The following is a 106,705-nucleotide window of genomic DNA, read 5'->3' on the forward strand; positions in this document are numbered from 1 at the left end:
TTTTGGATAGGTACTAATGATATATGGGCGAGTGCTTGTGGTGACTTCGAATATTCCGAAAGACTGATATACCAACAAATGGTGAATTATATAAGTAGTGGCAAGGATGGATTTAGTTTTATGTGACTTGATAATTAAGTTTCAAAGATTCCTATAGGATGAGACTTGCATGTGAGAGACATGGCATTTTAAGGGTCCATCAGTTAGTAGTGAAATGGGTTTGGAAAATGATTCGTCCCAAGGTGTTTGGTGGAAGTTAGTGAAGCTGTGAGTTTATAGTATTTTAAAGTGGACATCCATGATAAAAATGTCGGTAATGAAGAAGTGAGGGTATAAATGAATGAAAAATGATGTTGAATCTATAATATTGTATGATGAGTAAAAATGGTTACTTGGTGAAAACCTTAGGCATAAGACCTTTGATACGAAAGTCATTGATGAGTGTTGTGTTTAGACTGTGAGAGGTCTAAGTATGGAGTTGAGCTGACTGAGTCGATAAAGTTGAGATGATTAAGCTAATAAAGAGTTTAACAATGAGTGTAAATTATGAATATGAGTTTGTAGATGGAAAAATTTCATGAGTATTTGTGGTCGAAAGGCCTTATAGGGCTAATCGAAAATATAAACTAGTATGGGTATTGCTAGTTTCGTATCACAAAGAGAAAGATATAGTTGTGAGTACCTAAAAAGAGGTGAAGACACGTGACAAGGAAAAATAAAGTATATGAGTATAGAATTTAATGTGAGTCGTAATTGTAGGACACGACAAAGTGCCTTTGAAACTAGAAAGTATGTGCTTGGGTGAAAGCCAAGAAAACAACGAAATGATAAGAGTAGTAACAGTAATAGAAAGAAATGGTTGTTGGGGTATTGTGAAAACAGTGAGGACAGCGAAAAGAGTTAAGTACTAAAGAACATGTGAGTTGGAAATACTCCAGGAATAACTAGTGAATGTGCATGAGAACGGTTAGAGCCTAGTATGAAAACGATTAGGTGCTTTTGAGAACGACCATGGGTCAGAAGGATGGATAAAGATGAGAATGAGGTAAATTGATACCGACAAATCCGTAATATGGTTATATTATTACCTACAAATCAGCGAAAGAGAAACGGTAAACCAGAGAAAGTTTAAAGTATTGGGAATTAAAATGTCACAGAACCATGAGAGACGAGTAATTATGAAGGATCAAAGGATAATGAGTATCATAAGAAGGAGATCATGCTTGTGATAAAAGTAATATGGTAAAGATACACACTTGAGGATGCTACTTGGGAGCGGGAGGATGAGATTCTCCGGCTGTGTCCTGAGTTAGCGGGTGAGTATGATTTAATTTTGCGGACAAAATTCTAAAAAGTTGGGGTGAATATAACACCTCACAATTTTAAATCAAGTAATTAAAATATTAAGTGAGCAATCAAGTGATGGATTAGTGAAAATCCAAAAGATTAGGCCAAAATACAAAGAAAGGGCAAAACGGTAATTAGCCAACACGCAACCCTAGGAAGATAAAAATTGAGTAGAAGGTCTCAGATGGTAAAAATAACCCTGGAAATGGGTTCAGAACGAAAAATTGAGTGGACAGGCAAGTTTCAGAAAAATCAGTGAATAGTGTTTTTCGCGGGTAAAAATACCGCGGTACGATTGCACCGTAAAACGTGCCGATTGAGTTTTGAGCTCTAGGTTTCAAATATGAGTTAAAAATGGTCTCTAATGAGTTAGGAAATATGATTTCTTATAATATTCGATGAAATTAAGACAGTTTGGGGAAGCGTGCCAATGGCGCGCATAATAGCTTAAAACAGTGTTTTCTCCGAACGAATGGAGGACTCTTAATTCATCTGATCAAGCCTAATTAATGGGGAATAGTTAATATTAAAAATTTGAGTTTCTAAATAGGTTGTGAATTTACGGACGTTTAGTGGAATCGGAGGAAAATTCGGATTAGTTTTAAATCGCGTGAGGTGGCGGTGGGACCCACCCCACTTAAGTGACTTAAGCCACATGTGCTTGGCACTATTCATGCATCACTTTCCTCCCTCTTCTTGCTCAAACCCGCAGCCACCATAGCCCTTCCCCTCCAAGATTTCATTTCACCATAACTTAGCCATTTCTTCACCAAATCCATTGATTCTTGTCTTGAAATTTGATGGAAATGGCCTTCTAAATCCATTGGTGGTACTCCCAAGCCTTGAAAGCCACTAGATTTTGAGAAAAACCCTCCCCAAAGCTGCGGCCCTTTCCTTTAGATTTGTGAAAATGGTGTTGATTGATGCTCCAATGGTGGAGTATGTTTAGGAGGAGCCTTGTGCCAAGCTTTTGGGTGAGTTTCCTTGTGTTCCAATGGTTTGATTTTGTGGTTGAATTTATGAACCCTAAAGAGGGCTTGTTGGATTGATGTGTTTAGAGAGCTCAATTGGAAAATGTTTGTACATGAATGTGTCTTAGAATGATGTGTAGTAGCCATAAATGCAATAAAAATTATTGATGAAAAATGTGAATTTTTAACTTAGAAAATTTTGAGGTTGTCATGACTTTGAGTTTTGAAAATGTGTTAGGATTGGATTGATGAGTTGTTGTATGATTGTATGTTGATATAATAGGATTGTATGAGGTGTGGAATGATTAAAGTTGTATGGAAATTCCTTGGAATGCCATAGGGTAAAATTCGATTCTTTGAGGAAAGATTGAGGAATTGATGTTGAAAAATGATTTGGATGATGATTTGTGTAGTTATATGGTGCTTAGATGGGTTGTGTTGTGCTTGGAGAGTGTTTGAATCAATGGAAAAAAATGAATTGTGTTAGAGACCTAAATGAGCCCAGAATGAAATATTTTGCAAAACGATGCGTAAATGTCGGAAAACGGAAAAACGACGATTGAACTAGCCTCTAAACAACCTAAGGGAGTGTTATAAAATGAGAAAGAAAATTTAGAAAAATAAATCTCACATTTACACTACAATGGCAGAACCATCAAGGGAGGATGGGGAGGATTTTTGTGATTTTGCATTTTGATGCTATTTGACGCGTACTGATGGATGTACGTAATTGTATAGGTTGCCGTACGTTGACTTGAATCCTGAATCTTGATTCAGTGAGTTGCCATCGGTCTTGGACCAAGTGGATTGAGGTAAGTAATTGGTTCAATGCATGTGTAATTGTAAAGTAGCATGTATTGTTTGAATTGTGAGTGATTAGGAATGTCCTCTGTGTAGGCATTCCGCTGTGTACCGAGTTGAGGGATAAGCTGCTGCGGAGCTTGTGAAAACACGAATTAAGGTAACCTCTTGGTACTGGGGCTTGTTCCCCTTTTCTGTTCCACCTTGCCAGTTGATGGTAACGGTAGGAAGTGTGTATGAATAGTATATAACACATGAGCATGCATGCATTATTGCTATGGGTACTTATGTACCGAGTCTCTGGCCAGTAGACAGTTTTATTAGCCTTCGGGCATTTTCGGACTTCCGCTGGATAGGTCTCCAGGAGGGAGTTCCAGTTGACTGCGGTCATGGTGTGTGATCCGGGTAGGAGCACACTAGGAATGTCTTTGGCGTTTTGGTTGGTTTGGGCATCATGGTTGTGGTTTCTGTGAACACACCTTGGATGATACCCATAGGCTTATATATGCCGAGGGCGTACGTGGAATTGGGGTTACCATCCCGTATCGTCGTATTTTGTTTTCTTTATATTCCCCATTCTCTAAATCCCTTGCTATATCCCGTTTTCAAAGTGGTTGTTGTATTCTATTGATATGCATCGAAGTGAACCATTGGGTGGAGTTTTCTCCAGAACCTCTTGGTTACTGAGATATATTCGTATATCTCACCCCGTCTCGGGGCATTTATTTCAGGAGGTAGCAGTGGAGCAGGAGCCTCGGCAAGAGGCCCGCAGAGTGAGCGCTGGAGCGCTTCATATTTTGCATTTTGTTGGCCGTGTGGCCTAGGCTAGACTTAGGGCATGAACATGTCATTTGTATTTATTAGTAGCTTCATTAGCATCTTGTTCATGCCATTTTGTCTAAGTCTAGTAGTGATGTATTTGGTTATGTTGTCTTTTAAATTAAGTTGAAATTTTAGAAGAATGTAATTTGAAGTTTTAGTTTCAAGTTGTAATTTGTAAAGCCATATTGTAATAGTATTGATGCATGTCTAATTATGATGGAAGGGCCTTAGGCCTATTTTAGGTTATGATAATATGTATGATGGAAATATGCATGAAAAAGGTGTTAGTGATTGCAACTACTTAAGAATGATTAATATGGACTCTATGTTTAATAACTATAAACTGGATTGGGTTGTAAGTGCCCCAAGGCGTTGTTGGTCCTTGTGTGTGCCACCCATTGGATTATTGTTGTATTATCATGTGTTTATTAGGTACAATTGAGGTTAAAGGATCTTTTACAAATTTGGGATTATTGGAAAAACAAAGGAAACTCTGGCGAATTTTCTGTAGAATTGGCAGATTTTAGGCGAACTTCGGGAGAGCATATCTCCCTCCATAGAAGTCCTCTAGGGACGTACCATACGCCATTTTGAAGGTTGAGATGTCCTCTACCTTGTGTCAAAACTTGAGGAAATTCTGGGTTGATATTCGGCCTGAAAAAAATAGAGAAACACGGACTGCCCATGTGCCCCTGCACCTGAGGCAGATTCTGGACCGGATTTGGGAAATTAATTCCCGCTTCGTTTCTCCGCCAAATTAAGCGTGTGATATATCAAAATGAAGTTTTAGATGTCTAGTTTGTAGGATAAAAATTTGAGAGAAAATGGTTGAGTGGATTGAGTGCAGTAATTCGAGCAATGTGAGTGGTTTGGAGCTGTTTTTAGGGTTGTTTGGGCTAATTGCTTATCCAACTTCAAACGGCGATAACCGGAGCAAATGAGCTCCGAATTGAGCGTATGATAGCTTGTTAAAAAGGGAATTAAGTAATACAAAAATATAATCTGAGAAGAAGGGTTGGTTGCGATCGGTTTGGTCGCAGAAAAATTTAGAGTGAAACATGTTCGAATTGGTAAAAACGTTAAGTTGAAAATTGGCTAAGTGAGTTTATGGGAACTCCTTGGTCACTTATAATAAATGATGTAAGTTATAAAAATGGTTTAAGTAAGCCTTCCGCAAGAGTTTACGGTTACGGTCACAGCTTTTAATTATTACGCCTTTTTATGTTTTAAATCCTCGCGTAATAGTCAGAAAAAATTTATTCTCGTTTTTATAAATGAACTGCTGTGATTGTAACTGCGCTTAATATCATAATTAATGTTAACAATACCGGTACGTAACGGGCTGTTACACTTATCATGAATTTGGTTTCAGGGAGGAATTTCAAGGGTCAAGTGATATCCAAAATCTAAAAGTCCTTGCAACAAGGAGGAATGGAAAGGTGTGTTTTCTTCGTGGATTTTGTGACACAGTATATCATGCATGTCCATCAACTGTCACAATTATTTATCACATGCTATTGACTTCAGCTAGTTTAGGAAGATATTTTTTTTTCGTATTCAATAGTTTTTTGTTACTCTTATAATTAAGGTCTCGACATTCAGGTTGTTATCATTGTACTCTTGATTGCATGAATGATAATCAGAATCAAGTTTTTCTCCCAAGTTAGAAATCTAATATGTATCTTACATGAAGGCTGTTCTGATTGATGGGCACTTGCAATGCACTGTTTTTGATGACTATATCTACCGTGAAAGCTTGTTTCATCCTGCACTCCTTGTATATAATGAGTATGTATATATTTCTATCAATTTTTTTAATAGTTTTTATACTTTTGATATATTTCTAACCAAGTATTCACGCCAAGAACAGACCGAAAAGTGTGTTTATCATGGGAAGAGATGGAGGGTCTGCTGCCAGAGTAATTCTGAAACATGTAGACTTTGAGAAAGTGATAATATGTGATATTGGTCGAGTAAGTTGTTAATTCATTGAGATCCTGAGACATATCAATCTTAACTGATCATATACATTTTAATAAAAATATCTCTAGCCATTGTTAATCTGAGTTAAATATACTTAACTATAGGAGGTTGTTAACGTATGTTGCGAGCATCTCACAACAAATCATGAGGCCTTTAATGATGAGAGGCTTCAAATTGTCTACAATCATGCAGTGTGAGTATTTAATTCTTTGATCTTTCGAACCCTACACAATTCCTATTTTTTAATTTTTAATTAGTTGGATTATACAACTTGAGATACTTCAATTTTCTAAAAATTTTCTTCCCTAATGGAATAAAGAACGGCTCTCAAGTTCTTATATAAACTAGAATTACAAGTTCTTAAATTTGCTGACACAATTCATGAGATCTTTCATTTTCAGCTACATAGGTGTGATATTTATTACATTTTTCTTCCAACTTGTCATTTGTATATGAACTAAAGTAACATAGAGGGATTTATTATTACTAGATAGAGAGTTGTTATTATGATTTGCTTTTACAAAAGCTACACATTTATCTCTCACAGGGCCAAGCTAGAAAATTCTGAAGAGAAGTTTGATATCATCTTAGGAGATCTTTCAGACCCGAATGAATCCGGGCCTTCCAACAATCTCTACACAAGATCCTTTCATGAGGATGTTGCCAAACCTAAACTCAAGGAGAATGGTCTCTTCGTCTCTCAAGTAAGCCTATTTATTTTCTTTTTTACGTTCTTTTTCTAACTTGGTAACATTAAAGAATCAGTCACTAGCAATAGTCTCTTAAGAAATTATTTTGGCTACTCACTTTAGTAGAACTAATTAAAATAGTTTCCTTCATATATATATATATGGTTGGTCGAGTAGGAATTTTAACACACAAGGTTTTGTTCTCGCCAATATGCAAAGCAAGTTTTCACTCGTAAGCACCATTTTTCATTAATCCTTAGTCATCCCATATTTCTCTCCAATGTGTGGTTTTGATAATTGATTCATTAATGAACATCACTTTTCTCTTTCTTCTGTTTTGGACACTTATGCAGATCTGGTTGCATACGCAACTCAGGTACCATCCTATAATGACTCAAATGGATGGATTATGGTGAGATTAAAAGAAAATATTTAAAATAGAAAAAACAACCTTTTTTATGCAACATATGCTCCTTCAACCCCTTTCTATGATTTTACGTAAGTCAGGGTAAATTGAAACGATTGGATGCAATATATGGTTTTACATTAAATGCATTGCGATATTAATTTCATATTGAATGTGAAATGTACATTTTTGTTTCCAAGAATGATTAGCTAACTAACGGGTGCAATATTTGGTTGTGCATTAAATTTATCGTGCTTCGAACGAACCAATCATTCTTGATTCTGATCAACTCGACTTTTGGATCGGTGAAAAAATAAAGGGCAAATTAAGTTATCTTGATGGGCTTGTCATTGTAGTATCCACTGTCCTAAACAAGACTGACAAACTCATCAGTAATACAATACATATGCATATATAATATATGAATTTAAGTATTTAATCATTTTCAATTCAATAGGTTATTTAATATATTGAATGTGTCCTTCATTACATTGTAGGCTTATGGAAGAGACTTGTATCTTAACCGAAGAAAATGTGGAATTTGTTCGTGGATCGGGGGAGTTTGCAATGATGCCTAATTTTTAAAGTCTAAACATGCTTATATATGCAAGGAGATTCATATAATGCAGGCTTATGGAAGAGACTTGTATTTAATCGAAGAAAATGAGGTATTTATTTGTGGATGGGGAGTTCGCAATGATGCCTAATTTCTAGAGTATAATAACATGCTTATATATGCGAAGAGATTCATATAATGCAGGCTTATGGAAGAGACTTGTATCTTAACCGAAGAAAATGTGGGATTTGTTCGTGGACGCAGAGTTCGCATTGATGCCTAATTTCCAAAGTCTAACAGCATGCTTATATACGCGAAGAGATTCATATAATGCAGACTTATGGAAGAGACTTGTGTCTTAACCGAAGAATGTGGGATTTGTTCGTGGACGAGGAGTTCGTTATGATGCCTAATTTCTAAAGTCTAATAACATGCTTATATATGCGAAGAGATTCATATAATGCAGGCTTATGGAAGAGATTTGTATCTTAAGCGAAGAAAATGAGGGATTTGTTGACGGGGAGTTGGCAGTGATGCCTAATCTCTATAGTCTAATAACGTGATTATGTATGCGAAGAGATACATATAATGCAGGCTTATAGAAGAGACTTGTATCTTAATCGAAGAAAATGTGGGATTTGTTCGTGGAGGTGGAGTTCGCAATGATGCCTAATTTCTATAGTCTAATAACATGCTTATGTATGCGAAGAGATTCATATAATGCAAGCTTATGGAAGAGACTCATATCTTAATCGAACAAAATGAGGGATTTGTTCGTGGACGGGGAGTTCCTAATTATGCCTAATTTCTATAGTCTAATAATATGCTTATATATGCAAAAATGCAGGCCTATGGAAGAGACTTGTATCTTAATCGAAGAAAATGTTGGATTTGTTCTTGAACGGGGAGTTTGCAATGATGCCTAATTTTTAAAGTCTAATAATATTGTTGTATATAGTAGAAGTAGTAAAAGGGACTTAGTCTCGCATAATGTATTTCAGTTTGTATATACATAATAGTTTTATATATAATATAGTCATCGTTGTGCAATTTACTTAAATGAATTTTGTAACACTCCGTATATACTCGGTTTGTTAACATGCCATCGTATTAAGCCACGTTTAATTAAAATTGCGGAATAACTTTTTACTTTCAATTATGACGTCATTATACTTAGCTAAGTTGAATTACTTAATTCATTTCCAAAACATTGTCTGTAAGTAAATTGCAAAAGACACCTATTTACATTGAATAACCTCATATATAAATAAGTGAGTATCTAAGTCACGGATCTACAACACGTAGTCCGGACAATATCCTGATATCATTAATACAACTCGAATCAAAAACATAAAGTCAAATCAATGTGGCATGGACAATTTCCATGCTCACCAAATAAGGCAACAAGCCCAACAAGTCTCAATAGCAAAATCATAACAATAAACATAACACATGTCAACATCTAAAGCATATAATCATAAACAACATATAACTCAGTTAAGCTCCGGCCTCCTGCCGCTGGAGGTCTCAACCCCCGCATTACCTGAACCTGAAAATGGTTCCCCAAACGTGAGGTGAGATCTCTAAACAAAAATCTCAGTAAGACAAGGGGTCTGATGTTCCTCTGGCAAGTGTGGTTTTTCCATGTTAAAATTGATAAGAATTGGGTCATAAGAGAGCAATTTAAATACATATTTGCTAATTATATTGATTCTTTCTTTTCAATTATAGTTCTCACCTATTGGTTGTGTTTTTACAGGTAAAAGAAGTGAAAATTACAAAATTATAAAAAGCCTGTTGACGCGATTCCACGAGGGTATTTTTGGAAGAAGAAAAAGAGTCTTATAAATAGGAGACTTTGCACAGAAATTAGCTTAAAAGGTGAAGAAATTCGAAATTTGAAAGAAAACAAGGAAATGATTTGGCGCTGATTGTGCGGGTGCCATGAATGCAGTCCTTGATTTGTGGAGTCACGGATTTGGCGCTGATCGTGCGGGCGTCATGAATGCAATCCTTGAATTGTGGAATTATGATCAAAATGAAAAATTAATGAAATTAAATTCAAAGATTATAACCTGATTGACCAGTTGCCTATTTAAAGGGTGGTCCTCCACCATTCCAAGACATTGGAGACAATTCAGACCTATTTCTTCATAAGGAGACCGACGGCAGAGCTCAGAAGGATTCTTCCACAGTTCTTCTTCTTCATCTATTTCTCTGTAATTTTATGCTTTGGAATATTGGATTATTGTTAGCCATGATTATGCTTGGCTAATTCTCTTTTATTGTAGTTAGGGTCACGAGCCCTATGTGAACCCTTGTTACGATGGATTGATTTAGTTTTATTCATTTGTATAATTATCTTTGTCTCTACCTTGTGCGTATTTCCTATTCTCTTTATTAGAACTGATCAATCTGATAGTTGGGAATAGTAGTGAGGGTTAGAACCCTAGATAGGAATATTGGGATTTTCATCTTGAAAGGGGGTAGGACAACAATTGGTATGCATGCTAGGAATAGATGTGTATTTAATTGCGGATGCTTAAATTATTGCGTTCATTGCTTAATACCATGAGGAACATTGCAAGGAATTGGGGTTCCAATTGGGGATTAAAGGGTTAACCTTGCAAGGAATTGAGGGTTAACTAATAAATATTTTTAGATAATAATTTATTCGAGTAATTATATGAATAAATATTGTAAATCAATCCAAAGTAAGAAGTGGGGATCATAAGGTGAGTGCGCTCTAGCTACAATATTTCTCATATTTTTATCCAAATCATTTTGCATCATTCTCTTATTTTTAAAATACAAAAATACGTCTTTGTCTTTAATTTCTATTGTTCTTCAAATCACTTGGGTTTTATATCTTGAAAGGACGTTTATAAGATATTCGCTCACAATCCCTGTGGAGACGATAACTTACTTATCACTTTATTACTTGAACGATCGGTACACTTGCTGGATAGTATAAGGGTCCTCAAGGATCTTCCACCCCAAGCTCACTTACATGTGCAATATAAGTTCTAAAAGCAGTTCATCAATATAAGTTCCAAAACCATGCAGTGCAACAGATAATCATGCCATGTGTGTCATAACTATTCTGCTGGCCAGAGAAGTGCAGGAATACGTCTATTACTCACATCCCGTCTAGGCGAACACCACATGCATATCATAAAGGCATTCGCATATACAGCTCAGTAGCATTTCAACAAAACAATACATGAAAACAACATCATGCATATAACCACCCCCCATGGGACATGGAGGAACCAACAACGGCTAAACCGAGGACACGAAAGCTTACCTTGCAAGCTAACTATCCAAGCCAAGAGTCCAACCAAGCTCAAAGCCCAAACACAGCAGAATCACAATCTGTTATGGACCAGCAATCATATCAACAACCATAGCTCATAAGCATATAACATAAAGAAAACGCTTCTCTTTTACGTTTCATGTCTTTAGGCTTCTCACAAAGCCATAAGCCCTTAATCACTTAGATTCTGACTTAGGTTATTTATTACAGAAGTCCACATTGACTAATCATGGGTCCACTAACCCAAAATAGCATTATGTATGAACAGTACCGTTACTGTTCACGGAAACCCAGAATATCCAAATATATGTCGAGGCCATATCCGGATATCAATATTCGGATATTATATCCGGATATCCATATCCGGATATCACAAGACCCCATATCCGGATATCAATATCTGGATATCATATCCGGATATTTCGTGACAGAATACAGTTCTGGATTTCGCGAGATATCCTTCCCAAAGGTGGTTCTTTTCACGGTTCCAGAAGCTTAAACATGCATTTCTAGGTGTGTTTAACCTTACCCAACCTTAAGTTATCAACTTTAGTTCATTACATGAATCAAGGCTACATTTTTAACTAAAGAAACTCAAGAACAAAGGTGATGATCGTACCCCAAGCTCAAAACAGAACGAGGTGCTCTTGGAGCTCTCCCTTCAGCTCCTATGATGCAGACACCAAGGTGAACGAAAATGGGTATCAAGGTTGGCCCTTTCTTCACAAAGGTCACTCCTTGGACCTCAAAATGCCATGACAATGGCCTCTCCCTCACAACTCAGAAACACAGCCCCTATACTGACTTCACACAGCCACCACACTCAGAAAAGGTTCTCCTTTCACACTCACAATGATCCTCACAAGTGTTTACAAAGAGAAAGAGGGAAAAATAAAGCAAAAGATGATAACTTGGCTCACAACATGGATGAGGAGGCAATGGAACAATGTCAAACAGGCCAGCCTCTAAAGGTGCACGTAGAAAAACTGATATGGCCTAGGGTTTAGAGCCAACAATGAGTATTTATAGCTGGTTTAAACTTAAACGCACTGTATTAGCGTTAATTTCTACACTTAGCATTTTAATCCCAAACTTAGGATTCTGAACCTACTCATTTTTCTAAGATTTTTTATATTTTTATTTTATTTTTCGCAGCACCTTTCTGGTACGCGTTTTTACATAGCCAGTGTCAGTTCTGGCACCAGTTCTCATTATTTTAACTTGAAACTTGTTTTACAAGTCCTTTGTATTAATCTAAGAATATTACCACACTTATTATAATTTTCTAGGATACTTCATCGGCACGCATTTATACGGAGTAGCAGAACCGATATCTGCACTTTTCGTCCGAAAAACGATTTTCAGCATTATTAATCACTTACCATATTTATTTAAGCCTTAAAATAATTATTAGGGTCAATTATGGAATTATTTTCTAATTCTCATATTTATTTAATTAACTTCCTTAATTAACGGTGCGGGTTCTTACAGATTTATTCAATGTTTCTTTCGCCTTTTGTTGTTTTACATGATATCAGAGTCTAACGAGAGGAATCCTAATTTGCATATTTTTTCTTGTAAACCTATTGTTTATCAATTTAAACTTTTTTAGGTTATTGTGTCGTTTATTAGTTTTTGGATTTCCTTTCTTCCCCTTATCCCAACAGTTCTTGTTTGGTATGCTCTGTAGCCGTTAATTGCAGCACTGTTGTTGCTGATCGCCGGCCAAACCTTTTTTTGGTGACCTTTTCCAATGAAACTTGTGTCGTTCGAACCGTCTCACCAAGGTGGTCCCGTATGTCCAAGTTTTAGGTCCAGATCAGCAGAGATGCACCCTCACTCTCTTAGGAAAGCGTCGCTTCCTCCGCCCCTCTTGCCGGCGCATGGAGAGTCCTTTCCATTCGCAATTTTTTTTTGGTTTTTCTTCCTTCTCTATGACGATTCTAGATCTATCTTCATCTTGGTGTTTGGAGTTCGTTTTGGTTTCTGCTCAGATCTCCTCCCATTTTGGTTAGTTTTGTGATCTGTTTTGCTTGGTTTCTAATTTTTTGTGCGTGTCAATGGATACTTCTGTCTTTGCTACTTCTTATGAGACTCTAGCGTCCTCCATATCGAACCCACCTATATCTACCAATAATATTCTTTCTTTATTGAGTGTGGATAAGTTGGATGGCTCGAATTATGACTCTTTGTTTTCAAATCTCCAACTTTGTTTGGATAGGCAGAATTATACATCTCATCTCACTACCAAGGCTGAATCTGTTGTAGCTGTTGAATGCACACACTGGAAAATGATTGATGCTCATTTGTGTAGTCTTATCAAGGCCACTTTTCACCCCTTTAATGAGCAGATCTATCGACCTGTAAATACTTGTGAGGCTTTTTGGTGTCAGGCAAAGGCCTTGTACACCAATGATATGCAACGACTCTATGGTGTGTGTCAAAAGCTAATGTCTACCTTTGTTTCTCGTAATTTTGATTGTCCTATGTTTGAGTACTTGGGGAAAGCTCAGAGTTTACTTCATGATCTCAATGAACTACTGCTTTTTACTGATGATGTTGCTCAGGAGCGGGAACAATGTAGTACTCTTTTTGTGGTGTTGATTCTATATAGTTTACCTCTATTTTTGTCTGCCAATCTGGATCAAATTTTGGGGTATGCTACTGTTCCTACATTGGATTCTGTGATGTCTACTTTGCTTAGGATTCCACATAAGCTCTCTAAAGCATCAACACCCGTTATGCCTAATGTCTCTCCGGTTGACTCTTTTGGCCCATGGTCAGTTACTTTGCACGCATTGTCATCAAACCAATCATACTGTTAACTATTGTTGGAAGCTCCATAGCAAGTCACCTCAACCTCCTCGAACTGCTCATATTGCGTAGGCTCCTTCTATTGATCCTGATTCAAGGTTGCCTTCTGCACCACAACCTCCTGCAATTTTTTTGAATGAATTTGTGACCTGATGGTCTAAGAAGCAAGCATCTAGTTCTACTGCCTTTATTTCTCCATCTGGTAATTATTTTACTGGATCTCTTAGTTACAATCTTTAGGCCATTGGACTATTGATTATGGGGTTTCTGATCACATTTGTAGTAATAAGTTTTTATTCATCTCTCTTTGTACTACTGGTTCATTCCCTACTATTACTATGACCAATGGGTCTTTGATCCAATCCTGTGAAATTGGCACGATTCTTCTCTTTCCCTCTTGATCATGTTCTCTATGTTCCTGATTGCACTTTTAACTTACTTTCCATTAGCCGTTTGACTAAATCCATTGATTGTGTGATTTCCTTTATTAAAACTTCTGCCATTTCGCAGGATCGAAGTTCGGGGAAGGTGATTACCAGAGGATGTGTGTAACACCCCGTGTATACCCGGTTTGTTAACATGTCATCGTATTAAGCTACGCTTAATTTTAAAATGCGAAATATCTTTTTCTTTTCAATTATGACATCATTATCATTACCAACTTGATTACTTAATCATTTTTCAAAACATCGCCTGTATGTAATTGCAAATAGACAGCTAACTGAAATACCTCAATATATAAATAACATAAATATGTCTCTAGTCACGAAACTACAACACGTAGACCGAACAAACTCTGATAGTTTATACATCCCAAACTAAAAGTACTAACATTAATGTGGTATGGACAAACCCCATGCTCAGCAAATAAGGCAACAAAGCCCAACATAGTCTCAACTCAACAACAACATAAGGGATACAGGCTAAACAACAATCCATAAACATAAGCGGGAAAACATAAACAGCAGTCAACTAAGCTCCGGCCTCCTGCCGCTAGAGGAGTCAACCCCCGCATTACCTGAACCTGAAAATATGCCCCAAACGTGGGGTGAGATCTCTAAAAAGAAATCTCAGTAAGACAAGGGGTCTTCAAGGACTCTCCCGCCTCAAGCTCACTTACAAGCATAATATAAGTTCAAAACAGTAATTGCAATGCATGTTCAGGTTAAGCATATAAATCATGACAGTATAATCTCTTGCTCAACGAGCTAAACATTTAACTCAGTAATCATGTGATGTATGTAAATGCGGTTCAATTGGCCAGGGAACATGATAGGGATTATGCACGTCTGCGACCCATCTAACATAAGAGTCGCAGTCTTATGCCTTACACACCAGAGTCGCTGTCTGATTGCGTAAGTAACGACATCATATTCACACACTACATGTCTTACACACCAGAGTCGCTGTCTGATTGTGTAAGTAACAACATCATATTCACATATCTTAGGCATATATCATGCATATAACATTTTCATAAAAGCATCCCATGCATATAAACCACCCTCCCATGGAGGTCGGTGGAACAAACAACAGACTAATCTGAGGACACGAAAGCTTACCTTGCAAGCTAACAATCCAAACCAAGAGTCCACACAAGCTCAAGGCCCACAAACAACACAATCACAATTTGTTTATACAATAATTAATCATTAATAATCATTGCTCAAGGTTCTATAAGTGATTAAGGCTTTCTAACTCATTTTAAGTTATTTCATGCTATTTCTAGAGGAGGTATTCGAATACTCCACGAGTAGTATTCGAATACTCCAACTCTCCAGAAAGTATTCGACTACTTTCACTTAAGTATCTGAATACTTTCCCCCCCAGTATTCGAATACCACAGTATCCGAAAATCAAACCTCACTGTATTCGAATACTTTCCAGTATTCGAATACTTTTTCAAAGGTATCCGAATACTTTTCTTCCCAGAAAAGTATTCCAATACTCCTACAAGGAGTATTCGACTACCAGTTTAAAACTACAGTTGAAAATATTTACCAAATACTCTAAGATTTTAATATGTTAAACTAGACATCTTAAGCTTTCCAACGACATATTTTGTGTCTCAATCGAAGTTGTATAACTCCGGTTATGATTTTTGCAAAGTTCCTACAACAATTGAATTTCCGGCAATAAGGTCGCGAATTAAAACATAAACTGAGAGCAATCCACTTATCCAATGGATCTGAAAATTTACAGGTTTGTATCCCTATATGTTAGCTTCACATAGGTTCAAACGTAACTCAATTTAGAGCTCTGTAGCTCAAGATATCAAAATTTTACTAGACTAGGTCGTTGCTGTCTCGCGAAGTATTCGATTATTGTATTTTTACAGGAAATATTCGAATACTGCCCGAAAAGTATTTGAATACTTCTTCGACAGAATGCAGAAAACTGAGTTTTAAAGGTATAATTGACCTCCAATGATCCAAACTCGATCTGGAGTCCAAGAACTCCTTAAACAGATGTTTATTAACATGCTTAGGACTCATAAACACATTCCTTTATTCAATTGATCAAAGTTTTACTTTTTAACCGATTAAACAAGCTTAAAATCATCAAAAGACAAAGAGGTGTTCATGGTGTACCTCTAAGCTCCAAAAATCCGAAAATGAGACACCATAAGGGTCCTCAACACAGCACCAAAGTTCAGACTTAGGCAAGACACAAATTTGACCACCAAGCTTGGTCCTTTAAGCCAAAAGATCACTTCTTGGCACCACAAAAGTCATGAACAAAGCCTCCACTAAGGTAGTTCACAAACTCAGCTCCAAGTAACACAACTCAGAAGCTAAACTCAGCAATAAGGTGTCTTTCGTCCCCACAATGTATACTCTCAAGTGCACACAAGATGGAAGAGGAAGAATCAAAATGAAATGCTAAGACTTGGTTGGTTTCAAGGGAGAAAGCTCAAGTTTGAAAGGGAACAAGCAATGGAACAGTACCAAGGCTGATCAGCCTCCAAAGGTCACGTAGGAATAGAAATTTCCTAGGGTTTTGAGCCCAAAAGTTATATTTATAGGCACTTAAGCTTTAAATACACAGTATTAACAATAATAGCTACGCTTAGCATTTTAATCCCAAATTTAAGATTCTAAACCTACTCAATTTTACAAGATTTATCATATTTTTATATTAATTTTCGCAGCACATTTCCGGTACGCGCTTTTACGTAGCCAATATCAGTTCTGGCACCAGTTCTCATTATTTTAACTTGAAACTTGAAATCACAGTCCTACATAATTCTAGGAATATTCATGCACTTATTATAATTTTCCGGGATACTTTATCGGTACGCATTATACCGAGTAGCAGAACCGGTATCTGTACTTTTCGTCAGAAAATTGACTTTCAGCATTATTACTCACTTACTATAATTATTAAAGCCTCCTACTAATTATTATGGTCAATTATGGAATTATTTCCTAATTTCTCTTAATCAATTAATTAACTTCCTTAATTAACAGTGCAGGTTCTTACAATGTGAGTCTCACGGTCTTTATCAAATTTTCCCTTTTTCTTTAGCTGCTCTACTGTGGATTCTTCCTTCACTATCCATGCATGTTTGGGTCATCCAAGTATCGCAGAGCTTCAGAAGATGGTGCCTCACTTATCTTCTCTTTCTAGTTTACGTTGTGATTCATGTCAGTTTGGAAAACATATTCGCAGTACATTCCCAAGTGGTCTTAGTCGAGCTTTCCCCCCTTTCTCTTTGGTCCATTCTGAAGAGGGAGCTGCTTGGCAAAATATGGGACCCCAGACTTTTAAGGTTTAAGGAAGAGGAAGCCGCCTTGAAGGAAACCCTGCAACACTTCATTCAAGAGTTCGAGCGGAGAAATGAGGAGTGGAGAAGGCAGTACACTAGAATGGAATTCAAATTTCGAGACATAGAACGACACCAAATCCAGCTCTGGACATCTTCAAGAAGCTACAAGTCAACATTCCTTTCGCAGAAGCCCTGGAAAGCATGCCGAACTATGTGAAGTTCATGAAGGACCTTCTATCAAGGAAATGCAAGTTGAAGGAATGCGAAATAGTAGCCCTGACAGAGGAGTGCAGTGCAATCATCCAGAAGAAACTTCCTCCCAAGCTGAAAGATCCAGGAAGCATTAGTATTCCTATAGCCATAGGAAATATTGAAGTAGGGAAAGCATTATGTGACTTGGGAGCAAGCATAAACCCGATGCCACTGTCCATGTGCAGAGCTCTTGGAATAAAAGAGCTCAAGCCGACTACAGTTTCTCTCCAGTTAGCTGACAGATCGATCAGACGACCAGATAGGGTAATTGAGGATGTTTTAGTTAAAATTGACAAATTTATTTTCCCTGCAGATTTTGTAGTTCTGAATATGGAAGAAGACACCGAGATTCTCCTACTACTTGGAAGGCCATTCTTAGCCACCGCAAAGGCAATGATTGATGTGGAGCAAGGAAAATTGATGCTAAGGGTGAACGAAGAAACAATCACCATTGACGTCTTCGAATCAATGAAACATCCAACAGATGGAGGAGACTGTTTTATGATAGACATAATACAAGAAGCAACTGATGATGCTATGAAAAAGACCATTAGAAACCCAAATAAAGCATTTTTTGGGTGCCCCAATTTCAAGGTAAGGTATTTTTGTTGCATGCGTTCTTTGTTTAATTTGAATGTTATTAACATTTGATTTAATTTGGTATTAGGAAAAGAAGCCACACTGCAACTTTTTTACATGGGTGGATGATGCTACATCTGATACCATGGAGCTGGAAGATTGGAGAATTAATAAGCTGGAGTTGAATGTAGCTAAAACAGAATTCAAGTTGAACTTTGTGGACATGAAGCTCAATGATGAACTGCAGCTGGAGGTGAATGACCACAAAAAGAAGATTAATGAGCACCATATAAAGATTGATGAACTATCAGTGAAGATGCAGGAAGAGTTTGAAAGGGTGGAGAAGGAAATTAAGCATGTGTGTAGGTGTGCTAGGGTGTTTGCTGGATCCATTATTGTTGTGTTTGTAATATGTATATATCTTGCAAGTAGGGTGGAGTGAAATAAAAAATGTGGTTCTATTGAGATTTTCTGGTGTATATACCATTACATGTTGTAACAATTTTGGAATGTAAAGATTTATAATGGAAGGACCACTGTTGAAATATAATGACATGTTGTTCTGCAATGTATATGGCTTGGCTTATGTATTTGAAGTTATGTTAAGAGGCATACAAAGTGTTGTATAAACTTGATGCAAATAAAAAATATTGGAAACAATGTATGAACACTAAAGTAAGAATGTGATGGTGTGAATTATGCAGAAGTTAATTGTGTTAGTCATGACTAATATCAGCATGAATAAGGGGAAATGACATTTCTGGTCTGTTAATAGCAAATGTACATTCTTGTTAACAGAACTTTAGCAGGGACTGAAAAGGGCCCCCGATAAAATTGTTAGGGACCACAACGGACCTATGAGTTAGAAAACAAGGACCAAAAAGTCCTCGATAGAAAATGTTGAGGACTTATAAGGGGACTTAATTGCTGATGGTTTACAAGTGCAGTGAAGGTACATATGACCCATAAAAGGACACAACAAACAGAACAAAAATACTATTGTTGATAGAAACCATAAAGTGTATCAGCAAACAGATGGTGTGGACCAAAATTTAAAAATTGTAGCATTGAATACATTAATGACAGCAAAGACAGATAGTAAGCAAACATTTTGCATTCATTTCATCACATCCTAGTTACAATTACTAACCATGGCCAACATGCCATAGTCATACAAAAAAAATTTCCACTGACATATTTTGATGAAGGCCACTACATATGTGTTCCAAAAAAACATAATGCTCCTACTAACTATGGCCATAATAAGAGGCATACAAAAATTGGCCTAATGACATATTTCAACAGGGCCAATACCGAAGTATTTCCAAAAAAATACCCTTATTACAATTCCAATCAATTCCTATATCAGAGGCATCCAAAAAATGACCTAATGTCAGTGATTACATAGTATTCCAATCAATTTTGTGGGGCTGGTCTTGGTTGCTTGAACCTTGGTGTAGACATGAAGCTCATGAATCTGGCCCTGGTGCCACTACTTGCTGCAGTTACTGTCTCATTGGTCACAACCACAATAGGATTGCATAGAGGTGGGCTGCTGCCTCTTGGTGCTCTTGAACTTGGTTGAGCCTCAGTTGTTGCATGCTGGCTGCTTGTCTCTGGTACAGGGCATCCTTGACTCATGACTATTTCTTCAACTATCCTTGATTGAATTTAAACATTAACTGGTTTTTGCTTTGACCTTGAAGGAGCTGCAGGTCCTTTACATGTCTTGGGGTAATGACCAGTCTCCCTTACAAAATTAAGGATAAACCCTAAATCAGTAATCCCCAAACCCTAAACGTTCAATCTTCGATTCAATCCCCTTCTTTCTGGTTTAAGAAGAACCCTAAAGCATACGATGACGTTCCTTTGATGAAATTGACGTTCAATTTGTTTCTGCATCTTCACTGAGCAACGTGGAAGCAAGTTTCTTCAGACGACGTCGTTTCCCCTCCAACGTGGCAGTGACCATGCCCATTAACGTTACACATCAGCTCCGCCAATGACGTCGTGTGTCACTACAAGAAAAAAGTTTATTTGTGACAAAAATTTTCGTCACAAATGACAATTTTCGACACAAATAATCAAATTTCGTCACAAATAAATTTGCGACTCAGGAATTTGTGACGAAATTTCATATGTAGTGACGAAATTTGCGACACTAATAAGATTTTTTCTTGTAGTGTGTTTTGGATTAACAGAAGGATTAATGTGGGACCTATTTGTGTTTGTTGGGGACTTTCCAGCTAATTTATTTTTATTAGGGACTAAAATGGGTACCGAATTTATTGTGAGGGACCAATTTGGATATTTACTCTTTAATATAATTATCTTAGTTTTACTAACATTATTACTTTTATTTAATTAAAACATTACATGTTTAACATTGTAGTATATATATATATACACCATGATTTATAAATGATAGCATAAAAATTAACGAGTAATACATGTACGAGAAGTAATTATTTTATGGAATGCAAACACCATAGTTATGTATTATAAAATGTTAATGAATATGTGTACAATGCTTAAAAGAAAGGAGCATCATGGATATTATAACATAATGGGGTCAGTGTAGTAAACCTATGATTTGTTATTTCATTTCAGTCCACATGAAAATATTTATTTAAGTAATACTGGCACAATAGGTTTGTATAAAATTTGTACCCAAAGCAATAAAGCAAAACAAAGACAAAAGAGTAAGGTACAACTTATATAACAACTAACTTGAGTTTGTCGGTTTACAACCTATAACTGGCAAGTTATATAAGAATTTATTGTTAATCAATGGAGTAGACTATGACTACATTTAAAGCCTACCGAGTATAAAGAAAGGGCTTTATTAATCTTATGCAATAAGAGATAGCTTTCTTATGTTGTAGAGATAATTATGTGTGGAATTACTACCAACAGGAACCCACTCATTTATAAAAAAAGATAAAAAAAATAACACAAAAATCAATGTATGTGTAAAAAATAAAAATATTTTCTTACAACATAAGAATATATTTTTCCATAAATAAATATGATAAAAAGCAAATGAAAAGTGCAGCAGTAAACATAAGATAGTAAGTGCAGCAGTAAACATAAGATAGTCCATAATATAGGTGAGTGAATAGTGCATGGAAATTTCGAAAGTTCCAACCAACCAAAAACTGTATTGATTTTTTTCTAGATAAACGATGAACCAGGGAATAAGTATAATAGCAGAGAAAGGGTATTAAAACAGCAGAGAAGGGATATATTCTCTCAGAGTTACCTTAAAGTAGTTTTTTCCCTTTCAACTATTGTCTCTATCACCGATATCTTCTTTTTCTTCTTTTTTGGTAAACACCGATATCCTCTTTTTTCTTACTCACCTCAAGTACAATCTGTTCTTTTTATAGAGAACTCAAATACCTCCATCTTTATCTAACACGGAACATGTGACATATTATGTGGTTAGGAACTAACTTAAAGCTAAAATATCCTGAATAATAACCTCTAAAAGTGTTATCATTTATCATATTTATTTTCATATATATATATATATATATATATATATATATATATATATATATATATATTAACTTGTTTTAAATTATTGTCTTTTATATATCATTATTATTACTATTATAAATTCTAGATCATATTATTATTTTTTGGTAAACTCTACGTCATATTATTTATTAATATATTCATTATTATTATTATTTTCCTAACTATATATTTTAATATTACTAACATCTATTATTTTATTATTATATCCATTTATTAGAGATTTTTATTTATTTATATTTTATTTATTTTATTTTTTGAATTTACTATGTATGGGTAATTTTATGAACAATTATCATACTTTGTAATATTTCAAAATTAATTTTTATTTAAATATATATATATATATATATATATATATATATAGAGAGAGAGAGAGGAAGGTTATACTTACAACCTTTTTTTTACAACCTCTTACAACCATATATCATAACCGTTAGTTTCCGCCAATCAACGGTTCTCATTTATTATGAATTAATAATTAATTAATGAGTTTAATTTGTCAAAATCATAACCGTTGATTGGCGGAAATCAACGGTTATGAAATATGATTGTAAGAGGTTGTAAAAAAAAAGATTGTAACTATAACCCCTCCCATATATATATATATATATATATATATATATATATATATATATATATATATATATATATATATTGTATTTATTTTTCTAAATGCTTAGGATGTTAAACCATCACCCCCACAACCACCATTACCATTACCACCCCACCGCCGCCACCACCACCATCACACCGCCACCAGCACCAAACACCACCATTATCGCTGCAGCTACTGCCGTTACAACCACCACCATGCCATCGCCACTACCATCACCACACCACCGCCACTAGGGGTGTTAACGAGCCGAGTCGAGCAGAACTTTGGTCTTAAAAGGCTTAGCATGTGTTTAAATGTGTCACCCTGATCAAACCTGTTACCTGTTATGAATATAATTATCGGCCTGTGGCCTGACTTATTTACAAAAAATGAAAACCTGATTTAGCATGTTTAAAAAAAAAAGACAATTTTTTTTATCCAAACAGAATGTACAATCAACAACATTAGTACCATAAATATTCATAAATTAAATGTATATCCAAACATCATAATATAGAAAAAAAATCATTCAAAAAGTATGTTTAACCAATAAACTGGGATAAAATGGATTGAGGAGAGAGATAGAAGACTAGTACAAGTAGTATAAAAAATATGAAATTAAAATTAAAATGTATATACTAGGCCAGTCTGAGAGTCTCTAAGGCTGAGCTTTTGAATTGAAGCTTGAGGTTTTTTTATTAAACGAGTTTTTATATAAGTTCAAGCCTAGTTCAAACAATCAATTTTAGGCATGTAAGCTCAAGCTTTCACGAGCCGAGCCAAAGGCCCCTATTCGTTTATCACCCGTAATCGCCACTGCCATCACCACCATGCCACTGTTACTGCTGCCTCCGCCTCCATGTCACCGCCACCATCATCACCATTGCCTCCACCACCACCATGCCATCATCACCACAAGTATCATTACCATGCCACCACTACCATCGCCACCATTACCACCATCATGCCGTCGTGCCGCAACCACCACCATCATGTCACAACCACTACCGTCACACCATATGAAAAAGAAAGTGATGATCCGAAAAAATTTATTCTTAATAGAAATAATTTTTTATTCTATTATTTGTTGTGTTATCAAACGCAACTTTCATTCTCGAAATAAAAATAGAACATGTTATCTAACACATTTTTTTCTCAGAAATTGTTTCAAGACACAAAAATAAAAAAGATTTATTTCTTTTCAAAAATAATGACAGATTTAACATAATGATTATCATGCACACCTTAAAAGTGTATATACACAAGGAAGAATCAAATATTCACTATAAAAAGTCTATAGATGGATTTTTTTTTCTTTTGGTCTAATTTATATAATAACTAAAAATTTTAGTTGAATTTATACGAAAAAGAAAAATCCAACCAAGATCATCTACCAATAAGAAAGTTCTGCGTACCAATGTGCAATAGTAATAGGGTTTTATAAGAGTTATGTTCTAGGAAAAGTGATTGTGTAATATTATAGAGATTCGTTTTGCGTGCCGTAATTTTTATTTTTTTTTGTTTCAAAAAGTGTGAGCTTCACAAAATATTATGTGTATAAAAAACTTTGTTGTGTCATATTAAATGATAAATGCAAATTCGATACTAATATAGAGAGAATTCGCAATATTAACAAGAAGTCAACTTATGAAATCATCTTCAGCACATGAGCATAATGTTAGGGCTTCCTTTTACGTTTTTGGACAACTCAACGCTAGCGCTCCTGGTGGTCCATAAACTGGTTCGCAGGGGTAAAATCGTTATGATCGGCTCCAAAGCACGGATGTGATTCTGTGAAAAATTTACATGTTGGACACGTGTTCGATACGGACACGCTCGGATAGCCGTTTGACACGCGATCAATATTTGGAGACACGTGGTCAATGCTTGGACACATTTTTTCGACACGCAGTCAACTTTTTTCAACACGCGGTCAACGCTCGGACACGTTTTTTTATTTTTAAATCTTAATTTTATTTTGTTAACTAAATATAAAAGAAATGATTTATAAATTATTTTTTTTCAGTTATGAAATTTGACATGAAAAATTAACAAAGTACGAAAAATTATTTATATTTATATTTATGTCATAAAATTTAAATATTTAATTGGTTATATGACTTATGATGGACTCTTATACGTATTAAATATAAATTATATTACATATATTAAAAAATTTATTAACCCCCAAGGGTAGCTCAAGGGATTGCTTGGGGATCAAGCAGTTTCTTGGAAAATCTTTGGAGGCCAGAGGATAAGTCAAAAAATATTCTGTTGGGGGATTAGCCTCGTCCTTTCTCTGGTTGCGAAGCTTAGTGCACCCACTGTTACAATAAGAGGCTAGCCCAAACGGGCCGTATCCCGATGGCATGGTGCCCGGAGAAGGTTGAATAGGGATACCTCCTGGCAATGTACCAAAAAAAAATTATGACAAGTCGAAATATGACATTTTTTTAGAATTAACGTGTCGGCGTGTCGTGTCCCGTGTCCGTGCACCATAGATAAACGGTTACGAAACTCGGCAGACCCGGTCCGGTTTTTTCCTCCGGTTCGCTCCCCTAAAAATTGATTCTAGTTCTCTTTATTTTTCCATTTCGGGTTGGAGTTTTTGGGAATCATAATCGGAAGGAGTATGTCGGTGAATCTGACGGCGAATGCGATTCCGGCAATAGTTGCCGGCGACGTGAACGCGAAGCCGTTGGTTCAGGTTCTGGACATTGCGTTGATCTCCAATAACAATATTTCAGAGAAGCAGAGATATCGTCTTCTGCTATCCGACGCCGTTTCGAGTCACCACGCGATGCTCGCCACTCAGCTCAACGACCGAGTCCGAACAGGCCGAGTTAAGAAAGGTTCCGTTGTTCAGCTTCTCGACTATATATGCACTCCTCTCCAGAACCGCAAGTCTCTCTCTCTCTCTCTCTCTTAAAATCTAATTTTGTATTAGAGTTAAATTCTGCAATTATTGTTATCAAAAAAAAAAAAAAAATTCTGCAATTATAGTCAAATTAAGATTGTTTCGATTGTGAATTTTTATTATAATTTCACTTTTAATGTCATTCGAATTTTAATCTGGTTGGAATGTTGTAGAACTATTCTTCTTCCTTCTGGAAGCAAAACTTTAAACCTTCTAGAAGATACATTTTCCGTGCAAGAAATCTTAGGCACTTGTATTCCCTGATAATTCAGAAATAATTGTTAATTTTAGCTTCTTGTGTCCCTTGTGTGAATGGTTAGTGTAAGAATTGAAGATATGCAACCTCGTTGAAGATTTGCAAAATCTTACCATTGGTTGTTTAAGTGTTTGCATATAGATGGATACTAAAGAGTCAAAAACGTGTTGCAGATGGAATTTAGCATCGTCAACTTTAGGTTTATCCTATAAAATTAATTTATGTACTTATGTGTCTGTTTGTCCTTGTACAGGATTATTGTGGTGCTCAACATGGAAACTATAATACCTGATTGCGAGATCATTGGGAATCCGAAGTCATTTATGGATTCTGATTTACCAACTCAGAGAGTATTGCCTGATAACACTGTGGAGAATTCGTCGAGGAGAAATAATAATAATTTGGCTGCTCAAAATGCAAGTGATAATGTGCAGAATTTCAGGCCAACTGTTCAACCTCCGTACCAACCACCTCCGGTTTACAAAAGCCGTGGTGCGATTGTGAAGAATGAGGCACCTGCACGGGTCATTCCTATAGCTGCTTTGAATCCTTATCAAGGTCGATGGGCCATCAAGGCTAGGGTAACTGCTAAAGGGGATCTGCGCCGTTATAATAATGCTCGTGGAGATGGGAAAGTCTTCTCATTCGATCTCCTTGATTCTGATGGAGGTGAAATTCGAGTAACCTGCTTTAATGCTGTTGTTGATCGCTTTTATGATGCGATTGAGGTTGGTAAAGTTTACTTGATATCCAAAGGTAGCTTGAAACCTGCACAGAAGAATTTCAATCATTTGAAGAATGAATGGGAGATTCTTTTGGATTCAACTTCTACGGTTGAGCTTTGCCCAGATGAGGATGGTTCTATACCTAAACAGCAGTTCTCCTTCAGGCCTATCAGTGAGATAGAGAATGTTGACAGTAACTCCATCCTCGATATTATTGGGGTAGTGACATCTGTGAATCCTTCAGTGCCCATCTTGAGGAAGAATGGAATGGAAACTCAGAGAAGAATTTTGAATCTAAAGGACAGTTCTGGCAGGAGTGTTGAGCTAACACTTTGGGGCGAATTCTGCAACAGGGAAGGACAAAAGCTGCAAGAGATGGTCGATACTGGGTTTTTCCCCATTTTGGCAGTCAAAGCTGGGAAGGTTAATGACTTTAGTGGAAAGTCTATAAGCTCTATTTCTACTACACAGCTTTTCATGAATCCAGATATCCCTGAGGCTCATAGCTTAAGAGACTGGTTTGATCAAGTGGGAAAAGATTCTGCTTCTCTATCCATTTCTAAGGACATTATCCCTGGAGGACCAAAGAATGAGATACGCAAAACTGTGTCTCAGATCAAGGATGAAGGTCTGGGGCGGTCAGACAAGCCAGACTGGATAACAGTGAGGGCAACCATATCATTCATCAAGACGGATACATTTTGTTATACAGCTTGCCCTCTGATGATTGGAGATCGACAGTGCAATAAGAAAGTGACTAGGTCAGGAAACACGAGATGGCAATGTGATAGATGCAACCAAGAGTTTGAGGAGTGTGATTACCGATACCTTCTTCAAGCTCAAATTCTGGATCATACTGGAATAACTTGGGTAACTGCATTCCAGGAAGCAGGGGAAGAGATTATGGGGTACTCATCAAAGGAGCTGTACTTGTTGAAGTATGAACAGCAGGATGATGAAAGGTTTGGAGAAATAATCAAGAGTAGACTCTTCAACCATTTTGTATTTAGGCTGAAAATCAAAGAGGAGTTATATGGAGATGAGCAGAAGGTGAAGATTACAGTAGTCAAGGCAGATAAGGTGAATTATTCTTCAGAGAGTGGATACATGCTTGATTTGATTTCCAAGTTTAGGCAGTAATTGTTGCGAGGTTTCAGCATCTTTTCATGCGACGAGCCATAACTGTTAGTAACTCCGTATTCTAGTGTACAAGCTATCATATAATCGGTCATTGGTGGTTATGAGTTACTGCGTCATTTCTATGCCCATTGTAAAACATATATATATATTTTTTTTTGATAACATGTAAAACATATATTTAGATACCGCTAATTCAAGTTCGAATTCTGTGTTTCTTTTTTTATGGATATGCCGTCATATCACATATGAACACCTATAATATTTTGAAATGAGCATTTACACAGGACATTTCATTGCTCCCAGTGGTAGTTCACATCTCTAAGTTATCACACTATTGTCGATGTATGAGCTATTATTCTGCTACTATCTGTTCCATTCTAATATTCTGTCAGCAGTTTTTATACTTAATATTCCAGAAAGCTCTATTGAGTTGGATTATTTCAAAAAGTAATCTATCATGGGTCTGCTTGTTAATTTCGTTTCCATGCTGCAGAAACATGTAATTAATCTGTTTCTATGATGTGCCAAAACGAAAATTACATTTTAAGAATTGAAAAGCTTATGCTCCAATGGATCTTAAGAGTCATATATTAGTACAAACAAAAGATAGTTCAGTTCATTACTGAAGAACATTACTGATACATATCATGACAAGAGAAACTCTAAACACCCCTCAGCGCCTCAGAATTTCATCAACTTCGCTTGACTGGATCGAAATTGGCGACACCAACCACGGCACCAACAATGACGGCAAGAACAACTCCACCAGCCACGATGCTGAGCAAGAAGTTCTTGAGAGAAGGTGAAACAGCAGCTTCAGCCACATCAGGAACCATCATTGAAGCTGTCAACGCAGCTGCTGTGAGCCCTGTCACAACTTTCTCCTTCATGGAGGCCCTGACTTGAAAACTTTCGTTGGATTTTGATGCTGCCACAGCCTTTGAAAACCGTAGAGGCAGTGGCTTGAAGAATGCCTCAGAGCTAGGGACCACCCTCTTCTGATTGCTGTAAGTTAGTGGCATAGCCATTGAAACTGCTGTAGTGGAAGCCATTCCTTTTTTATGGGTTCTTTCTTCTTTCCCTGCTAGTTGTTTACTTGCTTGAAGTTTATGTGAAGAGTGAGGAAATGGGTTTGGTGTGTTATTTGTTTTTGAGAGAAACTCTGGTGGAGGCTGGAGTCGATGATAGGTGGAAATTTTGGGCATATTTGCCTGTATCTGATGTGGCAGCTTCCCCATTGGAAATTGATGGATAAGGTTATCTTGTTGGTCCAATCATCACCCATTATGCTGAAATTTTAGTCTGAGGTCCTCAATAATTTCCCTCAATTGGGTCTTTCTTTACCGTGTGTACTGTGTTTTTCTGGGCTTAAACGATACAGGTATTGAAATTTCACAAAATCATACTTTTTTGTCTTTTAATTTTTCTTCGAATTTATTTTTTTCTATATTTATACTTTATTTCATTTTCGCCTCAATTTTTTTTTTTTTTCAAAATATACCTAATTCATTTTAAAGATAGACAGTCTATGTGGCTTTAAATGCACAATTGAATATTTTTCGAGCCTTCATGAACAAACTAAACAAGTGGTTCAACCTATGAAATGACACTGATTTCCATTTGTATAGAGTTAAATCTTTTTCAGAATTACTAAATTTATCCCAATCACAAACGTTCAAAAGTTCTGATTGGAGAAAGTACGATGCCAATCGGCAAGTAAGCTAATGTTAGTACATTTCATTAGCATTTTTTATATTATTATTGTATAAGATTTGATGAGTTTAAAAAAGATTTGTAATAATATGCCGAATAAAGACTTAGAACAAAACTTAAAACAAAATAAAGAGAACAAAAATTAATTTTAGCTTTAACTTTATAAATATACGTAAAATAATATACTTGTGATTGAAACGGGTCATGTTTTCTAAAATGATCAAGAGTTTAAACTGGCCCTAGATCAATTAGATTTGGTCACATTCAAATAACAACCCGTACTTTGAAGCTGATTTGGATCAGAATAATCTGATCCAATAAACAAACCAGGCTAATAAATTCTAGGCCCCAAATTTGCAATATAAGTGGGACTGTAAAGGAACTTGATTGTTGAGGACCAACCACACCCAGAAAAAAAGGATAACATACTTATTCTTTTTTCTCCTTCCTTTAAAAAATTTATAAATGAAGGTTTCATTCAAGATTTCCTTCCTTTCAGGTGTGTAAATTGTTCTGTTAGCCTATAGGCCATAAATTACAAGTTTGATCTGACTTATATTTAAAAAATAAAATTTTTGACTAAGACCTATTAGCTAGTTTAAGCCTATTAAACCTTCAACAATTAAAAGAATAACTAAACTAATATTACTTTATTATTCAAAATTATTAAAATAATAATTTTTTTATTTTATTTAAAATAAATAATATGATATAGGCCGGCCTGTAAGTTTATAGACCCGACATGTACAAAAAAGCCTATGGCCTATTTTCTAAATAGATTTTTTTTTAAAATCTATTACTGTTCTATTTTATTATTTGCAATAGGCCAAATCTAACATGATATAAGTTAAGTTATAGGCTCCTGTAAGCTGACCTAACCCATTTACACTGAGACTTCCTCTTCATAAAGTATGAGTCTAGCAGTTCTACCTATCATAATACTCGCAAAGTGCTAATATAATTACTAGTCCATAAACACTACCTATTATTGTGAATATTTGCTTCCCAAAAATAGCTTTTGTTAGCTGTCAGAATAATGTATTAGTATTACATTATGTCACATACATATATGGATGAATTAGTAAGGAGTTATTCCATCTTTGTTAAAGAATATTTTTATCGAAAATATTTATTTTTATCTTATCTAGTATTATACAATGAATTACCCAACACTAGATAATCTTATATTATTTTATACAATATCATGTCAAATGCTAAATAGTATTAAAATTCAATCAAATCTTATACAATCAGATTTTATACTAACAAATTTTATCTTATTATATTATACACCAAACATGCCCTAAATCCCTAGGAATATAATTGCATTAAAATTTAGCAGAGAGAATTTTGTCGTCCATGTGCTCCTATTTGGCTTGAATCGGATATACCTATGAAAAAAAGAAGCTACAATTTCCAAATTGGTTGCAGTGGCACTCTTATAGTTGCTGCTTCTCTGTAACTGACATGAATTTTATCAGTAGCATACAGACGCATTTTCATTTTGCTTACATCCTCATTAACTCAATCTTTTACTATTATCTTTTACTATTTCATCTCTGAAATCAATAATTTAACGAAAATTGTTACTTTACAAAATTATGTACATGCAAATCAACAGTAATTAAGTAGATCCGTAAACCAGATTTCTGATATAATGCTCTTAACGAGCCTCTACTTGCAATGACATAACTTCCAAAAAGATATTATAGTATCATTTTAACATTTCACTTGGGATGTTGGACATAAAAGTCTAACGGAATCTTCTTATATTGATTGATAATGAGCTAAGTTAATAAATCTTCCTAATTAACGATATAGACTTTACTTAATTCCATTACGTACCAACCAACATGAAACTATTTTTTTTATAACCCAATTCCAAGTAATTTATGTATATTTTTTTTCCCACACGCCACGCTAGTTGACAGCTAAACCAACTTCTCTATATTTCCTCTAATCTTCCTGAAAACGGCTTTTCTAAAGTTATCATTGAATATTAATAAATGTAATTGACCACTTCACCGTATATATTAAGTTTCAAATAACGTAACTAGCAACTTGGAATTTTTAAACGGAAAAAGAATTTTTGTTCGAAATTAAATACTTCTATTTTTAAGTATTATTAAGATAAAATTATTTTAAAACGAGTAAGTAAATACCAATTTAAAATATATAACGATATTGACTCACTAAAATTTAAGGTATATACACTTTCATTCACTTTGGAGACAAATCTACTTTAGAGAAACTTTTTCTTACTAGGTACTCAATTTCAAAATAATTTCCCTTTGATATTTTGCATAAGAATTAAAATAATAATTAAAAAATTTTATTCTATAAAAATATAACTACATTTGACTAAATTATGGATTCTTTTTATATGTCATCGTTATTTTTTATTTCACTTAATAGAAGTATAAAAGCCACAAAGATAAAATTAAAAAATAATTAATATTTCTTTGATTTTTATAATAACCAAAAAATTGAAATAAATTAAAACTTATAAAGTGATAGTTATTTTTAAAATATTCCCAATATTTTTCTTCCAACACCTTCTCCAGTTTAGCAACTACTATTATCATTGCTATCGTATCCATCTCTTCCTCAATAGATAATATTTTCGTATATACTACCTCCTTCGTTTTTGTGATTTTTCTTTTTAAATTTCTTCATTGATTCATTAAAAACTCGAGTTCTTTCAAACCTATATAAGGAGTGACTCTCTCTAGATCATATTATCCATTTTCATGGCTCCAACTTCTGTATTGTTGGGTCAATGTTCATTTCTATCTTCATCGCAATGGTTTTGGTTCTTAATCTTTGTACTTCATATTGGCTTTTGTTTCTAGCTACAAAATTTTTTAATTTCTCGTCCTAGACCTGAATTCAACTCATACTGAGACTATAATTATGTAGCCTGTCCCTTCAAGAAGGTCCATGAGTTCATTTGAGTTGGGTGAATCCCAACATGTTGAGCGGGTTCCTTTCTCTTGGTCTCATGTTACCTCATTAAATGCAGGGAGTAATTTAAGTATAAAATCTAAGTATTGTTATATTTATTATGTTTCCAAAATATATATAGTTAGTACGATACACGATACACATCGAGGGGTGAATCAAAAAGGGGATTGTATTGGACGATACGATTATTATATTGTATGATACTATACATGTTGTGTATCGTATGCGACAAAAGATTAAACCAAAATTTGTAAATTTTAATATATAAAAAAGAAATAAATATTTGACTTGTAATTTAAATTAAAAAAATCTAAAAAATTATTATTAACAAGGAAAAGAAAATAAAGATTACCCAATGGGTGCAGCTCAGTTGGTAATTTGGCGCTGAGTTAGTGGGGTTGGATATGTGTTCGATTCCCGCTGAATGCATTCTTGGGGAGTGGGCTGAACCTTTAGCCATCACTGTTCCCCCGCACTCCGGATTAGTCCCATAGCCGGCTCAAAGAGTCGAAGCTCGTGGGGATACTGGAGGGAGCCAACTCGTCTCAAAGAGATAATTAGGGTTGGGTAACTCCAAAAAAAAAATAAAAAAAAAAATAAAGATTTGATTTGTGATTCTTCAATCTTCAAAATAAATAAAAATAAATCAATAACAAAATTAATTCAAATTAAAGCAACAATAGATTGCGTAAACAAAAAGTAAAAAAAATGTCTTTTCAAAATTATATATTTTTAAATTATTTTTTATTATGTTTCTTATCTTGCAACTTGATATAATTATGATACATGATACATATTGCGATTCAACAACCTTAGTTATATTGTGTATTCTCGGTTAGGAATGTGACATAAATACTAAAGAGGAGGTGAATTGAGCATAACAAGATATTTCACAAAAGTTCCATTATTGATTCTAAATTAGCATATCGAATAAACTTTCATATATAATGATCATCAATATATTCAAACAAAACATGATAAACAATTTTTACATTTAAACAATGAGATATGTTATTCTACCTATATCTTTTTCTGCCTACCTTTGCCTATAAATCTCCAACACCATTAGATCAGAATCTCAACTACCTTTATCATTTCTCTCCTATTCAAATTCTGATTTAACTGTGTTGGAGAGTGGTAGGCAAATGTGGGTAGAAAAAAAGGTAAATAGAATAATATATCCCTTAAACAATTTATACTATCACATTTAAGATATTTAAGAAGTAAATAAAGTTCTATTAAATAGAGTTAAAGGTTTAGAAGAATGCAAACATTATTTATCCTGGTTTGACACCATCACTTGTGACCTACCTCAAGACTACAACCACTCAATATTTTTCTATTATTTCATCATCCTTCAAGTAGTGCTTCACTAACCGCTACAACTACTTAGTTTCTAGGTACTTGGTAACCTTACAACTTCCACCAAATTTACAGGTATTTGACAACCTTAACAAATCCTCCCAAACTTTCCTAGGTGATAGGTTAATTCTCAACCACTAAGGATCTCTCTACCCTTTAACTCAATAATACAATTATGTGTTATCAAAAAAAATAAAAAAATAATAATACAATTACGGACCCATTAATCGACAAGCCCAACAAGGGGCAATCCAGGATATTAATTAAATATATCAATCCTAATACGACAGCATGACATATGGGCTTGGACCGTCATCAGAGGCACTAAAAGTCCAGAATCCACTACCCACAGGTAAACTCTATAAATAAGAGATAAAATGGACAGGTACGTTACGCTCCCTCTTACTGTTATATTGCCACTGTGCGCACACCCCCCCTTTGGCAAAAGCTGTTTATAGTTCTTCTATGCACAGTGATCTGCTTGACTCAAGGGTATTTCATCCATAGATACCTTGGAGAGGCACTTATATCCAATAGCAACATACTAGTCCATTTGGCTAGACATCTTTGTCTCTAAGTCAGAACACTGGCACCCTCTATGGGGAATTGGTAAATTCGATATTCCCACGATCACGACTGATGATGGCAGTTCATACAAGAAGTAACAACCAACAACCACAACGTCCTAATCTTCCATTGGATCCTATATTGGAAGAAATAAACCATCCTCAGAATTAACCAGAAAACGAGGTGGACTATGATGCAGTCCACTTGAGTAAGGACGTCTAGGATATTGGTTTGATGGCAGCTCCCCGCAACAGAGTTGCAGATCCTCCTCCTCTGAATCCTACAGATGCGGCTGCCCGCGTTGCGCTTACAGCAGGTCCTGACTCTCGCCTTGCCCAGAATGCATTCACTGCAATCATAAGGCCGATGGAGATATGGAGAATTGCAACAACCTCCAACGACGAGAAGATTTTAGGAGAATTCATGAAGAAAATACAAGGAGAATGCAAGATTTGGAGCAACGCTTAATGGAGGCGAGGGGAATGGGCCGTGAAAGAGTCCAGATTCGAGATGATAGTAAATAGAATATGGATCATAACCCGGATACTCAAATACGGGTTATAGAAGCTGAGATCCAAAAAAGATCTAACACGGGAGCAACTATGGACCTAAACTATAGGAATTTTGAAAATAATAATCAGAATGCGAATACGCTGCCTCCTGCCCAGAATGCTACGGCAGGGGGGAATGTGGAAAGAAACCGAGATGAAACACGTCTTAACCGGGATACCCAGCCTACCCGAGGACGTGCTGAACCTGGTGTTTATAGGAGGAAGCATAGTAGGGGACAATATAATAATAGCCCCTTTACGAGTGAGATAGTTAATGCGCATTTGGAGTCCCAGCTGGAAAATTCTTGGGTTTTATGTTAACCCGTAGAGGAATTGAAGCAAATCCAGATAAATACAAAGCGGTGTTGGACATGAAAGCTCCTAAAACTAAAAAAGAGGTTTAACAACTGACGGGTAGGCTGGCAGCCCTGACTAGATTTCTGCCCAAGTCGGCGAAAAATGCCCTCTCATTCTTCAAGTTACTAAGGAAAGAAGCGGAGCACGGATGGAACCCGGATTGAGAATCTGCGTTCGAGAAAATAAAGAAATGTTTGGCAGCCCCACCAGTACTATCAAAACCAGAACCAGGAGAAATCCTGCTCTTATACTTAGCCTTTGGAGAGGAAGAAATAAGCGTCGTGCTGGTGAAAGAAACAAGTAAAGGCCAGCAGTCGATATATTTTGTTAGCAGGGCGCTGCAAGGACCTGAATTGAGATATCAGAAGCTGGAGAAAGTGGCATTCGCCTTACTCATCACGACGAGAAGGTTGCGACCATATTTTCAAGGACATCAGATAGTGGTCAGAACTAACCAACTGATACGACAAGTTTTGCACAAGCCGAATTTGGCAGGGAGAATGACTAACTAAGCAATAGAACAATCTGAATATGATATAACATATGAAAGTCGACATGCCATTAAGTCACAAGCTTTTTCTGACTTCATAATTGAACTCACCCCGGTAGATAAATGATGTGCAGAACAAAAAGACGTCGGGAAAGTATACATTGCTGGGTTATCAAACGACAAAGGAAGTGGAGCTGGGATAATACTTGAAAGTCCAGAAGGAGTTTCAATAGAACACTCCCTATATTTGAACTTTTTAACTTCGAACAATCAAACAAAATATGAAGCCCTGATAGCCAGATTGATAAATGTCAAAGAGCATGGGACTAGGAAAGTGAAAGTCTTTAGCGATTCCCAACTCGTCACTTCCCAAATTGATGGCAAATATCAAGCCAAAGGTCCTCTACTGATGAAGTACTTGAACAAAGTCAAAGAAATCATGACTGAGTTTGAAGAAGTGATAATCACTCATATTCCTCGAGCGAAAAACAACAAAGCCGACATCTTATCCAAGTTGGCAAGCACTAAGAACCCGGGTAATCACAAAACTGTGGTTCAACAAAGCATTACAAAGCCGAGTTGTGTAATGATGATCACGTCGGCTGATGATTGGAGGAAACCGATAATTGCTTACCTTGAAAGAGGAACAATACCAGAGGACTCAATGGAGTCCAAAAAATTGATCCGAGATGCGATGCAGTATACAATCGTGGAGGATTAGTTATATAGAAAAGGGTTGCATACCCTAATTCTGAAGTGCTTAAACTAGGAAAAAGTTGAATATATCCTAGCCGAGATACACGAAGAAATTAATAGCCAACACATGGGAGCTAAAGCCTTAGCCAGAAAAGCTCTTCGAGCAGGGTATTACTGGCCGACCATGGAAGCTGACTCAAAAGATTATGTTAAAAAGTGTAGCAACTGCCAGAAACATGCTATGATGATGCTCTCACCTCCAGAAGAGTTGAAGTATATCTCAGCTCCATGGCCCTTTTACTAATGGGAAATGGATCTGCTGGGACCTTTTGAAAGCTGCTGAAGGATAGTTGAAATGGCTAATTATAGCCGTTGATTACTTCACCAAGTGGATAAAAGCTGAACCCGCCACTACTATAACCAAGTGGCGACTGATAATGGAGCCCAGTTCACTGATAAAAGGTTCCAAGAATTAATGAAAGACTTAAAGATTAAGCACCATTTTGCATCTGTGTAATGGACTTAGAAGACGAATGGAGGATGCTAAAAATAGCTGGGTTCATCAGCTATACTTTATTTTATAGGAGTATAAAACAAGCATACAAACAGCAATGGGAGAAACTCCATTCAGACTTACTTATGGATGCAAGGCTATGATCCTAGTTGAGATATGGGGAACCTTCTAGGAGAAGGATGAATAATATCAAGCAAAATGAAGAAGAGAATAATAAGATTCTTGCAACAGAGCTAGACCTGATAGATGAAGTCAGGGTTACGACACATTGCCGGGATATGGAAGTCAAACAATTGATAGCAACTAGATACAATAGAAAAGTAAGAGCAAGGGCATTTGAAAAAGATGACCTGGTACTTTGAAGAGAAAATATCGGCAACAAGAATGCAAAAGATGAAAAGCTAGCTGCAAACTGGGAAGACCCTTACCGGGTTAAAGAGAAACTTGGTAAAAGAGCGTATACCCTGGAAACGACAGAAGGGAAGCCTATCAAAAGAACATGGAATGCGGATAAAATGAAGATGTATTACAGTTAAATCCGAGTTCTATGGACTGGCTATTTTTAAAGCTTTTTCAATTTCTAGGCGGATTATTTTGCTTTGTATGGATTGTCTAAAGCCAACTATATCGGCAAATTCATGCAATCAAAATTTTTTATATCAATAAAGGAGGAGTTTTTCTTTTCAAAATTTATCCTTATATGATTATGATGCATCAACATATTATGAATCCGAGATATAAGTGTGATTTGTCATGCTGACTCTGACCAAGTCGAAATGCTCCATACTATGGTTGAAAGACCAGATTAGGACATGTGACAATATTTCCTTTACCTTGGATAGAACCGGATTGCAAAAACCTAGATCATGATTAAAGGAAACAATGCTCACCTTCATCAATAGTAACTTAACAAAACGTTAAGTTAAAATAAAAAGCGTCATGGAAAATGACAAAGAAAAACGCAAATCCATACAATATATTTTGACCCCGGCCAGGTCAATAAATAGTACTCAAGATGTACATCCGAGTTAATGATATTATCCATCTCGGATAGAAGAAAAATCTTGATAAGGTGTGAAATACTTAGAAATATATCTAAGTTACAAACCTAAGCAATAGATATACAAAGCCTGCTTTTCAAAGGCACGAAATTTCTTAGGCAAAGACGTGTTGATAATTGCTAAAAATGAAAGACCGGGTAAAATATGTCAAATAACCCGGCAATATATAATGAACCGAGTCAATGAAAGACCGTTTTATGCTAAGTGATTAGGCAAGTATTAAATGTAAGTACGCAAGACAACATTATAAGGACGAAATTATCCAAAGGCACAAAGAAGATAAAATGTGTCAGAAATATTAAATGAACCGAGCCAGAACCCGACAATATTCATTACAAATTAAAAAGGGACTCAAAGGTCCCAAGAAAAAAAAGGATTACAAGCTAAACCAGCATCACGGCCTTTCATTCCGTTGGAGTCTCAACCTGGCCCATCTGCACATCACCTACATCGGCAACATCTTGAATATTAACCTCCTCTTCTCCTTCAACTCGGTCACCTTCAACTTGTGTCGGTGAATCACCAGCAGGAGAATCCGGAGGAGGAGGAACGATTTGACCACCGCTAACAAAGGCTTTGTGATGCAACCCTGTGGTGTTAAACTCAAGGTTAGGGTTAAGAACTCTAATTTTCTGCAGGGCATTGTTGAAAGAGTCCAAAACTGACTTTTCCAACTCACCTCGGTAGAATTAAGCACCGTTCTCAGCTTCCTTCAACTTCCCCTTAGTACGTTCATGCATGATTTTAAGATCCTTCAAGGATTGAACATTGTTCACATGTAGACGTTGAATGGAATTATGTTCGTACTGGAGAGTCTTGAGGTCCTCCTTCACTTTTAGCAGCTCAGCAAGAGTCTTACCCTTGTCCTCTCGGGCTACGCTCATCTCATTCAAAATGCGAACATGTTTATTCTTCACAGACAGTAGAGGCCTTGCCAGTGAAGCCATTTTCATTCGGTTTACCTTAATTTTTTCTAACTCCCTCACCTCAAAAGCAATAAAGGGAGTGGAATTAAAGAAATTGTCTGGTGGACAGATGACATCACGGAAATCGCCACTGACCTCGGATTGCCACAAATCATTCTTCGCGAGGCCAATGGTATGAGGAGGATGAGGAGCTGTGGCTAGAACTTGAGTAGAGGCAGGGACACCCTTATCAGCCGGGATCCCTTTGCTTTTCTCACTGGCAGTAAGCTTCTTGGCCTGGGCTCAGGGGTCTTTCTCTTTCGGGTTGTAAGATCAACAACCGCGCCCTTTTTACCTCGGCTCAAGGCAGCTAAAAAACTAGGTTGCTTATTTTGCTGGCCCTCCATATCTGGACGTGCAAATAGAAAACATGGAACCAGATTATAATAAAACGTTATATGATAGAAATAACATAAGTGAGTGAATAAAAATCATACTCATTTCTGAATCAAGTTCTTCTTGAGACTTGAAAATAAAAGAGGCCAAACTAGCATGACCACGTGATTGGATATATTCGCCCATGGCAATAACCATGTCGACATCATCAGAACTCAACTCGATTTCCTTAAAATGGAAGCTTGCCGAAGCAAAATTATAGGAGGGATTTCCCTTTTACATCCTCAGAATCAGAAGATCTGAGGAACTAGGGTTCTCTTTTGGGTTAAGCAGCAACTTTAAAGAACTTCTCTTTAAAGTTCTTAAAGGATTCTATAAATAAACATAAAAAAGCTTCCGTTTAGCGACACCCCGGAGAGTGACCCAACCCTTCCTTTCCGGTGGTTCACGGCTAGTACGAGGTGTAATGGCCTGAAAAAGAAGAAGAAGACAGAAACGATGCAAGGTAAGGCGAGATAAGCACAAAAGTGTTTCAAACATTTTAACAAAACCCCAGCCATTGGGATGGAGTTAAGAAGGGACTATATGATGGTGATTCAAAATGCAAATTTGAAACTCGGTTAAGGGAAACCGAATGCCGAGTTGAGTCACTAGATCTCGGTAGAAAAAGAAAAGCGAAGGCTCATCTGAGTTCCTCCTCGAACAAACCGGTTCTTCTTCACGAGGAGAAACTATATGATAATTTCCAACTTCCCTACTGTGAGCCCAAACACGTCCTCCACGCTCATCTCGGAGGTAGTACTTAAAACTTCATAAGTTACCCAGGGAAACCGGGTTATTAAGGCGGCAGGAGGAGACTCAGTATCCGACTCAGCAGAATGAGACTCCTTTACAATCTTTGGTGGAGACGACGCCATAAATACCTAAAACAAGGAGAAGCATAATCAGAAGAAATGAATAGACATACCTGAATCAAAAAAGCATAATCACTAGTGGATGAAGATGTGGATTTCTTCGAGATTGCAATCGGATTATCCGCCTCACCAGAAGTCGAGGTAGATCCTGGAATACCTCCATGACAACAACTCGCCAAGGTATACTCGACTAGAGAGTCACACTATTTCTCAATGAGTTTAGAACTCAGAAAGACACAAGAATAACATAGGCCAACTTTCTTAGGCTTGGAGGATTTAAGAAGAACACAGGAAGTGGATGATACATCAAAACTTGGATTAGAAGCAACATTGGAGGGGTTTAACCCGGTATGGGGAAAATACTGGGGAATACGTCTATTGGTAAAAGGACAACCTCTACCCCGTTTGGAAGAACCACGAGCCCAACTAGTAAGGTTCTCATTTAAACCATGGTTAGACAACTCGGATCTCTTCTTGGATCTGCCACCACGGTAACCACGAAGCATGTCTTCGCGTTCTTCCTCCTCGATCCTGGGTATCCCCCACAGCCAGAACCGAGCTCCAAGAGGAATCTTCTTCAGTAACTAGGATTCATCCTCCTTCTTCCCTTCATCACGCACAACTGAAGAAGGATCCCCCCTCATTATAGCAAGTAATGGAAGCGACACCAAATTTAAGTAAAGGCGGAGGAAAGGACAGAAATAGGGGGATAATATACCTAGAATCTCAAAATTAAAAGCAAATACAATTCTCCAAAAAGACCAGAAATACTAAGGAAACCCAAAACACAACTTACAAATGATTCCACAAAAAGACAACATCCAGAAAAGAAATTTCAAAAACAGAAAGAATGAAGATTCAAAAATGGAAAAACTCAGAAAACAACAACATATTCAGATACTCAAAAGGACGAAAGAAATGGAAGAATTCAGGAGAAGAATGAAGGTACCTGAAGCAAAGGAGTATTTGAAAGCAAAAATTGCAAATGCGGGTTCTCAAGAAAATCACGAAGAGGAAACGTGACTTCTGAAGAACAATGAGCGTAAAAAAAGAAGGAATAGGAAAAAAGGACGAGTATATATATACTAGTTTTGGTAACCACAACGATTACGAATGGCAAGGGTCAAGGGCATCATAGTCATTACACCCAAAAGTAATGATTAGACACCTGAAATGACTCACTCAATAAATGCACATAAAATACTAAGACGACATAAATCGGCTGTAGCACGAGAATGAATGCGACAATCACCACATGTAAAAATCGAATCATTACTCCAATAAAGGTAACTATGACCCCGGTAAAATGCTCAAACAAGCAACTGGGGCAGTAGGAACCTCTAGCTGGGTTCCCAGAAGGAGTTATCCACTCCATAACAAGCTGCGGCAAACTGGGTTGCAGAATTAATAGGCTTCGAGGCAACTCGCTAGTTGGATATAAAACGACTCCAAGTCCATCTATAACCCAGTTTAGAACAACAGGAATAATAACTCGGTATGCTGATTAATCAACTTGCCGAGATAGGGGACAAAGAGATATTGTCCCTTAATACATAAATTCAGAAACTTCGAAAGTCAAAATATATGCACAATGAAATCATGAGAACCCGGGTATACTCTGTAAAAACCCAGACGAATGTAAATATTTCACCCCGGCAGCCTGGACACCCAAACTGCCTGACTGAGGGGCAACTGTTATGGACCCATATATGAGGCCCATTAATCAACAAGCCCAACAAGGGAAATCCAGGATATTAATCAAATATAACCATGGAAGGATATCCATCAAAGATATCAATCCTAATACGATAGCATGACATATGGGCTTGGGTCGTCATCAGAGGCACTAAAGGTTCAGAATCCACTACTCATAGGTAAACTCTATAAATAAGAGGTAAAACCTACAGGTATGTTAGGCTCTCTCTTACTGTTATGCTGTCACTGTGCGCACACACACACCCCATTTGGCAAAAACAATTTATAGTTATTCTGTGCACAGTGATCCGCTTGACTCAAGGGTATCTCATCCATAGATACCTTGGAGAGGGCACTTAGATCCAATAGCAACGTACTAGTCCATTGTGCTAGACATCTCTGTCTCTAAGACAAAACAAATACATTTAAGAATGAATTTGAAATTGAATAAACACCCTTAAAGTGTATATATACGAATTGAAGAGCTATTGGGTATATGATTTTCAAAAATGATGAACTCAAAGAATCAAATAATCATGAACATGTAACTATGAGGTTAAGTGCAACGAAATCTTTTAATAAAGGCTCAATATAGAATCAAATAGTGTCCAATATTGGTTGGAGGCGTAATCAATGAATATATATAAGTTCCCAACAAATAAAATAATCGTTATTAGTCATTAGAATGCTTAGTAACTAGTATGTTATCAAATTCCTCCATTCTGGGAAGAAGGTAATCAAATTATTTTCAAAAAGTATTTGAATCCAATTAGTTCCAAGGAAGAATTTGAATATTTGTCAAGAAAGAATCTGTATATACTTTCTTGACAGAAGCTAATTATGTAATTTTTTCAAGTCAATTTTGATCCTAATGGCTTCTAACCATCCTATGTGCAAGTTCTTTGGGAAAATATTTCTAAATTCTAAAACATGTAAAAAAACATTTTTTCATGATCATTTTCAAGAATCATATGCCGTACATTATGCATTTTGAAAAACACATTTTTTAAGCCCACTAATGCAATTCAACATATACCCTTATATATAAATCTAAGTCCTATAGGTATATTTCTCTAAGGGTCTTGGACTTCGCTTCTTGTATTAATTTTTGAATCTTGATTTCTCTTTTGACTTTGATGCTTGACTTGTTGGATATATAACTTTTGTGAGATTAAATTTTTTTGAAAGGTTGTACAATGGTATGTTGCCATTGATTTTGATTTCTTCTTCTTCTTTTTTCTTATTGCTCTTGATCCATTTATTTTTTTTAAATTAATTGTTGCCTCTTTTATCATAAAAAATTACATCTTTTTATATACACTCTCGAATTTCAAATTTCTCATAGCAATTTGTCAAATCACGTTGAATTATGTTATCTTTATCTATGGTAATTTTATAATTTTATTATTATCGAAGTATAAAATATAATATATATCTTTCTTTAATATTCGAAACACAACACTATGGCTTTGTTTGAGAGTTTGAAGGGGAAGGGAAGGAAGGACATTCAAAGAAGAGGGAGGGGAAGGAAATTGAAGGGTATTCCCTTCCCTTGTTTGGGAGTTAAAAAAATGAAAAGGGAGGAAAATAGAGGGTTAATGATTTTTTACCATTTTACCCCATTTTTAAAATAAATATAATTAATATATTTTACAAATTAAATTAAATTTAAAATTTCTAACAAAAATATTTATGTACTTTTCAATGTACTAAAAAAGATCATATTTTCGACGAAATTTCTACGTTGCAAACGATTAAAATTTCGTCACAAAATTATGTTTTCGCCAGAATACTTTTCGTCGAAAAGCAATGAAATTTTTTCTCCGATAAAAATTTTCACAAAAATAAATTTCTATAAAAAATTTTGACGAAATTTAGTGTTCGTCAAAAATTTTGACAAAAATGATTTCCTCCATTAAATGTTTTAAACGAAAAAAGAATTTCGTCAAAAATTTTGACAAAATGTTTTCCGTTCAAAATTTCGATGAAAATGTGTTATGATAAAAATTTTGACGGAAATTGTTTTGTCACAAATTTTGAGGGAAATGTTTCATTCGAAACTTTCGATGAAATTTAGATTATGTAAAGAATTTTGACATAATATTTTTTTTGGCAAAATTTTGTATCGAAATATTTGTTGTCAAAATTTTCGATAGAATTTTTTTTTTCGAAAAGTTTAACGAAAAATTTTTCTTCAAAATCTTTCGACAAAATATAAATTCTATACAGAATTTTGATAAAAAAAATTCCCGTCAAATTTTTTTGATGGAAATGTGTTTCGTTGAAAATTTTGATGGAAATATGATTTTTTGTGAAATATTTTGACAAAATTTTGATTCCATAAAGAATTTTGACAAAAAAAAATTTCTGTCAAAATTTTTAACAGAAATGTTTTAGTCACAAATTTTGAAGGAAACAATTTTCGTTGAAAATTTTTGAGAAAAAATTTGATGGAAATGTTTTCTGCAAAAAAATTTGACGTAATTTATTTTACGTCGAAACTTTTCGATGGATATGTGTTTCATCAAAATTTTGGACGAAAATATTTTCGTTGAAAGTTTTGACGGAATTTAGATTCTATCAATAATTTTGACTGAATTTTTTTCCGTAAAAAATTTGTGTCTATGATTATGTCAAAATCTAGTTCCGTCTCTAATTTTGTCGAAATTTTTTTGACATCAATTTCATCAAAAATTTCATCACTATTTTTGACGAAATATTTTTCGCCGGTAAATTCTTTCGATATTTGAGACTTTTCTAATAATGTCACATTTAAAAATGATTAACATTTATGTAATTTTCACGTTTTAATGCTAAGGGTAGATAAATAATTTTTAATATTTGTCTCTTCAAACTCCCAAATTGGGGGAATTTTAATTTTAAGAAGAAGAAGAGTTTTGGAGGGTTTATTAAAAATCTTCAATTTCTTCCTCTCATTTTTTTAAACTCACAAACAAGAAAATAGCTTTCTAAAACCCTTTCTTTCCTTTTCTTCCCCTCCTAAAATCAACTCTCAAACAAAGCCTAAAGCACCAAATGAGAGCGCAACCTCTCAGAAAACTAGTAACATATTCCCATAGCATCTATGCACCAATTAAGTGTATTTTTTTTTTTGGGTAGAAACATGCACCCAGTGTTTTGTTTGCAGCAATGTGTTGCCCAACATTATCAAACACTATTAGGCATTCTCTACTTCAAATAGTGGAATCTCCATTTTGGTAAGCAGCACAGCTCCGGAATCGGATGATTTGATACCAAGGAACCCATGTAACTTATTACACAGAAGTGGAGATAATCCCATCAACAAGGGTAGGGTCATAGATACGTACACATAAGAATATGATAAGATACAACATTTCTTAAAGGATTTAATTGCTGACCTCCCTTCCCAAACCAAATCCAATTCTTGCGGAACCTTTCTTTTCACGATCACCATCACATTTTTGTGAGGCGGGTTCAGGGGGAAGCCCGTGGCGGAGGGCCACTACCAATGAGCTAAGGCTACATCAACTGTAGCAAGTGGATCCGACACCATGTCTCAACCCAAAACTTTAAGGCATTGGGTTCATGTGTCTTTTCACTTATATACTCTTCACTTAGCCCATTACCAACCAATGTGTGACTCATCACACTTGAATATCCCACAACAATCTCCCCCTCAAGTCCATTACCAACCAATGTGGGACTTATCACACTTGAATATCCCACAACAATCTCCCCCTCAAGTGTGAAACCCACCATTGGTATGCTCCCCCTCAACCGAGTACTCCAAGCGCAAAGTACTCGACCTGCCTCCTAGCCAATCACTAGGCTAGCTCGAGCCCAACCCGACTCTGATACCAATGTCAGGCGGGTCCAGGGGGAAGCCCGTGGCGGGGGGCCACCACCAATGAGCTAAGGCTACACCAACCGTAGCAAGTGAATCCGACACCATGTCTCAATCCAAAACTTTAAGACATTGGGTTCATGAGTCCTTCCACTTATATATTCTTCACTTAGCACATTACCAACCAATGTGGGACTCATCACACTTGAATATCCCACAACAATTTTATCTCCCTCTGGAAATGGCTCTCTCACTCTTTCCATGCCTTCTTGACTTCTTCTCTATAAGAGTTTTATATAATTTTATGTCTCAATTTTTCTATAAATGAAGAAAAAAAAAATTGAACAACGTGTGTGGAAGTGGAACTGGTCGAATGGAATTCTATTTCTTTTTTTCTTCTATCTAATTATAATTTTGCGAAATGAAAATATTCTAATATTTAACATGCAGAAGATGGAAATAGTTTATGTCTTTTCCCCAATAATTTTAAATGATGCAAAGAAAGAACTTCTGGACTTCTGTTTTTTTTACTATTATCAAATTTTGTGGTGCCTCTCGATCCTACTCACCATTGATTATGGGAATTTTACTTTAGAAGCTAGAGTATTTAAAACAACTCAAAATGTACTGCTTGGTATATTCTTCCTTTTAAACAAAGAAGAGAGAGAAAATTTATGTGATATTATTTTATTTTATTCTTTTTGGAGATTTCTCCATCGATTCATTTATTACTTGACTAATCTTGTTGAGCCGAAAGGAATTATAAATGTGACAATTTTTCTTACCAAATTTTTAATATAATCATATATTAAGACTTGAACTTAAGACAATTGGTTAAACTGAAGTAACCACGTGTCAGTTGATCCATGATTAAGATTGAATTTATATTCATATATAACACTTAGCAGCACGTCTATGTGATTGGAAGACACAGTATAACGATGAAACCTTAATAAAATCATAGCTCTGTTTACCTGTGGATAGAAGCAATTCCGATTTCCGGATAGATACAAAACTAGTTTCTGATTTTTATCCAAAGAGTATTACCAAAACCGCATGCAAAGAAATAGATTGTTACGTGCAAGAGAGACATGAGCCTAATTAATTTTCTGTAATTCTGGTCACTCTCACACCCCCTTATAGTACATTTATTTGTCCATTCTTCTTCGTCTTTCAAAAATAGTAAATATTCCGTGACATATTTTATCTAACTTGAATAAAAAAAATTATATTCTATTTACCAAAAAAAAAAAATATATTATATTCTCTTCTTCAATGATAGCATAACCGCCACGGCTTTTAGATTAACTACTTAATATTAATTTAATTTTAACAAAAAAATAAATAAATATCCAATAATTCTATCACATCTAACCCACTGGATAGGATTTTTCTCTCGATCTCATGTCTAGTTGTCTACCAAATAATCTTAAACTTATTCTCCAAATTCCCTATCCCAATTTCATAAAAAAAATGGTCGATGTTCTGAGCCCCTTCACAATCACACCCCCTCCTCCACCCTCTTTCTCATCAAGCAAGAACACTAGTATGCCCATGTTATACTATGGCCTAGTTGTGGTTGGAACAACAGCAATAGTGCTAACCCTATACAACCTCATCATCATCAAACGTTGCAACAGGCGCCACACGCAGTCACAAGATACAGGACCACATGGGTTAGTTGAAGGGGTCCCTCAAAATAGAAGCTTTGAAAACCCACAAAGGAACTTGCTCTCAAGCTTCAAATACAAGAAAGAGTTGGTGGTAGCGAAAGAAGAAGATCAAGAAGAGCAAAGAGGTGATGGTGATGATTATGAATGCCCAGTTTGCTTATCAGTTTATGAAGAAGGGGAAGAGGTGAGGAAGCTACCACGGTGCAAGCACTCTTTTCATGCTATTTGTATAGACATGTGGCTTTACTCTCACTTTGATTGCCCAATTTGTAGAACACCCGTTGGGCCTTTCTTTCACCCTTTTCCGGCAGATAATTATCGTCATGTGTTGATGGAATCCGGTGGCATCTCTGTTTGAGGTTTAGAAATGTGTGGGGCCAGTTGCCTGATTGAGGGGACAATGAGCCAAGCACAACTTGAACGCCACGACATACATTAGGTTCTTTAGTCCTTTGGAGGATTAAGTTGGATGACAATTTTTTTACCAATTTGCTTATTATTTGGAGCACTTTATTTGATACAACACAGGGAGATACTAGTCTCATGTCATAGAAAACTAGTATATCATGTCATAGACACAAAATATGTAGAGCTCATTCTTTTAAAATAAATAAATAAATAGACCCCACATGCTTTGTGTCTATGGCATGAAGTAACTAGTTTCCTACCACATGAGACTAGTATTCTCCTACAATATATATGTGTAAAGCAATATTTTTTTTTAGAAATGAATATATTTTTAATATAATTCATTTAATTATATATATAGAACATGATCAACTTACATCAATACAAGAATAAAAGTCTTTTATTCAATCTAAATCGTTGACTTACGTGCATATAATTGTTATAATTTATTTGCGATTAATAATCAATTAATAAATACAACTTAATAAATTATAACCGTCAAATATATGTAGATCAACCATTAAAATTGAGTGTAAGACTTATTAATTTTATACGAATATAAGTTTATTTTATTCCAAAAAAAGCGCAGGTTGTTCTTAGACAGGCGTAAAAAAAAAGTTGTATACTTAGTCTAAGTGATTGATCCATTTGTATCTCATGTTTCACATAACTAAAAAAACTAGATTAATTAAATATAAGTTAAATTAATAATTAAAATTAAAAATATGACTTACGTATATATAAAATGATCCTAACTGTGTTAAGTATAGATTAATCTATAATTAATTTGAAAATTCAGTGAATAACTTGAACCAAGTTGAAGATTCAGCCTTTCCTTAATTTGCTTTTTAAAGGGGTGGCCGGCGTCTTCCAGCTAGACCATTCAATTTGGTCCGCATGTGTCCACATCTTTCAACTTTCTTCTTTAAGTTCTTTTATCGGTTTCTATCTATTATTGTTAGTACGAGCCACTAATTGAGGTATCAATTAAGGTGACACTATTTGGTGCAATAATTTTTATCAAAATAAGCTTAATTTTAAAATGGATGAATAAGAATATGTTTACTATTAAATGTTAGTGAATTAAATTTATAATACACTTTAAATTAAATTTTTTTAAAAAAACATTTTTATTTATTCACTTTATGAACTAAGTTTTTTTTTTCTTTTTCGGATACACTTTATGAACAAGTTCAATTCTAAAGGCTTTTATCATTTTACTATGAAACCGTTGAATTCCATTTGACGAAATGAAAGAGACAATTTGAGATGCGGTAAAACAGCATATGGGAAATGGAGATATTGTTTGTATAACATCTTCTTCTTTTGGATAAATCACAGTCCACGTATATCCTTTATGGGAGATAATCTTGTTTGGAACATGTCCAAAATTAAGATTTTAAATCACTTTCAAAGATGATACTGGAAACGATTGAATAAATGCTTTCATTTTCATCTGCTCAACTCTCATACATCAACTTGGTTACCATCGTTTTGATTGTTTGTATAGCATCTTTAACTTCAATTCCGGTCTAATCCGAATAGAATGTTCCGCATGTAACATAAATGACGTAACATGGTAAAACGAGAAAAAGAAATAGACCCTCGCAACTTTTCTTTTTTCTTTTGGAATTTACTAGGAAAAAGAAAGGTATGCTTTTCGAATGCTTTCTAGTTTTATATATACATCATGAATTTAGAACACATTGTCGGGTTTAATTTATTATAAAATAAAATAAAAAGTACGTGTTTCTTTAGTTTACAGTGAATTTGAAGTTGGGTTTTTTGGCATGGTAGCTACCGAGGCTTTTGGGCGGTAACTAGCTAATCACTGCATATCACCATCACCTTAATTAGTGGTACCTAAGTTCTTATCTATAAGGAACCCTACAATGAGAGTTTCATATTAATTATGCCAGATTGTTCGACAACAATAATTCGAATCAAAATTATTGTTCATCCAGATTCCATAACTGTTGCATAGGATGACACCGGTGCCACTTCCTTTGGTTTGGTTTAGATGAAGCACATGCAATCGATGTAGACAGTCTAAGCTCTCTTTTCGTAAGCGGCGAATAATAGTTGACTCCACTATGAAGTGGGATATAGCTTGAACCTTGATCACTTTGCGAGGTTGGTAGGAAATGTCGAACTCTAAAAGACCAAGCAATCAAGCGGCAGCGACCTTGGTTTTGTATAGAATTTCATTCGTGAACATATGTGTGTATCTAATCATAGAATATGGCTGTGTTTGCATTTTCAATGCTTGTGTAGGCAAGATGCTCTTCCGTGTATTCTAGTGTAACTTATGTAGCACAAACTTTTCAAAAAAATTGAAGTGTTGGTGTCTGATACACTCCGAATGGTATCCGACACGTCGTTAACATTCCAGACACATTAATTGACCCGACACACGAATTTAATCATGTCCGACACGATTAAATAACATTATTATAATAAAATTGAAGGTATATCATCAGAAATGCAGAAGCGCATCGTACCGATGTGATGAAGGATAAAGACACCGCTTTGATTACCTGGGATGAAGCAGCGAGCGTGACAATTTCTCACGTTCAGTTCTCCTCCTCAAGCCTCACGATCTGTAGCAACGCACCACGAACGGTCGCAATTCCGCTCTACAGTTGATCATCCAGGCTATGACTCAAGGGGATCAGGGAGTCGTGTGGGCAACCATTCAGATGATGAACGTCTGCCTCTTTGATGTGTTTCTGATGTCTGTAACCCTAGGAGGCATAAGGGAGAAAAGAGTGTTTATATACTCTGCCCAATCTAAAACTAACCCTAAGCTTCATGGGTTAAAATTGGACTTTAGGCTCACTCTCACTAAAGCTATTGGGCTTAAGTGAAAAGAGCATACTAAACCCAACAATCTCCCACTTGCTCTTTTGGACACAAACTTGAGTTCATAAACCCAAGACTATGTAGCCCATAAGCCATCATCATCTGATTATACAACCTATCCCTTGTCTCAAGCTAGCCTGTGGATCTACCATTTGTCACTCATCAAGGATCCTGATAATCTTTGAAAGATTATCTAATTCGGCGCTACTCCACTAAAAGCCCGAACGTGAACTCCAAGATTAATGACCTTTATAACATGAATATGCATTGCCCCTTTACAGAATGTCTATAATTGATTGATTAATTTTCTGTAACCCAGTCAATTATTTATTCACTTGACTATGATAGTTTCTCTAATGGATTAATTGCACTGGCCAGTGTCTTTAATATCCAAGTACTGAAACATATCAAGAGGATATTTCCTATAAACTCCTTGTTGTTTATTTCATAAATACCGATAATCAAATAATCTCACTCCCAAAATATCGAGTTATTGGCCGTCAATAGATCGAACCTCACCCGTTGGTAAATCAAAGAATGAAAACTATTTGATTACCTATTTATAATAAACTCAGGATTAAGAGCAATCACTTAACTATAGTTAACTGGACATTTGATACCTTATGACAGAAAAACAACCTTAATCAAATCTCTCCTTGATCCTTTCAATGTGAATGTTAATTCACACCAATATTTTACAATGATTCGGACAAAACTATTTCATAAAATATTGCAGCATAAATAAAGTGCCCAACTTTATTTAACGGCTGTGAATCCATTCATCAATTGTGAGAACCTATGATCATGTCCTCCATGAACGTGTCCATATGATCATATGCTCCACAATTTGATCCGGACCTTGATGTTTGTAAATAGTGTGCAAAATAAATAAATAAAACCTTATTTATGAAATTCAGAAAATGATTTCATTGTTTCATCGTCTTATACTCCAAGAGCACAATGAAAACAATAACTCTCACTTGCTTAATACAAGTCTGGGATCCTCCTAAGATCCAAAGAAGTAACATGCCTCTTGAACACAAGTTCAGGCAAACTCTTAGTAACTGGGTCTACAAGATCCACCTCCATTCCTAACCTAATTGAGTAAAACTCATAGCTCGAGGTTGATTTTCTTGAGTCAATATACACTTGAAATAACTGAATTTGTGAAAACTCAGCTTTTCAAGACTCTCACTAGAATATACCAGCATATAATCTCTCGTTCTCCAAAGATACTTGAGTACATGCTTAACAATAATCTAGTATTCCTCTAGGTTCAAAATGGTATCGTCTCACTACTCCCACTTCGTGACAGATTTCTGGTTTAACGCCCAACATGATATGCATGGGTCTACCTTTTCCAAAGCATAAGATATCCTGCTCATGCATTCTTCCTTCTTATGAGTCTTTGGTTACTCTTTAGGAAGATGAATTTCACATCTGAGAATTTATAATTCTTCTCTTATAATTCTCATGTTGAATTTTGGCAAGAGTTTTGTCAATGTAAGTATTCTGAGGTGATGCCAACAACTTATTCTTTCGGTCTCATAAGAGTTTAAAACCAAGAATATATTTGGCTTCTCCAGTACTTCCATACCAAAACACTAACTTAGCCAACTCTTTATGCTTGATTTTACCTCCACGTTGTTTCTAATAAGGAGCATATCATCTACATAAAGTACCAGAAAAACTATTGTCTTATGTTGGATCCTTTACATACAAATACACATCATTCATCAAGTTTCTCTCAAAATCAAAATTTTGATAACCTGATCAAAACTGTTGTTCCAAGACCTGGAAGCTTGCTTAATTCTATGAAATAGACTTTCAGAACTTGCATACCATGTGTTCCTACCCATTTGCTATAAACCTTTTTGGTTGTTGTATCTAGATATCCTGACATCCAACTCCCAAAATGAAATATCATAATTGAGACTTATAGCAACTAAGAGAATCTGGATAGACTCAAGCATGGCGTCTGGCAAAAATTTCCTCCAAGCTAGCTTTTAAGGTTTTCACCTTCCTGTCCATCATCTCTTTGCCTTTTATGTCCACATGCACCTTGTGCGTTTTACCCCTCTTGGTGTCTTTACTAGGACCGAACGGAGTTAAAATACGAGTATTTCATCTCATTATTCATAGCTTGAGCAACACTTGATCAACAAAATCTTCTAGTGCATTATCGTAACTATTAGGATCAATGTCACTCAACAAGAGACAACTTTAAAGTTAACAAGGTTCTCTCCGACTATGAATGTACTACACTAGACCTTGTGTATTTATAGGTAAAACAAAGAGTGGGTCAAATGGTGGATCTTCAATTTCTTGAGGATCTGCTTATTCTTGATATTGTTCCTCCACATGTGATACTAATATTTCTACTAGTTTCACTTATATATTATCATGTTGAATTTTCAATTAGGGTCTCTTGTTTGTTCACCTAGAGATATATCTATCCCCTCTTGAACAATCAAGGGAACAGTGGATGAAGCTTCTAGAGATTCTGGAAATTCTTGATCTGAGATAAATCTCATCAAGAATAACCTTACTTAAGAGCTTATAATTTCTCATCTAGTACTCCTTTAAGAAAATCATGTGAGTGTTCTCTTAGATTATCTTGTCCTTAAGACTAAATAAGAAATCATCCCTAGTTCTCTTAGGGTAGCCAAAAGATATGCACTCTTCCATACAAGATTCCATCTTATTTGACTGCTGTTGTAGGACGTGTGCCGTAGCACCCTAAATCCAAATATGGTTTGATCTGGGCTTGCACCCTTTCCATAATTCTTTAGGTGTCATTACAACAAATTTTGTCGAAACCAAGTTAAGAAAGTACATTTCCTTCTTCTAGGCATCTCCCTTGAACAACATCGGCAAAGATGAATAATTGAACATGATCTTCACCAAGTCTAGAAATATTTGATTTTTGCATACGGAAATTTCGTTCAACTAATGCATTCCTAGAGATGACAATTATAAAACTATCCCCTCTTAAATCAGGTAAGACCTGAACTTACCAGACAGGTAGCCAACACTTTAGTCAGACCAAAGTGTTTTGATTTGAACACCTACATGCTTTTCTGCCTCAGACTTAAACCTCTTGGAAATTTCCAAAAAATTTAGACTTATGGCGCACTTAGTTGATCTGTCCAAATCCAGAGTAAACATTCATATAATGAAGTACTCATCACCTCTTCTGGCTTGAACGCTAATTGGTCCACATACATTAGTATGTACCTGTTCCAGTTGAATAGTTGCGCAAATCTTTTTGGCCCCTTGTAGGATTGCTTGGCCATTTTACCTTCCAAATAGGACTAACATGTAGCTTTTAGTTTAAAAGATTCTGGAACTTTCAGTCTCTCTTTTAACTAAAACATGTTACCTACTTGAGGTAATGTGACTCAATCACTAAGGCCAAAGTTATGTTTCATTTGAAACTTTTATTTCTTTGGTGAAAATCCTTGTTCATCATCCTTTCCATTCAACATAATAAATTAAATGGGATATATAACTCAAGTAATAAAGACAATTTAATATACCAGAATAAAAGAAGATGAACTTCTTATTGAAACTGAGGAATTAAATTGTACTATTAAATCATGTTTTCACAAAACAACTAACAGAAATAAAATTCCTCTTCAAATCTGGAATAATTAAACAGTCATCCAAAACTAAATAGCCTTTACTGACCACCATATTCATCTTTCTGAAGTACATTTAAAATGCTCTCTTGGAGAGAATCATTGAGGCTCGACAGTGTAGTGAGAACCTAGTATCTAAGAAAGATTAGAAGAATGTCTTGGATGATAGTCGAGGTTTGAAATTGCATTAGAAATAGATAATTGTACCCCAAAGGCCAACTAATGGATGCTGTGTTGACTAAGGCACATAAAGGTCAATACTTTATTTATCCAGGGGCTACAAAAATGTATTACAACTTAAAGAAAAATTTCAGGTGGCCAGGTATGAAAAATGACATTGCAAAGTTTGTTGAAAAGTGTCTAATCTGTTAGAAAGTCAAGATTGAACACTAGAGACCTGGTGGTTTGCTTCAACCTCTAGATATTTCGGTATGGAAGTAGGATTGCATTTCCATGGATTTTGTTGTTGGGTTGCTCAAGACTCGGGCTGAATACGATTCTATATGGGTTATTATTGATAAACTGACGAAGTCTGCCCAGTTTTTGCTAGTGAAGATGAGTTCCACTATAGAGCAATTGGTTCGACTCTATTTGAAGGAGATCGTGAGACTACACAGGGTGCCTGGGAGTATTGTGAGTGATTAGGACCTGAAGTTCACATCTCGCTTCTGGGGAGCACTATAGTGGGTTTTCAACACTCATTTGAGACTGAGTACGACTTATCATCCTTAGACTGATGGTCAGACAGAGAGGACCATTTAGACCATGGAGGATATGTTGAGAGCTTGCACCCTGAAGCAAGGTATGACATGGGATAGATACCTCTCACTCGTAGAATTCTCATACAATAATAGTTTCCATTCCAGTCTGGACATGACACCATACGAGGCCTTGCCTGGTTGTAGGTGTATATCACCTACTTGTTGGACTAAGGTTGGAGAGAGGCAAATAATTGAACCAAATTTGGTATAGGACACCACTTATCAGATAAGAAATATTAGAGATAAATTAAAACAGGCTCACATTTGTCAAAAGAGAAACTACGATCACAAGCATCAACCTCTGGAGTTTGCAGAGGGAGAACAAGTCTTTGTGAGGTTGTCACCTGTGACAAGTGTGGGGCGTGCTCTTGGGGTAAAGAAGTTGAGTCCTAGATTTATGGGACCCTACCAGATAGTTCGTAAGATTAGGCTGATTGCCTATCAGCTTGCTTTACCTCCTCAGCTGGCGAATCTATATGATGTATTTCACGTGTCTCAGCTTCAGAGATATATTCATAGTGAGTCCCATATTGTACAGCCTGACAACGTTCAGATGTGGGAAAATCTGAAGACTCTTGTGGGACCTTGGAAAATTCTTGACTGAAATGAAATGAAGTTGAGGAATAAGTCAATCCTTATGATTAAGATTTAGTGAGAAGGTATAACGTCTGAAGAGGCTACTTAGGAGCGTGAGGATGAGATCCTTCGGCTATATCCTAAGTGTAAACCTGGGTTTTGATATAAAAGATGTTAAATAATATGCCCATGAGTATAAATGCATGTTAGGGTTTTGGAAGGGTGGTAGTTGGTTGCATTATAGTGTTTGTTGGGACCATTCGCATTAATTGTTGTTTCTGTAATCTGTCGCGAAATATCCGGTTATTGGGAATGCAATATCCGGATATGCCCTCGAGGAATATCGGGATATTACACTATTTCGAGCAGAAATGAGATTTTCTAAAATATAACCCTTATAATTGCTATAAGACCATTAGGAGATGTTAATGAACACTTAAAAGATGAGTTTAAGTCATAATTTAGTTAATCATTGAGTATGAATTAAGAAAAAGGCCTTAATTGCTTAAATAGGCAAAAGATATTGATGAATTGAATGTGGTAGACTAGTGTGTGTGTGTGTGTGTACTGATTGTCTTCACATCTTGAAACTAGGTTGTGATCTTATGAGAGATTTTGGTTGTGACCTCTTGGATACAAGGACTATTTGAGGACATTGCTTGATAGGTAAGCTTTCGGTCATTGGGGTAAATCCCCTGTTTGTTTCAGCATACGCTGAGGGAGGATGGTTCTTTGATATGGTATGTTGAAAATGATTTGTTATATGGTGCATGTATATGTATGTATGTATGTGTGCCACACAAGACGGTGTTTTCTTGTTTGAAACATAAGACAGTGTTTCCTTATGCATAGTATGAGAAGGTGTTTCCTCATACGAATAAGTTGCGAGACGGTGTTGCCTTGCATAATGCATACATGTATTCTCTTCCCAGTAGGATTCTGTATTGTACGCATTCATTGATATACATATTCTGATGCATGCATGATTTTTTTACTATGGTTATGCCTGAAGTGAAGCTAAGGGTAGAAGAGCCCTTCAAAGACCTCTAGTTTGCTGAGATGGTTATCTCATCCTGCATTATGGGGATTACCATTTCAGGTACAAAGGCTGATGATGCTGAGGCATCGCACTATAGGAGGCCGGGAGAGAGATACTATCTGACCTGACTTATTTGACTTCCATTGTCATTATATTTTGTTCAGGACATTTTATTATTGTTTTGAGATGTAGTAGTAGTCATGATATTCTTTTGGAGAGTATAAGGGATGTTTATTCCTTATTAATAGGTCATACATATTGGTAGTGATGTATCTATAGGTCTATATTACTTACCTAATTACATCTCTTTTGTTGGTTTGATGTAATTATGTAAGTAACACCATGGATATTATTTTGATATAGGGTATTTACGAGATAGCCTAGGCCATGGATGCCTAGGCAATATGTTTTATGTAGATATAGTCGTGTGAATTAAATTTCGGAATTGCAATAGATAAGGAAAAAGGAAAATGTTAATCACGTTTTATACTAGACTTAGTAGTGATTTAACAAGAGAGCTTCTGTGTTAAATTATTTAAGTATGCTAAATTTATTATCATATGTATGTTAATACACCGAGTGCACACGGGGTATTACAATGCTTCTTTGTAAGTATATAAGACTTTATCTCTCACTATAATATCTCTGAGTCTGGTTTCACTTCTCAAGCCTTCTGTTTTTTCCCCCTCAAATCCTTGGCTATTGTAGCTTTGCTTTTTTATGTATATGAAATTCAGAAATGGGTGTTAAGGGGGAAGAAGGTAATGGATTTGACTTGAGCATAGTTGAATCGCAGTAGGCTCCGCACCCATTTATACAACTGTAAAAACCATGTGGTTTTTCGTGCTTATACAAAATTTTTGTATAAGCATTTCGTTCTTTTCGTTTCTTTCCCCTTGGCCCCTTCAGGTTTTTTTTCGTTCTTTTCCCTGTTTTCCAAATCTTGCTAGTTGCTACACCCTATAGGTTTATTGTTCTGAAAAAAAAAATTGTAACTTTTTTTATATTGTTCTTTCATGTATCCTTTTTTATGACACTTGTTTATTTATTTATTTTTCTTATTTTATACAAGAGATTATTTACTTTTAGAAGTTTTCAAAAGAAGAGTTTGGAGGCTATTAGTTTATATACAAGACATTTTATTGATGTAGTATTTTATTTTATTTTTATAGAATGGATCCAAGTATTACAAGTAGTGTTTCTCAGCCAAATTTAGGACATGATGAATCTCTAAGTAAATCATTATGAAAATATATTACTACAGTAGATACCAGAACGGAAGCAGTAGGGAATATATCTTGGATATGCAATTTTTGTGGAAATGATCTATGTAGCACCGATACGACACGCGACACGTGACACGACACGACACGACACTCCGACACGTCAATCCTAAAAAATTATAGATTTCGACACGTTGGGACACGTTTTAATATTAAATAATATTTTTAATTTACATAGTGTATATTTCATTTAATATTTAATAATTTAACAAAAAAAATGAAACTAAATTAATAATACCCATCAACACGTTATAAAGATGGAAGCTTTAATAAAAAAAATAAGAACTGGGATAAGAGAGAGATATAATATCAGATAGAGAGATCAAATCATTTTAGAGAGAGAGATCAGAGAGAAGAATATACAACAAGAGCGTGATAGGAATTGACAACAATGATGCTAAGATGATCTCTTATCTACTAAAGGAGAAAAAAGACAAAAAGATAAAATTGATATGATCAAGTGGAAGCTTTATTAATATATTTTAACTTTTTAAAATAAAAAATAAAATAAAAATTTAAAAAAAAATTTAAAAATTTAAAAAAATTACGAAAATGTCATTTGACCGTGTCGGACACGGTCAAATTCGCGTGTCGGAATGGTCAACGTGTCGGAAAAAGTCAACCGCGTGTCCGACACCGTGTCGGAGCGTGTCGCCGTGTCAGAACGTGTCGGACCCGACTCTTCCTGTTTTTACAAGTGTCCGTGCTTCCTTGGAAATGATTATATATATTATACAAATTAAAAATAGTATTTAATATTAAAACGTATCGCAACATATCGAAATCCAATTTTTTTTAGAATTGACGTGTCAGTGTCGTATAATGTCGTGTCATATGTCGCCTGTTAGTGTCGGTACTACATTGAGTGGAACAAAAAGGATTGTCAACTTAGAAACACTATAAGACTCAAATTAGTAAGAGTCATAGGCATTGTGTATAAGGTGGAATATTGGTTTCCTGATGATTTTGAATGAAGCTGAAGACCCATTATATATATGGTGAATATCAAGAGTCCCTCAATAGGGTTTAGGGTTTTCCTCTTAATAGGCTCAATACTTACTAAATCTAAGATGGATAATAACAATGAGTAAGAGCATGTTTCCAACATTACATGAACTGATGCTACTAAAAGTGAAAAAAATAAGATTTATAGGTGGATAGAATAAATATAATTAACCAGTTTTTTTTCCAACCTGAGCAACGGATGCACGAGTATTCAATACTATAACAATATTGAAAATATTTTTCATATGTATGGACAACCTATGAAGCACCGACACTTCAAAATCCCTAACGTGTCGTGTCCGACACTTCCCGACACTCCGATACTCCAAGTGTAACACCCCGTATATATCTGGTAGTGTTATCATTACATCGTATTAAGCGGTGCTTAATTAAAAATGCGGAATATTCTTTTTCTATTCAATTATGACGTCATTATCAATTAACAAGTTAATTACTTAATCAATTTCATAAAATATCGCCTGAATGTAGATTGCAATAAGACATCTACTGAAATACTTCAAAATAACACATAAAGTGAGTATCTAAGTCACGACATTACATCACGTAATCCGGACAACATCCTGATACATTAATACAAATCTAATAAAAGCAATACATAACAAGTCTACGTGGCATGGACAATCCCCATGCTCACCAAATCAACAGCGTCTCAACAAGATAATCATGATCATAGAATGAAGCTCAAAGCATAAAAACAGCATGCATATCCATCATCCAACAAGTCAGCAATATTATCAATATCTAATTCAGCTCCGGCCTCCTGCCGCCTGAGGTCTCAACATTACCTGACCTTGAAATAAGCATTCCCCAAACGTGGGGTGAGATCTCTAAACCAGAAATCTCAGTAAGACAAGGGGTCCTCAAGGATCTTCCACCCCAAGCTCACTTACATGTGCAATATAAGTTCTAAAAGCATTTATATCAATATAAGTTCCAAAACTATGCAGTGCAACAGATATCTATAGCATGTGTGTAATCACTATTCTACTGGCCAGAGAAATGTAGGAATACGTCTATACCTACATGTAGTATAAGGAACACCGCTTGCACCTCACCCACAGCCTCACCATATTGCATGTTCTACATACTCGGGCTTACCGTATAGGTGGAACACCTCCATGCATATCAACAAGGCACTAGCATATAACAGCTCAACAGCATTTCCAAAACATCAAAAGCATGTAACACAGCATGCATATAACCATACCCCCATGGGACATAGTGGAACCACATCATGGCTAAATCAAGGACACGAAAGCTTACCTTGCAAGCTCACTATCCAATGCCAAGAGTCCTCACAACTCAAGTCCAACACACAGCTGATCACAATCTGATTTAGGACCAGCAAACGTATCTACATACATAACTCAAAAGCATAACATAAAGACTACGTTCTCCTTTAACGATTTACGTCTTAAGGCTTCCAACAAAGCCACAAGCCCTTAATCACATGATTCTGACTTAGTTCATTAATTACAGAAGTTCAACTTCATCAATCTAGGGTCCACAAACCCCCAATAGCCTACTGTCCTCACAACACAGCTACTGTTCTTCGAAATCTCAGAATATCCGGATATTCCTCGGGACCATATACGGATATGCAATATCCGGATATCCCATAGTGCATATCCGGATATCAATATCCCCATATCCGGATATCACATATCCGGATACCATATCCAGATATCCAATATGCGGATATTCCACGATAGAATGCAGAAACTGCATTTCGTGAAGATATCCTTCAAAGGTTGGGTTTTTACCGATTTTAAACACTTAAACATGCATTTCTAGGTGTGTTTGACATTACCCAACGTTAAGTTATCATCTTTTAGCCTTAAGATGCATCAAGCTTCCATTTTTAAACATAAAACTCATGATCAAAGGGTCGTACAACATACCAAGGCTCAAAACTCAGAACCAAGAGGCCCTTGGAGCTCACCAACAGTCCCTCAACCTCTAACTAGGACAAAACACGAAAATGCTAGCACAAGATGGTTTCTTTCTTCACAAAGGTAGCTTCTTGAAGCTTCACAAACCAAGAAGAAGGTGGCTCTCAACCCACACCCCAACTCAAAACACTCCTTGACCAGAAACAGTGACTAAAACCCCAAGCAAAGCACCCTCACACCCTCACAAAGATGATTCCCAAGTGTTTACAAGAAGAAAAGAAAAGGATCAATGCCAAAGGTCCCAACTTGGCTCAAGAGAAGGTGAAGGAGACTAATGGAATAGTGCTCAAGCAGCTAGTCAGCCTCTCTCACAAAGGAAAATCTGGTATCTAGGGCAATGTGCCCTTAGTAAGTGTATAAATAGCCAACTCACACTTAAACACGTAGTATTAGCTTTAATTGCTACACTTATCATTTTAATCTCAAACTTTGGATTCTTAACCTACTCAATTTTACAAGAATTTTCATATTTTTATTATATTTTTCTGAGCACCTTTCCGGTATGCGCTTTTCATAGCCAGTACCAGTTTCTGGCACCAGTTCTCATTATTTGGACTTGAAACTCGTTTTAAAAGTCCTACATATTATTCTAGTAATTATCATGCACTTACATTAATTTTCCGGGATACTTTTTTGGTACACATTTTTATCGACTAGCAAAACTGGTATCTGCATTTTTCTTCCGAAAAATGACTTTCAGCATTCTAAACCACTTACTACATTTATTAAGCCTCATAAATAATTATTTGGATCAATTATGGAATCATTTCCTATTTTTGCATAATTAATTAATTAAATTCCTTAATTAACGGTGCGGGTTCTTACATTCACACCACCTTTTTAGGATTTTGACCTCAAAATCAGAAACATACCTGGTCGAATCTCGGGGTACTTCTGGAGAAGCTCGTCCTCACGCTCCCAAGTACACTCCTCAAGAGTTCTTCCGGTCCATTGCACTTTGACCATCGGAATGATCTTGCTCCTCAGCTGTTTCTCGCCATGATCGAGAATCTTTAGTGGTCCGACGGGAGTCTTTAGATTCTCCTGAACCTCTACATGATCAGGATGCACCACGTGCGAAGGATCTGCTATGTACTTCCGAAGCTGAGACAGGTGAAACACGTCGTGGATGTTCGCCAAGTTCGGAGGCAAGGCAAGCCGGTAGGCAACAGGTCCTACTCTACCAAGGATCTGGTATGGCCCAATATATCGCGGGCTCAGCTTCCTCACTCTGAGTACCCGACCAACACCGGTGACAGGTGATAGTCTCACAAACACGTGCTCACCCTCACTGAACTCCAGCAGACGATGCTTGACATCATAGTAGCTCTTCTGGCGATTCTGCGCCTGCTTCAACTTTACACGGATCATCTGGATCTGCAAGGTGGTCCTTGGACAAAGTCCAAGCCAAAAAACTCCTTGTCCCCAACCTCAGACCAACAAGTAAGAGTCTGACACCTCCTACCATACAGTGCTTCGTAGGGCGCCATGCCCAAGCTAGCATGAAAGCTGTTGTTGTACGAAAACTCAACCAACGAAAGGTACCTATCCCATGCCGAGCCTTGCTCCAACGTGCAAGCTCGCAACATGTCCTCCAAGGTATGGATGGTCCTCTCAGTCTGTCCATCAGTCTGAGGGTGATAGGCGGTACTCAATCTCAACTGCGTACCAAAAGCCTCCTGCAGCGCCTCCCAGAACCGAGATGTGAACTTCGGGTCCCTATCACTAATGATACTCTCGGGCACCCCGTGAAGCCTCACAATCTCGCGAACATAAAGCTTGGCCAACTGCTCTGTAGTGAAGCTCACCTTCACTGGAAGAAAATGGGCAGACTTCGTCAGTCTGTGCATAATGACCCAAATAGAGTCACAACCCGCCTGAGTCTTCGGCAATCCCACCACGAAGTCCATGGAAATACCTTCCCACTTCCACTGTGGTACTTCAAGAGGTTGAACTTCACCAGACGGTCTCTGATGTTCAATCTTCACTTGGACACAAAGATAACAACATCTTTCTTCATGTCCGGCCACCAGAAGTTCTTCTTCAGGTCTTGATACATCTTAGTAGCACCAGGGTGGATAGAAAACCGACCTTATGGCCCTCTACCATAACCTCTACCATAACCTTTTCGGTCAACGGACCTCGAGGAACCACGATCCTCTGCTGAAACAAAAGAAGTCCATCATCATTCCAAGACACACCGTCTTGGTTCTTCACATAATCCAGACACTCTCTCTGAACTTGTGCCTCTTTGATCTTTTCTAATAGCTCATTCACAATGTCTGCTGCTTCCATCTCAAGAAGTACACCCTCTCGCGGAGCGGTCACTGCCAGGTTTCGGAACTTCTCAACCACATCAAAGTTACCAAGTAACAAACTGGATGAGCTACTGGATTTCCGACTCAAAGCATCAGCTACCACATTGGCCTTGCCAGGATGATACCTCAGCTCGAAATCGTAGTCCTTTATGAACTCCATCCATCTCCTCTGCCTCATGTTCAACTCCTTCTGGTCGAACAGGTACTTCAAACTCTTGTGGTCACTGAACACCACAAACCTCAAACCAAAAATGTAATGCCTCCAAATCTTGAAAGCAAACACAATAGCAGCCAACTCCAAGTCATGAGCAAGGAAGCACGGACACTTGTAAAAACAGGAAGAGTCGGGTCTGACACGTTCCGACACGGCGACACGCTCCGACACGCTCCGACACGGTGTCGGACACGCGGTTGACTTTTTTCGACACGTTGACCATTCCGACACGCGAATTTGACCATGTCCGACACGGTCAAATGACATTTTCGTAATTTTTTTAAATTTTTAAATTTTTCTTAAAAATTTTTAAAAAATTTTTTATTTTTATTTTTAAAAAGTTAAAATATATTAATAAAGCTTCCACTTGATCATATCAATTTTATCTTTTTGTCTTTTTTCTCCTTTAGTAGATAAGAGATCATCTTAGCATCATTGTTGTCAATTCCTATCACGCTCTTGTTGTATCTTCTTCTCTCTGATCTCTCTCTCTCTAAAATGATTTGATCTCTCTATCTGATATTATATCTCTCTCTTATCCCAGTTCTTATTTTTTTTATTAAAGCTTCCATCTTTATAACGTGTTGATGGGTATTATTAATTTAGTTTCATTTTTTTTGTTAAATTATTAAATATTAAATGAAGTATACACTATGTAAATTAAAAATATTATTTAATATTAAAACGTGTCCCAACGTGTCGAAATCTATAATTTTTTAGGATTGACGTGTCGGAGTGTCGTGTCGTGTCGTGTCGTGTCACGTGTCGCGTGTCGTATCGGTGCTACATAGGTCATGAGTAGGGTAGTTCTCCTCATGAGGTTTCAACTGCCTCGAAGCATAGGCAATCACTTTGCCCAACTGCATCAGCACACAACCTAGCCCCTTCCCGGAGGCATCGGTATAAAGCCCAATCTCAAGCGCAGGATCAGGAAGGACCAACACAGGTGCAGTAGTCAGTCTTTCCTTCAACTGTTAGTATTTGGGTGTCCTAGAGACAATCTTATGATTAAATAAGGACATAAATGTAGACCTTTTTAATATTGTCGCAAATAAATAAAAGCACTCTTTATCTTGTTTCATAATTCTGTCTCGATATTAATGTTAATATATTATGAATAACTTGATAAATCCCGTGGAATAAATATATGTATCTCTTGAGTATCTGTGATGAGATCACAATCATGAGGATTCAAGAATACCGGATGTTTATTCCTAATTTTATGTTCCTAGTCTAGAGATACTGAGAATGGGGTCAGTAATCTCGGGTAAGACTAGCACGACTTATCTACTTGTATATGGATACAAGGTATAGACCTCATGTGCTACAAATATGGAGATGTCTTAGCTAAAGTCGTGGGTGGACCTATAAGGGTATAGCTCGCACTGAACAGACCCACAAAGAGACTCTATAAGGAACTCTCACAGAAAGTATCATTAGAGTAATCTCTTTATATTTGGGTATGTCTTTCCTAAGACCAGAAGTTATTACCTAGACGGTGTTCTAGAAGGCATGCTTTGATTGTGCACCTCGTCTGCCTGAAACATGGAGACTCATAGGTATACTGTTGGGCTTGTCCTGAAAGAACACAGGGCTAGGGTGATAAGCTGAAGGAATTCGTCAAATCTCTGTGAGAGATTAGGTTATCTGTAAACCGGAGAAATCGGGATGACATTTACAGGGTCTCGGGAATCTATGCATAGTAAAAGAGATCATGAGATGATCTGCCTTTAGAGTCTGTAAATTGAAGATTTCCTATTTCGAATAAAGCTTACCCTAAACCGCAGGGGTTGATACGCTTCCTTACCCTAGGTTTTATGGGAAGGTAACCGAGACGAAAGGAAATATATACGGCAACCAAATATGTGCAATAGGATGATCAAGTCACTAATCTAACTAGTTCTGGGGCAACAAAGCATTGCTAGTGCTCTGTGTTATCATTAGATGGGTTGTAGGCTTATTGGGCCTAAGCCCATTTATGTCAGTGGCTATGTTGGACCTAATGGGTCACACATTAACACCTAATTGTCTAGATGCTATAGCATTAATGGTATTGGGCCTAACAATTGTTATTAGCCCAAGAAGTAGTTTGGAACTCCACAGATAGGGTGGAGGGCGCATGGATCTAAGTAATGAGCTTGGATAGTCCAAGACATTACTAATTAATTTAATTAGTTAAATTAATTATCAAATGTTTAAATTTTGAATTTTGAATTTGAAATTTGAAATTTGAATTTTGAATTTTGAATTTTGAATTTGAATTTTGAAATTCGAATTTTGAATTTTGAATTTGAAATTTGAATTTTGAATTTTGATTTTTGATTTTTGAATTTTGAATTTTGAAATTTGAATTTTGAAATTTGAATTTGAATTTAAAATTTAAGTGTTTGAAAGTTTGAATTCAAATGTTTGAAATTCGAATTTGAATTGGCTATGAAAAGTTGTTTATAACAAAAGGATAAGATGACATCTTGTTGGAACATATCAAGAGGAAATCTTTTGGACATAATCTAAGAAGATTTGGGGTGCTGATTTGGCTGTTGGTTAGTCATCAGAATCAGCTCCAGAAAATACGATATGTTGGGAGAATATTTGAGTGATTTGATTCAAGTTTGAATGCAACTACTCAAATGTATCTGGTCATTATTTAGGCTATATGGGGCGCACCATATAACTGATTATATGATGATTTATGATCATATATTTGATTAGGTTTTGAACCTAATATATCATAAAGATATGATAGGATGTTGTTGGCAAGATTTGATGAGATTTGATTTGCAACAAATCCTATCTCTCTCTCTTTGATGGAGCGCCCTTTTGGAAGGGATTTTTATTGATTAAAAATCTGATTTGTTTTTAACAAATAGGCTCCTCTTGTGCGCCTCTATATATATGTTCCTTCTAGGGTTTTTAGAAAACCAACCAAGCCATTCTCTTATCCTCTCCTGCGCCACTTTTGTGAAGTTTTCACATTGAAAGCTTCACTCTTTCAAACACTTTTACCTTGCCTTTCTCTTCACACAGTGTGCGCTTGGCAAGCCTCATTGTAGTGATCACTTGGTGGTTTCACAAGAAGGAGTTCTTGCACCTAGACGCAGTGGGTGGTGTGGATCAACGTTAGAGGGTCTGAACCCTTCAGACCTACCTTGATCATCACGAGTTTTCACGAACAAGGTAACATCATGCTTTCCTAAAGCATGATCTTGAATGCATGTGTGTTCCGCAATGAAAAAGTTTTGTTTTTCCCTCCAGCATGCATCGGCCTTCAAGGCCATTTCCAACTTTCATCAACTCCTGAAAACAGACCTCACACTCGTGAGTCCACACAAACGGAGTCTCCTTCCGAGTAAGGCGAGTCAATGGGAGAACCATGGTGGAGAATCCCTTGATGAACCTCCGATAGTAACCTGCCAAACCCAGAAAGCTCCTCACTTCCGTGACTGTCTTGGGTCTCTCCCAATCCAGTACAGCCTCGATCTTGTTCGGATCCACTGCAACTCCTTCAGCAGAAATAACATGCCCAAGGAACTTCACAGACTTGAGCCAAAACTCGCACTTGGAAGGCTTCGCATACAGCTTCTTCTCCTTCAGAACTTGCAGAACAATCCTCAGATGCTCCACATGCTCCTCCTCCGTCTTGCAGTAAATCAAAATATCGTCAATGAAGACGATCACAAACTGATCCAGGTACGGCTGGAAAATCCTGTTCATGTAATCCATGAACACAGCAGGTGCATTGGTGAGACCAAACGGAATCACCAAGTACTCAAAATGACCGTATCTCGAGCAAAAAATGGTCTTTGGAACATCCTCCAGCTTCATCCGAATCTGATGGTATCCGGACCGGAGATCAATCTTGGAATATACGCAAGCACCCCTGAGCTGATCCAACAGATCATCAATCCGAGGAAGGGGATACTTGTTCTTGATTGTCACCTTGTTCAGCTGCCTGTAGTCGGTGCACAATCGCATTGTCCTGTCCTTCTTCTTCACAAAGATAACCGGTGCTCCCCAAGGAGACACATTCGGTCTAATGAAATCTTTCGCTAAAAGATCCTCAATATGCTTCTTCAGCTCTTCCAACTCCGGTGGCGACATTCAGTATGGAGCTAAAGAAATTGGCCCCACACCAAGCAACAGATCTATAGAGAACTCTATCTCCCTCTGTGGCAGAAACTCAGGAATCTCCTTAAGAAACACCTAGTGGAACTCCCTCACCACAGGAATGCCAGTGATATCCTCATGTGTCCCACTCACCAAACCTCCCAACATGACATATCCAAATGCCCCTGCTCTCAAGGCTCTCCTAGTCTGCAGCAACGAAATGTACGGCGAGGAACTGGCTGTGGAATCACACGGAGACAACACTACACGCTTGGCACAACAGTCAATCGTCACACAATTTCTGGACAGCCAATCCATGCCCAGAATAACCTCCAAGTTAGCCATCGGCAATCCTATCAGATCTACCGAGAACTCACGACCAACCCATTGAAACGCTACATCGCGGTGAACAGTGGTCGCATCACACTTTTCTCCGGTGGCGGTGGTAACCCGCAATGGTGGAGAAAGCACATCAATAGGCAACTCAAGCCCCACAGCAATCGGGATTGCAACAAAAGAATGTGTAGCCCCAGAGTCAAACAAGACATCAACAGATGATGCACCAATAGTAATTGTACCTCTAACAAGGTTCGAAGCTCTATCCGACTGCTGACGATCCAGAGTATAAACTCTCCCAGAAGATGGTGGCACTGCCGGTGCCGAAGTAGGTGGAAGGGGAACCATCTGAAGTGGCACTGCCTGCATTGCAGTAGCCCTCGCCGTCCCCGACGGACAGTCTCTGGAGAAGTGGCCCTCCTTGCCGCACTGAAAGCAAATCAACTGGCCGGTAGAGCACGGCCCATAATGAGTCTTCCCGCATCCCGAACACTTGGGAGCAGGAGGTCTCGCTGCACTCCCCTGAGCAGAAGTCCTCTTGAACTGATTCGGCGCCTGCCGAGCTGCCATTTGTTTACCTTTACCCTTGTTCCCAAACTTCCTGTCTCGCCAAGAAGTGGAACTGCCAGCTACAATCTTCGTCGCCTCTGCAACCTTGGCCTTCTTGGCCTTACTCGTGCTGTAGAAGTCCTCTATATCGCGACACTGCTGAACAAGAGTCCCAAAGTCTCTAGAAGCATAACCAGCAAGATAACCAGCAATATCCTCACTAAGTCCCCTACGGAACTTAGCGGCCAAGAATGTAGGAGTAGGCCTCGCCATCCTGAAGTGTGCAAACTTCACCAACTGGTTGAACTTGGTCGGGTACTCGTCCACAGACAACGAGCCCTGAACTAATCTGTCAAACTCTCCCTGCTGCCTCTCCTGAGCGTCATACGGAAAGTACTGACCCAAGAAGAAATCCTCGAACAATGACCACGTCATCACAAGACCCTGCATCTCGTAGATATGAGAAATGTTCGTCCACCACTCGTGGGCATCGCCCTCCAGCATGTAAGTAGCGAACATCAACTTCTGCGGATCTGTGCACTGCATGACCCAAAATATCTTGTCCAACGCTGTAGCCAACGCGCCGCAGCAATAGGATCAAAGGATCCATCAAAGGTAGGGGGCTTATGCTTACGGAAAGCATTCAGCCAGCAATCGATCTCATCTCGATCCTCAACAAAAAAAAGGGACGGTCTGCATGGCCCCCGTAAGGTGACTGCCATTCTCCATCTGACTCTGAGAGTCATCCTGTAGACTGGGTGGAGGTGGTGGTGGTGGCGGTGGAGGTGGTGGCGGAGGAACATGGCCAACAACAGGACCATTCCTCATCTCCTCCAACATGACTCTAAACATCGTCATGTTCGCCAGACGGTTGGCCTCCAACACGTCCTCAGTGGCCTTCCTGTTCGCCTCTCTGACGGCGTCCAGCATGGCCTGGTTTGCCATTCTCATGGCCTCCTGGTCGGCTTGTCGAGCCGCCTGCATATCAGCCAATGCAGCTAGGACAGGATCGGGCTGATCCTCCGAAGTCTCGCGGTTTCTCCCGGGTCTTACCATGACTCTGCACAAGTTACACAAATTATGAGTTGATCAGGCCCACGCAATGTGATCACATATGCATTATCATAATAATACTCGACGGAGCAAACACACAAAACAGACACAATCAAAAATCCTAATCATTGCAATACATACAGGCTTTTCCCTTGAACCGTTGCTCTGATACCATAAAATGTAACACCCCGTATATATCCAGTAGTGTTATTATTACATCGTATTAAGCGGTGCTTAATTAAAAATGTGGAATATTCTTTTTCTATTCAATTATGACGTCATTATCAATTACCAAGTTAATTACTTAATCAATTTCATAAAATATCGCCTGAATGTAGATTACAATAAGACATCTACTGAAATACTTCAAAATAACATATAAAGTGAGTATCTAAGTCACGGCATTACATCACGTAATCCGGACAACATCCTGATACATTAATACAACTCTAATAAAAGCAAGACATAACAAGTCTACATGGCATGGACAATCCCCATGCTCACCAAATCAACAGCGTCTCAACAAGATAATCATGATCATAGAATGAAGCTCAAAGCATAAAAACAACATGCATATCCATCATCCAACAAGTCAGCAATATCATCAATATCTAACTCAGCTCCGGCCTCCTGCCGCCTGAGGTCTCAACATTACCTGACCCTGAAATAAGCATTCCCCAAACGTGGGGTGAGATCTCTAAACCAGAAATTTCAGTAAGACAAGGGGTCCTCAAGGATCTTCCACCCCAATCTCACTTACATGTGCAATATAAGTTCTAAAAGCATTTATATCAATATAAGTTCCAAAACTATGCAGTGCAACAGATATCTATAGCATGTGTGTAATCATTATTCTACTGGCCAGAGAAATGTAGGAATACGTCTATACCTACATGTAGTACAAGGAACCCCGCTTGCACATCACCCACAGCCTAACCATATTGTATGTTCTACATACTCAGGCTTACCGTATAGGTGGAACACCTCCATGCATATCAACAAGGCACTAGCATATAACAGCTCAACAACATTTCCAAAACATCAAAAACATGTAACACAGCATGCATATAACCATACTCCCATGGGACATGGTGGAACCACAACATGGATAAACCGAGGACACGAAAGCTTACCTTGCAAGCTCACTATCCAATGCCAAGAGTCCTCACAGCTCAAGTCCAACACACAGCAGATCACAATCTGATTTAGGACCAGCAAGTGTATCAACATACATAACTCAAAAGCATAACATAAAGACTACGCTCTCCTTTAACGATTTACGTCTTAAGGCTTCCAACAAAGCCACAAGCCCTTAATCACATGATTCTGACTTAGTTCATTAATTACAGAAGTTCAACTTCATCAATCTAGGATCCACAAACCCCCAATAGCCTACTGTCCTCACAGCACAGCTACTGTTCTTCGAAATCCCAGAATATCCGAATATTTCTCAGGACCATATCCGCATATGCAATATCCGGATATCCCACAGTGCATATCCGCATATCAATATCCGGATATCCAGATCCCCATATCCGGATATCACATATCCGGATACCATATCTGGATATCCAATATCCGGATATTCCACGGGCAGATATCCGGATATTTCACGACAGAATGCAGAAACTGCATTTCGTGAAGATATCCTTCAAAGGTTGGGTTTTTACCGATTTTAAACACTTAAACATGCATTTCTAGGTGTGTTTGACATTACCCAACGTTAAGTTATCATCTTTTAGCCTTAACATACATCAAGCTTCCATTTTTAAACATAAAACTCATGATCAAAGGGTGGTACAACATACCAAGGCTCAAAACTCAGAACCAAGAGGTCCTTGGAGCTCACCAACAGTCCCTCAACCTCTGACTAGGACAGAACACGAAAATGCTAGCACAAGATGGTTCCTTTCTTCACAAAGGTAGCTTCTTGAAGCTTCACAAACCAAGAAGAAGCTGGCTCTCAACCCACACCCCAACTCAGCACACTCCTTGACCAGAAACAGTGACTAAAACTCCAAGCAAAGCACCCTCACACCCTCACAAAGATGATCCCTAAGTGTTTACAAGAAGAAAAGAGAAGTATCAATGCCAAAGGTCACAACTTGTCTCAAGAAAAGGTAAAGGAGACCAATGGAACAGTGCTCAAGCAACTGGTCAGCCTCTCTCACGAAGGAAAATCTAGTATCTAGGGCAATGTGCCCTTAGTAAGTGTATAAATAGCCAACTCACACTTAAACACGCAATATTAGCTTTAATTGCTACGCTTATCATTTTAATCCCAAACTTTGGATTCTTAACCTACTCAATTTTACAAGAATTTTCATATTTTTATTATATTTTTCTGAGCACCTTTCCGGTACGCGCTTTTCATAGCCAGTACCAGTTTTTGGCACCAGTTCTCATTATTTGGACTTGAAACTCTTTTTACAAGTCCTACATATTATTCTAGTAATTATCATGCACTTATATTAATTTTTCGGGATACTTTTTCGGTATGCATTTATACCGACTAGCAGAACCGGTATCTGCACTTTTCTTCCGAAAAGCGACTTTCAGCATTCTAAACCACTTACTACATTTATTAAGCCTCATAAATAATTATTAGGGTCAATTATGGAATCATTTCCTATTTTTGCATAATTAATTAATTAAATTCCTTAATTAACGGTGCGGGTTCTTACACCAAGACTCGTTGCAAAGACTCAAAACAGGTTCAAAGATTACGTTGCGTTGCATTTTGATTCCAACTATTAGATTCGTTGGATTACGATTACTATTTTATTGAGTTTTATATAAACATTTGGGATATCTTATGTTTCTTTGCAAAATTGATGAGTATTATAAGTTTAGCTTTATTTTTTTGTTAAATTATAGAATATTAAATATAATATACACTACATAAATTAAAAATATTATATAATATCAAAACGTGTCGAAATTTAACATTTTTTAGAATTAACGTGTCGGAGTGTCATATCGTGTCGTATCCTGTGTCCCGTGACGGTGTCGGTGCAATATAGTGGACAAGCACAAGCTACACTAAAAATATTATTATAGTTGTTGGGTAACAGAAGAAGCCCATGATCAAACGAGTTAAGCGACAAACCCATCACAATTAGTGGGTTTGGACACCGCATATTAACTCAAAACCTTAATGTGTTAGGTTTATGGTTTTTTCCGCTTATATGATGTGAGACTTTTCTATTCACACTCAAAAATGAAATACTTATGGAATTACTAGTCAAGAGTGGATAAGTCTTTGTTGGCCAATCATTCATTGGCTCTAATATCAAAGTTATATAACGGTCAAGGGGAGCTCTAATTAAAAAAGATTATTTCATCAATGGGTCTAAGCAACAACTCATATATAATAAGTAAACTTGACATCACATTTCAACCCAAATTTTTAAGTAGTTAAATTTATAAGTTTTTTCACTTATATTATTCTAACTTACTCTATTTCAAACTTTATTAGTCACATTTAAATTCTGAACCATAGTCATCTCGTCAATATGGCGAGAGTGAAAGCTTCTTTTTTTCTCTAACTCCCGATACTAAAATCCCCCCCGAAGGAATTTTCTTACCGAGTAAACTAGGGGGTGTTTGGTAGGGTTTTCTTAGAAGATACCCAGGCATCATATATTAGGATTTTATGTTGACCACGTTTGGTTCAAGATTTTTAGCAATTTTGGTAGCAAACCAATTTGCGCAGACTTTGAGAATTGTTTGGAAAAAAGGATGAGAAACAATGTGCAAAAAAGCCACTTTGGATGTGGTATTGTAAGATGGCCAGCTAAATGGATAATAGAGAACGAAAAACGTGACGGAAATACCCTCTCCTAAAAATTAGATTGTACATGCCTGCAAAGCCTCATTTTAACACTATGCAAAGCCTCATTTCTCCGTTGAACACAAGTTCAGCTAATGCCATGGATGATGGATCCTTTACCTTGTCAGTTTTATGTCCTCCACTTCCACCATGCTTCTCTGACCAGATAGAGCATCCTTTCCAATCATATTCAATCTAGAATGAGTCAATTCCTACCCCATGAACTATCGCTAATTTCCTTACTCCTGAGTATACCCCATCATCCCAACAGGACCCTCCATTGCCTCCTCATGGCCTAACTGATGTGGGTTTATTTATAGAATCCTCAGAACTCTGCACCGAAAACATCATGCAACTCAAAGGTCTTAAAAAAGAGAGAGAAAAACATATAAATTGTTAAACATAAAATTAGAGGTAATCTTTGCATTAAGTGCTATGTAACATGAGCTTCTTTGTACTACCATCTTCTTCTGCTTGTGGGAAGAGAATGATAGACTTTGGACAGAGAATACTACAAGTGACAGTGTTAATGTGGGTGTAGCTAGAGGAATGTGTAAGAGGAATTTAAGGCAGCAGAAGGTGGGTTTGTGGCAGGGAACTTTTTCCATAAAAATAATATAGATGAGGAACTATGCATAATAAGCTAATTTGTGTTCCACCATGGAAGGAAAGGATTGAAAGGCAGGGAATCAGATTCCCCACAGAAATCCATCCCTGGTTTTTATTCAGAGAAAATTTCATGCACTTTTTATGATCAAGGAGCAAACATTTTCTTTCCCCAATCTTATTCCCCATTTTCAGAACAGAATTATTGGAGAAAATGAAGGAATACATCATCTTCTGCTAAATTTAACTTTTGGAATTTAGTTAGGAATCTGGAGCACTCAGACTATGTTGCTTCTGCAGGCACTGGTCTCTGATGCCATTAGTGATACCGCTTTCTTTTTGTATGTGATTCCTTATGATGATTGCATTTTCTGCACCTTTTGTATAAACTCTAGTGCTTCAGCAAGATTACCTGAACGACCAAGCAAATAGACTATAGCAAAATAATGATCCAGACCTGGTCTAATATGATATTCTTCGCTAAGGCTAGAGAAAATACGCTTCCCCTCCTCCATCATTCCATCTTGACTATAAGCTAAAATAACATCTACAAAAGTACCTCTACTTAGTTGAAGTCCTTCCTTCCTCATCTAATAAAAAAGATCAAGTGCGGACACTAAACAGCCATGTAAAACATAACCTGCAAGCAGAGAGTTCCAACTAATGATATCTCTTGATGACAATCCATCAAAAATATTTCTGAAATACATTATATTTCCTGACTTTGCATAACTGTCAATGAATATGTTTGATACAAAAAGTTCAGACACTAAATTTCGATGCACATGTCGAGGTTGCACTTGCAATTGTAATATTATTAGGCTCAACCCCTGCTAAAATCATCTCTATTAACAAATCAAAAGCTTGTATTGTCATGCCCTTATGAGTCAACCCAGAAATCATAGAAGTCCAAGTATATACATCTGGAGTAATCCCAAAACTCTCCATCTTCCTCATTAAATCCATTGCAATATCACAATACCCTAACTGATTATAACTGGCAATCAAAATGTTCCAAATTACCAAACTAGGTTCAATTCCTTCTTCCTGCATTGCATCAAAATATTTCTGAGCTTGTTCAATCTCACCCGTCTGGCAATACCCAGTTATTATTGCATTACAGGTCACACTGCTCCTCTCATCCATACAGTTAAAAAGCTTCTTTGCACAACTCATCTCCCCACATTTAGCATAAATAGACAGAACTGAATTGTTTACATGCATAGCCGAGTGCACAACACCGTTCCAATCGACAACACCGCCCTAATGTCCAAGCTCGGTTGTGGGTGTTGACTGAGAGTTAAGACCACATAGTGACGACGGAGGAGTGATGTTCAATGAGTTTGAAAGGAGAGACACAAAGAAAAACAGTGATGGTCACCGACTTTGGAAGGAAAGATAGAGATATGGAGGACGGAACATGAACGTTGGAAGAGAGATGTCGTACGCAAGGAATACTTCTATTGATATTCAAAAAATAAAAGGGGTTGATTTCGTAATTTTATCCCATTTTTCCATTAATATTTTACCCTCAATCAAACATAGACTTAAAAAATTTTAATCAATTTTTTCGATAATATCTTGTTCTACCAAACAATTTTTTTTCAATTTTACTAGCAAACTTACTTTTCCTCAATTTTTTCAATAATTATATTTTCCTGATAAAAAAAATTTCTCTTATACCAAACATGCCCTTGATGTTTTTGTACTTGGTTGACTTGACATAAGAAAATCGAGTTGACGGTCTTGTTGTTCACGGACTAGTACAGATGCAAGACTTCACAAGGCTTTAGTCAACTCTTCGAAAGGCTTCCTTGTAACATCTCAACTTTTCTTATTTACTTATTTTTAATAGGGAATTATTAATCTTATATTATTAAAGATATCTTATTTTATGTAATATAGATAAATATGTGGGTTCCTTCAATTGTTTTTTTTTTTTTTTTTTATAAAAAGTAAATCTCACATGTTTATCTCTATAAAATGAGACAAAATATTTCCAATATCATGAAAAAATATTTTTCCTTTTTAATATATCAGTGAAGCATATGAGATTTTAATATCTCATCTTTTAATTTGTTCTGTTGGCGGTTCCTTCAATCAAAATATACACAAAATTAATTGTTTAATTTATTCCAAAAATAAATAAATAAATTATTTTTTTTATAAATTAAATCAAAATTTATAATTCAATCAATTATTTAATATTTAATAGTTATTTTTAAACACAAGATATCAAATATCCTAAATATTTTTTTGTTATTATTTATACGTATTATATATAAAAAGTTGTCTATATTTAGTTTTAAACAAAATTACATATTTTGTTTTATTTGTAATATGGGTTTGATTTTTCTCAAGTTGCATGAGATAATTTGTCTCATGCAACAAACAAAAGAGTAGGTATGACCCACTTTGAAGAAGAGAGAGAAAGAACCCAATGGGTGCAGCTCAGTTGGTAACTTGGCGCTGAGTTAGTGGGGTTGGATATGTGTTCGATTCCCGCTGAATGCATTCTTGGGGAGGGGGCTGAACCTTTAGCCATCACTGTTCCCCCGCACTCCGGATTAGTCCCATAGCCGGCTCAAAGAGTCGAAGCTCGTGGGGATACCGGAGGGAGCCAACTCGTCTCAAAGAGATAATTAGGGTTGGGTAACTCCAAAAAAAAAAAAAAAAAAAGAGATAGAAAGAAAAATATGAGTCTCATTCACTTTTTTGTGTGTTGCATGAGACAAATTATCTCATGTAACATAATAAACACATTTCCCTTGTAATATACATGTTTCTTTAAACTCAAAAAACTAATATTTTTTTCATTTTTCTAAAGAAATTCAACTTTTACGATCAATGAGAAAAGAGAAAAAAAAATTAATGAGATAAAATGAGATTCACTTACTTTTATGAGTGTGGCAGGAAAAGAAATTTACAACAAAAATAAAAATATTTTCTAATAGCCTGTTTGACATCTCTCTTTTTTTAATTAAAAGTTACTTTTAAATTAAAGCTAAATAAAATACCTTAAAAAATAAAGTTAAAAGTTGTTATGATGTTTTTTAAGGAGGAAAAATAAAATAATTTATTATTAGGGTAAATGATAAAATTTATAAATATAAATTTAGAATAAAAATAAAACTGTAAAATAAATGAGGAGTCAAAAAAGTTGACATACATCTTAAAAAAGGATCCTTTGTCGACGAAAAAAAAAAAACTCCTTTTTGAGTTTTTAGCTTTTAGCTATTTTTTTCGTTATAAAAAAATTTATAATAAGAGTTTTTATAAAAATTTATCTTATATAACTTCTGCTTATAAATAAAAGAGAAGTAAAAAAAAAAAAAACCTCAAATAGGATGTATCATGGGCTTTCTTCTCTTTGTTAGGACACTTTCGTGTCTTTCTAAACTTTGGCACTTTTAATTCTCATACACCTTTGTTCAAGTAGACGGTGAAAGTAACCATTTTTCGTGATTGCTTTAAAACCCTTCTCATTGCCTCGTTGATAGCCGCAGTCCAGAATTTATTTAACGACTTCAATGAAAATTATGTTTGGCAATTGCATGTAAATTATGCTGTGTATCTCGGCTATAGGAACAGAGAAATGGTGCTCTGTATCCTGAATGGGTGACCCACGCTTTCTCCACCTCTTCTACTTTGAACGATGATATAAATAATGAAACTATTTATTTTTATTTTTTTTGAATATATCCACAGGTTCATTGATTATCTAGTTAATCCGGTTCAAACACTGTCGAATCTATTATAAAGGACAACTCTCCCAATATTATTTTCTCCCTTCTCATAACCCTGAATACTGGGTTTAAATTTCTTAACCTTGTGTTGTCTGGTTTTTGTTTTTTTGTCTCTGTTATATTTTTTAAACTGCAAAAACATATGGCTGAATCTTGAAGAAGTAAAGGGTAAAAAGTAAACTGAGGGTAGAAGGGATTAATAAACATATCAAAACAATATTTTTTGGGGTAAAGTGAGATACAATATTACTACATGTCTACATATAAATAATTCAAAGGATACACCATTTAACATATCAAAACTGAAAAAGGAATTTTAATTATTAAAAAGAAAACATGTTTTTAAAATCATGAGTTCATCAAATCCTGGCACAACTTGCAGTTATATTATATGGTACATATGAGAATCATTTTTCCCGAGTAAAAATGGGTCCCTATATCATAAAGGAAGTATTACATTTTTCTTAAATTGTCTAACCTTGCCTGTAAATCACTATCTATACCACTATCATCATTCCCAGTAGTTTCAACTTGAGGTACCTTAGTCTTAGCAGCTGGGGCAGCGACTGCTGATGATGGTGCATTCAAAAGCTGTGCATCAACACGAAAACCCGTTATGCGTTGCAATAGTGACTCAGTCGTATACTTTCAGGTGAAAAATGTTGAATGGGAAACAAGTAATAAACATACCTCTTGGTTTATGTCAATTCCAATCTCATCAAGAACCTGGTTCACTAATTCTTCTGTTTCTTCTTCTTCTTCATCCCCTTCCAAAGCATCATCTATTGCATCTCCCATCACCTCACTCATCAATTCCATCTTCTCATTCTGTCTCTCAAATTCTTGCATGATTTTCTGCAAAGATGGCAAGTTCATCTGCCTATTCATTTGCCCCATGGCCTTTGTCACCCCTTTCATAGCCTCACCCATTGCTTGTGTTGATTTCAAAGTCTGAAATTTGTGTGTAAAAAAACAAAAAGGGTTTTAGTACTCAAATAAGATAAAGCTATGGGCTTTGATCAAAATTTTGCAGGTCTTAGCCAGTTAATCATATTCCAAGAAACACAAAATGCCCTGAGCCTTAGGACAGAACTATTAGTATTATCCTATAATGATTATATATGATAGTACAATTACAAAACAATAGATACAGTCACCACAACAACGTACCTGAATTCTGAGTGATACACCTTGAAGCTGCGATTTTAGCTTATAAAACTTGTCAATCTGATGCCTTGTTCTAACAAGATCTTTTGCCATAACTCTAACAGCTCCCTGGACAACATTACATGAAGTACAAAAATGGCATTGTTGAAAGATACACGACCCACCGTAAAGGATAAATCAGAAGTTAACCATAAACAACAGATAAATATATACATGGCATTACAGACAAAATTACGTTTGGTGAAAAAATCTAAATTCATTGGGCAAAAATTATTGAAACCAAACTACATTCATCATGTGCAAGCCATTTCCTCTATCTTGAAAGAACCACATTAGTTAAAATTTCACATTTTAATGTCATGCTATTTTTCAGTACAAACCAAACAGGATATAGCGGAGCTCCAATTTAAGAGAATGACAATCAAATTTATTTATATTACGAGTTGTTTGAATAATCGAAGATTAAATAACGTAATTTCACCTATATAGTATAATAGTATACAAAAACAGAAATCCTATATTTTCCCTAAATCATGTAATGTTGCAAACGACATGATAAACAAAGAATATCAGAAATGATAATGGACTTTAAGTATCAAACACGCTCAAGACACCCCAAATTTAATGAAAGAAAGGATTCAAATGCTGCAGAAATGCAAAATTAAATACTTCTGATCCATTGCACTTAACATAATTCAAGTATATTGCTTTCTGTCTAATGAGATAGGAGAACTCAGAATCTCATTAGTTTTACAACAGCAATTAACAGATCCATTAGGGAAATGGGCGGAGGATAGTTTTGATCCTGCAATAGCACTAGGGAAGTAGCTATTTATGGCAAGCACAGCAACAACAAAAATTCTCATCCCCAAAATTACTGTGAATATATATCTTAGTTATTGAAAATGATAGCATTAAGTAGATCGATTTCCCCAACCACAAGTATTGACAGCAAGATACTGAGGAAAGTACATTAAAAAGTGAGAATACTAAAACTAAAGTAAAATGATATCATCTAAGCAGCCAACACCTTCAAGCCCTCTGCCATTAAAATATTATAAAGAGCTACAAATGCCAACCCAACTCCTCTACCGAGAAGAACAGAGGTGGTGTCATAATTCTGGAAGAAAAAAGCAGCTAAACTACCACAGTCAACATGCTACCACCAAAAATTAAAAGACGCAAATTATACAATCACGACACAGTCATCATACCATCTGGCCTTGTTTGGCACTTTTCTTTATCTCCAATATCAATTTCTTCTCCTGTGTTTGTAAACCTTGCCTCTCTCGCTCAATTTCTCTAATTGATTTATCCAACATTCTCTTATTTTCCCGCAGAAGCTCTGAAAACCAAAACTTTACAGTCATGTACTACCAAATCAATTTGCAGTGTTTCAGCTTGAAAAAAAGTACAGTAAATGCCACCAAATCAAACAAAAGATGTGTCAATGCATGCGAGAAACTAGTGATCAACCCAGTTTGAGTCAAGTGGACAAGTAAATACGCCAATCAGTAGTTCCTTAAAATTATGATTCATTCTCAAAGCTGCAAAGTATGATTGAGATTGAAAAGCAAACGGATATAGTTATGTAATTTCAGCATATTACCAGAACAAGGAGATAAAAAGCTAATAAGATACAATAAATTTTAATTATGCAATACAACAACCACACAAGAAAGAAGAAAAAGATAAAGCAGAGAGGGGATAATATAACTATAAAAGGAATTTTATTTTTGCATTAATGGTCGAACAGGTTTTGTGGTACACGAGATTATGTCGAAGACAAATAAAAATGCAAAATCTAATTGCGCGTGATGATTGATTCTATCATTCAAATTGAACCATTTTGGAAAATTCAAAGTTTTTTTTTTTTCATTTTCCAGATTCATATCGAACACAGAGTTTGATGGGATGACATGATCATGAACAAACCTGCGGGTGTTTTTCTCTTTCCGAAGATGAAACTCATGGCGCTCGAATGAACAACCTTAACAAAGATCGAATCGAAAATCTGTAATACGAAAACAGCGCCTAATAGACTCCGATCCTATCGTCTGAGATGCGTCTTCTGCTTCTGGGATTTGGGGTGGATGCTTTTGATCGTGCAGCTGCTTGCTTACGCGGTAAGCGTTGAAACAAGGAATCAACAACGAACCATTCATTCCACCTTTTCCCACACGTGGCGCACATATCATATAGAACTTTTTAGGCACTAACTTGGAAGTCTCGTCTTAACATAATTATGTAAGATTTTAGCTATATAATTTTTTAAAACAAATCAATTGTTAGCATTACAATATTTGATTAATTATACATAATTTTGATTGAGATACAATCCAAAAAATAATTCTTACATCAAATTTTAATATTTGACTTTTATAAATTTGATGATTATAATTTATTAAAAATGAATAATTAATTAACGAGGGTAATCTAATAAATTACAATTCTCTGACGCATAAAAATTAAGAGCTAAGATTTAGTTAAGGCTTATTATTTTTATACCAATTTAAGTTGATGCTATTCTGCTTTAATTAGTCTTAAGAATAAATTTATGTATAGATATGTGTATTCTTAAAATATAATTTATATTTAAGTGTATAACTTTCAAGTTAGTGAGAATTTTTTTTGCTAAGGATATCTCCACCTATTTAAATGAGACTAATATATTTCGTGGCGAAGAAAATGAAGGTTTTTATCACTTACAATATGTTAATTCGCCTAAGATTCAAACAGAGACCTATCAACCCCAACAGTTCATTCTATAAGCATAGCTCACTTATCAGCTATGTCAACCCCCTGAGATTATGAGAATTTATTTTCTAATTCTAATTTCTAACCTTCTATATTACTCTCATTAATAAACGGTACTTCTTAAGGGGGGAAAATAACCATTGTTAATTAGTTTTTTAATTGTTTGCATTTTGTTGAGAATGGAAGATTTTGCTCTCTTCTACATCTATTTGGATGGGATGGGCCTCACCTCTTTGGTCATCATCCTCCATTCTAGGCTCTTGAGATACATTTTATCTATCTATAATCTGGGCCTTAACTTTTGTTATAAATGGACCTTACTTTTTTCTACAATTGTAGTTCCAGTGACATCTAAAAAGTTTCAAACCTTATTATCAAAAAAAAAAGTTTCAAACCGAATATGATATCCAACCCAATTAATCAACCTCAACTTGAGTCAAACTTTTACCAAGTTATTCATCTAATTTTTTTAATGAAATCAATTCGGTTGATGGCATTTGCATCTACTTGTAATTTAAACAAAACTACGATTTTTAATTTGTCCTTGATAGTTTTGGTTTTTTAAGTTTTATACAGTACGTGTACGTTATTTCTTTTGTTGTAAAACACGTATAAGAGAATAGTACGTGTGGCGGAGTCAGCAAAAATAATAAGTTAGGGCAAAAAAAATTTAGCTAATGCCAACCTATGATCAGTGGTGGCCCAGGAAGTTTTGTTTATGTCCGCATTGTTAGCTGCTTTCGAATTTTTTTATGTTTTTTATAAAGAAAGTTTAAATCAATATTTTATATACATGAAATTTTTGTTTCTATATAAACAAAATTCAACATGAACAACATGGAAGGAAAAGTGGCACATGTGATCATTTATACAATCCCTGAGGCTTTTTAACTAAACACTCCTTTGATGAGTAAAAGAAAGTAACTAACTAGAATCTGTTCCACTTGCATTTACAATAGTGATTGTTCTATCTCTTGCAAGAAGTTGTAGTTCCTGCCGCAGGCTGTTAACTTGTAAGTCAAAGTCTAATAAGCATTTTCAATTTTTTGCAATCTTTTATAAAAAGTGAAACTACTTCTCTGGATTTTATAGCTAATATTAGATATGTGTTGTGATATATTTACAAAAATGTCATCATGCATGTTTAGAAGCCAATTCATGAAAGGAAAATAGCAATCCTGCTATTTAATTTTTAACACTTTTTACTCTAATATGATTATGTACTCATGTTTTATTTGATGTCTTGAATAAGGGAAAAGAAAATATATTCTAACAATGGTACAGTAATATACAATTTCTTAAAATATTGTCTGGCACTTTCATCCACCCCTGTTCTAGTCTAATTTAATACGGAGTGGTTCTTTTTCTTTCTTTTTTTTACAACGTAATTTTACAATACCTAAGTTCTCAAGCTAAAATCACTAGTTTTTCCACACCCATCCACCTAAGTAATGGGATACAAGGATTCACAAATAACAAGGAAAATACTAGCATTTTGTGAATGCATTTACAAAGTTGCTATACAGTTTTTTGATTACATAATACACAGTTTTACCATTCTTCCCTAAATACAAAAAGCATAGCCAAAAAAAGTAGTTTTCCACCCAGAGCAAAAGATATCCAACAATGGAAATGACAAGAGTTTTTTTAAACCACAATAAGCGTATGAATTCACAAATTAAGAAAGGACAGGACATACCCTAAACAAAAACGAGACAACAAAATAAAGAGAAAGAAGGAAGAACTGGAGAAGGAATTTTTCACCTTTGGTATTTTACCAGAACTAATTATCCCTTTTGTAAAAAAAAAAAAAAATTCCTGTCTGCAAGTGCGGACAGAGGCAACAACCTAAGTCCGCCACTGCCTATGATGCACTGACACCGACACGATACACGGGACACGGAACACGACACGTTAATTCTAAAAAATGTCATATTTTGATACATTGAGACACGTTTTGATATTAAATAAAATTTTTAATATTAATTTATATTTAATACATATAAGAGTCCATAATAAGTCATATAACTAATCAAATATTTAAATTTCATAACATAAATATAAATAAAAATAATTTTTCGTACTTTGTTAATTTTTCATGTCAAATTTCATAACAGAAAAAAATTAATTTATAAATTATTTTTTTATATTTAGTTAATAAAATAAAATTAAAATTAAAAAAAATGTGTCTGAACGAGTCGGAATGATGACCGCGTGTCGAAAAAAGTTGATTGCGTGTTGAAAAAATGTTTTGGAGAGTTGACCGCGTGTCCCCAAATATTGACCGCAATTCAGACGCGTATCAGAGCGTGTCCGTGTCGGACACGTGTTCGACACGTAAATTTTTTAAAACATCCATGTCCATGCTTGTTAGATGCCAACCATTAAATTTTATGCCTTCAACTTAACCACAAATATTTACCTACATCTAACACATTGCTAACTTTTAAAAATTAGGTAGGACCAAGGTCCTAGCTAGGAACAACGTGGCTCCGATTGAGATTTTGGGAGGAAATATATTATTATTGATAAGAAAAAAAATTATACTATTATTTAATATTATTTTTTTATTATTTAATAATTTTTATAATAAGTGAATTATGAAATTTATTAAATAATAATAAAATATTATATAATAATATAATACAGTAAGATATCATAATTTATAAAAGGATAATACCTTTTTGGGATAAACATGGCATAGAATAAATATTTTCAGAAAAACTAAAGAAATAGAAAATAAGAAAAAGTTTACCAAAAAGAAAAGAAAAGCAGTGGGAATTTACTTTTGTTTGTTAAGGAAAAGGACGATTGTGAAAGATGCCACTGCTACTGCTGCTGAGTGCTGATATTTATATACTTTATCACTTTCTGAGCTTGCAGATTATTATTGTTATTTATAGGCGACATAAAAAGCATCGTACTGACCACACGTGCGCACGTGACTGACGATTTCTCTTTACAAAAGCTGTCAAATGTGTCGGCAATAGTGCTCTCGACGATTTCTGTTTTGTTGTTATACAGAAATTCTATGCAAAACTTACCATGAATGTGAATTGGTGTTTCCAATATTTTAGGAGATAAAATTATCATTTATATATAAATATGTAAAAAACAAAGAAAATATGGGTTATATATATATTCATGTATATGTAGGAGATAAATTTATCTTTTATAATATGAAAGACATTAAATACATTAATAATATATTTGTAGGTGACCAAATGGAGGTAGTAAGGGAGCTAAGTAAATGGAAAAGAAAAGATTTCGGTTTGATCCACATATGTCATTTTTGGATGGAGTTTAAATATTTTCATCCTTGATTTATCCCGCGCGCTGAATTAGTCTTATAGCTAGCCAGAAAAATCGAAGCTTGTGGGATAACCTCACCTCAAAGAGGTAATTACGGGTCAGTTAACTCAAAAAATCAATAATATATTTTTAGGAATTAATGCTTCCATTGTTACGAGGGAAAAAATTATAAAAAAATTACATGACATTTTTAAAATATTAATGTTTAAAGAAAAAATTATAAGAGAGAAATAAAAATTTAAAAATATTCTATAATTTTTTTTCAAACGACTCATAATGAAGTACAGGAGATAGTTTTTCCTAGATAAATAATACATTATTTTATAAAATAAAGTAAATTTTATTTATTTAATAAAATTTATATAAAATTCAATTCCTAAATTTTTTTCTAGAAATGTGTTTTTAATATTTTTAAAAATCTAAGAGTAATTGGTTGTGCTGCAAAAATGCAATAAGATTAAAAAAATACTTTAAAGTTGTACTTGTTATAAATAATATGATTTTTGATTTGTCCATAATATTATATCCGTTGTGTAACACCCCGTAGTACTTCGATTGTTAACATACATGATATTTAGCATACACAGCGAAAGACTTAATTTTAAAAACATAATAATGCGTCTTATAAAAATACGAGTAAACTTTTTCCAAAATATTTTCTGAAAATATTTTTTAAAAACGTTCACATTAGGTGTTGCGAAAGTGTAATTCTAACACATACAACTACACATTAATCCCATTGGCCATCACTAGTGGTCGTTGACCATCCGGATATGACCTCGAGTATCATTCCTGACGGAGTCTCATGAACAGCATAACGACTGTATTTCAGATAACTGGGAACATGGGTCCCACACATATAATAACCTGATAGATAAAATAATTAAACAGACAGCTTGCAAGTTCCACACAGACTGCAATCCCCTCATCGGGTCAATACATACATAATGGTTTTATGCCCAATGAATACATCCATACATCATGTCTATATGTTCTCATCACATGTATCTAACATAGTTCAAAATAAATACATCCATCAGCCAGAAGCTCAAATAATAACCAATCTAAGCATTATTAAATACAACTACATAGTCTCAAAATAAACTAACTAGGCATGTCAAAACACTACACATGCCACAAAATAATATAACATCATAAAATCAACAGCAACCTCAATCCACTAATCTATAGCTGAGTCCTTTCCCTTAGACTGCACACTGCTAACCTGGGTACCTAAAATAATGTCTCCAAACGGGGTGAGATAACACATTTCAGTAAGCTTAAGGTTCATAGAGGATCTTCTAATCCCCTGAGCCCACTTCCTGCATGACAAGTCAGATATACAACATATAATACAGGCATACAACGTAAACATAGCATCATCATATCATCCTTGTGTAACCCTAGGGTCAAAGCCATAGACGGTTACACATGTGTGACTCCAGGGTCAAGACATAGACAGTTAACACAACCTCAGTATGAAATAGCTCCCAGAGTCAAGTCATAGGTAGCCTACATACCATGATCACTGGCCAGGATTCTCATAACATATATCATCAGTGCATCATCATAACATCAAGAATCATATAACATCTATATGAATATGGAAAAATGCACATATACAATATACCATATACTTTCATACAATACAACTATAATGCCCACCATCATGTGGGGCCACAAGAGAGAGGAGCAACCAGAACTAGGAGCTTACCTCACCGAGCTTATCACAAGCCCAACTCCAATAGTAAAATACGTATGCTCCAATAAACCCTCTAGTACCAATTCCTCTAGGCAAACCTGGAGCAAGAATAATTTACATTATTAATACTCAATCACTTAATGATTCCTCATTTCAATCTTACATGCCAATAATATGCCCATTACAAGTATACACCATTTATTACTTAATTACATGTTTTTAGTGCATAAGGAATTGTTCACTAAGTCCACAATAAGTCATTAGACACTTAGTCCATTAATAAACTCTCTTAAATTAAGGTATTTTCCACTTAAATTACAACTAATCAAGACATTTATCATCAATATATGTCATTCATAACCTTGAACATTAATTATTATAAGTTACTAAGGGTTCCCATAAATCCACTTAGCCTAAATCTCACTTTTTCGGTTTTCCTATAACTGTACACGCTTCTGTTTTCTAGTCACTGTGAACAACTCACTTGTTATAATATTCTCATATTTTATTATATTAATCTAGACTCAATTACCTTTCTAACAAGGTATCACATGCCTCATTTGGAGTTTTCTAGCTCTGGTTATCACCGTTTGAAGTTGGACAAGCAAAACTGCCTGCCAACTCTGAACAGAGCCCCAAACATCCCTCACTATTTCTGCGATTCTGGAAAATATACTAAACCAATTTCTCTCAAATTTTTATAAAAAACATTAGACACCTTCAGATTTAATTCGATATATCATGAGCCTAATTTGAATAAGAAATGGTGTAGAAAAAAATTTGTGGAAGATGCAGCCACGTACAGCCCCTGCACATGGCCTCCCTGGGTAGTCTCCACTCATTCGAACTTGCAAAATGCTACACATCTTCAAATGGTACCAAATTTTGAAACCGCATAGCTGACATCTCAAGATTCAAAATGATATATGGTACATCCCTATTGAACTTCTATGGAGGGAGATTTGTTCTCCCAAAGTTAGCCTAAAAACTGGTCTTTTATCCCCCAAGTGTGCTTAATTAGCAAATCCTAATTATCTTTGGTTAGAAACTCTAAGTCACTTTAATTTTAGGATTTTTCTATTATTATGACACTTATGCATTCTCAGATAGTCACATTAGGTCTTAGTTCATTAGGTTCACTAATTACATAATTAGTGCTTCTAAACCCTCATTAGGTCCATTTTAGGGTTTTTATAGTTAATTAATCCATTATGCATGATCCACCTCACTTGAACCCTTGATTAGTATCCTAATTAGGTCTTAAACCAATTTTTACATACTAACCCTAATTGATCCCTAATTGGTTGAATTGTTTAGGTGCTATAAACAAGGTTTTTAGCTTGTCTACTTCACCATTTCTTTAATTAATTAAGTCCTACACTTAATTAGTCCACTAATCCACTATTTAATTAAATTTTAAACATAAAATCCTAATTATACTCATTAGGGCAGATTTGACATGATAGTGTCATTATGGTTTAAATTCCATCCTTAAGCAAGATTAGTGTTCTTAAGCTTAAATGTTGCATTTTTAACATTATCCTTGGTTCAACTCATGATTCTCCACACTTTCCAACATCAAGAACTCATTTTTATCAAATTACAACATCAATCTCATAAAGAACCCATGTTGGCCAAATCATATAGGTGGATGTGGGAGAGTTTTGGTCACCATTTTTCTAAGTAACCATGCTTACTTCTTCAAGTTAGCTCCAAGGATTCAAGCTTCCACTTTTCTCAAACAAAGATGCATCCTTTCCACCAATAACACACCTTTAACAAAGACTCAAAGTTAGAACTGAAGAACACAACTCAAAGGTGGGATTTTTCAAGAAAAAAATTCAAGAGACTTACACTAAAACTCAAGGAAACAAGCACCAAGGAGTGTTCTTCCAAGAGAACTCAAAACAACATCTCCATGGCATGAAAAAGCTCCAAAAATGCTGCTGTTTGGAGAGGGATTCACCACGAAAATTTGGCTTCCAAGAACAAAAATGGTATGTTCTTGAAGAAGAGGATGAGAGGAACAGGTTTTGTGAAGGAAGTTTGGTGATTTGATGAAGTTTTGGTGGTTGAATCTTAGAGAGAATGTGGAAAAAATTTGAAAACTCAAACTTAGAGAGAGGGGGGCTGCTAGGGTGCTGATCAGAAATGAGGGAAAGGGTCCCTTATGTTTTTAGGGTTTATGCCATGTCATCAAGTGGCTTTCTGTCATTTAGTGACACCTGGTGTAATTTTTTTTTGAACTGTTATCAAATTTTTACCCGAAAATATCCAAGACTCTAACTTTAAGTAATTAATATTAATTTTATCTAATTATCATGTTCATAACTTAAAAATTTGATTAGTAGATCAGAGATCCACTTACAGCTATTTAATTGCACTGTAGTATTTACCGGTATTCTTAACTGTACCCGAATTTCATAATCTTCTTACTTTAACATTATTGGTCTAATTATGATTTGTTAGGCATATTATTGGTCTTTCTAAAATACAATCAATATGGATATCAAACTTCTTAGAATTTTATCCTTAATCAATTTATGACCCTAAGGTGTTCCTAATAATCCTCTAATTTTGAAATTATGAAATTAGGGTTATTATACGTTGGATAATCATTATGACCATTGGGTATTCAATTTGTAACCATTGAAGGAGTAATTATGGTTAATGATCATATTGTAACTTACCTTGTCTTTTGCACCTATAAATAAGGCATGTACAAAGCATTATAGGGTATGACACTATAACAAGAAGATTTTCCTCCTATGTCTCTCTTATCCTTATATTCTTCTCTTAGTTATTTTATTTTTCAACACGTTATCAGCACGACGCTCTCCTCCGAAAGAGAATCGCAGTCCGAAAGTAATCTTACAACATCATGTCAAATCTTGCAAAACTTGAATTTGTTGCTCTTGATATAACGGGAAAAATTATTTGGTATGGGTCCTTCATACTGAAATCCACCTTGATGCTAAAGGTCTTGGAGATACAATTATGAAAGAAAAGGAAGCATCCAATCAAGATAAGGCAAAGACCATGATTTTCTTTCTTCATCATCTCCATGGAGGGTTAAAGTCTGAATATTTGACTGTGAAAGATCCACTTGAATTGCGGAATAATTTAAAATAAAGGTACAACCATCAAAAGATGGTCTTCCTGCCTAAAGCTCGCTATGATTGGATGCATTTGAGGTTGCATGATTTCAAATCTGTAAGCGAGTACAACTATGCAGTTTTAAAATTAGTTCTCAATTAAAGTTATGCGGAGAAAATATTACTGATGAAGACTTATTGGAAAAAAACATTTTCCACTTTTCATACTTCAAATATGTTGTTGCAACAACAGTACTGTGAAAAGGGCTTTAAGAAATATTTTGAATTGATATCATCTCTCCTTGTGGCTGAGCAAAATAATGAGCTACTAATGAAAAATCATGAAGCTCATCCCACTGGATCTGCTCCATTCCCTGAAGGGAAAGGGAATGCAACAACTTATAATAAGTTTCAAGGGAGACAAACTTATAGTCGTGGTTGTAGCCATGGAGGCGGTCGCAAACGTCGACGTGGACGTGGGCGAGGCAAGGGGCCAAATATTTATCGGCATCATTATGGAAATAAACAAGAGAACAACAAGGGCCTTCAAAGTAACTATTCAAGGAATAAAGATAATATCTACTATTGATGTGGTATGAAAGGCCATTGGGCATGTATCTGTCGTGCTCTAGAATATTTTGTCATGCTTTATCAAGCCTTAATCAAGAAGAAAGAAAATAATGTGGAGTCAAATATGACCTTCACAAATGATACTAAAACAAATTTTGCTTATAAAGATGATGATTTTGCTGGCCTCACATATATTACACATTTGGATGTTGTAGACTTCTTTGAAGATAATAATTGATGTTATTTAATTAGCTTGTTTCTTTTTAATGTAATTCTTCCTTTAATTTTATTTCTTTTTCTTTACATGTCTTTTGATGCATTTTATTTTAATGAAGAACATGGATATTTATTTAATTAGATTGTTTCTTTTAAATGTATTTTTTCCGTTCTTTTAATTTTATTTCTTTTCATCTACATGACTTTTATGTATTTTACTTTATTTTAATGAAGAATATGGATATTCCCAAACATTCAAATGGACCTAAGGTCAATGAAGATGATATATACCTTGTAGATAGTGCTACCACTCACATGATATTAAGAGATAAAAAAATATTTCTCTTATTTAATAATGGAAGAAGATCATGTTAACACAATAACTGACAGTACAAAAATTGTTGAAGGCTCCGGAAGAGCAAATCTTTTATTACCTGAGGGGACCAAATTTAATATAAATGATGCATTACTTTGTAGTAAGTCCCCAAGAAACTTATTAAGTTTCAAAAATATTCAACAAAATGGCTATCATATAGAAACTACAAATGATGACAATTGTGAATATCTTTATATTACTGCAAATTACATGTCTTTTCTTCCAGTTTGTACTACACAAATATTCGCATGGTTGAAACACATGTGATGTTAAATCAAAAGAATGAAAATTATGATAGTTTCATTATTTGGCATGACTAATTGGGCTATCCCAGATCAAATATGATGTGAAAAATAATAGATAAGATCAAATATGATGCAAAAAATAATAGATAATTTATATGGTCATCCATTGAAGAACCAAAAAATTCTTCAACTCAATCAATTTCCTTGTGCTGCTTTTTCTTAAGGAAAATTTATTACTAGACCATCACCAGCTAAAGTTGGGATTCAATGTCCTTTGTTTCTGGAATGCATATATGGTGATATATGTGGACCCATTCACCCATCATGTGGACTATTCAGATATTACATGGTTTTAGTATATACATCTACACGATGGTCACATGTATGTTTATTATCAACTCGCAATTTAGCATTTGCGAGATTGCTTGCTCAAATAATAAGATTAAGAGCACAATATGCAGGTTATTCAATAAAGACAATTCGTCTTGATAATGCAGGTGAATTTACATCTCAGCCTTTTAATGATTATTGTATGTCAACTAGAATCACAATTGAACAACTTGTTGCTCATGTTCATACCCTAAATGGTTTAGCATAATCATTAATTAAATGTCTCCAATTAATAGCTAGACCATTGCTTATTAGAATAAAACTTCCTATTTTGGCTTTAGGATATGCTATTTTACATGCAACATCACTTGTACGCATTAGACCAACAAGTTATGAAAAGTTCTCCCCATTACAGTTGGCTTATGGTCAGAAGCCAAATATTTCCCATCTTAGAATTTTTGGATGTGTTATTTATGCTCCAATTGTTCCACCATAATGCACAAAGATGGGTCCCCAAAGGTTTGGAATATATGTTGGATATGAATCTCCTTCCATAGTTCAATACCTTGAACAAATGATGGAGAATTTATTTAGAGCAAGGTTTGCCAATTGTCATTTTGATGAATCAATTTTTCCAACATTAGAAGGAGAGAATAAACAGCTAGCAAAAAAAATTTATTGGAATGCAATATCATTATCTTATTTAGATCTTCGCACAAAATAAAGTGAACTTGAAGTTCAAATTCATTTGCAAAATATTGCGAATCAACTACCAGATGCTTTTACTGACCTACCAAGAATTACTAAATCTCATATTCCAGCAATAAATGCTCCACTTCGGATTAATGTTCCAGTAGGACAATCTACTGCAAATGAAACTAAACCACGCTTAAAATGTGGAAGACCAATCGGTTCTAAGTACAAAACTCCTCTAAAAAGGAAAGGAACAAATGATCAAGATGGACATATTATGGAGACAAGTACTTATAAAAATCCTGAAGACATAACTTTACATAAAATCTTAGGGAGCTTCAGGTACCTAAAATTGATGAAAATTAAGAGATCTCGATTAGTTATGTTACTTCAAGAAAAAGATGGAACCAAAATGATATAGTTGTCGACAACGTTTTTACATATAATGTTGCTATTAAAATAATAAAATAAGATGATGATCTTGAACCTAAAACTGTTGATGAATGTTAACATAGAAATGATTGGCCAAAATGGAAAGACGCAATTCAAGCAGAATTGAATTCACTTGAGAAATGTAAAGTTTTTGGACCTATGGTTCAAACACCTGAAGGTATAAAGCCAATGGGGTACATATGAGTTTTTGTTCGTAAACGTAATGAGAAAAATTAAGTCATACGATATAAAGCACGACTTGTAGCACAAGGGTTTTCCCAAAAGCCTGGCAATGATTATATGAAAACATATTCTCCTGTGGTGGATGCAATCACCTTCAGATATCTTATTAGTTGGCAGTACATGAAAGACTTGACATGCGTCTAATGGATGTTGTTACAGCCTACTTATATGGCTCACTTGATAGTGAAATTTATATGAAAATTCCTAAAGGATTCAAAAATCTTGAAGCACTTAAAAGTTCCCAAGAAATTTGTTCAACAAGGCTTCAAAGATCGTTATATGGATTAAAGCAATCAGGATGTATGTGGTATAATCGCCTTAGTGAATATTTATTACAGGAATGCTACAAAAATGACCCAATTTGCCCTTGTGTCTTTATTAAAAAACATGGATCTAAATTTGTCATAATAAGTTTATATGTTGATGACTTGAATATCGTTGGCAACACTGAAGAACTTTCAAAAGTAGTAGATTATTTAAAGAAAGAATTCGAAATGAAATAACTTGGAAAGACAAAGTTTTGCCTTGGACTGCAAATTGAGCATTTAACAAATGGAATATTCATCCATCAATCAACTTATAAAGAGAATATTTTAAAGCAATTTTACATGGATAAAGCACATCCATTGAGTACCCCGATGGTTATGAGATCACTTGACATAAATAAAGATCCATTTCGACCCTATGAAAATGGGGGGAAATTTCTTGGTCCTAAAGTGCCATACCTCAATGCAATTGGGGCACTAATGTGTCTTGCTAATAATACACGTCCAAATATGTTGAAAACTTACACATTTCTTTTTCTTTTATTTTTTTGTTGTTTTATTTTTGTCTTAGTTTTCTTCTATTTTTTTTTGTCTTTCTTCTATTTTTTTCTTTTTGATTTAGATTATTTTCATTTTTTTAATTTTATTCTATTTTATCACTGTTGTAAGTTTTCAACATATTTTATCTTTTTTTTATCCTTAATATATTTTCTTTTTTTTTATTTAAACATATTTAGGGGAGAGTATTAGATTAGGCTTTTAAAAGACTTTTTTTATATAAAAAAATCTTATAGATTTTAGAAGACTACATAAATTTTTTTAAAAGACTTTTTTACAATAAAAATTTCTTAAGATTGAATTTTAAAGGATTTTAATAGAATTTATAAGATTTGAAATGACAATATGGATTTATAAGATTTTAAAAAACCATATGAAATTTTAATAAACATTCAAAATTACAAGTGTCAATAAAAAAGTAACAAAGAAATGCAATGATATTATAAAAAAATAAAACCTAATATAATTTTTAACAAATATTCAAAATTATTTAGCAACAGCTCTCCATATATCTAAAGCTATACTAGTCGTTCATACATTAATATTTTCTCGTTCTTGCTCTTCGGTTTAACCAATGAGTTGAAAATTATCCTGTTCATTTGGTATCAAAGTTATGTATATATGATTACAAGACCCATTTTTTATTTATTAAAATAATTCTAAATTTGCATATAAACCTAAAGTTCATGATAAAAATTTGTTTAGAATTTTTTACAATTGATCTTGGAAACTTTGAGGTTTTTGCTCTACGTGATTAGAGTTTTTTAACAATATATCATATGCATGTTGTCATTGAGTATTTTAAGAATATTTTGAATCTGAATTTCTGGATTTTATTACATGAAAATTTCTCGAATTATTTTCAATCGATATATTGAAACCTTAAATTGCTTTGGGGCTTTTGAAAAATAAATTTTGAGTTATCTATTGACACAAAATTTGTTTGAAATTGTTTTCTATAGCAAAGGAATTTCATTCATAAATGTATTGTTACGAAATATAGGGTTTATATGATGAAAATTTCAATCTTTCCTTTAAATTGATCTTGTTTCATTGATGTAAAACAAAAATTGGTTTGAGATTTTTATTTCCACTGTTGTTTTCTCATTGTTTTATGTTGTTTTTAATACAAAAATCATACATTTTTGTGCCAAGAAAAATCGCGACCTATAGCTTGAAAAATTATTTTAAAACTTCCAAAAGCTCTAAAAAACATGTTGTTTTCGAGATGGATTATATTAGAATCCTGTTGGTTCGGGTTTCTGGGTTGTTTTGTGATGAAAATCGCTCAAAAGTCTGATGTTTTTGAGCTTTGACGAAGCTCCCATGGTGGAACCTGATTTCGAGCAGGTCAACCCGCTAAAGGAAGAAGAAGACACTACAATAAAGAAAACTCATGAAATCCTAGGGGTTAGGGTGAGATTGTGAGAAAGACATCCTATTTATATTTTTCACTAAAAAGTCTCACGAAATTCACACCAATATAAAATTCATTAAAATCGTTAGATTTTTGAATACCACAAGATTGATTTTTCTTTGTTTAAAATCCTAATTGAATATCAACGGATTTGGACGGATTCTAAAATAATATTTTAAAATCCTAATTGAATACCACGTGACTTTTTTTCAATCCTTTAAAATCCTATTTGAATACCAATGAATTTTTTTGTCCAAAAATAATCCATTAAAATCCTTTGAAATTACAATTCTATACACCCCCTTAATCTTTTATTTTCTATGATTTTTTTATTTTACTTTTAATCCCTTTTTTTAAGTGTTGAAGTTTTAACCATATTTGGTTTTCTTTTTTACTTTTTTATCGTCAGCCTATTCTCTCATTCTAAGAAGTAGTAGCGAAGCCATGTTGTGTGTGTGTAGGGGGGCGGGTTCGCTTCACCCCAGCTTGTATTTGAAAATTAGCCACAATTTTAATGTGACTAAATAATCGTGGCTAAGTTTCTAGATAAAATTTAATGTTAAGCCTCACCTTAACTTTTGTTGACCCTAGCTCAATGAATGGGCTCGGTTTGCCACTACTAAGAAGGGTAAAATAGGTAGATTAGTTAACATTATAACGATGTAAAGATGGACTTAGATAAAAAAAGAAAAGAAAAGAAAAGATAGGGGGTAAGTAAATAAAGAAACATAAGGGTGTAATTAATTTAAAGTAAAACCATAGGGTGGTTTTTCAAATGTACCCTTTAATTAACTTGTGTCTTTAATTAAGTCAAAAATAATTTTTTATATTGAGAACATAAAATTTAAAAAAAAATCTATAATTTAATATTGAGTAATTAATATAATATTGTAAATATTAATTTATTTATTAGTTGTAAATTTTTTTATAATTAAATTTTATTTTATCAATATTAAATTTGTTACATAATTACATATTAATTGTCATTATTATATACTCTTTATTTTAAATTCTGTATGTATTATATGAAAAAATGTTTTTAAAAGAATATAACATTATTCTAGTTCGTTAAATATAAAAATACATTTTTATATAGATAACATTAAATTAAAGTTTTTATCATTAAAAAATTAAATTAGTTTTAATTTCTTAATACTGATTAATTAAAATAGCTCACTTGTGTTTTTGAATAATAAAATTGTATCAATTTCTTTAAATAATTTAATTTATATTAAAATATTTAAAAAATTATGTCAATGCAACTAATCATAGAATAAATTACTAAAAGAAATGTTCCATGCATACTAGAATGACTCTTTGATCCATTTGGGGTTTTCCCAAATGCAACTCACCTGTCTAGTATTGGGTGAAATGATTTTGCTAATGGAGAGTGTTTGGTTCTGTCTCTGGATCCTAGCAAAACTAAGTTCCACCCCTTTTCCTAGCGGAACAATTTTTTTTTTAACCAGTTTTAATCCCCTCCCATGGTTGAACCATTTTTTTTACTTTATAAATTATCCTTCATGGAGCTAAGGAGGTGTTGGGCAAGTGGCTTCTTACATATGACACTTACAAAACACCTAGAGGGGGGTGAATATGTGTTCTTACTTTTTTTAAAAACTTATTGCAAGTAGATCCTTAAAATTTGATATGCCTAAATAAAGTTGAACTTATTAGTTCAATCACCACACCAACACAACAAGATTGACAGTTATCAAAATTATAATGTTATTTCAATTCAGTTAACAATCACACAATTATAACAGTGTTACTAATTTTATTCAAGGTCCCTATATGCCCTATTAATTTCTATGTGATGTATAACAATAAAGAAAGTACCTGACCTTTTTACATACAAAGTATATGCGCAGTTACAAGAGTTCTCAATCAAAACAGAAAAATGATTTATTTCCAAATATCAGAGAACAATTTAAGTTCAGCAATAATTTAATATAGGAAATCAGAAAAATAGAGTTGTTAAATGTAACACCCCGTGTTAACCCGATTTGTTAACATGTCATCGTATTAAGCCACGCTTAATATAAAAAATGCGGAATAACTTTTTATGTTCAATTATGACGTCATTAAACTTAGCCAAGTTGATTATTAAAATCCAATTACAAAATATCGCCTGTATGTGATTGCAATCCAACAACTAACTGAAATAGCTCATAACATAGATGTGAGTATCTAAGTCACGGATTTACAACACGTAGTCCGGATAATATCATGATACATTATTAATTACAACTAGAAACAACTAAACATAAAGTCAAGTCAATGTGGCATGGACAATCCCCATGCTCACCAAATAAGGCAACAAAGCCCCACAGCAGTCTTAACAATAACATCATGAAGCTAAAAGCATAAAAGGCAACAGTCAATATCCAGCATCCAACATAAGCAGCATAACATCATATAATCAGCTAAGCTTCGGCCTCCTGCCGTTAGAGGTCTCAACCCCCACATTACCTGAACCTGAAATATGTGCCTCAAATGTGGGGTAAGATCTCTAAAAAGAAATCTCAGAAAGACAAGGGGTCCTCAAGGATCTTCCACCCCAAGCTCACTTACATGTGCAATATAAGTTCCAAAAGCAGTTACACAACATAAGTTCCAAAATAGTGCAATGCAGCAGATAATCATGTCATGTGTGTTATAACAATTCTACTGATCAGAGAAGTGCAGGAATACGTCTATTACTCACACAGTACCAGCCCATGCTGTACCCGCCCCCAGTACCACCCCATTGCTTCCTGGCTAGGCGAAACACCACATACATATCATAAGCATTTTGCACTTAACAGCTCCATAGCATTTCAATAAAACAGTACATGAAAACACATCATGCATATAAACCATCCCCCCATGGGACATGGTGGAACATACAATAGCTAAATCGAGGACACGAAAGCTTACCTTGCAAGCTAACAATCCAAGCCAAGAGTCCACACAAGCTCAAGGCCCACAAACAGCAGAATCACAATCTCTAAGGCTCCAAAACTCCGAAAATGAGACACACAAGGGGTCCTCTACACAGCACTATGGTTCTGCCACCTCAAGACCACGAAAATAAGCTACAAGCTTGGACCTTTCATCATCAAAATGGCTTCTTGAAGCCTTATGTGCTAAGAAAATGGTTTTCTCACAACCAACAAGAAAGCTCAGCCACTCAAGTCACCCCAACAGCAACCACACACACTTAGAATGTGAGACTTCACACCATATCATGCTTGCTCTCACTCACCCACACTACTTTGGTGAAGGAACAATGAACAAAGGTGACTACTTGGAGGTTTTAAGTGAAGAAAAGAGGGTGACAATGGAGGAGAAGGGTGGCAGCTGATGAAGGCCAGAAAACTTCATGTAGAGGCTGAAGGTTTATGACCTAGGGCATTGTGCCCAAGCCTATTTATAGTCAACTTATCATTAATCGTACAATATTAGTACTAATAGCTATGCTTAGTATTTTAATCTCAAACTTAGGATTCTGAACCTACTAATTTTTCTATGATTTTTCATATTTTTATTTTATTTTTCGCAGCACATTTTCGGTACGCGCTTTTCCTTAGCCAATATCAGTTCTGGCACCATTTCTCATTATTTTAACTTGAAAACTTGTTTTACAAGTCCTATATATTATTCTAGTGACATATACACGCTTTTCATAATTTTATGGGATACTTTATCGGTATGCATTTATACCGAGTAGCAGAACCGGTATCTGCACTTTTCATCAGAAAAACGACTTTCAGCATTATTAATCACTTATCATAATTATTTAAGCCTCATAATAATTATTAGGGTCAATTATGAGAATTAGTCTAATTCTCACATTTATTTAATTAATTTCCTTAATTAATTGTGCGGGTTCTTACATTCACCCCACCTTTTTAAGGATCTTGTCCTCAAAATCAGAAACATACTTGTCTCGAAAGTCGGGATACTGCCGGAGAAGCTCGTCCTCCCAGTCCACTGCACTTTGACCATCTTAATCATCTTGCTCCTCGGCTGCTTCTCGCCACGATCGAGAATCTTGAGTGGTCTGACGGGAGTCTTTAGGTTCTCCTGAACCTCTACATCATCCGGTTGCACCACGTGCGAAGAATCCGCTACATATTTGCGAAGCTGAGACACGTGAAACACGTCGTGGATGTTGGCCAAGTTCGGAGGCAAGGCAAGCCGGTAGGCAACTGGTCCTACTCTACTATGGATCTGGTATGGCCCAATGAATCGCAGGCTCAGCTTCCTCACTCCGAGGGCCCGACCAACACCGCTGACAGGTGAAAGTCTCACAAACACGTGTTCACCCTCACTGAACTCCAGTGGACGATGCCTCACATCATAGTAACTCTTCTGGCAATTATGCGCCTGCTTCAGCTTCTCTCTGATCAACTAGATCTGCTGGGTAGTATCTTGGACAAAGTCCAAGCCAAAAAGATCCTTATCTCCAACCTCAAACCAGCAAGTAGGAGTCTGACACTTCATACCATACAACGCCTCGTAGGGTGTCATGCCCAGGCTAGCATGGAAACTGTTGTTGTACAAAAATTCAACCAATGGCAGGTACCTATCCCATGCTGAACCCTGCTCCAAAGCGCAAGCCCTCAACATGTCCTCCAATGTCTGGATGGTCCGCTTAGTCTGTCCGTCAGTCTGAGGGTGATAGGTTGTACTCAGTCTCAACTGCGTACCAAAAGCCTCCTGCAGCGCCTCCCAAAATCGAGATGTGAACTTCGGGTCCCTATCACTAATGATACTCTCAGGCACCCCGTGAAGTCTCACAATCTCGCGAACATAAAGTCTGGCCAACTGCTCAGTAGTGAAGCTCACCTTCACCGGAAGAAAGTGGGCAGACTTGGTCAATCTGTCCACAATGACCCAGATAGAGTTATAACCAGCCTAAGTCTTTGGCAATCCCACCACGAAGTCCATGGAAATGCTATCCCATTTCCATTCCGGAATCTCAAGAGGTTGAAGTTTACCAGACGGCTTCTGGTGTTCTATCTTTACCTTCTGGCATATCAGACACTTAGACACAAACACAACTATGTCCTTCTTCATGCCCGACCACCAATAATTGATCTTCAGGTCCTGATACATCTTTGTAGCACCAGGGTGGACAGTAAACTGGCCCTTATGAGCCTCTGTCATCACTTCAATAGTCAACAGACCTCGAGGAACCACAATCCTCTTCTGAAAGGTCAACAGTCCATCCTCATTCCAAGACACACCGTCCTGGTTCTTCACATAATCTAGGCACTCTCTGCACTTGTGCCTCTTTGATCTTTTCCATGAGCTCATTCTCAACTTGTACGGTTTCCATTTCGAGAAGTGCACCCCCAAACAAGGAAGTCACCGTCAGATCTCGAAACTGCTCAATGATGTCGTAATCACCCATAGTCAAACTGGATAGACTCACGGATTTCCAAATCAAAGCATCAGCTACCATATTGGCCTTGCCAGGATGGTACTTCAACTTGAAGTCGTAGTCCTTCAGATACTCCATCCATCTTCTCTGTCTCATGTTCAGCTCTTTCTAATCAAACAGATACTTCAAACTCTTATGATCACTGAACACGGCAAACTTCATGCTAAAAATATGATGCCTCCAAATCTTGAAAGCAAACACAATAGCAGCCAACTCCAAATCATGAGTCGGGTAGTTCTCCTCATGAGACTTCAACTGCCTCGAAGCATAGGAAATCACTTTGCCCAACTGCATCAACACACATCCGAGCCCCTTTTCGGAGGCGTCAGTGTAAAGCTCAACTTCCTCAGCAGGATTAAGAAGGACCAACACAGGTGCAATAGTCAGTCGCTCCTTCAACTCTTGAAAACATTCCTCACACTCGTGAGTCCACACAAATGGAGTCTCCTTCCGAGTAAGGTGAGTCATTGGCAGAACCAACATGGAGAATCCCTAGATGAACCTCTGGTAGTACCCTGCCAAATCCAGAAAACTCCTCACTTCGGTAACCGTCTTGGGCCTCTCCCAATCAAGAACGACCTCAATCTTGTTCGGATCCACTGCAACTCCTTCTGCAGAAATGACATGCCCAAGAAACTTCACAGACTTGACCCAAAACTCACACTTGGAAGGCTTAGCATAAAGCTTTTTCTCCTTCAGAACTTGCAAGACAATCTTCAAGTGCTCGGCATGCTCATCCTCCGTCTTGGAGTAAATCAAAATATCGTCAAAGAGGACGATCACAAACTGATCCAGGTACGGCTGGAAAATCCTGTTCATGTAATCCATGAACACTGCGGGTGCATTGGTGAGTCCAAAAGGAATCACCAAATACTCATAATGACCGTATCTTGAACGAAACGCGGTCTTAGGGACATCCTCCGGCTTCACCCGAATCTGATGGTATCCGGACCGGAGATCAATCTTCGAGTACACACAAGCGCCCTTCAGTTGATCCAACAGATCATCAATACGCGGAAGGGGATACTTGTTCTTGATTGTCACCTTGTTCAGCTGCCTGTAATCGGTGCACAATCGCATAGTCCCATCTTTCTTCTTCACGAAGATGATCGATGCTCCCCATGGAGACACTCTCGGTCGAATGAAGCCTTTCCCTGAAAGGTCCTCAATGTGTTTCTTCAGCTCCGCCAACTCTGGTGGCGACATCCGATATGGAGCCAATGAAACGGGCCCCACACCAGGCAATAAGTCAATAGAGAACTATATCTCCCTCTGCGGCGTAAACTCATGAATGTCCTCAGGAAATACCTCGAGGAATTCCCTCACCACAGGAGTGCCGGCGATATCCTTTTGTGACCCACTCACCAAACCTCCTAACATGACATAACCGAAAGCCCCTGCTCTCAAGGCTCTCCTAGCCTGCAGTAATAAAATAAAAGGCGAGTAACTGGTTGTGGCATCACCCAGAGACATCACAACTCGTTTGGCACAACAATCAATCAATGCATATTTCCTGGACAACCAATCCATACCCAGAATAATCTCCAAATTGGCCATCGGCAACCCTATCAGATCTACCGAGAACTCACGGCCATCCCACTGAAACGCTACATCGTGATGAACAGTGGAGGTATCACACATTTCTCCGGTAGCGGTGGTCACCCGCAACGGTGGAGAAAGCACAGATATGGGCAACTCAAGTCCCACAACAATCGAGGTAACAATGAAGGAATGCGTAGCCCCGGAGTCAAACAAGACATCAACATCAGATCCACCAATGAAAATAGTACCTCTAACAAGGTTCGGAGCTCGTCCCGACTGCTGCCGATCCAAAGTGTAAACTCGCCCCGTGGCAGGTGGCACAACAGGTGCCGCTGTAGGTTGAAGGGGAACCATCTGTAATGGAACTGCCCGAACCGCTACAGCTCTCGTCAACGACGACAGACAATCTCCAGCATAGTTGCCCTCCTTGCCACACTGAAAACATATGGTCTGGCCGGTAGCACACGGCCCCAGATGGACCTTCCCACAACCCATGCATCTGGAGTAGGAGGTCTCGCTGTACTCCCCTGAGTCGTAGTCCTCTTGAACTGATTTGGAGCTTGCGTAGCCGCCAACTGCTTTCCTTTGCCTGGACCAGCAAACTTCCTGTCTTTCCAGGAAGTGGAATGATGTGCCTCTGGTAGATGTAGTTTTCTAAGTTGAAATTGATAAGAATTGAGTCATAAAAGAGCAATTTATATACATATTTACTTACTATATTGATTCTTTCCATGTCAATGATATTTCTCACCTATTGGTTGTGTTTATATAGGTAGAAGAAGTGAAAACTACAAAATTGTAAAAAAGCTAGTTGATGCGACTCCACACGGGTGCTACTCGGTACAATTTCCAGCAAGTTGGAGCGGACTGGCGCCACTACGGCGCAGACCCGCGCTGATGTGCGAATGTCACAAGACCGCATTGGTACAAATGGCAGAGAGTTGGCGCCACACTGGCGCCAACCCGCGTCGGTTTGTGAACTTTTCAGAATGTGTTTTTTTAAGTGACAGAACTATGGCGCAAGTTGGCGCCACACTGGCGCCAACTCGCGCCGGTTTGCAAGAAAAGAAAAACCGTGAGTCTGAAGGGTAATTCTGGAAGAACGAAAAGAGGCGTATAAATAGCATGCTTCTAACAGAGTTCGGGATCCTAATACTAGAGAATCGTCGTGCTTCAGAGAGAGAACTTCCGAGAGATCTTCTTGTTCATCTTTGTTCTTCCATTCTATTTTCTAGTTGATGTTGAATATTGCTATGTCAGTCATGACAATGATTGGCTAGTTCTTTTTATTGTAGTTAGGGTCACAAACCTTATGTGAACCCTTGTTACAACGGATTGGTTTATAATAATTCGTTTATATAGTTATCTTTATCTCTACCATGTGCGTAATTTATATTTTCTTTATTAGAACTGATCAATCTAATAGTTGATGATAATCAGAGGGTTTATCATGAATCCATTGATTTCTGCCGCTTCCGTTATTGCTGCTGGGTTGGCTGTCGGGCTTGCTTCTATTGGACCTGGGGTTGGTCAAGGCACTGCTGCAGGGCAAGCTGTAGAGGGGATTGCGCGACAACATAGGAATATTGGGGTTTTGATCTTGAAAGGGGGTAGGATAACAATTTATATGCATGCTAGGAATAGATGTATATTTAATTGCAGATGCTTAAATTATTGAGTTCATTACTTAATGCCATGAGAAACATTGCAAGGAATTGGGGTTAAAGGGTTAACCTTGCAAGGAATTGAGGGTTAACTATTAAATATTTTTAGATAATAATTTATCTGAGTAATTATATAAATAAATATTGTAAATCAATCCAAAGTAAGAAGTGGGAATCATTCCGTGAGTGTACTCTAGCTACAATGTTTTCTCATACTTTTACAACATCAATTTCTGTTTTATTTCTCATAAACAAAAAGTCAATAATAAGTCTTTGCTTTTAGTTCTTATTTTTACCCAAATCAACAATATCTGTCACACCTATTTGAACTCTTTCCATCTTAAAAGGATAATTATTTGATATTCGATCTCAATCCCTGTGGAGACGATAACTTTCTCATCACTGTATTACTTGTGCGACCGATATACTTGTCGGTGAGCATCAAGTTTTTGGCGCCGTTGCCGGGGATTAGCGTTTCTTATATCATATAATCTTGATTTTTAAGATTGGATTTTGTGATTATTTTTATTATTATTTTATTTATTTTTTGTGATATTTGAACAGTGCTACTAATCTCTTTTCTGAGTTGTATGCGAGGTAAAATTTTAAAATTTCCACTTGATTTAGAGATTACAAAGACTGAAAAGAGAAACAGAAAACTTGCTCGGAAGAAGCTTGCATTCAACGAGTTAGAAATTTTGTCTGAAGAAACACACACCATGGCAGGAAACAATGAAGCAGATAATCCATTCATGGATACTATTCTGACTCCATCGTTCAACAGGCCCAACTTGAGCATTGTTCAGCCTAATGTTGCCAACAACAATTGGGAGCTCAAATCTTCCCATATTCAATTGGTGGAGAGAGCTCAGTTTGGAGGAGAGGAGAGTGAAGATCGTCACAGGTTTATTGACAGATTCTTGATGATCTGTGACTCAACCAAACACCCTCAGGTGTCTAATGATGCAATCTGGTTGAGGTTGTTCCCTTTTGCTATTAAGGGAAATGCTCTTAGTTGGTTGGAAAGGCAACCTGCAGGAAGCATTCCTACATGGGATGATTTATCTCAAAAGTTCTTTGCTGAATTCTTCTCGATGGAGAGATACAATCAGATGGTGAATGATATCACCAATTTCACTGATTCAGAGGGTGAAACTATGTGTGCAGCATGTAACAGATTCGAGGATTTAATGAGGAAGTGTCCTCAATATAACTTGACTGCTGGCAACCAAGTGAGAATCTTCTTCAACGGTTGTAAACTTGAGGTTCGGATGGTGTTGAATGGTGCAGCAGGAGGCACTATTAAATCTTTGAGGGCAAACGAGACTCTTGAGCTGATTGAGAGAATGACTGCCAATGAGAATGAAGTGTTGTCATCCAAGCCTAAGAAAGGTATCCTTCAGCTGGAAGGTAATGATGTGATGTTAACTGAGAATAAATTACTATCTCAGCAAATGGCAACTATGACAGAGAGGCTTGATAAGATGCAATTTTCTAGTGTTCAGACTAAATCTGTTGCGGTGGTTTGTGAATATTGTAAGGACAATCATGAGTCTAATGAATGTCCCTCTTTGCTGTCTTCTGATCCTCCTCAATAAATGCATGTGAATGGCATTTGGTATGACCAAAGACCTCTGCCATAAAATGTTCCAAGAAATCAGAATTTTTCTTCTGGAAGTAATAATTTTCAGAGGAGGGTTCAAGGAACTGGTCTTGATTTCACATCAAACAACTATCTGCAGCCTCCACCAATCCAAACCAAGGAACCTTCTGATTTGGAGAGGTTAGTTGGACAAATGGCTCAACATTCCAACGCCTTCATGGAAGAGACTAGGGCCAATACCAAAAATACAAATGCATCTATCAGAAATTTGGAGAATCAGATTGGCCAACTGGCTAAGCAAATTGCTGATAGAACTCTAGTACCTTCCCTAGTAATACTATTACTAATCCAAAGGAAGATTGTATGGCTATCACAATTCGAAGTGGTAAAGTGGTGGCAGCTCCAGAAAAGCCAAACATAAATGTAGGAGCTGATGAGAAGTTTAAGGAGGTTAAGGAGCCAGAAAAAGAATTGGTAATTCCTTCTACTGTTGAGAAGCCTCTTCAGAAAGGTGAAGAAGAAGAGCAACCGATTGTTGCTGAAAAGAAAAAATTTGAGTTGAGTCCTGAATATGTGAGAGCCATGGCACCTTATCCTAAAAGATTCAAGAAAGATGCTCAGAAGCAGCAATATGCCAGATTTCTTGATATCTTCAAAAAGTTGCATGTTAATATACCCTTTGCTGAAGCCTTGGCTAATATGCCTAATTATGCCAAGTTTATGAAGGACTTGTTATCAAGAAAACACAAGCTGCAGGAATGCCAGACAGTAACACTCACTGAGGAGTGTAGTGCCATAATACAGAAGAAATTTCCTCCCAAACTTCATGATCTAGGGAGTTTTAATATTCCTATTGCCATTGGTAACACAAATGTTGGCAAAGCTTTGTGTGATCTTGGGGCAAGTATAAATTTGATGCCCTTGTCCGTGTATAAATCTTTGGGGATATCTGAGCTCAAACCCTATGGTTTCCTTGCAACTTACTGACAAATCTTTAAGGAAACCCAGTGGTATAATTGAAGATGTCCTTGTGAAAGTGGACAAGTTCATCTTCCCAATAGATTTTGTGGTATTGGACATGGAAGAGGGAACTGAAAGGCCTCTTTTGCTGGGTAGACCATTCTTGGCTACTGCCCGGGCCATGATTGATGTTGAAAACAGGAAGCTTGAGTTAAGGATGAATGATGAGACCATTACCATTAACGTCTTTGACTCTATGAAACAATCTTCTGACAAAGGTGATTGTTTTAGTCTTGATGTTTGAAAGGAAGTGGGGAAAGCAGAAAAATCTTCTAGTCAAGAGTTTGGTGAAGAACTTGAGGCGCGTGATATTATTCCTTTTAAGGAAGAAAAGAATGTAGCATTTGAGGTTCTTGAAAAGAAAGATGATGACAAAGAAGATGGTGCCCCAAAAGTGGAGTTGAAAGAGCTTCCTGAAACTCTTAAATACATCTTCTTGGGTAATGAGGAGACTTACCATGTTATAATTAATAAAAGGTTGTCTTCTGAGTAGGAAAAGAAGTTGACAGAAGTGCTGAAAGAACATAAGACTGCCATAGCGTGCTCAATTTATGATTTAAAAGACATAAATCCTTCTTTCTGTACCCACAAA

At 36.0% G+C, this 106,705-nt stretch overlaps 6 protein-coding genes across 6 annotated transcripts; 4 read left to right on the forward strand and 2 right to left on the reverse strand.

Moving 5' to 3' along the window:
• The first annotated feature begins 5,830 nt into the window (after positions 1–5,830).
• LOC133302021 (thermospermine synthase ACAULIS5-like) lies at positions 5,831–7,597 on the forward strand. Its single transcript, XM_061501739.1, has 4 exons — positions 5,831–5,914; positions 6,029–6,117; positions 6,472–6,628; positions 7,517–7,597. The coding sequence occupies exons 1-4, from the start codon at positions 5,831–5,833 to the stop codon at positions 7,595–7,597; spliced, it is 411 nt and encodes a 136-aa protein (XP_061357723.1).
• Positions 7,598–17,675: 10,078 nt separating this feature from the next.
• Positions 17,676–18,747, forward strand: LOC133302023 (uncharacterized). Its single transcript, XM_061501741.1, has 2 exons — positions 17,676–18,320; positions 18,394–18,747. The coding sequence occupies exons 1-2, from the start codon at positions 17,676–17,678 to the stop codon at positions 18,745–18,747; spliced, it is 999 nt and encodes a 332-aa protein (XP_061357725.1).
• Positions 18,748–25,047: 6,300 nt separating this feature from the next.
• On the forward strand, positions 25,048–27,869 carry LOC133302019 (replication protein A 70 kDa DNA-binding subunit A-like). Its single transcript, XM_061501737.1, has 2 exons — positions 25,048–25,347; positions 25,870–27,869. Exons 1-2 carry the CDS (start codon positions 25,076–25,078, stop codon positions 27,479–27,481), a joined length of 1,884 nt encoding a protein of 627 aa, XP_061357721.1. The 5' UTR covers positions 25,048–25,075; the 3' UTR covers positions 27,482–27,869.
• Positions 27,870–28,053: 184 nt separating this feature from the next.
• Positions 28,054–28,621, reverse strand: LOC133302020 (uncharacterized). Its single transcript, XM_061501738.1, has one exon. The coding sequence runs from the start codon at positions 28,531–28,533 to the stop codon at positions 28,174–28,176; it is 360 nt and encodes a 119-aa protein (XP_061357722.1). The 5' UTR covers positions 28,534–28,621; the 3' UTR covers positions 28,054–28,173.
• An 18,336-nt stretch (positions 28,622–46,957) lies between these two features.
• Positions 46,958–47,784, forward strand: LOC133302024 (RING-H2 finger protein ATL1-like). The gene has a single exon (XM_061501742.1). The coding sequence runs from the start codon at positions 46,966–46,968 to the stop codon at positions 47,521–47,523; it is 558 nt and encodes a 185-aa protein (XP_061357726.1). The 5' UTR covers positions 46,958–46,965; the 3' UTR covers positions 47,524–47,784.
• A 30,021-nt stretch (positions 47,785–77,805) lies between these two features.
• Positions 77,806–80,822, reverse strand: LOC133302022 (vacuolar protein sorting-associated protein 2 homolog 1). Its single transcript, XM_061501740.1, has 5 exons — positions 80,577–80,822; positions 79,856–79,986; positions 78,645–78,749; positions 78,165–78,425; positions 77,806–78,065 (listed from the first exon to the last, which is right to left on the reverse strand). Exons 1-5 carry the CDS (start codon positions 80,611–80,613, stop codon positions 77,928–77,930), a joined length of 672 nt encoding a protein of 223 aa, XP_061357724.1. The 5' UTR covers positions 80,614–80,822; the 3' UTR covers positions 77,806–77,927.
• Positions 80,823–106,705: the final 25,883 nt, after the last annotated feature.

This window comes from Gastrolobium bilobum, unplaced genomic scaffold (assembly GCF_033153095.1).
Source record: "Gastrolobium bilobum isolate Gb01-03AN ecotype WA unplaced genomic scaffold, APGP_CSIRO_Gbil_v1 utg929, whole genome shotgun sequence".
Taxonomy (NCBI): Eukaryota; Viridiplantae; Streptophyta; class Magnoliopsida; order Fabales; family Fabaceae; genus Gastrolobium; species Gastrolobium bilobum.

Coding starts and splice junctions, on each gene's coding strand:
- LOC133302022 (XM_061501740.1), bottom strand. CDS start 80,613: ATGAGTTTCATCTTCGGAAAGAGAAAAACACCCGCAG. Junction 79,987..80,576: donor AAAGAGAAAAACACCCGCAG/GTTTGTTCATGA, acceptor TTTGGTTTTCAG/AGCTTCTGCGGGAAAATAAG. Junction 78,066..78,164: donor GAATTGACATAAACCAAGAG/GTATGTTTATTA, acceptor GTTGATGCACAG/CTTTTGAATGCACCATCATC.
- LOC133302020 (XM_061501738.1), bottom strand. CDS start 28,533: ATGGCTTCCACTACAGCAGTTTCAATGGCTATGCCACTAACTTACAGC.
- LOC133302019 (XM_061501737.1), top strand. CDS start 25,076: ATGTCGGTGAATCTGACGGCGAATGCGATTCCGGCAATAGTTGCCGGC. Junction 25,348..25,869: donor ACTCCTCTCCAGAACCGCAA/GTCTCTCTCTCT, acceptor GTCCTTGTACAG/GATTATTGTGGTGCTCAACA.
- LOC133302021 (XM_061501739.1), top strand. CDS start 5,831: ATGGGAAGAGATGGAGGGTCTGCTGCCAGAGTAATTCTGAAACATGTA. Junction 5,915..6,028: donor TAATATGTGATATTGGTCGA/GTAAGTTGTTAA, acceptor ACTTAACTATAG/GAGGTTGTTAACGTATGTTG. Junction 6,118..6,471: donor ATTGTCTACAATCATGCAGT/GTGAGTATTTAA, acceptor TATCTCTCACAG/GGCCAAGCTAGAAAATTCTG.
- LOC133302023 (XM_061501741.1), top strand. CDS start 17,676: ATGCCGAACTATGTGAAGTTCATGAAGGACCTTCTATCAAGGAAATGC. Junction 18,321..18,393: donor TTGGGTGCCCCAATTTCAAG/GTAAGGTATTTT, acceptor ATTTGGTATTAG/GAAAAGAAGCCACACTGCAA.
- LOC133302024 (XM_061501742.1), top strand. CDS start 46,966: ATGGTCGATGTTCTGAGCCCCTTCACAATCACACCCCCTCCTCCACCC.